Genomic DNA, 144179 nt, shown 5'->3' on the forward strand with positions numbered 1-144179 from the left:
TTTGTAGACTTAGAGAAAGATTTTGACAATGTTGACTGGAATACTCTCTTTCAAATTCTGAAGGTGGCAGTGGTAAAATACAGGAGCGAAAGGCTATTTACAATTTGTACAGGGACCAAATGGCAGTTATAAGAGTCGAGGGGTATGAAAGGGAAGCAGTGGTTGGGAAGGGAGTGAGACAGGTTTGTAGGCTCTCCCCGATGTTATTCAATCTGTATATTGAGCAAGCAATAAAAGAAACAAAAGAAAAATTCGGAGTAGGTACTAAAATCCATGGAGAAGAAATAAAAACTTTGAGGTTCGCCGATGACATTATAATTCTGTCAGAGACAGCAAAGGACTTGGAAGAGCAGTTGAACGGAATGGACAGTGTCTTGAACGGAGGGTATAAGATGAACATCAACAAAAGCAAAACGAGGATAATGGAATGTAGTCGAATTAAGTCGGGTAATGCTGAGGGAATTAGATTAGGAAATGAGACACTTAAAGTAGTAAAGGAGTTTTGCTATTTGGGGAGCAAAATAAATGATGATGGTCGAAGTAGAGAGGATATAAAAAGTAGACTGGCAATGGCAAGGAAAGCGTTTCTGAAGAAGAAAAACTTGTTAACATCGAGTATAGATTTAAATGTCAGGTAGTCGTTTCTGAAAGTATATGTATTGAGCGTAGGCATGTATGGAAATGAAACGTGGGCGATAAATAGCTTAGACAAGAAGAGAATAGAAGCTTTCGAAATGTGGTGTTACAGCAGAATGCTGAAGATTAGATTGGTAGATCACATAACTAATGAGGAGGTATTGAATAGAATTGGGGAGAAGAGGAGTTTGTGGCACAATTTGACTAGAAGAAGGGATCGGTTGGTAGGACATATTATGAGACATCGAGGGATCACCAATTTAGTATTCGTGGGCAGCGTGGAGGGTAAAAATCGTAGAGGGAGACCAAGAGATGAATACACTAAGCAGATTCAGAAGGATATAGGCTGCAGTAGGTACTGGGAGACGAAGAAGCTTGCACAGGATATAGTAGCATGGAGAGCTGCATCAAACCAGCCTCAGCACTGAAGACCACAACAACAACAACAATACGGTGTAGGAAATCCACTGGCATTCATAACATCTTCCAGTCATCTCTAAATGGATGAATACGATCCTTTATGGTTTTCAGGTAATCTTATGCCAATCTTGCTGCTAAATAGGGGCAAGTTCAGGTAACAGTAATGAAGTTTATCACAGAGGCTCGGTAACATTGACATACTGTGACTGAGGTCGCCAATGGAGATGCGACAGTTCTGTCTCTTTCTCACACATGCCTGGACGATGTGAGAAGTGTGAATAGGGACCTCGTCTTCTTGGGAACCATTGGGGAACAAACATTGTAACATGGGATGGACCTGATTACCCAGGATGGTCTTGGCCATAAGGCGACCTTGTAGAGTAGCCATGGGGCCCAAGGAGTACAACGATATGACTGCCCAAATCAGCACTAAACTCCCGCAGTGTTTCAGTCTTGGGACGTAAACTGGACCAGAAATTGTAAACGGTTTGACTCAAGACTCATCCGACCAAATTATTTCCTCCCATTGCTCCTCAGTCTAGGTTTTATTGCTTCGGTACCATGTTCTCGTGTTAAGGGCATTTGAATAATACGAGTAGTTTTGAAAATACAGTTCGCCCCGCATTTCCCTGCTTCTGCAGATGCCTTAGGGTTGCTTTGGTGCTGACAGGATTTGCGAAAGCAGCATTGAGTTCTGCATTGACTTTTGCCACTGTCGTTCTCTTATTATTCGTCAAAATTCTCTTCACCAACCGTCAGCCACAATCACTCGACACCTTCTCCCATTTTATGACTTAGCGGACGATGTTTCTTCGCTTTCCCTGTGTGCAGTATAAATCTTCGATACGGTGCCTCTTAAAGCACCAATCATTTCGACTGCCCTGGTTACGGAAACTGTCATAACACAATTAAATCAAATGGCTCTAAGCACTATGGGACTTAACATCTGAGGTCATCAGTCCCCTAGACTTAGAACTACTTAAACCTAACAAACCTAAGGACATCACACACATCCGTGTCCCAGACAGGATTCGAACCTGCGACCGTAGCAGCAGCGTGGTTCCGAGCTGAAGCGCCTAGAACCGTTCGATCACAGCGGCCGGCTCATAATACAATCAATAAGTGGAATATACAGTGAGGTTGGTTCACTGCCAAAAATAGACACCGAGGGATAGGCGTCATTGTGATAACAAGGAACACGTAACTACACGCCAACGTGGAGTACTTAGATCAGGTCCTCCCGGAGCCAAGGAAATAGGGAGGGCTATACAGCAAGCGGCATACTGGTTTATATGGAGAGGCGGAATCTTTCTTTACGGACCTGTCCCCTCAGCTTAAATAAGGGTGGAGTAGGACTAACGGACTTCCGCGCAAAATGAGAATCGTTACTCGCCCATAGAGCTAAGCCAGTGATAGAAAAGGGACCAAACTCTCCAACTACTGTACAGTTTTATAAATATTGTCCAAAATCAGAGTTAACGCCAGTTAATATTATCAATATCCCGCACTCATTAATCCGCGTTTGAAATTAGTATTTCAACAAAAGATACATACCAAAGAATCCTAAAAGAAGGAAGATTCGTAAAATGGCTACAGCCCTCAAAGGAACTCCAATTCCTATAGAATGGGAACTGAGATTACCTCAGAACAGTTAAAAAATCACGTGGGAAAATTTAAGGACGCAAATAATACCGCAAGGCGTGAAATCGAGTTGATACAATATGGAAACTGGATAAGAGCGAGCAGGCCATAGCCTTACTCCACACCTGTGTATTGTCTGGCACATATGGAAATTGTAATCCGGAGAGCACAATTGAAAGTTCCCAAAATTTGTCGCGATATGAAACACTGCAATGGATGTGACTCGATTGATAAATAGAACGAAGAAACGCAATATACACGCCCCTAACGCTGTAATACCCTAATGGAAACGGTTTCTCAAAGCAAAGCGACACACTGAAACGTGGACCGAGGCCCACAGAGTTCATATAATTTTTGGACTTCAAGTGGGGGATGAACACGTGAATATAACTCGTCATACAAAAATGCGAAAGTACATATGCGATGTGAATTTTTCTTTTAATTCTGTTATGTGATATTATTATATGAAAATGTGAAATAAATATTAATATCTTAACAATTTATCCACATTCGAACGTACTGAACTTCGACGAAGTAATTCTAAAACTACACGAAATACTGTTTCGCCACTGACAGCTGCAACATACTGAGGAGACTGCACAGCTGCCGTTCGCGATCAAATGAAAGAACAATGCCTGGTGGCTGGGCTCGCATCTGCGTTTATATTCAGACATGTAATCTGGCGGCGCTCCCATATTTTTGTACAAACACAGTAAGTGAACCGCTCATATATTTTGCGTACGTTTGAACTCGGTAATTCTTTATAAATAACGAGCCAAGAAGAGTATCTACACTGATCAGCCAAACCATTATGACCGCTGCCCATCACGACGTTGGATTCCACCTGGTAGCGTTGCGGGCACGTGACCTGGTACCTAAGTACGAAAGCAGAGCAGACACGACGGGGGATCACCCTAGCGAAGATACGGGCTGCGAATGGGGAAATGCATTGAGATAAGCGGCTTTGAAAACGGGCAGATTATTATTACGTAGACCCTGTGAATGAGTATCTCGGAAATGGCGAATCTGGTAGAATGTTCACGTGCTACAGTCGTGAGCATCTACGGAGAGAGGCGAAGGACAATTTAACTATCACTTGGCGCTAAATACACTCCTGGAAATTGAAATAAGAACACCGTGAATTCATTGTCCCAGGAAGGGGAAACTTTATTGACACATTCCTGGGGTCAGATACATCACATGATCACACTGACAGAACCACAGGCACATAGACACAGGCAACAGAGCATGCACAATGTCGGCACTAGTACAGTGTATATCCACCTTTCGCAGCAATGCAGGCTGCTATTCTCCCATGGAGACGATCGTAGAGATGCTGGATGTAGTCCTGTGGAACGGCTTGCCATGCCATTTCCACCTGGCGCCTCAGTTGGACCAGCGTTCGTGCTGGACGTGCAGACCGCGTGAGACGACGCTTCATCCAGTCCCAAACATGCTCAATGGGGGACAGATCCGAAGATCTTGCTGGCCAGGGTAGTTGACTTACACCTTCTAGAGCACGTTGGGTGGCACGGGATACATGCGGACGTGCATTGTCCTGTTGGAACAGCAAGTTCCCTTGCCGGTCTAGGAATGGTAGAACGATGGGTTCGATGACGGTTTGGATGTACCGTGCGCTATTCAGTGTCCCCTCGACGATCACCAGTGGTGTACGGCCAGTGTAGGAGATCGCTCCCCACACCATGATGCCGGGTGTTGGCCCTGTGTGCCTCGGTCGTATGCAGTCCTGATTGTGGCGCTCACTTGCACGGCGCCAAACACGCATACGACCATCATTGGCACCAAGGCAGAAGCGACTCTCATCGCTGAAGACGACACGTCTCCATTCGTCCCTCCATTCACGCCTGTCGCGACACCACTGGAGGCGGGCTGCACGATGTTGGGGCGTGAGCGGAAGACGGCCTAACGGTGTGCGGGACCGTAGCCCAGCTTCATGGAGACGGTTGCGAATGGTCCTCGCCGATACCCCAGGAGCAACAGTGTCCCTAATTTGGTGGGAAGTGGCGGTGCGGTCCCCTACGGCACTGCGTAGGATCCTACGGTCTTGGCGTGCATCCGTGCGTCGCTGCGGTCCGGTCCCAGGTCGACGGGCACGTGCACCTTCCGCCGACCACTGGCGACAACATCGATGTACTGTGGAGACCTCACGCCCCACGTGTTGAGCAATTCGGCGGTACGTCCACCCGGCCTCCCGCATGTCCACTATACGCCGTCGCTCAAAGTCCGTCAACTGCACATACGGTTCACGTCCACGCTGTCGCGGCATGCTACCAGTGTTAAAGACTGCGATGGAGCTCCGTATGCCACGGCAAACTGGCTGACACTGACGGCGGCGGTGCACAAATGCTGCGCAGCTAGCGCCATCCGACGGCCAACACCGCGGTTCCTGGTGTGTCCGCTGTGCCGTGCGTGTTGTACAGCCCTCTCGCAGTGTCCGGAGCAAGTATGGGGGGTCTGACACACCGGTGTCAATGTGTTCTTTTTTCCATTTCCAGGAGTGTAGTTGGACGTCCGTGACTCTTCACAGAACATTGGGTACGAAGGCTTGTCTGTTCTGTAAAGTAGGATAGATGGTGATCTGTGGAATCTTTGCCGAAAGAACACAATGCTGGTGCACACACTAGTGTTTTGGAGCACACCGTTCAACGTACATTGTTCAACATGAAGACACGCAGCAAATCACCCCTATGTGTTCACATGTTTGAGCCGTGGCTGTCTCGAGTCATGCTTGTCTTGGGTCAAACCCCGGTTTTAGGCCTGCGGTTTTATTTCTCCTGTGGTTATCGCGATAATGTTGCTGTCCTCCCCGTGAGTGGCAGCATCAGCGTGTATCGATACTAGTACTGCTGTACTATCTTTGGTGTGGCGGATACAGTTTCCGGCTGGGCGGTATTTGACCAGTCTGTCGGTTGGCGTGGAGCAGCAAGGAAGTCTCCGTCGCGCGTACTCTGGCCAGGGCCGCTGGCGGTGTGCACGCGGGGTTGGAGTGTGAGGTGCTGCCTGCGAGTGCTACGAAGTTCGTCGCCCACCCATCTTGCACATGAAAGTTGAGTCCTCACTTAACCTACTATCGAGCATTAACTGTTAACATTTCTTCGTTTGATCCTGGTTGTCGCTTTTGGGACATTCCCGCCAACAGCAACGTGTGTGTATTCATGTCGGCTAATATTCCAGCCATCTTCCTGTGGAGTTTAACTTAATTTATTCCCTGTTATTGAAGTTGAACAACGGTATCTTCTGTCTTGTGGTCATTGACGTTCCGGTTACCTGCCCTGGTCGTTGACGTAATTTTCGGCAGTGTATTTTCCTCGTCGTGTTGTTGCTGTCCAGCGCGTAGTTCGACAGCTGAGGTGTTGTTGGTCGTTGTGGGCGCCAATATTCTGTGTATCGTTGTATTGAAATCTTGTGGTCATTTTGCTGGTTGCGTGGAGTGGAACTGATTTTGTTGATTGATTGGTCGGTTGGCTGTGTGTCGGTTGGACTGCCTTCAGTTTAAGAAGTCGTTGGACAGGCTGCCTGTGTCACCTAAACGGGCGTTAGTGTTACAATCCCACGCCGACCCTTGGAAACTTCTGAGCGCGGTTCCTTGTGTGTTACACAGTAATTTCCCTGTCTGAGTTTTAGTAATTTGGTTGATGTGTGGCCTTCAGCCGAGTATCAATATCTCTTAAATTAATGTTCTGTTCTTGCCCTTAAATCATGAGATGGTTGTTATTGTATATTGGGCCTTTAGCCGAATTTTACATGAAGTGTTTTAAGATAAGGCCGTCTGCCTTTTGATTGAAACTATTGTTATTGCTTAATATGCGGCCTCTAGCCAAGTTCCATTAAAATTAAATTGCTAAGCCCTTCAGCCTGTTTAGATTGAAGATTTAGAAAATATTCTTTGGTGGAACCTCCAGCAGAACCTTGTATTCTATTTGTTGCTTAGGCATTGTGTCTTGGATTTTGAGTGTGGTCTTCAGCCGATCTAAAGTTAATCAAAGAGGTCGATTAAAGTTTTAAGTGTTTTGTACCCTTGTTGTAATATTGTGTGTTCATGAATAAAGTTTGTATGCTGAGTGCAACTGTCAGAATCTTATTTTGGCCGCTTACCTCAACCTAATCCGCTCTGTCCTGCTAGCTCAAGCATTTCAATGTTGACCCAACGATTTCATAAATTATGACAGCAGTGGGCACGGGAGGATCGGGGCTCGAACGTCCATCTATGGAAACATGTCGGCTCTTCGGGGGAATCACGTTGTTTAAACAGTAGTTCGCTGGTCGTCTCCATAAACGCTGTCAACGAGGTGAATGGCTGCTCTAAACGTGCAGAGCGCCACGGACGCAGGATGTTAGGAGGAATATTACGCTAGGGGAGACATCCTCCTGCGCTTGCATGGGGCCTATGGTAGCTGGATCCGTGATACGCAGAATTAGTTATGTATTTCGTTTCAGATACCGACGAAGAAAGCTATTAAGTAGGTAGTCGTAATGTTTTGGCTGATCAGTGTATTTCGTAACCGCAAACACAATGTGATAGACCTACTTCACTCTTCCCACCTGTTATTTATTTTCCTATACCAGTTTTTTCAATATTTAAAGCAGCGTGGAGATGACATTAGACAAAATCCATGGCATTGCTGGTTGCAGTTCATTGTTAAATTAATAGTCCTCTTACCGACTTTAATACGCATTTGCTCAAACTCCACAGTCATACCTGACGATGAGAAAATCTTCTGCAGAACTGGCTGTATCAGTCAGTGGTATCAGGTAAATGCTTACGGACAGCATTCTTACAGCTTTCATTTCCAAGAGTATGTATCTGCACAATTTAAGCCAAGCTAATTCAATATGCCAGTAGCATTTTGCTGTTACATTTGACAGCTATTATTGTAAATCATTTATTGTGTTTCTTTTATTCGTTGTCTCAGCATATTTACGTTATTCATGAAGCGCATCTTTTGTGATTTTACGAGTTTCTCTCTATGTTCCGGCTTTCCGTATTTTATGGCTGCTGCAAGGGGTTATTTTGTTACGGTCGTAAAATTTGAGTGTAGCTGTGTTTTATTTTATGCTTTATTACAACCCTGCTGTACCGGTATTGGGACTGAGCAAAACATTGTTTCACAGTTACGTAAGCAGATGAAGGGCTAAAAAGTCATCAGACAAAAGCGACAGCTGTCTACTGTGGATTAGGACACTGCATCTAGGGCTTTATGTGTCCTACTTCTGTTGTGAAATCTACTTATCCACATCTTCACGAACAGGCCTATGGCGTGCTACAATAAAGTTAATATATATGACACGATAACATTTTCTGGCAGTTTATAACTGAGTGAGGACGTTAGAACCTAGGACTTGTGACTTTTGCTTTTAAGTGCTCTACCAACTGAGCTATCCAAGCAGGGCTGACGATCCGCCCTCACAGCTTTGCTGCCACCAGCACCTTTTGTTTTTATTTTTTCCTAGTAAGAGGTTGTTATAGTTAAATATCGGAGACGTCTATGAATCCGAAATCTCACGTCGCGGTTGAGTTTTTTAAAACATTATGGAATTCTTAAACTGGTTCTCCCCTCTAACTTCAGAAAGAGAAAAGAAGGTCCTACTGCGTGATAGAATAGAGACAACAGCTAATACCACTGCAAGGCAGAGTCCATCCCGGTGTATTGAGAAGCACTGAACATGACACACGTAACCACGATCCAGTTCCAAAGGAACAAGTTGTCATCGGTAGATATCAGAGACAGCTGAAAACACAAGCACATTCCACGTACTCACCTCCTAGACGTCCGCACGCGCCCCCCGTCCCCTTGTACACCACCAGTGCAGACATAAAGAGTCCAGTGAATATCACCGGCGCACCCGCAACCGCAGTCGTGGAAGCATGTGTATGCCCGAGCGCACAGCCCCCGGCCATGAGGGCATTCGAGGATGATTGTAGTGATAGGAATTCGGATATTATCAATACGTCCAGCACAAACGTGCATCATTCTGAAACTTCTCTCACGCAACACACACGCACATCCGTTTCTGCTGTGCTCACCATCATAATGGTCACTTTGCTGCCGAGGGCAAGATCAGGCAGGCACGCGCATTCTTGGTACACGGCAAAGACTGAGCTAATCCAGTATTTCCTGTTGCCGACAACTCGTGGCCGCACTTTCAGGCAGCTGCAAGTGAACTGCGAAACAAGCCACTGCAGCTTGGACGTATAGAGTACCGTATTTCTAAGCTATCCCACCCCCAATACAGACGCACCAGTTCAAAAAATCTGCTACACCCAATCCGATTCAGCGATATTGTTGACCATACATCTCGAATTTCACGCGAAATGTAGAGTCCCCCCATTATTACGACTTATTTTAGAAGATAGAAAAAATTGGACAATACGTGTGTTTTCAAGTCGCTGAAGTGTCGTTTCTAGTTGTGAAAATCGTGTACAGTACTATGGCATAGACTGTATTCTCACTAACTATTCTTTCATCAAGTAGAAAAATATCTATCCTTATCTGTTACGTCGTGCATCACAGGACTAGAATATTAAACTCATTTTTGGCTCATGATAAAGTGCTAACAAGGGAACCTTCCCATCGCACCCCCCTCAGATTTAGTTATAAGTTGGCACAGTGCATAGGCCTTGAAAAACTGAACACAGATCAATCGAGAAAACAGGAAGAAGTTGTGTGGAACTACGAAAAAAAAAAAAGCAAAATATACAAACTGAGTAGTCCATGAGCATGATATGCAACATCAAGGATAATGTTAGCGTGAGCAGCTACGGAGTCAGAGGTCCTTGGTTCAAGTATACCCTTGAGTGAAAATTTTACTTTCTTTATTTTCGCAAAGTTATGTGTCCGTTCGTTCATTGACGTCTCTGTTCACTGTAATACGTTTACTGTCTGTGTTTTGCGACCGCACCGCAAAACCGTGCGATTAGTAGACGAAAGGACGTGCCTCTCCAATGGGAACCGAAAACATTTGATCGCAAGGTCATAGGTCAACCGATTCCTCCTCAGGAAAACACATTTGATATATTCTATACGACACTGGTAACGGCATGTGCGTCACATGACAGGTAATAATTCTCTGAAAATAAAAAATTAATTTTTTCGCTCGAGGGAAGACTTGAACCAAGGACCTCTCGCTTCGCAGCTGCTCACTCTAACCACAGGATCACGCGGCTCCTGAGCTTACATTATCCTTGATGTTGCATATGTTGCACATGGACTACTCAGTTTGTATATTTTGTTTATTTTTTTCATAGTTCCACACAACTTCTTCCTGTTTTCTCGATTGATCTGTGTTCAGTTTTTCAAGACCTATGCACTGTGCCAACTTATAACTAAATCTGAGGGGGGTGCGATGGGGAGGTTCCCTTGTAAGATCTACCACAGTCACCGGACGCCTCCTCACTTTCGAACTCTTTCTTATGGTAACCAAATGCCTCGCCACATACGAAGTCTGTTAAGGCAACAGCACAGAGAAGTTGTAAATGTACGTTTCATACTATGTATCACTTTATAAATTCAGTATCACAAGTGACTTTTTTACGAGGATTCTCCCTCCCTGTATAGCTGGACGATTGAACTACCGTTAAAAGATATCACCGCAACGAAAAAAAACACCAAATGAAGAACCATATCCATGGTGCTCTAGCCATTGCCTACACCAGCCAGGTGGCATGTGACTAAAATCAAATAGATAGTCTAATTAATTAAAGTGATAATCAGAGTCACTTTGCGTGCATTCGAGTACAGTGCTACACTGGGCCGTTCGGCCAAAAAAATAGTGCACTTCCTCTAGCTGTTGCCGACTGTACTACAATCAATTTTCGTTTACGGAATGAGATGTCACGATTGCAAGGATAGAACTGACACAAAATCGGTAAAATTGCGAAAAGTGGTGGAAAATACGTATAAATTGAGGGAAAATACGTCGAAGTGCGGGGAAATTGAGGGAGTACTTGCATGTCGCCTGGCTGGTGCAGAACAATTCTTATACATAGGAACGAGTATGCGGAAGCAAGAGGAATACGAGAAAATATTGATATGGAAGCATTGGGAGCCAGGGAGACATCATATTTTCGTTGAAGCAGCATTCTACTGTATGTCTATTGAGGTAATAGTGATACTCGCGAGTTGACTACTGCCTCTGATGCTTTCCTGAAAAAAAAAGAGAACCATCTCCCTCTAAACTAACTTGCATCTGCGTTAAAGGATAACAGAGAGTGATCGGTTGAGATGGGGTTGTAACGAGGTATGATTTAATGGTAGACTGGTGATGCATTCTAGAGAGAGAGGGAGATGTTCCTGCAGGTCATTTGACCATTTTTCCCGCTTTTTCTGTCGGTTTGCATCAGTTGTGTGACATAACCTGCATTCGACTCATATAGACCTGCTTATTCTCTGTGTGATTTAGAGCACTGTCTACTTGCGATCGTTAACAGCAAACATTTCAGTCATCAGAAGACTTGCAGCTCATATGTGATGAAACATGTCCATCCTGTTTCGACACATTCCTCTGGACGAACGAACATTTATGCGACGTAGTTCAGTCCCCTGCCGCATCTTGGCCATAAAATCGACTCTCCAGTTTCATAACTAAGGTGATTCAAAGTTAGCGGCAGGAGTGTGTGAGGTACTGGAATCCTCGTGTACACACCTGCTTGACAGATGTCCTGTTTATTGAGTTAGCGGCGGCGTGATGTGCAATTTCACACGTCAAACACCGCAGCTACGCGTTTGTCTTTTTCATTGTAAGAGGTATTCTCTGTTACTAACGATCATTTTATATTGGACTGATGCGAGCATAGTATAATTTCTGAAACATGATCGGATGTGAACAGTGGGCGCTATACACCTCTGGAGAGTAGATTGTGCATGTATCACACAGAACCGTTGTTTCAAGGAAGTAGTGTTTTCATTTTACAGTTAGTCACTATAATTTATAACAGAGAAACCTATTTCCTACACTCAAATATTAACAGCATTGCATTCCACATGACTAATAGGGGCGAAACCACAGCGCCCTAACATTATAACCTTTCTAAGTACAGAACCGTATAGCGTTATGAGTGACTGTATTTATGTTCTCTCTTACCACTACCTTCTTGGTACTGATCCCAGACACTGGAACAACACTTTAGAATTGATGGCGCAGTTGATTCACGAAAATGCTTCAAACTCCTTCCGCCTGGAGCTCCGTCATGCATAAAAACCATCAGTTTCTTCTTCTTCTTAACCATCAGCTATTACATCACAAAACTTTCATATCTATTGCTGTACACTGATAAGGAATGCTAACCTCCTCGACATCCACGGATCTGGAGAAATCTTGTGCCCATGGATGGGTGCGCAACAGCAGTTACTGACTCGGCTCGCTCTATTCCTTCACATCAGCTTCAAATGAGATTGGAGACTGTGCTGCAGGGAGGGTTGGAAAAGGCAATGCAAGGAGGTATTTCAGTGTCTAACTTCATCCGAAGAAAGCGAGAATGCCCTGTGACTCCCATCCGCATAGAGGAAGATCGTAAATTACGCTCGCAGTGCTACAAGCATGTAGATATCTATCTGGTATACTTTGATGTATATGTTCGATAGTTAACAATGGATGGATGTACTGTACAGTCATCTATCTACATTCGCAAAGAAGAGGAGTGGCGGTTTAGCGATGATACTGGAATTGGGAAACATGCTGCCGTGTCATTGGTCGGTGATGAAATTACGCTAAAGTTGCTAAAATTAATCGCACTATCAACTATGGTGCTTGTTACAGTCCATCGACGGTGTCTTTTCCATTCCATCTGTTCACTGGCACACTGTTGATCACCACATAATGTTTGACTGAGATGCAGAAAGGCTCTTGGTGGGGCGGGGGGCGAAACCTTCTGAGGATGGCTAGCACCGCAACACTGATCGCATACAGTACTGCAATACGAGGAATCAATCGAAATGAAACACTGAGCCATCAACTATTCCGTCACGGTGAAAGATGATTTTAAATGTAGAGGCAGTCAGTTACCTTTGGCAGTTTGGAAACGCTGCACAACGTCGCAAAACTGGAAGTTTTTTGCATATGTTGTGACTATATCTACATCTACGTGATTGCTATTCACAATAAAGTGCCTGGCAGAGGGTTCAATGAACCACCTTCATGCTGTCTCTCTACCTTTAGTGGCACTGTCATCAGTGACTTCACCGTTGTTATCGCGCAGTGAAGGTATTGATTGTGTCTTGCCACTGGTGTGCTTTATGATGGCCAGAATCTCTTCGGGTCTTCTGCCAGATTTCAAGACAGAATTTCGTTGTGGAAATTGTTCAAAGCATCTCGCATTGAAGTACGTGCCTTATTTCGAACTTCTGTAAGACTTTGCCAATCTTGGGGATTATGCATTCTTTTGAATTTGGCATGCTTTTTTCGTTGCTTCTGCAACGATCTGAACCGTTTTGTGTACCATGGGGGATCAGTACCATCACTTATTAATTTATGTGGTATTTATCTCTCAATTACTGTTGGTACTATCTCTTTGAAAACATTCCACAACTTTTCTACAGTTACATGATCAGATCGGAAGGAGTGAAGACTGTCTCTTAAAAAGGCGTTAGGAGCATTTTTATCAGCTTTTTTAAAAAATAGATATACTTTACGTTTCTTTCTGGTGGTTGTAGGTGTTACGGTATTCAGCCTAGCAGCAACTGCCTTGTGGTCGCTAATCCCTGTATTCGTCACAACACTCATTATTTGTCCAGGATTATTTGTTGCTAAGAGGTCAAGTATGCTTTCGCATCCATTTACGCTTCAAGTCTTTATTTTAAATCATCCAGTGTGAGTGTTGTGATAGCAGCATAATTTACATTGTGTGAGGTCTAGTTTTCTGTGAGAGGCAGTGAATTAGAACGTATTAAGGTCAGTTTAGAGCCTGACACAGACATTGAAGTCGTGGCGGGAAAACAAAATGTATGGCAGTGTACAAAACGAGTTACAGCAGAAAAAAATGTATCAAACGACAAAATAGGGATCCTCTCTTGCTACTGATAATCTGTGGGATATGGTCCTTCCACAGTACAGGCGATGAAATTTTACACTGCTCAGTGCAAGCGACTTCGATCACAGGTCCCCTTCTTCAATGGATCAATACGTGTTTATTTAATGGGATCACCACATATGGTCGACATTGGCATGCAGACAGTATTTGTTTTCGATACATCGGAAGAGAGAGACGCGGTAAAAGTGTTATCGAGATCTCTGTTGGACTAAGTTATCGGAGCTTTTGTGGTTCCTAATTTATCTCTGTTCCATGGTACAGAACAACGATTATAGAATGTTTGGGTGATAGATGTGAATGGACCCTGAGGGACGCAGATCTGCTTCTGACAGCAGTACCTGTATGATGTGGAGACTTCCGAATTTTCCGGATAAGGAACACCACCGTAACGGTTCTTACGGTCTTTTATACTATAGAGCGTTGCAGGAGGAGGCTTCGTTTGGCCCTGATCTTAGACATCGTACACGGTTGGTGGAGCTACGGAAACATGTTGCCATATCCACTGAGTGATCAGAACATGGCCCAGTGGCATTAACTCAACCCATTCGTTTCTCCACGGGTTGCAGAATGTGGCAGCTATAGCGACTCTGACTTCTGCTCAGATCCAGCATACACAGGAATGGTCGCATGCGCAAAGTTGCGGGGATGGAGAGGCAGAGACTGAGAAGCAGTTATAAGATGGATAGGCTCTATGTAAACCCATGCTGGAAGATAGGTTCAAAAAAGTGACTCGTTTCGAGATATGAGAGTGCTATGAATACGATTCACTAGTTGCTGTAGTCATTAAAAGACATCTCTATAGGGTCCAACGCAAGTATGTGGCTGAATGGAGTAACTTGATTCCAAATCGCTGACAGCATTTCTACTAGAAAGCGTTACACGATCAGCCGCTCTTGTTCCTGCCTGTAGAAACAAGACCGCTTTTTATGTATGGTGGCGGTGACACAGTCATTGTGATCATGTTTTTAACAGCACGGTCCTGACGTTTAATGTATGGCGCGGCGGTAGAATCCTTCCGTGGGCAGCTTCAAATGTAGGTTCTCAAAAGTGTTCCAGGAAAAGAACATCGTCTTCCCTCCAGGTATTCCCATTTGAACTGCCTGGTGAGTCTAATCCGACTACTGGAAAAGAAAAATTACCCGCCGTGCAAAGTAACTCTAACGATCAATTTAATTACTTAACCTATCAATTTGATATCAGTGGAATACCGTCTGGCGAGTGTAGGCGATGGCTAGAGCGCCACGGATACAGTTCGTCACTTGGTGCTTTTTTCGTTGTGGCGATATCTTTTAACGATATTTCAGTAGCCCATTGATTCAACGAGAGATAATCATCGTAATGAAATCAGATGTGTTACCGAATTTACAAAGTGATACGTAGTATGAAAGTTACATTTAGAACTTCTCTGTGCTCTAACCTTACGAGACTTCGTATGTGGCGAGACATTTGATGACCTTAAGAGACTTTATAAGTGGCGACAAATTTGGTGAACTTAAGAGAGAGTTCGAAAGTGGAGGGACGTCCTGTGACAGTGGTAGATCTTGGCATTTTATCATGAGCCAAAAATGAGTTTAATATTCTAGTCCTGTGATGCATGACGAAACAGATAAGGAAAGATATTTTCTTACTTAATGAAAGAATAGTTGCCGCGCGGGATTAGCCGAGCGGTCTAGGGCATTGCAGTTTGAAAGAATGGTTAAAGGGAGTACAGTCTCTGCCATAGTACTGTACGCGATTTTCACAACAAGTAACGATATTTTAGCGATGTTAAAACGTATGGATTGTCTGATTTCTTCTACCTTCGAAAATAAGTTGTAAAAACGCGGGAACTCACATTTCGCGTGAGGAAATCGAGGTGTATGGCCAACAACATCGCTGCCTCGGATTGAGTGAAGCAGGTTTTTTAAGCTGGTTGTTGCATGTGGGGGTGCGATTGTTTAGAAGTACTCTACACGTCCAAGCTGCAGTTGCTTGTTTCGCAGTGCACCGCGGCTGCTTTCAAGTGCGGTCACGAGGAGTCAGCCACCGGAAGTACTGGATTAGCTCAGCCTTTGACTTTTACAAAGAATGCGCCTACCTGCCTGATCTCGCCTGCTGCTGCGAGGGCTGGCGAAGTAACCATTGTGCTTAGATGACCGCGACAGAAACGGATGTGTGTGTGTTGCGTGAGAGAAGTTTCAAAATGATGGACGTTTGTGCTGGACGTATTGATAACACCCGAATTCCTACCTCTCCAATTATCGCCGGATGCCCTCCATGGGCGGGGGCTGTGCACTCGGGCATATACGCGCGTCCACGACTGCGGTTGCAGCCGCACCGGTAGTGTTCGCTGACTTCTTTACTTCGGTGCTGGCGGTGTACACGGGGACGGGGAGCGGTGCGTCTGGACGTCTGGGAGGTGAGTGCGTGGGATGTGTGAGTGGTTTTAGCTGTCGCTGTCATCTAGTGTTTCTGGATCGTGGTTTAAGTGTGTCATGTTCAGTACTTCTCAATACATCGTGGGGGATTCTCTTGCAGAGGTATTTGCTATTGTCTCTGTTCTATCACGTACTAGAACCTTCCTCTCTCTTTCTGAATGTAGCGGAGAGAACCAATTTAGGAATCCTATAGCAGTTTAGCAGTTTTCAAAACCCATCGCGTTTCCGATGGTGGTATTGTGAACATGCATGCGTTTAGGTATGGATCTCTCTCCTGGTCCGTGCAGACGGAGGCCACGCTTTAGACGGCGAATGGCGAGCGCCCCACGATCGCTGGTTTGTGTGAATGGTAGCATTATTTTTTTTTCACCGTACACCTTTAGTGGAACGTCGAGGTGGAGGATGGTTCTCTCAAACGCTGGTGCATACAAGACCTTGGATATATTTAGCTCTACGATCTATTTGGGGAGGAATTTCATTACTTGATTTGCATAATGTTTGTGTATGATACTCAAATATTGGAAATATGTTTTATTGACTTGTAAATAATAGATTTCAGCTCTCATCTGTCCTTTTGAAATTTTATTAACAGCTCTAGATTCCAGCTAGAAACTAGCCATTCTAAATGTACTATCATTTTTGATCAATGCATGTAATGCCTGTTGGTCGGGCTTCATCCACAGTTCATTGAATTCTCAATGAGTATGAATGTGTTTTATTATGAAGAAGGATACTCGTAAGGTGGAAGTGAGTGATTTAAGAGATCTATTTGACTGCTGTTGCCGCGGGGGATTAGCCGATCGGTCTAAGGAAATGCAGTCATGGACTGTGCGGCTGGTCCCGGCGGGGGTTCGAGTCCTCCCTCGGGCATGAGTGTGTGTGTTTGTGCTTAGGATAATTTAGGTTAAGTAGTGTGTAAGCTTAGGGACTGATGACCTTATCAGTTAAGTCCCATAAGATTTCACGGAGAGCCAGGCCTAACAAAACTCTACCGTCTGCTGAGCTAGATGTATGAGACAGGCGACAATCCCTCAGACTTCAAGAAGAATATAATAATTTCAATCCCAAAGAAACCAGGTGTTGACAGGTGTGAAAATTACCGAACTATCAGTTTAATAAGTCACAGCTGCAAAATACTAACGCGAATTCTTTACAGACGAATGGAAAAACTGGTAGAAGCAGACCTCGGGGAAGATCAGTTTGGATTCCGCAGAAATGTTGGAACACGTGAGGCAAACTGACCCTACAACTTATCTTAGAAGAAAGATTAAGGAAAGGCAAACCTACGTTTCTAGCATTTGTAGACTTAGAGAAAGCTTTTGAAAATTTTGATTGGAATACTCAAATACTATCAAATTCTGAAGGTGGCAGGGATAAAATACAGGGAGCGAAAGGCTATTTACGATTTATACAGAAACCAGATGACAGTTATAAGAGTCGAGGGACTTGAAAGGGACGCAGTGGTTGGACAGGGAATGAGACAGGGTTGTAGCCTCCCCCCGATGCTATTCAATCTGCATATTGAGCAACCAGTAAAGGTAACAAAAGAAAAGTTCGGAGTAGGCATTAAAATCCATGGAGAAGAAATAAAAACTTTGAGGTTTTCCGATGACATTGTAATTCTGTCAGAGACAAAAAAATGGTTCAAACGGCTCTGAGCACTATGGGACTCAACTGCTGTGGTCATAAGTCCCCTAGAACTAAGAACCACGTAAACCTAATTAACCTAAGGACATGACACACATCTGTGCCCGAGGTAGGATTCGAACCTGCGACCGTAGCGGTCGTGCGGTTCCAGACTGTAGCGCCTTTAACCGCTCGGCCACTCCGGCCTGCTGTCAGAGACAGCAAAGGACTTGGAAGAGCAGTTGAACGGAATGGAAAGTGTCTTGAAAGGAGGGTATAAGATGAACATCAACAAAAGCAGAACGAGGATAATGGAATGTAGTCGAATTAAATCAGGTGATGCTGAGGGAATTAGACTAGGAAATGAGACACTTAAAGTAGTAAAGGAGTTTTGCTATTTGGGGAGCAAAATAAATGATGATGGTCGAAGTAGAGAGGATATAAAATGTAGACTGGCAATCGCAGGGAAAGCATTTCTGAAGAAGAGAAATTTATTAACGTCGAGTATAGATTTAAGTGACAGGAAGTCGTTTCTGAAAGTATTTGTATGGAGTGTAGCCATGTATGGAAGTGAAACATGGACGATAAATAGTTTAGACAAGAAGAGAATAGAAGCTTTCCATATGTGGTGTTACAGAAGAAGCTGAAGATTTGATGGGTAGATCTCATAACTAATGAGGAGGTATTGAATCGAATTGGGGAGAAGAGAAGTTTGTGTCACAACTTGACTAGAATAAGGGATCGGTTGGTAGGACATGTTCTGATGCATCAAGGGTGCACCAATTTGGTACTGAAGGGCAGCGTGGAGAGTAAAAATTGTAGAGGGAGACCAAGAGGCGAATACACCAAGCAGATTCAGAAGGATGTATCGTGCAGTAGGTACTGGGAGATGAAGAAGCTTGCACAGGATAGAGTAGCATGGAGAGCTGCATCAAACCAGTCTCAGGACTGAAGACCACAACAACAACAACTGCTGTTAAGTTGTTAAACAATAAATTCCATAGGATAGTGCCTTATTTCACTCTATTTTTGATATTTGTATCAGCTCTCTCCTTTGTCTCCAGCATTAGCCACTGTGTTCTATAGGAACACCGCATTCTGTAGTGAGATGCAAACTTCCGTCTGCATGTTTCGGGACGTTGGGTAACACAGACAACCAGGGAGTGCCCTCTGCAGGAAGACAGAGGCAGGAAGCGAGTCTGGAATTTCCCAATCAACAGAATGCCGCCGCTTGATGCTTTGTTTGTGGGCTGTGATATCAGAAGAGTACAAAATGTGTTCCGTGAAAGGTGCTATTTAGTAACGTGATCTGTAATTATGAAAGTGGTTTTGACCTTCGTTGCGGTGCCTCGAAGTAGAAACACGCACGGGAGAACCCCTACAGCATCTACTGTACGACACTTTGCAGGGTTTAACTGTCAGTGCAACATGACTGCTGTATGTTTCTCGATCTGTGCAAAACAATTTGTCGCTGAGATTCTAGTAATTTGTTCATCTGCAGAAAATGTCATGAACGTTTATATATTTAATTGTTCCGATATTCCCGTCTGTGATTAGACACCAGTGTGCTTCAGAAAGTGGGGCAAATAAGAGAACTGACATCTCTGATTTCACCAGCAGATATAAACTAAGCCTACTCAGCGTTTCCAAGTACGATCAGTATAAACAACGCCGCAATTGTTTAAATATTCAATGCTGTGATAGATTTCCTAACAAATTCTTTGAATTAACTACATTCCATACACCATCCTGCATCCTGTAAATTACTTAAATAAACAGTATTTCATGCACTGCAGTCAGTTTCCCAACAAATTCTTTAACTAAATAAATAAACTATATCCCAAATACCGTCTTGAATTGCGTACATTGTTTAAATAAATAATATTCCACACATTGTCCAAATTGTTTAAGCAATGTTCCATACACTGCAATAAAATTCCCTCCAAATGATTGATCGACTGAATCTTTTTCCCGCCAGTTTTCGGGAGAGAGCAGGAGAGACTGAGGTCGGGGGGGGGGGGGGGGTTCCCAGAGGTGGATTTAATTAATTGATTGATTTAATTAATTAGTCAATCAAACTGATATCAAAAGTGTGCTTGTTTCAGCGAGGGGGAGAGTGGGAGGGTTAGAGGTTTTCCTGAGGGGTTTGGGGGTGGTGTGGGGAGGAGAAGGAGGGGGAAGTGGAGGGGGAATAATAGGTTAAGGACTTGTCAATCAAAACAGTGGATTATCCCCAGGGGCTTGTAGCCTGTCAATCAAAAGGTTGGATTATTCCCATGGTGTCTTAATCCTCTTAGCAGAACAATAGGTTAGGGACCTCTCTATCAAAGGAGGACAATAGGTTTGCTCATGAGTGCATAATTGCACCTGAATGTAGGCAACAGCCGCGTGGGATTAGCCGAGCGGTCTTAGGCGCTGCAGTCATGGACTGTGCCGCTGGTCCCGGCGGAGGTTCGAGTCCACCCTCGGGCATGGGTGTGTGTGTTTGTCCTTAGGATAATTTAGGTTAGGTAGTGTGTAAACTTAGGGACTGATGACCTTAGCAGTTAAGTCCCATAAGATTTCACACACATTTGAACATTTTTTTTTTTTTTGTAGGCAACATGTACTAATTAAATGCACCGATGCTTTCCTTGCTCCCTACCTATGAGTATCTGTTTATTAGCTTGTTTGTCTTTGGAACGAAATACACCACTGATTATTCGTATCAGGGATCCAGGTGTTCGTTAGTGGGTTTATGGACGTGTATGGTATTAGATGTCTATGTACAGGTCATTAATTCGCATTAGTAAGGGGCCAGTGATTGCTTATGCAGTGATGGTGTCCAATAGCAGCCCAGATGCGTTCTATATAATTTACTTCAGACATATCTGGTCACCGAGACACCAACGTGCTCCTCAAACCACTGTAGGGTGCTGGTGACTCTGAGACACCGACAATTACACTACTGAAAGATGATATCGCTGTCAGTGAGGACATCAAGCATGAAGGGATGTGGTTCGCAGTTGTCAGCGTGTCTTTGATAACTACCACAGGTTCCATGCAAGGGCAGGAGAACGTCTCGTAAGGCGTAAAACTGCTGCCACCAGCCTGCGTCCGTGGTGCGCTGCACAGTCGAATCCCGATGCTCCCGTGCTCACTGCAGTTATAAGTGATGAAGTCGTTGGATCAGTATGTGAACATGTAGGGGCGAACAGCTTCGGATCTTCATGTTCAACAATGTGGGATGGATAGCGTCTCCGAAACACTTGTGCGTGCAACAGTATTGCGCTATTTCGGCAGAGCTGCTGCGGATCACCATCTATTCTACTTCGCAGAGCAGACAAACCGCTGACCCTCACGTTCTGTGAAGAGACGTGGACGTCCAACGATTTAGCGCCTAATGGTAGTTTCACTGTCCTACCTCTTTCCATAGATGCTTACGACAGTAACACATGAATATTCCACTAGATTAGCTGTTCCTGAGATACTATTTCACTGGTTCTGCGTAATAAAAATGTGCGAAAGTCGCTCATCTCAATGGATTTCCCCATATGTTCGCCAGGGTATTCCCCCGTCCGTGTCTGCTCCGCTTACATGCTTTTGTTACCGCGTCACGTGCCCACAACACCACCAGGTGGGATCCAACGTCGCGGTGGGCAGTGATATTAGTGTTTCGGCAGATCAGTGTTCTATCTGACCTATCGCGAGACGCTCTGCCACGTCCTGTAATTAGTCAATTACTGGGTTGTTGTCAGAGACACACTTCGAAATGAGTCACACGAAACTCTGATAAACTTTACACGTATTGAGACCCGAGAACGAAACGTCACTTTTGGACTGCACTGTTCAGAGTCTTCAGGTGTAATTAGCGTAACTGATGTCGTAAATAATTTTTATTTTTCGTCGAGTTGTGCAGAGACCAAAAAAGTTGCGTGTCTCGCATTGTTCGTGAGGGTGGGCGTAACTGTCATCCACACAGCCCCAAATACATGTGTGCTCATGTCTCAGTAAACTATCCCGACACGTGTGATAGTGAAACTCCACGAAAACACCCATACTCAAAAAGTCAATATTATTTTCGTAATAGTTCCCACTCTTATTCCTCCTGGAGCACCTATATAACGGTTAATTCAAAATCATGTCATTCAGCATTACTGCGATCCTTTGTAGGTGATTTTATTGTCCATGACGCGGAAGCCAGAACTATGAGTATATGCGGCCACGAGCAACTCCCAACACTAATGCCTATTTGACCGTTACTTGCTGCCCTCAACAGTTACCTTTGCGCTACCAGAGGAGGCACCGTATCGATATTGGCAGCGGGAATCAATATGACTATACACTTAAAACTCTCTGGTCGGTTACGTCTACTAGAAAACTGAAAGTTTTAATTTAATGAATTTAACAGAAAAATCGGCCATACTGAAATAGCACTAATCATTTTATCAAGACGGTTTGAAAACTAATCCTTGTCTTTTTGAGTTTTCGTGAACATCTAATAGCAATAGTCAAACAACTTTTCATTCCCTGTCATTTTTCAGGCAAGTTTAGTTGCTTAGTCTTTTTTTGCGACCAACTGTCCAGCTTTCGAAAGTACAACGTAGGTTTCACATATGTGTTTCTGAAGAAAACTGCGTAATTCATCTCAGTATTTAGTTACACGAATTCTTCATGTAATGAGGCACAACTTATAGACGATGACTCATGTAATACAAATGTGTTTGCGATCTGAACTGTCTAATCTAAGTGTATAACAACATAAGACTTTAAAACTTAAGAACTATGATGAAATTAAGTAGAAGTGTGTTCTGACTTTGGCTGCTGGCAGAAACTGCATTCGGCAACAAATTGCAATAGCACATACTTACGGTAGGGCTGAAAATATTACGTAACATGTAGTATAATTAGTGTGTTACTTGCACCAAAGAACCACTAAATACCATCAGAGAATCAGAATAAAGTCGATACTGATCATGAGAAAGCAAGACAAAGCGGTTTTATTTCACACAAAGGGAATTTTTAATTTATCGGGGAGACGGAAGTTGATACTTCCTGTAAAAGCTATCTGATGTTCAAATGATGTGGTTATATGATAGGCAGTCCTAAATGAACACCGAGCGAGGTGGCGCAGTGGTTAGCACACTGGACTCGCATTCGGGAGGACGACGGTTCAATCCCGCGTCCGGCCATCCTGATTTAGGTTTTCCGTGATTTCCCTAAATCGCTCCAGGCAAATGCCGGGATGGTTCCTTTGAAAGGGCACGGCCGACTTCCTTCCCCGTCCTTCCCTAAAACCGATGAGACCGATGACCTCGCAGTTTAGTCTCTTGCCCCCAAACAACCCCAACCCAACCCTCCTAAATGAACGGTTGGAAACCGTCTCGTAAATACTCATGTGAGCCGCTGTTTCCGAACCCAACACACAGGAACACTGTTGCATTATTTTTTAAATACTCACCTGATGCAAGCCATTACTCCATGAGAAATATCGTTCAGATAATGAAAACTGCAAGGCACAGAGATTAAACAAATGTGGATTACTCGGTTTAATCCAAGAGCATGTAGTGATATCAATCAGATAAGCGCAGCAGAATGACAAGACAGCACCAATAAAGTAACATAGGAAACGGCGTTCGTTCCGGTGACCATTCACACTCTAACGGAAATTCGAGCTAAGCGTTCTGATTGGCTCTTACAAGGCAAAGTCCTTGAGCTCTGCGATACTTCACTAGTGACTGCACAGAGATATTTCCCGCACCCAGTCAGAGAGTGCAGCCTGTGAAAAGTACTAAAGTTTGGTAGGATACAGAATCCTGTCGAGCTGCGTGCTTGCGCGTTCATGAAACTACTTAGTGCGAATAGCTGACAAATTTCAGCTCTTCCGCTTTTACCCACATTCGGAACAGAAGTACGTGATTCGTGTGAAATGTTTTTTAATTTGCGTGCATTTATTGTCTCTAAAGGGAGGCGGCGGTTTAGTTAAGCGAGCAAGTTAATCGATATCAAACTGGGAAACCAGCTTTGCAAAAAGTCTAAAACTTTCGGTACATGACAGTAGTGGACTGCATCACATCTAAACTGAGGGAATGACAAACAACAAGCCGCTGTAGCTCCTAAGACGCTACGTCCAAATTACTGGTTTACATAATGAATCATCAAACACTTCTGAAATGCTACTGATGTAATGTTTTCACATGAATGAAGTCAAGGCCCCACTGTATTTTACAAATACTGTACGCTGGACAGTATAACACCCCAAATATAGAGACCCTAATGATAGCCCTTTTGACAGCAAAAGATATGAAAACTAGTTATCCTGACCTTGACGATAGCTACGAAAGAACTACATGAAAGACTATCAGATGATCACTTAATCTACGAAACATGAAACTCTAAATAAAGAATTCAAAATACATGCTTTACGAAGTTTAAAACACAGACGAGATAAAGTGATCAGAGATAACGTTTATCCAAGAAAAGAATTGTAGCCGCATCGAGCTGTAAGTTCGCTGCGACTACAATGAAAAAGTTCAATGGAGATGTTAATTCGCTCTCTTGTAGACGCCGCGGTAGAAGCACGCTTATTGATCGATATTAGACTGTTTCAGAACAATCTGGAATTTTAAAGTTTTCCAAGTATCGTCTTGACGTATTAGTCAAAGTTCTGAAGAAAGGTGATGGAACATTTACCGTTTAGCCAGACAACGGAACAGATATTATACGCGGGGGAAAAGTAACCCATGTGATACTTAATCAATTCTGGGACTTAATCGTCGTGATCTGTGATTGTCACGAACATTGAAGGACGCAGCAAAGTACCAGACGCCGACATAAACTCTACAAATAGACTTGAGTAGGAAACATATACACACAATCATGAAGAATTCACAAGTACGCCGTGTTGCCGGAAGCTGTAGCCAATGTCAGAATTGCTGATGTAAATCGTACCTTTAATTACTCGATTGACAGATCGGTGCGCTTTCCAGTGCAGTGGCTAGATGATTCAGAAATTCGATAAACTCAGCTGTAACTTTAATAATTCGTGTCGTCTACATCATTTAATTACACCGTGTAACTGTGAATAATTATTTTCTTGATTGAAGGCCGAAGCTGAAGGTGACTGAGTGACATTATTAACAGGAAACAGTAATTGAACATTGTATTACGACGCTTCCTGTACCTTATTTAGAGAATATACTATCTCTGGATTTATGACGTAGGAGTTGTTAAATTAACACCGTAGCGACGCATTAACGACGCTACAATACTTCATAAATCAACATCATCGCAAGACTATAATGTGGCATAGGCTTGAATGGTGGAATTTATAATTCGAGCTATCATATTATCTAGGTTTGAACATTCATTTGCAAACCGGGAATAGAAGCTCCTGTTATCAACTCGCGAAGAATATTTGGTTTATTGTTTCAGATAAAAGTAGTTGTTGCGGTTCCAAGTGGTGCAGCTGCTGTGTGTAGCAGTAAATAAGACAGACATCCTTCGAAACCATTGCTTCAATTATAAGCGAGGGCCGCTTATACATTTCGGCGTGTTCCTCCATCGATACGCGGATATCTGTTGAAGGGAGATAGTACCTGAAACTAACCAAACAAAGCGAGTAGTTTGTTTTAACAGTTACAGATCGGAGTTGTCGCAATCGACGGACGCCGACATGTGTCAACCAGACTTGAACATCCATTTTAACCGAGCCGACACACACACACACACACACACACACACACACACACACACGCCACATTATTTGGTGCCGACAACGTGCGGGGCTTGACGCTCTGCGCCTAAGAGATACACGAGCCCACTCGCAGAAGGAGGTCGACGCAACGCATCGGAGAACTGAAACAGAGCAGAACGTTGGTCGTGACAGCCACATGGCTGCCGACAGTGATGTGAGCGAGATTCCAATAGCAAGCAAGCAGATAATTATTAAATCACTACTCAAAATAAGTGATTGTCCAGATACGGTAAAATTGTGTTGTTTTACCAAGTTGGTAGTTGTAAGAATTTCATTGTGCTGGTGTCGAGTATATCGTAAGATTAGGATCGTATGATGATTGTGACGATAACTATTTTGGGTACTAGTAAAAAGTGATAACAAATTTTAAATCATGTCGCAGAGAAGGAGAAGGTTTCGCAGTGATTCCGAAACCATGTACAGGAATCGTGTGATGATATAAGCGAGGTATCATAATGATACAATCAAACAATCAAACGATTGTTAACGTTGGGGTAGAATCTTTTGCCGAGTCAGATAAAACTAATGTACCTAATGTATCTGACTCCGGGCCCGAAAGTAATGAAAAGAATTCTAATGATAGACTTCCGATAAGAAGGACAAATTCGACAATGAATACATGACGAATGCTGAACCAACGGGGTCAGGATATGTAGATGTCCTTAGTGCCATAATGGAAAAATTGAATATGTTGGATGATTTAAAGGTTAAGTCCGCAGAACAGCAAACAACTTTGAATACTAAGTTCGCTGAACAGCAGACAACCTTGAATACTAAGTTCGCTGAACAGCAAGCGACTGTCAATGTTAAGTTCTCTGACATGGACATTAAGTTCATTGAACAACAGGCGATGTTGGAGGGTAGATTCTCTGGCATAGATGCAAAGTTAACTGAACAGCAAGCATCTATAGATGCTAAATTCGTTGATCAGCAAAAAGCTTTAGAAATTAAGTTTGCTGAACAACAGGCCATTTTAACAGCAACTTTGGAGGCCAAGCTACCCGAACAACAGGCTAAGGTTGATTGTAAATTTGACAACCTACAGTCAAGATTAGCAGAACGAAAAAAGGAAGGCGTTAAGGTTTTTGATAGTGTCAATAAAATCGACGAAAAGGTCAATACATTTTCAGAACAACTCGGGGGTATATCTGAAAAGGTAGATGCCCTATCGGATAATAATATTTGAATCACGGAAATGGTAGAAGGATTGTCGGATCGTATGTCTGATTTGGAGAAAAATTCGTTAGGTATAGTGGAAGCGTATATATTAAATCAGACTAGGAAACTGGAGGAGGATTTGCGATTGGATAGAGACAAAAACAGTAGAAATTAACGGACGTGTACGTTCGGCCATTGCAAGTGCGCAAAGTCAAATTAAGGGCCAGGCAATAAATAATAATTCCCTGATAGACTTTTATTTACGAATTCCGTCAAATTAAAGACCAGATAGTTGACGAATGCATTAAGGGTGGGCGAATCCAGAGAGGAAAAAGAACGAATGTGCAATACCGTAAAATCTAACTGCGAGATAAAACCCCCGCGAATGCAGCATAGTACATGTGTAGATGAACCGTGGGAGGCTAACAGCCAATCAGATGGGGAGGATTATCCTTACGTTCAGAAATGATGCATCTCGTCACGGAAAGTCGATCATAGCATTTTTAAAAGTCGGTAGTTTCCCACCTTTTCAAATGAAAAGAATAATATTCACCCAAAGGTGTTCCTCAGTTCATTTAGAAAAGTATTCCCTCGTAGCTGGACGGAATACGACAATTTACAGTTAATAGTGCCAAGGATGGTAGGAGAGGCAGCGTTATGGACCGCTGAAGCTAGCGAGACCTGTAGCTTCTGCTATGAATTTCAGAAATTGTTTTTAGCTAAATATTGGTCTCTGGGAAAACAGGAGAAAATGCTAAGAAAGTGTATCAGCCTGAATTTTATAATTCAATAAAAGGGAACCCTCGGGCAGTATTTCGAATGCTACGTAAATAAAACGCGCTACTGGACAGAACCAATTTCGAATAGAGAAGTTATCCGAATACTTAAAGGTAGGCTACCATTAAATATTCGAGAGAAATTAATTCATGTTCCTGATTCAGAAGTCGAGCAGTACCCCTCAGTGATCGATTCAATCGATATGCTAATGGATGATGCAAAACAGTGCAGAATATTAATAACAACCAATATTATGCTAAGAACAACCATGGTAACAGCGCCTGGAATAGTGGTAACCAATTTAATAATCAGTCTGGGGAATTCAGGCGTAATAACGGTAATTCCAAGAATGGTAATGATCATTTTGGTCACCCCCAAAATAAGAATCAGAACAGGAACTCTAATTATCGATATTCTAAAGGGAATGTTGTGGGAACCAACAATCAAGTTCCAGGAACGGGCTATTTCCAGTGGGTTAATGTTAACCACTAATAGGAAGTGAAATTACGGGGGGGGGGGGGGGGGCAGAAACCATTGAACCCTCAGTGCTATGATAATAGTGTCGTAACAATTACGTGCCTATGAATCAACAGAATCAACCGAATTGGGGATATTGTCCGATGCATAATGTAAGTTGGGGAAATTCAAATCATCCAAGTGCATCTTCCGGGTCCAAGAGACCCATACCTTTATCAGATGAAACCGGTAGAGTTACAAGTGTTTAGTATCCAAAACCGGGGAACGAATTTCATGTAGTTGAGGTGCACGAGCAGCAGAGGAACCGAAAGGGAAGTTGGTCAAATTAATACTAGTCATTTTAGGCCTTCCTCGGGTGACTGGTATAATAAATAAATATATTGGACTAGAATAAGGAGAGCGATATTCGTGAGGATCTTATGTTAGAACAGGGACAGGAAACAAGCGAGACAGGACACATTTTACAAGCAATAGACACAGGAGCGACAGTTAGCGTAATGGCAATGAGTTGTCTAAACATGGTTAGTAAGCAAAGAAAGATACTTACCTTACCGGTAACGGGCTGCACATTGTTAGGAGCGTTTAGCGCAAAAGCGCAACACATTACTAAACAGATACGGGTGACGGTAGAACCGCAAGGGCTAGACAATGAATGCACCTTCTTAGTAATGTATCGGATGTCAATGCCGTGTGTTAGGGGGATGGATTTTTTGTATGACTACCGTGCAGTGATTTTAAGGAGGGTGTGTGTACTTTCATGGTTAAAACTCATCCATTAAAGGTAACTTTATTAAGGAGGAAACTTATTTTGGGAAAATATTGCCAAATGTAACTGTTGACTGTCAAACTGGTAACGCTTTACATTTGGGAAGTATTTCTTGTGTGGAACGAAACGATGCTGAGATAAATGAGTCAAGCATCATGGGAAAGATACTTGAATCGGAATGTCTGTCTATCGAACAACAAGACGAGTTAGGAAAAGTTTTGCAACGATATATGCCTGTGTTTAATAAGAAACCAGGCGTTATTAAGGATTTTGAATTAAAAAAAAAACGTATCCACACTGTACGTTTCGTAAACCCACCTACTCGGTTCCCTGGTGAAAAAGAGAACCCGTGGCAACAGAAATAAAAATGATGATATATTGGGGAATAATTGAAACTTCGACTTCTGAATATTTGAGTTCGTTGTTAGCAGCAACGAAACTACTAAACCGAACTGCGATATTCGGCTAGTTCTTAATGACCGCGACATTAACAAAATTATAAAACCCCTAAGAACCCGCTCTGAAAACTTGGAAGAACTGTTGCCAAAATTTCAGGGGGTGAAATTTTTAACCGCCCTAGACCTCCGAAGTTCCTACTGGCAAACGAAAATCTCAAAATAATCGAGAAAATATACGGCATTTATTTTCCTGGGGCGGAGTTACCACTTCAAGGTGATGCCGTTTGGTCTCAATATTAGCGAAGGTGTATTCATAACCGCTTTGGATACAGTGGATAATTGATCGCGTGTTTAGTTAATTTCTTGAGTATGGAGTCACGATCAGTTTAACAAACCTAAATTTGGTAGGAATCAGATAGAATTCTTAGGATATATCGTGACGCCAGAAGGAATTACACCGAAACCTAAGAAGTTGGATGTCATTAAAAATTGTTCGTATCCACAAAATAAAAGACAACTAATGTCATTTTTGGGCCTCGCCTCTTTCTTTAGAAAGTTTTTATCACAACAACTGTTAAATAAGGATTGTCTGTTACAATTACTATGGAAAAGCATTCCGTGGCAATGGATGGAGGCGTGTACCAAAACTTTCGATGATATTCGAAATGACTTGATAAATGCTTCATTATTACATCATCCCCAAATGCATAAAGATTTCTATGTAGCGACGGATGCAGCTGAAACAGGCTTAGGTGGTACACTGTTCCAAATGCGATGCTTTTTATCGTTTCTACATCATCTTGATAAATAGACAGTGATTATTAAAAGCACGGCCTAAAGTCCTCTCACGGTGTCGGCGAATTTTCTTCCGTTGCATGTTGCTGTTAGCAATGCAAACCATCGCTTGCTTTAATCATAAATACTCCGAGTGATGCAAAACGCTACAGTCTCTACATAAAGAAAACTATCTTCTCAATAACCTTCAAATCGTGAGTTACATCCTTAATTTTTCATGTATGAAATTATGAATTTACTCATGTATGAAATTATGAATTTACTCATGCCATTTTTGTTGCCTATGTCTGCAGTCACTTTCAGAACTCAAATTAATGTCAAATTAACTAATTTGGACCTTGAATTTCTGGTGTACCCATGAATTTCCATACACAAAAGTAAATAAATAAATAAAAACGGTGAATACTTGAGGGAGTATGAATGAGAACAGTGGTGTATTCAAGTTTACAGTGATAATGAAAACTTTTTGTTCATCTTCTATAACTACAACGAACTGATAAATCTTACAAAGAAAATGCAAACACAGATCAGAAGGGGATGGTGCTTGACTGGAAAGCATACATTAGGGTGGAAACTATACTAATTGTCCCCTGAATTAACCCCTTTTACAGCGCAGTCTGACTTTGTTTACACGAATCCACTGTGAGGCTCAGTTCTATTCAGATGGAATCAACTGCTACCATTAGCACCACAAACTACGGTTCACGGAGAGCAGGGAGCTGTGAATATCATTTAAGAACCCTACGCCGGTACAGCAATACTTCATTATTTCACCTTGATTCAGACGGCAGCAGAAAACGCTGCGCTGTGTGAGAGGAGCGGCCCGCTGCCGCAGCTGTAATGTTCTGATGCGTTCACGAAAACTTGCGGACACGTGGACTGGCGTTCGTATAGTTAAATCGCGAGGAACTTCCGAATCAGAGCCCTAAAATACCGGCAGATTTCAGTGTGAGGTGAATCCGTTCGCTGGTCTGGCCAAATCATTTTGACTCACAGGTACGAGGGTGCGTGCTGGGATTGTCAAACGTCAGACGGCTGAGTCATGATGATTAAGTTCACCCTCGTGACACAAGATATGTCCAAAACGTCCTGCAGCTTCGCTGTCGGTACAGCTGGACACTGCCACTGCCTCTTAGTCCACAACAAGTTTCAGACCTAAAGCCTCACCCACTAGCGAAAAATTGAAGCTTTCCTTCACGGTAGGACCAGAAGACCATGAAGGCAGAGAATCACGATCACTTTCCACCAAGCCTCGGTACGGGAGTTGAATTAGGAAAGAAAAAGTCCCCTCCAACCGTAGCATAAATCACGCGATATATTTTCTCCTCGTTGAAAGTTCCCTCTTGACTGTCCTGTTGACCTGGTAGCCAATTAGAACACATTATTTGGGTTTCCGCATTGGGGGAGCAAGCCCCTGCTTTGCATATTCTGAGAGGAGCCTATCAGCGACTCAAAATCTATCTTGTCTTCCCATGGTAAGTATGGCGATGTTCCGGCAAAAAAAAAAAAAAAAAAAAAAAAAAAGAACACATACCTAGACGTGATCACAGTCCTCTCCCTCAGTTATGGACTGATCTAATTTTTCTAGACCAACCACTTCCAACTTCTAAAAGAAGGCTGTTAGGCTTTCCAGACAGTCATGCCCTTGAAATGTTTTTGCTGCTCGCTAAAAGAACCTGGCGACCTCCTGGCGTCAGCGGAGTTACTGTCGTGAATCCACTAAACACGTGCACCAGCCTCTTTGTCCGTATCGTACCAGCTTCTAACATGAGAACGCTTGGAGTTTTATGACTGTCCCACCGTTTCCATAAAAGCTCAGATGACAGCGGTCTCTCTTAAATGGCTTCCTCCACACACTTTCCGGCAGCTGGCCACCTTCGCGACGGTCTGTTGGCTGGCCTACGAGACATGTTTTCTTAGCACGTGCCTCCCTGCTCTGACCCTAAGTGGGAAGAGAAGAGTGCCAGGACCCGAAGTACCTCGCCAGGCACAATCCACAGAGTGGTGCTTCCCAGAATCACTCACCAGCCAGTTCGCTGGACACAGCATTTATGGCCCATTATCCATCTATCTCCCCGTTTCCCATCGCCTGCATTACAGCCCCTCGGGTACAAGTTCTCTATAGGCTACACATGCAGTTATACGAACATTCTGCCCCCAATTTCCTCATGTAAAAAGTAATAAACCACACATACCAAATGTAGTACTGGGGGGAAACCGATATCATGACCTAATATATGAACATTAGTCTGACTGTAATTGTTGCTAAATAGGTCGTGGTCCTTAAAACTGTGGCCGTTGGTCTGTGAAACTGTGGCCATTCGTATTCGAAGATGCCCCACGCAGACTAGACTCTTGGTTGCTAGTATGTGCCGCTTGTTTGCTATTTATTTTCCTGCGCGCAAGGCTGCACCGGCGAGATTGCCTCCTGGTAGAGCGACGCACACTGTTTGACGGTTTGTATCTGCCTGTGGTTGCGTGTGCGTGTGTTACCGTTAAATGGGAGATTGTCGACTTGAACTGCAAGTTTGCATCTTGAGGATTCGTGTCTTGGCTTTCTTGTAGTGTTCCCCGAATTTTCCTCTTGTTGTTAACGGGCACCATTGAATGACAAACAACAAGAAGAGCCTTTCCACAGAAGGCCGTTGAGTGTTGAGTGTTCAATGAGCGTACAGTTGAAATTACTGTTATAACCAAATACGTCTTTGCTCCGTGATTATTAAATATTGTGGGCAAGGTTACTACCTTTCGACAGAACGCCGTTCATATGAGATGGACATCAACAAAAGCAAAACGAGGAAAATGGAATGTAGTCCATTTAAGTCGGGTGATGCTGAGGGAATTAGATTAGGAAATGAGACACTTAAAGTACTAAAGGAGTTTTGCTATTTGGGGAGCAAAATAACTGATGGTGGTCGAAGTAGAGAGGATATAAAATGTAGACTGGCAATGGCAAGGAAAGCATTTCCGAAAAAGAGAAATTCGTTAATATCGAGTATAGATTTAAGTGTCAGGAAGTCGTTTCTGAAAGTATTTGTATGGAGAGTATGGAAGCGAAACATGGACGATAAATAGTTTGGACAAGAAGAGAATAGAAGCTTTTGAAATCTGGTGCTACAGAAGAATGTTGAAGATTAGATGGGTAGATCACATAACTAATGAGGAGGTATTGAATAGAATTGGGGAGATGAGGAGTTTGTGGCACAACTTGACAGGAAGGAGGGACCGGTTGGTAGGACATGTTCTGAGGCATCCGGGGATCACAAATTTAGCACTGGAGGGCAGCGTGGAGGGTAAAAATCGTACAAGGAGACCAAGAGATGAACACACTAAGCAGATTCCGAAGGATGTAGGTTGCAGTAGGTACTGGGAGATGAAGAAGCTAGCACAGAGTAGAGTAGCATGAGAACTGCATCAAACCATATATATATTGCTGTTTAAGTACATTTTATGTACGTGTATGTTGGGTCGCAGCAGGCCTGACGACTGATTATCAGCGCTGGCAGCAAGATAACATAGTACTAGTTTTATATATACACTCCTGGAAATGGAAAAAAGAACACATTGACACCGGTGTGTCAGACCCACCATACTTGCTCCGGACACTGCGAGAGGGCTGTACAAGCAATGATCACACGCACGGCACAGCGGACACACCAGGAACCGCGGTGTTGGCCGTCGAATGGCGCTAGCTGCGCAGCATTTGTGCACCGCCGCCGTCAGTGTCAGCCAGTTTGCCGTGGCATACGGAGCTCCATCGCAGTCTTTAACACTGGCAGCATGCCGCGACAGCGTGGACGTGAACCGTATGTGCAGCTGACGGACTTTGAGCGAGGGCGTATAGTGGGCATGCGGGAGGCAGGGTGGACGTACCGCCGAATTGCTCAACACGTGGGGCGTGAGGTCTCCACAGTACATCGATGTTGGCGCCAGTGGTCGGCGGAAGGTGCACGTGCCCGTCGGCCTGGGACCGGACCGCAGCGACGCACGGATGCACGCCAAGACCGTAGGATCCTACGCAGTGCCTTAGGGGACCGCACCCCCACTTCCCACCAAATTAGGGACACTGTTGTTCCTGGGGTATCGGCGAGGACCATTCGCAACCGTCTCCATGAAGCTGGGCTACGGTTTCGCACACCGTTAGGCCGTCTTCCGCTCACGCCCCAACATCGTGCAGCCCGCCTCCAGTGGTGTCGCGACAGGCGTGAATGGAGGGACGAATGGAGACGTGTCGTCTTCAGCGATGAGAGTCGCTTCTGCCTTGGTGCCAATGATGGTCGTATGCGTGTTTGGCGCCGTGCAGGTGAGCGCCACAATCAGGACTGCATACGACCGAGGCACACAGGGCCAACACCCGGCATCATGGTGTGGGGAGCGATCTCCTACACTGGCCGTACACCACTGGTGATCGTCGAGGGGACACTGAATAGTGCACGGTACATCCAAACCGTCATCGAACCCATCGTTCTACCATTCCTAGACCGGCAAGGGAACTTGCTGTTCCAACAGGACAATGCACGTCCGCATGTATCCCGTGCCACCCAACGTGCTCTAGAAGGTGTAAGTCAACTACCCTGGCCAGCAAGATCTCCGGATCTGTCCCCCATTGAGCATGTTTGGGACTGAATGCAGCGTCGTCTCACGCGGTCTGCACGTCCAGCACGAACGCTGGTCCAACTGAGGCGCCAGGTGGAAAAGGCATGGCAAGCCGTTCCACAGGACTACATCCAGCATCTCTACGATCGTCTCCATGGGAGAATAACAGCCTGCATTGCTGCGAAAGGTGGATATACACTGTACTAGTGCCGACATTGTGCATGCTCTGTTGCCTGTGTGTATGTGCCTGTGGTTCTGTCAGTGTGATCATGTGATGTATCTGACCCCAGGATTGTGTCAATAAAGTTTCCCCTTCCTGGGACAATGAATTCACGGTGTTCTTATTTCAATTTCCAGGAGTGTATGTATATATATTGCTCTTTAAACTTCCTTATTTTTAATGTGTGTGTATACTGGGTCGCAGCAGCCCTGGCGACTAAGTATTACTGTTGTCTGTAACACGTGCTACTTGTTGCTTCAAAATTATCTTGTTGTAGTCCTTTATCTATTCTGTCAATATTTAAAAGGCAAAATACTTCTGGGCATTTAATAGTCTTACCCGCAGCGGTTTTACCCGGTAGCTTATGGCCATCAGCTGCAGTATTCTGGGCTTGTTGCTTGGTTGATTACATTTTTCCACTTTTATGTACATACGTACTGTTTAAATCTTTTGCAGCAGGTCTGAGGCTTGACCTATCATTATTGAGAATTGTGCCCCGGTTGTTGATTTGATTGGGTAGTGACCATAATTTCGGTATATCCTTTTACATACATTCTTCCGTCTTAAGGTTTGAGAAGACAAGAAACGTCTGTATTTATGAACATTGCAGGGCCGACGTTGGGCGCGTATTTGGGTTGAGCGAGTTGCCTGTTCTGAGGCGCGCCACTCTCTATTTCTGTCGGAGCCTGTATTGCTCGATCCCCCGGAACTTGGTCTAGCCCTCCCATTCCCACTCCTACTTAAAAAAATTCCTACAGCGAATGATGGAAGTGAACACCATGCATCATGTGAAATTGAGATTATCGTGCGTAATTTCCTTAGGTCCATAAATGAAGTTAGCTGATATTTCGTTTCACTCGTACCAGCTTAAGTTGTGGTATTAGGTACTTGCCTAATCCCAACCTCAGAAATTGTGACGTATTCTGAAAGTAGCCGAATATTTGTGATAACCAGAATTATAACAGCGAATGAGTCTCACTGGTTACCATACATTATCATTCTGATTGCCTACGATCAACCATACCGAACTGGCAACAACAGCGCGCCCATTGGAAGAGCCACTGACACCGTAAGTACATCGCTTCGATGAAGATGAACTGCCATAGGTGTTGGTGCGGCCAGGTGGTTAATCTCTGAAACACTTAATGTCTTATTTCCCAGACAATTACAACTCTCTCTTTTTATTATTCCATTTGCGAGTAATTAAATTAGTGCACTGAGTCTTCCGTAAATGAATTAATAAAGGAATGCGAAAAGTTGAAATAAAGCGAGTAAGTGAAAAAATTTAATTACTTGATAAAAGACTGCTGGTAGAATTATTTATAAAAATCCTGATTACAACCCAAAACCCGCTGGTCACATCTCACGAAACTAAAAGTTACGGTGCGATAGAGTTGTTCGCATTTTCTATGGTGCCAGTTAATTTACTGTGGGATATGCTAATAAAAATACGCCATTGTAGTGTGGTTTCAACTTATATTTACCATTTTGATCCCATTCTAACAAAGTCTGATCTTTTTTAGCCACAGTGGTTTTTTATTTAAGAGTATCACATATTGTTGATTGACTGTTCCTTTGTACCTTGGTACACTATTTTATAATGAATGAAAGAAGACGCACGGCGCTGTTTTAACACAGTACATTATTTATTATATTACAGACCGGTTTTCGGCTGTTTTGCCGTCGTCAGGACCCTTTTGCTGATCATTCTGGTTTAGAGAAACCCAAGTTTACAAAGAACGGCATGTAATGAACGTTATTACCTATCAAGAATCAAATATCTCCTTCTACTGTAGTTGCGGATAAAATTTCGATGAAGTAAGATTATTCACTATTGTGTATGAATCCCATATTCGGTTAAAATAAACACACAAAAGGATAGCTTTCGTTCCATAGTGCTTAATGTGGCTTAAATGGGCGATGAGGTACAGATTAGAACACGTAATTACATTACTAATGAAGGTTACACTTACTGACGGGGTTCAGAAATCGTTATGGCGAAAAACCCTGATGAGGTGACCATAAAGACTTTTGGACGTTGTCGCATGACACCCGACTAATCGTTAACACGTTACTGCAGAGTAGACGATACTGAATCTTTCTTCGGTGGAACGTGTGCTGAGGTGAAACTTCATGACACATTAAACCGTGATATCATAGCATCAGTTATAGCAGAACGTGTCACTCCTACTGTCCAAAATTGACAGAAACACTCTTCCGCACTCTATAAACGTATTGCTCCACAGAACAGACGATGTGGAAAAATGGATTTGCCTCTACCTAGGTGCTCTTCCCAGAATGTGCCCTTTGCTCTGTGTAGGAATACGCGTTGATTGAAACTTCCCGATAGGATGTACCAGAGGGATTTCTAAATTCGGATCCATCGCCTCCACTGGGTCGTCATTACTGGCTGAACTATCCAGTTACACCTACTAACCTTACACCTACCTAGCCGGCCTTATTCCATTACCTTTGTTAATCCCGAGTAACAAAATGAAATAGAGGTTTTCAGCACGTTCAAAGTGACTTACATTCATGACGTCTCTCGAACATTCGACTATGAGTTCAGAAACTGGAAAGGGAGGATGGATCACTATGCAGGATATTTTATGGGATTAGTGACCAGGCTATATTTAGTGGTCAAAGTTTGATATCTACCGTAGCACAAAAGATAGAGTTACTCTTGAAATAAATAACAAGTCTTAATTTGAAACCTCGTGAAAATCGGGACACCAAAGCACAATAAAGAACGAGAAATAACTACTACAGCTGTTCTCTTCACACCGATTGCACAGGGCTCTTTCGATGGGACCATCCAGTGACATTCCACACGGAGCACAGAAAAAAAACGAATGTAGAACTGTCTATGTGCGCGCTGTAATGTCTCATATCGTCTTCGCGGTCGTTACGTGAGTGATACGTAGGAGCATACAATGAGTTGACAAAAACTTGGAATAACGATAGGCACATATGCAGATGGTATGCAAGGGCAGTGCGTTGTTGGAGCTGTCATTTATACACAGGTGATTCACGTGAAAAAGTGTCCGACGTGCTTATGGCAGCACGACTGAAAGCGGAATCGTAGTTAGACCTAGACGCATGGGACTTTCCATTTCATAAATCGTTAGGGAATTAAATATCCTAATTCCACGGTATCAAACCAAATTTCAGACATTACCTTTCACCAGCGACAACGTACTGGCCGACGGGCTTCACTTAATGACCAAAAAGCAGCGGTGTTTGCGTTGACGTATGAGTGATAACAGACAAGAAACAGTGCATTAAATCTGTGTAGGACGTTCGACGAATGTATACGTGACGACAGTGCTGTAAAATTTGGCGTTAATGGGCCATAGCAGCAGAAGGACGACTGACGCGAGTGCCTATGCTAACAGCACGACATCGCATGCAGTCCCTATCACGGGCTCGTGACCCTATTGGTTGGACCTTAGACGATTGCAAAACCGTGACATTGGCAGATGAGTCCCGATTTCAATTGGTAAGAGCTGATGGTAGGGTTCGAGTGTGACGCAGATCTGATGAAGCGATGGATCCAAGTTCTCAGCAAAGTACGGTGCAAGCTGTGAACTGTGCTAGCTGGTGCTGACACCATAATAGTGTGGACTGTGTTTATTTGGAACCGACTAGGCCCTCTGGTACAGCTGAACCGGTCAATGACTGGAAATGGATATATTCGGCTACTTTGGGACTGTGTTCCCAAACAACGATTAAATTTTTATGAATGACAAGGCGCCACGTCACCAGGCCACAGTTTTTGTGTATGGTTTCGGGAACATTCTGGGCAATTCAAGCGAATGATTTGGCAACCCAGATCGTCCTACACGAGTTCCATTGAACATTTATGGTTCGTCCGTGCACAAATTCCGGCACCGTCAACACTTTTGTAATTAAGGACGGCTGTAGAGGCCGAATATTCTGCTAAGCAGGTTTACACCATATGCAGATGAAATTGTGGGGGATTACCAAGCTGGCTTTCGGAGGAACAGATCAATTATAGACCAAATATTCACCCTGCGTCAAATTTTGGAGAAGAAATAGGAATACAATAAACCAGTTCATAATCTTTTCATAGATTTTACAAAAGCATATGATTCAGTGGGCAAGCAGTAATGGAAGCAAAAGAAAATTTCGGAGTAGGTATTAAAATCCATGGAGAAGAAATAAAAACTTTGAGGTTCTCCGATGACATTATAATTCTGTCAGAGACAGCAAAGGACTTGGAAGAGCAGTTGAACGGAATGGACAGTGTTTTGAAAGGAGGGTATAAGATGAACATCAACAAAAGCAAAACGATAATGGAATGTAGTCGAATTAAGTCGGGTGATGCTGAGGGAATTAGATAAGGAAATGAGACACTTAAAGTAGAAAAGGAGTTTTGCTATTTGGGGAGCAAAATAACTGATGATAGTTGAAGTAGAGAGGATATAAAATGTAGACTGGCAATGGAAAGAAAAGCGTTTCTGAAGAAGAAAAATTTGTTGACGTCGAGTATAGATTTAAATGTCAGGACGATAAATAGTTTGTACAAGAAGAGAATTGAAGCTTTCGAAATGTGGTGCTATAGAAGAATGCTGAAGATTAGATGGGTAAATCACATAACTAATGAGGAGGCATTAAATTGAATTGGGGAGAAGAGGTGTTTGTGGCACAACTTGACCAGGAGTAGGGATCGGTTGGTAGGACATATTCTGAGGCATCAAGGGATCACCAAATTAGTATTGGAGGGCAGCGTGGAGGGTAAAAATCGTAGAGGGAGACCAAGAGATGAACACACGAAGCAGATACCTCCCAGTAGGTACTGGGAGATGAAGAAGCTTGCACAGGAAAGAGTAGCATGGAGAGCTGCATCAAACTAGTGTTAGGACTGAAGACCACAACAATATGATTCAGTATTGCAATGAAAATTGAACAGAATTCTTTTGGAACTTGGAATACCAAAGAAGTATGTTAGACTTATAGAAGCGAGTTTGAAAAACACAAAAGATAGAGTACGCGTAGGGAAACTGGAGTCAGAAGAATTTGTAATAAAGAACGGACTTAAGCAGCGAGATGCCCTGTCTCCGCTACTTTTTAATTTAGTCCTAGAATATACTGTACGAATGGCAGCAGATAACTCAGAGGGTGTGGAGTTAAATCGAAATATTAAGACATTAGGCTATGCAGATGATCTAAACATCATTAGCGATATGAAAGAATCTGTAACAGCAAATGCGAATGCGTTAATGGTTCAAATGGCTCTGAGCACTATGGGACTTAACATCTCAGGTCATCAGTCCCCTAGAACTTAGAACTCCTTAAGCCTAACTAACCTAAGGACATCACACACATCCATGGCCGAGGTAGGATTCGAACCTGTTACCGTAGCGGTCGCGCGGTTCCAGACTGAAACGTCTAGAACCGCTCGGCCACACCGACCGGCCGAACGCATTAATCAAGGCTGGTGAACATGTAGGTCTAAGGATAAGTGAAGACAAAACTAAATACCTGGTTACTACTAGAATGCCAACAGCAGTAGATCAGGAAATGTTAAGAGTTGGAGACATGCAGTTTAAAAAAGTGAACACATTTAAGTATCTAGGCGTGGTCATCACTTCGAGAAATGAGATTGGATCCGAACTGAAGAAGAAATTACGAGCGGGAAATGCATGCTACTTCTCACTGAATAGATTGCTTTCATCACGGATATTGTCCAGGAATTTAAAGATTAGAATATACAAAACTATTATTCTACTGGTTATGCTGTATGGGTGTGAGACTTGGTCTCTCACTGTGCAAAATGAAAAGCCGTTTCGAGTATTTGAAAACAAAATTTTGACGTAAATTTTCGGAGCCAAAAGGGATGACATTAGCGGAGAGCATAACGAAGAGGTTCACGAAATCTATTCAAGCCCTGACATGATCAGTATTATTAAATCACGCAGGCTGCGATGGGCGGGTCACATAGCTCGAATGGATGTGGGCAGGGCAGCGCGCAGAGTACTGGTAGGGCACTAAGATGGAAAACGTCCTGTGGGGAGACCGAGGCGTAGATGGGAGGGCAGTGTAAAGGCTGATTTGAGGCGCCTAGATATTGGAGGTGAATGGAAGGAAATAGCCCAAGACAGGGACAGATGGCGAAAATACGTTGCTGCGGTAATGGACTCTCGAGTCCGGTATGACCAGTGATATTATCATTATTATTATGTAGATGCAGCCTGGCTGTATATTTCTGCAGGAGACTTCCAACAACTTGTTGAGTCCATGCCATGTCGAGCTGTTGCCCTACCCCGGTAAAAGAAGGTCTGACACGGTATTGGGTTCTATCTCATGATTATTGTCACCTCAGTGTGTAGTAAGAGAGTTGGATCATTGATAGGCAAACACTGCCGTAGAGACGGACCGTAAGGGAACAGACAATGCTGCTTGTACCACAGGTTCATTACTTATATCTGCTTCACCTGACCGCAAATGGATTCCTCCTTTGCACATCATGCACCTGCCCAATACCAGGAACAACATATGGCCTAAAATACTGTTGTCCGATGTTTTGAAAAAATGAAGAACGGTGTTGAATAAAAACTGAATGTGCCAGAGAACGTACAGCATGACAGCGCCATCACGTCTTCCCTTCCAATGAGGGACGGATCCCCATGTCAATGAAGGAGAAGCAACACATTCAGGGTGTTGGCGAAGTTTTGTAACTATCGGTAAATAAATACATATCCAACGAAAAGTGAATGTGTTACCAACTGTCAAGCACAATGGAAGGTGACAGATGGATATTAATAGCAAAGACGTTCATAGTATCCCAGTAAATGAGGAATTCGTTTTTGGATCCAAATCACCATACAAACAGTACTCACGGCGATACATTAAAGCATTTTCCATTTTATTGTCACCAGCATCCGGCCCCCATCGTTACGGTCTGAGATGGTCATGTCACCTCTGGAGTACCGTCTGAAGGTGGGCCTGCCGGTATATAGAATAAATACTATTTCAAAAAAGTGAGTGGTTGTAGTTTCTTGTATTTATATTGAACAGTCACGGGTTCTTGAACATCATTAACGGATAAGCTTCATTAGTTGCTTTCACTTCAGATGATTAGCACAATGAACGGATATTGGAAATGTTAAAGTAAACTAACGAAAACAATCTTTGCAATACGTTTTCACAGAAGGTGTCTCGCAGAAAACGTGACTGCGAACTACATGAGAGTAAAAGAATGAGTCCAAGCATGTCAGCGAACAAAGCAAAAGCACAGTGTGAAATTATTTGGTTAAGATCTGAAATGAAATCTGTAAGCAAAAGGCAAATCTTCTCAACTCACAACTGCAAAAATGTACCTAAAGCTTAACCATAGCCTTATTGCCAATGTATTCATGTTTTCTCTACTCTGTCAGATTGTCAACAGACAACGTACTACTATCTCACTTAAATGTAAAAAAAGGTAAGTGCCCTGATCTCAAAGCATGTAGTGAAGTCTCCGATTATTTCTACTCAAGTAGAACATAGGTTTTCACAAAACGATAATTGGGACTGAAATATGCTGCAGCAGTAATGAATTAAAGCTGTTAAGAAATGACCTTAAGTAAAATAATACTCTTATACTATATAATAACAATAGTAGAGATCTAAAAGTAAGAATAAAATTTGTATGCGCAACTGCTAAACTAAAACACGATGAATAAAACGCTATAGCTCATAAGGCAAACAATATTATTATGAGAAATCTATACCAGAACAAAAAGTTCCATTGGACCAATAATGAACATAGGAGAATATGGGACATAAACAAAAAACTTCCAACCAAAATGTTCTTGTTTTCCGTGTGGAGAAGAGCAATAAATCTGCTGTCACATATGAATCAGATTATATTAACAAAACTCATCTGATTTTCAGAATCAATCTCTGAAACAGAATTGACCCTACGCCAAATTATAAAGCTATTTATGAACTGCAGCTTCCTCATGACATCAATAGAATCAAAGAACAGTGTCACGACGAACCCATCAGCCGAAAATTGGGATCACAACCAAAGAACCATAAACCATTATGTCCCACACGTCTCGTTGTGAATTTCATCAAATCTTATTAAAATCACCAGGAAACTTAATGATGTCATCCGCAAGGCATATACATTTCATAATTTCTTTGTTAAAAACAGCTATGAGCTGATCAGTAGCATAAAAGATTTCCCAATCCAAGCCACAGGTGGGTTTGCATATCATGACATAGTCAACTTACAAGAATACCTGGCAAAGTAACAATCAGTATTGTCACAAATAACGTACTCAGACATGTACTCAAATACGTCCTGAAACTTACATTATCACAGAACAATTTTACGTACAACAAGCTTTACATTCAGGAAGATAGACTGACAATGGGAAGCAGTCTTAAGGCTTGCTAGCAGACAATTTAAAAATTTGAAAACAATTTCTTTAGAAATCAAAGCTGACTGAAAGTTAAGTTACTTACTACAAATGCTATGTTGATGACACTCTATTATGTTCAGTCGTACAACAGAAGAAATAGAAAATCTAGACAATGAACTTGATAAATTACACCACATAATTCAAATCACTGTAGTACATGAAACACCAAGTGTCATTAATTATCATAATTTAAAAATCTCAAATGAAAATCAAAAGCATAACTTTCAAATTTTCAGGAAAGAAACAACCACTAATTTTACGATTCATAACTCTTTTTTCCATCCTGACAAACATAAAAAACATTCTTTAGGAAACCAATTGCATGCTTCATATCCCAATGGGCACAAGTGAAATGTATAAAGAAACATGAATCACTAAATCAATTGCCTTCAACTATCCGCAAACAAATATTTCATATGAAAGATTTGATACAGAATTGGCGACCTCTTCAAGCCTTTTCTCAGACAAAAAATGCAGAATAAAATCATACGCACTACCAGAAACACTATACAACACTATCAGAAGTGAGGTGTATACAAACTCGTTTGCAGCTCATTTCCAAGCTTCCTGAGCACTATACAATACTATTAGAAGTAGATTGTATAAAAACTCGTTTGCAGCTCATTTCCAAGCTTCTACAGCACTATACAACAGTATCAGAAGTGATGTGTATACAAACTCTTTTGCACGTCATGTCCACGCTTCTATGGCACTATACAACTGTCTCAGAAGTGAGGTGTATACAAACTCTTTTGCACGTCATGTCCACGCTTCTATGGCACTATACAACTGTCTCAGAAGTGAGGTGTATACAAACTCGTTTGCAACTCATGTCGAAGCTTCTACAGGCAGAAGCTTATAGAAGATTCACAGGAAAATGTAAAGAGCACATGGCGGCACTCCGACTTAATTTCCTAATCAAACCCCACTTTGTCACTCGTCTTGCCCAACACAATCTTTCTACAAATAGCATAGAACAAACCTCCAAATACTTAATCTTCCCGACAGAGGCATGATACTTGACTTTCTTGAAGAAACTGAAATCTTTGTCAACACAAATACAGCATGTGACTAAATATTCAATGACTAGGTTTAACTAGGACACAAATTTTTCATTCAGAGCTTCAAAGACTCCTTGCTCAAAGCAACTAATCAGTCTACCATTTTGCCCCCATATGTGCCCACCTATATCCATGTTTATACACCCTGGCTACAGTGATGTCTAAATAAATATCCTACCACAGTACAGAACCTATGTTTTATGTCTAAATGCTCAAACCATCTATCAGTAAATCACGATAACTTCATACACATTGCGTTCATACGTATTACCTTTATATATTAAAAACTAAATCCGGTTTTGAAAAAGAATCTGGTTTTACTAGTATTCCGTACTACGTTGATGTGAGAACAGAAATAAGTTAGCAATGTATTCCAGATTTTATTCCCGCTATTTTTAAATGTAAAGTTCATGTACATACAAACAGCTGCACTTATTTGCAAATATTATAACTTTGTTTTATTTTATTTTATTTTATTCTTATGCTTTCAAGACAATCTCAATTTTTGTTGAAGTATTTGCCCGTACATCGACTATATTATATGTTGAGATAAGAATAGAACGAAGACATCACATAATTTGGAGTCTGTTCCTGTTGTTTTTAATTGTAAAGTTCATGTACTTACAAATTAAAGAAATTCCCTGAAAAACGTATAAAATTATTTTATTTCTTTATTTTTAGAGGTTCACGTCAACGGTAGTTTCGATTATGGTATTTGGCCATATATCAACTGTATTATATGCTAACAATATCAAATAATATCTCTGAACAAGTTGTGTTGCCGCGCGGGATTAGCAGAGCGGTCTCAGGCGCTGCAGTCATGTACTGTGCGGCTGGTTCCGGCGGAGGTTGGAGTTCTCCCTCGGGTATGGATGTGTGTGTTTGTCCTTAGGATAATTTACGTTAAGTAGTGTGTAAGCTTAGGGACTGATGACCTTATGCGGCTAAGTCCCATAAGATTTCACACTCATTTGAACATTTTGAACAAGGTGTGTTATAAATTCGTATGAAGATCTATGTAACAAACAACAAGTGAACAATGAAACTATTGGTAAGTAAATATGTATGATGTGATACGTTTTTGATGTATTACCAACCGTCAATGATAACGGGGACTCATCGACGGAGATTAATAATAAAATGACCCGTGCTGTCACAGTAAGTATAGAATTCATTTTTGAAGCCAGATTGCAATATAAACACTTCTCGTGACGATACACTGAACCACGTGCAAACACGTCTCGTCTGCTTGTCGCAGAGCCAGCAGTCAGCATTACGCTTTGAAATAGTCGTGTGACTTCCGTGAACAGCCTGAAGATGAGACTGAGCGGTTTGTGTGTTGAATAATTATTTCAAAAAAGTGACTGGTTGCAGTTTTGTTTATTTGTACTAAAGAAACGGCCACGGTTTCTTAAACGTCAGTAAAGGCTAAGCTTGATCCGAAGGGGTATCATTTGCTCTTCCTACATTTGGTGTCATGGGGTCGACGTTAAACGATTCGTGAACTAGCCCGAGGAAAAAGTATCACAGCGTACGCCTGTGTTTCACATTCTGAATGGATGTCTAAGCATTTGAAAAATTGAATCACGATGGGAACTTCATGATTTGACGAAAATACAGAACTGGCTACGACACATCGCTGCTCGTATCCACTTGAAGCGCTATGAAAGCCATATCGCTGTATATTCGCCCTTCAGAAGGTATTGGAAAAGAGGGCGGAGGGTTGGACAGAGGTTCAATGCACATGTTGCCCTTGTGATGAGAAGCTGCTGTTAAAACGCAGAGGAATAAGCAGTGATCAACGGCATGAAAATGCCGAAGGCATTAAAAACCGCTTCATTAAAGACATCTAATGTGCATGCACTAGGAATGTCGCCTGTATTTGAAAAACTGTAATGATGACCATACCATTGTCGAAAGATTCTCGATTAGTCCGCTATTCGAATCTCCGAGAGGAGACTGCCGAAGAAGAGGTGACTATGAGAAAAAGATCATATAACCAACAAAAGGGCTACATGAAAGCGTGGAAGTATGACTGTGGTAGGGAAACTATCAAACCTTACAGTGGAAATACAAAGACATATTCTGCATGTAATGGAAGTCAGTGAAGTGGAATGAAAAAGAAAAGGATTTGTGTTCAGATAAATGTAGGGTAGTATTAACGGATGCAGGAAATACTGTAAAGGGAGTAGGATGCATCTGAAACGGGAAGGTAGGGCAGTAAGTAACTGTGAGCCATTCAACTGTAGAATTATGTTCATTAGAACCGACAGCAGTCCAACGTCCAAAACCATGGTACAGGTATTCGTGGTGAAATCAGGAACAGGAGATGAAGTTACGGAAGAAGTATGCGAGGACATTAAATTGGTTCAAATGGCTCTGAGCACTATGGGAATTAACTTCTGAGGTCATCAGTCCCCTAGAAAATAGAACTACTTAATCCTAATTAACCTAAGGACATCACACACATCCATGCCGAGGCAGGATTCGAACCTGCGATCGTAGCGGTCGCGCGGTCCCAGACAATAGCGCCTAGAACTGCGAGGACATTGAACGGAGATTTAGTCACGTAATGGGAGACGGAAATATAGTAATCACAGAGGATAGGAATTCTGTAGAAGGGAGGGAATAGAAGAGAGAGTTAATTATAGTAGAAATGACTCAAGAGAAGCTCAAATTCTGCAATAAATTTCAACATGTAATAGGGAGTACACACTTCAAAAATTACAAGAGGAAGAGTTACACCTAAAAGAGCATGAAGACATGGGAATATTTCAGCTAGATTACATAATACTGAGACAGAGATTTGTAACTCGGTAGTAGACTGTAGGCCGTGTCCAGAAGTAGATACAGATAAATCAGAACTTAGTAATTATGAAGAGCAAACTGAAAATTAAGAGTCCTCCGAAAGAATCACTGTGGAAAGAGTGAGTGACTAAAGTAATGATGCACGTTTGACGTACTCTAAGGCTGTAGATACAGCGATAATGAAAACCGAAATATGTATTTCACGTGAACAAGAATGGACATATCTAAAAGGGCAATCCGAGAACGTAGACAGACAAATATACAAATATAGATTAAAGGAGACAATTGTGAAGAAATATTGGGTAGGGGAAGATATACTTCAATTGATCGACGGCAGAACGAAGTACTCACATGCTCAGTTAAAAGCCAGAACCCAGCAATATAACTCAATTAGAAATGAAATAAATGAGAAGTACAGGGAAGATAAAGCGGAATGGCTAAACGAAAAATGCAAAGAAATCGAAAAGCAAATGGTCGTTGGAAGAAGAGAGTTATTATACAGAAAAGCGGAAACTTAAGATTCAGGAACAATGCCATTGTTAAACGCATTGGAAACGGCGGATAAGTGGAAGGAGTACGTTGGACATTACGAGATGGTGGCATTATCTAAAGACGTGAACTAAGAAGAAATAGTAGTTAATAAAGGGGAGTTAGGAGATTCAGTATTAGAGTTTAAAGGAATTTTGGAAGACTTGCAGTCATATAATTTATAAACGATAGGTAACATTTCTGAAATCAATGGAGGAAGTAGCAATAAAACGGTCATTGGCGTACAGAATCGATGAGACTGGAGAGAGAGAATCAGACTTTCGAGTAAATATCATCCACACAATCCCCAAGCCAGCAAAGGAAAAAAAGTGCTTGAAGTATCACACAGTAAGTTGAAAAAGTAAAGAGAGTTAGTCTTAGATGACGGTCAGAAAGGACGTAGGGGAGGCAAAGGTACCAGAGGCAATTCTAACGTTTAGCTTGGTAATGCAAGCACAACTTAAGAAAATTTAAGACGCCTTCGCAGCATTCATCGACTTAGAAAACTCGTTGGAAAGTACAAAATGCCAAGATTATCGTAGTTCTTAGAAAAGGAACTGTAAGCTTTTGAAAAGATGGGTCATGTACAATATGTACAAAAATCGAGAGGAACATTAATAATGAAAGATTCAGAACTGTGATCCGATTAAAAAGTTCAATCTAAGCATCGAAGAAGCAATGAAATTGAAATATACGTTCGGGAGTGAATTTAAAATTCAGGACGAATGAGTTTCAAAGATAAGATTCTCTGATACATCACTACTGTCAGTGAGAAAGGGGAAGAGTTACGGGACACACTGATCTGAATGAACAGTCTACTAAGAGTAGAGTATGGATTTCGAGTAAATCGAAGAAAGACGAAGCTAATGAGGAGTAGCAGAACTGATATCAGCGATAAAACTGATATCAAAAGTAGGGACCGCGACGTATGAATTCTGCCTTGGAAGAAAAATGTCAGATGACAGACGAAGCAAGAAGGATAAAAAAATCAGACTAACATAGGAAAAGAGGGCATTCCTGGCCAAGAGAAGCTTACTGGTTGATGATGGTTATTAGCAAAGTCAAGGTGTCGTTCTGTGGCAACGTTTCGACAAGTTTCCTACTCGCCATCTTCAGGCAATTCGGGGTCGGTAACCCGAGGAAACTTCATCATCGAGATTCGCCGAGAAAGCCTACATTACTATAAGTCTACCATATCAAACAATAATCTTATTTTGAGGAACAAGTATCTGAGAATGTACTTTTGGAGCACAGCGTGGTACGGAAGCTAATCACGGACTGTGGGAAACCCTGAAAGGAAGAGAGTCGAAGTAGCTGAGACGTGGCGGCGAGGGGAGTATGTGTAAAACACTGACAACAAGAAGAGACGGGATGATACTGCATGTGTTCAGACAACATGGAGTAACTTCCATGGTACTATAGGGATGTATATAGAGTAAAAGAGGCTGTAGCGAGAGACAGAAATAAGAGTATATCCAAAAAATAATCCAAAACTTTGTGTTCTAGGGCATTTCTTAAGATGAAGAGGTTGTAACAGTCTTGAAAGCGAGACTTTTTCCATATTTTGGTACAAACATGGTCATCAATACAACATACATATCATTAAAGTGGTACAAACCAGAAAATCTTGCTGAAACGATATTTAACAATCTATTTGTTATATTATTATCCTCTTTCACACCAGTAATCAGTAAGTGAAACCAAATAAAGGAGAAGTATTATCAAAAACCAGGTTTAAGTTAAATACATTTGAAACAGAAGGTCTTGCAAACTTTCCCATATTTTCATTTCCAAAAATGCGAACATTTTAGGCTATACTTTGCCGTGACTGTTATTGACATTAAATGAAACAGCAAGTTTACTGTTACCGGTCACTGTTTATTTATCTCCACGACGCGTTTCAAAGGTTCCTTCGCCATATTTGTTTACTGTATATGACGGTATACATGTGATGTGTTACGACAGTGAAAGGAACCTGTGACCACTGGGGGGACTTTATTTTACTTATTTTATGTTTACTGCTAGATACACGTTTGATTTTTTGTGAAAAGAAGCACAAACCCATGCTCTGAAACAGGGTTTTGCTTCTCCACTAGACTGTGCCACAAGTTCCCCCAAAAAATCATAACACAACACACACACAAAAATGTCATACTAACAGATGTAAATCCACCAAATTATCGAGGTTTAAACCTTCGAAACGCGTCGGGGAGATAAATAAACAGTGAGCGCTGACAGTGAACTTGTTGTTTTATGTAATTTAAAAACAAAATGTTGTTTAAAACACATCCTCACGTTTTACAACGTGAGAAGCAATAGAAAACTCCGGAAGCTGTTTATGTTGACCACTCTAGAGCGTGTTTCTTCATGTCTTTCCAAACTCGGGCACTGAATTGAAACACCAACCAGGAAACATAATGTATTCCTCACTATACTATCCTTAGGTTTCAACGCTATTCCACGACTAGAAGCGGTGACGCTTTCTGCTAAACTCAGCCATCATTTTGCAGAACAATGCTCAGGCGCTTACAGCGTATGCTGTGACTGGTTATCTCGACCGATTCGAGAGGGGAATACTGTAGTACTATAGTTTACAAACGTATGCCTCTGTAACTTCGACCTGACTCTCAAAATAAAGGTGTCACTTATCTCCATTACCTTCAGAAGCATTACAGGGGCCTATTGTACAACAGACCGCTCCATTCGAACTATAAACACAACCTGCCACTGGTGAACATGTTCTGCGACTTCCACAACGCTGTGTAGCGGGTAGTACACAGTGCTGGGAACTACAATGAAACCTGTATCTATTAGGCACTAGTTCTAAAGAAATATTTGTCAGTATGTTCTGAGATTCCTCAATACTGGTTGCAGAAACGTAGTAATCAGGATTCTGCGAATTATTTAGTGTCTGTATTTGGGCGTCTGTCAGTTATGTTCCAGCACTTCCGTGGTTCTCCACCGTGTGCCAGACAAATCTCTAATTATTTGTGCTTGCCTTGTGCTGATTCGTAAGCAGTCGCTGTGTAGATTGAAATTTCACAATAGCCTACCACTAAAGCCTGTCACTTACTTTCACTATCACTGCACTTAGCTCATCATTCGGTTTCATATCTCGTTAGACTGTTACAATCAGGTATTTTTATGAGTTTTCTGTTTCCAATTTTGCCTTTTTCATCTTAGGTTTTTCTAAATACTATGTTTTTGAATTGTTTTATGTACACTATTTTGGACAAGTAAAGCAAATTGCTAATTCATTCACCACTATGAAACATTATCAATATATGACTGAACATTTGTGCAGCTTCTTTTCTAGACGGGATTTCGTTATAGATAATTGTATCATCTGCCTGACGTCTGTCTGGCCATTACTATTAAACAAAATCGTCAATAGGCCCAACACTTCCTTGGAATACATCTGAATATGTTCTATTTCTGTCGTGAATCTCCATCATGCTGTGCCCTCTCCACCAATAAATCCTTAATGCGGTCACAAATTTAGTTTCATATGACATATCATCGTTGTGTCGTCAACAACTCTTTGTGTGATATTTAGTCCACGCCCATGGTAATGGAAAATTCGTTGGTATTGCGAAGACTTTTGTGAAACATATTACCAGGTTCTGCTACGTACTGACACATCAGTCCTTATTTACATAGCGTGTTGTTAATAACAGTTAACGAAATTTGTTTCGTTTTAATTTTGTATAGTAGTCATAAGGAAAAAGCGACTTACATTTCATGTGACCGATTTCGGTATCCAAGCTGATTGGCAAGTCATTCTGCTGGATTTACCTCATTAAGTTTGAGGCCAGAGTGTGATCTAAGGTTCTGTAGTGGATGACTGTTATATTGGACGTAGTTTTTGGGATAACTTCCGTTATCTGACTAGTAGATGAAAGTGAATTGTCATTTCTTCAAAATTCCTCACACACATTTGTATTCAAAGGATCTATGGAGTACAGTATGGCTAATAGAGGGACTAATTTTCTGCACACTCACATACGTCTCATATTTGACACTGGGACCCTGCACAATTTTAACGATATCATTATGTGGACTGCAGATGACAAAGAAAGTCATTTCTTTGTGCGAGGTAGAGTTGCAACTGAATTGTACTTCAACATTGTGGAAGTCTATTTTTCAGTCTACAGATACAATCCACTAGCCATTGAGAGTACACTGTTGGCAACATATCTCTAGATTATATTAGATTACATGTATTTTCTTCTGGGATGAGAAGCACGTCAGAAAACATGAATAAATAATAAATATTTGCAAAATAAGAACAGATATGCTAATGTACCTTCCGCCGATCTCAAATGAAATTGCACTTGTAGATGTCGAACCGTATAAAACTTGTCGTCAACTTTAAATGTTAAATATACTTAGGTGAATTTGATAATTCTTAGGCTACTGTAGCCACGCACATCAAATTAGAGAAAAAATTACAGCACTTATTTACAGTGATCGCTGCACAAACTGTTCGTACGTAATATTCAAATTATGTTTTGTTGCTAATAACATACACATATCAATTGTTTCTGGTAAGAAATTTATTGAACACATTTTGCATGAACTACCACTAGGTGAGCTGTTGAGCTTACCACTATAATGTACAAGTCTGATTCACGGTAACCTACAGGGTAGAGAAGCTCCTTGTAAGATCGTGCGAAGTTAAGAGAAACGGCGTCATGTGATGGATAACGCCTTATTGAATGAGAGTTATTAGGGGTGGCCTAGTGAAGCATGAAAATGCACAGAATTTCTCGCATTACACAACAGATCTCGAACCAGATCTCATATATTAATGAAGTGACACATTTGACTACAAAAGGAAACTAGCAATCACTATATAACAATTTAGTTTATTGTCGTACGACATCAAAGACAATGATTTTCTGATTGAATCAAACAGACGAACAATAAATGTACAACATTTTGTAATTATGAACTATAACGTTGATACAGGTGGGTGGACACATGAAAGCGTAATAGGAAACAAAATCAGTGATACGACCAGTGACTGCGTAATTGGTTAGTGATTTGAAGAAAGAACGACAGAAAAGAAAGAGTAAACACCAGTCATCAAAGTACATGGCGGGTGCAACTAGTTGGCTGCGATTGTTACACTTAAACTCTGATACATTTAAACCCTTATACATTTAACTAACCTTGCATGATCCTCTTCTCGGAAATTGAGTGGAAGGCTCATGCTTACCACTCCTAATGGGTATGAGTGTGCGAGACAGCTGTGGTAGCAGCTGTAAATTCTGTGTATAGCTTGACCTCTGTACTCTGCTCTAAGTCGGAGACATCTCTCTTTGAAATTCTTTGCAACGACCTGAACCAAGTATGCTTTTTGACAACCCGACAGCAGATGCTCTCTGAGTTTTACTCGCCGAAACGTGACGGGTTCTGCTAGTGTACGAATATCGACGGCAACTTGCAGCAGACTTGCCAGTGCCGGCCAATAATAATTTTATAAACTAGTTTAATAAATTCCTACCCTCACGGATTTTGTCGCAGATAACTAATAATGGTATGGCGAGGGAGAAAAGCACAGAATTTCTCACACCACACAACAGTTTTCGAACCTCAGCCAGTCAAATCCTCTGGACGCACACACACATAGGGAAATGTTCCTTCTGCTGAAATAATGACCGTGAACTAACCACAGATTCTTACTAGGATTCAAATCAAAATTCCTGCACAGCACTGCTGTGACCAATGGCTGGTCCCCACGTCTGAACCTCTCAGTCTTTCACCTGGCTTTAAGATCTTATCTAGTCAAAAGAACTAGTTAACTTCACTTTCTTGAACCAGCTACAGAAAGCTCCGAAGGCTGTAGATATTAACAGATTTACCTCACTGCAATAAAAGCAAAGGAGAAGAAGAAGTAACTAGCAGTACAGTGATTGGCAGTAGTGAATACTGTCTGCGAATTTTATGCAGCGTTAAAGAGTCGACTATACTGACTACTGGGATGTGCATATTACATGATAAAATAGGCTGCGCGACAGTATGGACATAAGCTATCGCGTAACATTACATCTTCATTTATCCAAGTTCCTGAGTGTTTCTGTTATACTTGCGTATTTGTTGTACCAACCTCTTAGCAACCTTGCAGCATGTCTCTGGATTGTTTCGATGGCTGTTGTATATTACACTACAAAATAGGGCCGGCCGGACTGGCCGTGCGGTTCTGGGCGCTAAAGTCTGGAACCGAGTGACCGCTACGGTCGCAGGTTCGAATCCTGCCTCGGGCATGGATGTGTGTGATGTCCTTAGGTTAGTTAGGTTTAATTAGTTCTAAGTTCTAGGCGACTGATGACCTCAGCAGTTAAGTCGCATAGTTCTCAAAGCCATTTGAACAATTTTTTACAAAATAGGTTGCATGGCACTTTTGGCATAAGCTATTAGTTAACAATACATCGTAATTTATCCAAGTTCCTGAATGTTTCTGTTATAATGTCGTATTTGCCATACCAACCTATTAGGAACCTTGTAGCACGTCTCTGGATTGTTTCGGTGGCTGTTTTCATGTCTTGTTCACAACGACTGCGAACACTGCAACAACACACTAGTTATGGTCACACTAACGTTCTGTATGCGACTTGGTTTACAGATGAATTGCATTTTCTCAGAACCAAAAAACTAAGTCTTCTGTTCACCTTCCCTGGTATCCTTCTCAGTATTATCTCTAAATAAAAGCTAGACATGCTCAAAATGTTAACCACAGATAATATCGAGTTCTTTCTCTTTGTTGCATGCATTGTCTTACAGATATAAATCATCTCATAAGGCTCCACATTTGAACAGAGCAGCCATTTTTACACTAAACAGAAATATTTTCGAGGTTTTTAATTCAGTTTCTCAAGATTCTTCAATCCCTTCTGAAAAACCATTTACTTATTTGGAGAACAGTGAACACTAAATGGCAGTAGGTCATTGCACATTCATTAGAAAATAACGTACTAATTTATATCACACAGTTGCCGTATTTGGAAACATGATAAACGTAATTTGAACCAAACAACAGCAAGTAGACAAAATTTTGGTTCATCTAAAATATTTAACACTACAAATGCTGCGAGTGGCTGTTCAGGCTATGTGTGGCGCTAAATTTTATGTCAATTAATTCAGTAAAGATGTTCTTCAACTCAGGTTGTATATTCACTGCCTGAGGATGAGCTCTTAAGACTCGAAATGGATTGCAATTACTTATGGTAAGCAGAGATACAAATGCAGTTGCTAGCTGTTATGCAACTTACATATACTTATAGTCTCTGGTGTATTTATATTCAGATTATGCTTAATAATGTGCTCGCTGCTCAGTTGTAAAATGTCTGCAATTCTTATTGGTTAAGGTATTTATGTGAAAACAATGATGACTGAACTTGTAGAGCAACCAGAGCTGGCAACACATCTGCAATTTGTTCACTTTGTCCAGGACATTGCTCATAAACATGTAAAGAGTACAGCGGTAATTTGGAGATGAGCGACTGGGGAAACCGTCGTTGTATTTAGAGGTGTACTCCACGAAATTGTGCCCTAATAATTTGTGAGAATTATACAGTGAAGGGTAAATGAGTAGAACCGCGGCCGTTACAACATGATGTGACACTCCCTCTGGCTGCTACCATTGACCTTTCACTCAGCTGTAATTTATCGGAATTAGAAGCTGTGCCATAAATTATACGAAACTCTAAGCCATTCCAATGTCGCATAACTGCTCTCGTTTGGCCTCACGTAATTACAGTTGTTTGTCCTTCAGTACAAAGACTGTAAGGGCTATCATGGAAAACTACAGATATGTTTTGTGAAGTACAAGTCTCTGACACTTTAATGTAGCTCTTCGCGCTAGTCTATCCTCTTGAGCCTTTTCATCTTCGAATAACTACCGCAGCCTACATCCATTTTAGCCTGCATACAGTATTCATACCTTGGTGATTATCTACAGTTCCTCACCCAATCCCACCCGCCACTCTAGCTGCGCGAGATAGCCGCGCGGTCTCGGGCGTCCAGGTACGGTTAGCGCGGTTCCTCTCGTCGGAGGTTCGAGTCCTCCCTCGGGCGTGAGTGTGTGTTTTGTCCTTAGCGAAAGTTAATTTAAGTTAGATTAAGTGGTGTACAAGGGACCAATAACCTCAGCAGTTTGGTCTCATAAGATCTTACTACAAATTTCCAAATTTTTCCGCCGCCCTCCCTTCGCTCTGCGAGTGCAGTCCATATGCACACACTTCCCTGCAAATAGCATATTCATAATTCCTTGACGCCTCAGAATGTATGCTATCAACCGATCCCTTCTTTTAGTCAAGCTTTGTCATAAAGATAATTCTCCCTATTCCGATTCATCTCATCTTCATTTGTTACGCAATCTACCCATTTAATCTTCGGTATCCTTCTAATGCACAGTACTGTAAAAGCATCTGTTTATGTTTCAGTTGCTTATCATTAACGCCTCACTTCGTATCAGACTACAGTCAGACATGTGGTTGTAGAAAAAAGACTCCCTACCACTTGAATTTATATTCGATGTGAAAAAATGCTTCCTTTCCATAAATTATTGCTATAGACAGTCTGCATTTTATATCTTTTCCACTTCAGTCGCCCAAGTAAGAAAACTCATGTTGTGCTTTTACTGCCTCACTTTCGTTGATGCTCACCTTGTAACATGTTTTCAAGACATAATCCACTTCGTTCAACTGCTCTCCCAACTCGTTTGCTACTCTGACGTAGTTACACTGTCACTGGCAGACGTCGAAGTTTTTATTTATTTTTCCTGAATGTAATTACCTTCTTCAAATTTTTCTTGGGTCTGCTGTACTGCTTGCTTAATGTACACGTTGAATAACATCGTGAATAGTTTACAACGCTGTCTCAGTCTCTGACCCACTATATCTACTGCTTCATGAATTCTGTGAAATTAAATCTTCAATGCCTGGCAGAGGATTCCTCGAAACACTTTGACTCTAACACACTACCGTTCCATTCTCGAACACCGCACAGGTAAAACTAACATTTAAATATTTTGATGTGAGCTCTTGTTTCTCTTATTTTAATAGAGTGATCATTTCTCCATGTGTAAGTCAGCTTCAAAACAACATTTTCGCATTCGAAGGAGAACGTTGGATATTTAAATTTCGCGAAAAGATTTCACCAAAACGAGAACCGTCTTTGTTTTAATAACTGCCACATCAACTCGAGTGTCGTTTCCGTGAGATTCTGCCCGCATTTTGCCATAATACAAAACGATACGCCCTTCTTTAGTACAAAACGTTATGTCCTTCTTTGAAAGTCTTCGATGTCCTCCGTCAATCCTTTCTGGTAAGGATACTGTACCGCACATCATTAGTCTTGCAGAAGACGGACAAGCATAATGGAGGCAGTTTCTTTAGTGCACCTGTTGCACCTTCTAACTGTTCTGTTAATAAAATGCAGTTCTGGAGCATTATCTATGGAATAGTTCTTATTTAAGTTGTTCGTAATTCTAACTCGTAGGTATTTAATTGAATTGGCTGTCTTCAGATTTGTGTGACTTATCGTGTAACAGAAATGTAGCGGATTCCTTTTAGTCCTCTTATGGGAGACCTCACATTTCTCATTGTTTAGGGAAAACTGCCAGTGCAACCATGCAGATATACTGCCTAAATCGTTTTACAGTTGATTTTGGTCTTCTGATGACTTTATTAGACGGTAAATGACAAAGTCGTCTGCAAAAAATCTAAATGGCTGCTCAGATTGTCCCCTAAACCACTTATACAGATTACTCGTAGGAAGAACAGAGGGACTATAACACATCCTCTGGGAACGCCAGATATCACTTCTGCTTTCCTCGATGATTTTCAGTCACTTATTACGAACTGCGACCTTTCTGACAGGAAATCACAAATCCAGTCGCACTCTAGGTAGGTGCGCAAGTTGACTGGAAGCCGCTTGTAAGGAAGGTATTAAAAGCGATTTGAAAATATATAGAAATATGGAATCAATCTGGTATCCCCTGCTAAAAGCACTTATTACTTCGAGAGAATGAAGAGCTAATTTTGTTCTACAAAATTTGTATTTTCTGAATCTGTGCTGATCGTCTGTCAACTGAAAGTTTTCTTCGAAGTAATACACGTTGGAACACTGCATACGTCCCAAAATCCTAGTGCAAATAAACGTTAGTGAGATGGATCTGTAATTCATCGGAATACTCCAACTTTCTTTCTTGGGGATTGGTGTGACTAGTGAAACTTTTCAGCATGTAGGAGCGGGTCTTTCGTCGAGTAGGCGGTTGTACATAATGGTTAACGTTGGAGCTATTGTATCACCGTACTCTGAAAGGAATGTAATTGGTATACAAGCTATTCCAGAGAACAGTGGACAATCAGCTTGCATTGAAAAATAGAATTTGGTTCCATAGAATGTTTCATAAAATTGTGAGAATTAGCCCATTCCTTTTAGTCATTAATTTGAGTAATAGTTTACGTGGAACTATGTACCAAGTTTTATTATATACTTGTAATACATATAACGGCCTTTATATACCTTGGTTATACTTTATATACACTCCTGGAAATGGAAAAAAGAACACATTGACACCGGTGTGTCAGACCCCCCATACTTGCTCCGGACACTGCGAGAGGGCTGTACAACACGCACGGCACAGCGGACACACCAGGAACCGCGGTGTTGGCCGTCGGATGGCGCTAGCTGCGCAGCATTTGTGCACCGCCGCCGTCAGTGTCAGCCAGTTTGCCGTGGCATACGGAGCTCCATCGCAGTCTTTAACACTGGTAGCATGCCGCGACAGCGTGGACGTGAACCGTATGTGCAGTTGACGGACTTTGAGCGACGGCGTATAGTGGACATGCGGGAGGCCGGGTGGACGTACCGCCGAATTGCTCAACACGTGGGGCGTGAGGTCTCCACAGTACATCGATGTTGTCGCCAGTGGTCGGCGGAAGGTGCACGTGCCCGTCGACCTGGGACCGGACCGCAGCGACGCACGGATGCACGCCAAGACCGTAGGATCCTACGCAGTGCCGTAGGGGACCGCACCGCCACTTCCCAGCAAATTAGGGACACTGTTGCTCCTGGGGTATCGGCGAGGACCATTCGCAATCGTCTCCATGAAGCTGGGCTACGGTCCCGCACACCGTTAGGCCGTCTTCCGCTCACGCCCCAACATCGTGCAGCCCGCCTCCAGTGGTGTCGCGACAGGCGTGAATGGAGGGACGAATGGAGACGTGTCGTCTTCAGCAATGAGAGTCGCTTCTGCCTTGGTGCCAATGATGGTCGTATGCGTGTTTGGCGCCGTGCAGGTGAGCGCCACAATCAGGACTGCATACGACCGAGGCACACAGGGCCAACACCCGGCATCATGGTGTGGGGAGCGATCTCCTACACTGGCCGTACACCACTGGTGATCGTCGAGGGGACACTGAATAGTGCACGGTACATCCAAACCGTCATCGAACCCATCGTTCTACCATTCCTAGACCGGCAAGGGAACTTGCTGTTCCAACAGGACAATGCACGTCCGCATGTATCCCGTGCCACCCAACGTGCTCTAGAAGGTGTAAGTCAACTACCCTGGCTAGCAAGATTTCCGGATCTGTCCCCCATTGAGCATGTTTGGGACTGGATGAAGCGTCGTCTCACGCGGTCTGCACGTCCAGCACGAACGCTGGTCCAACTGAGGCGCCAGGTGGAAATGGCATGGCAAGCCGTTCCACAGGACTACATCCAGCATCTCTACGATCGTCTCCATGGGAGAATAGCAGCCTGCATTGCTGCGAAATGTGGATATACACTGTACTAGTGCCGACATTGTGCATGCTCTGTTGCCTGTGTCTATGTGCCTGTGGTTCTGTCAGTGTGATCATGTGATGTATCTGACCCCAGGAATGTGTCAATAAAGTTTCCCCTTCCTGGGACAATGAATTCACGGTGTTCTTATTTCAATTTCCAGGAGTGTATATATAAACGGCGGTGAAGGCGGCGATGAACTGGCGGAAGAGGCAGGCTTTTATATAAAAGCACCAGACTGTAGCGTCTGTTCCCACAGTGGGCGGCTGCAAAAGGCGTCTGTCCCACATGTTAGTGGCGGCCTCACTTATAATTCTAAGCTAAATGCTTGAATTTTTACCTTCGAAAGGTTCAACTACCTTTCCCCAAACCAAACTTTAACCTAAGACATGATGGTAAATTTCAAAATGGAAACTACTCCAGGAAGTAACCAATCTTCCATCGCTATTCATGGCGGTGCAACTAGGACTTTGGATTCTGGAGAGCCTAGAACATCATGTAAGGAAGAGTCGGAGCTTCCGAGTACTTCTTCAAAGATAAGACCCAAGAAAAAACATCTACTGGGGACTCTGAATATCAACACACTTATGAAAGTTGGAAAACTAAAACACCTAACGGACGCTCTCAATCAACGCAACATACTTATATTAGCTCTTCAAGAAACAAGGTATCTGGATGAAAATGCATTTGAATCAGGTGGATACAGGATCTACAAAGGAAAACCAGCCATTAAAAATTCCAATAATACGACTATATTAGGGACCGCATTTATGGTCAAACAGCAACTTACGGAATCAATAACTAATTTTAGCTCCCCATCAGAACGAATTTCATTTCTGACGTTCAAGTCAGGCAATAAACGCTACACTATTATAAATGCACATGCACCTATTAACCAACATAACAGAACAAATGTTGACAAAGTGGAAGATTTCTGGGAAATGCTTGAACACGAAACATCCATATTACCAAAAGAACATATAAAAATTTTAGTGGGAGACTTCAATGCACAAGTTGGCAAAGAAATAAAATTTAAATCAGTAGTTGGAGATTATCCAGCACATGCAAGAACCAACAGAAATGGGGAAAGACTTATAGATTTTTGTAGACAGTTTAATCTAAAATTAATGTCGACATGTTTCAGGAAACTTTCAAGAAAGAAAAAAACGTGGGTATCACCTAATCCAAATCAAGGTGAATATCAATTGGACCATGTGGCAATAACGACTCGCAACTACAAGGAAATCTTGGATGTCAGAGTGAGGAAGGGCCTAAACATAGACTCAGATCATTATCTGACAGAAATAAAGACCATGTTCCAACCAAACAAACCTAAACCAAAACCAAGAAGATTTCCAAGAGTAAACACTAAATTTCTCCTGCAAAAGCAGGACAAATTCTGTCATATACTAAACACAAGAAAAATGGATAATTGGGAAGAAATTAAAGAAACAATGATAGAGTCAGTTAAAGAAATGGGACAGCCACGAAGAATACCAAAACACACCTATGGTGGATTGAGCTGTGTGATGAAGCAATTGACAATCGACTAAAGGCATGGAAAAAATGGAACAGCAATAAGAAACACGAATACTGGGAAGAGTTTAAGGAAGAAAGGAAAAAGACAGCAAAAATCATCAGATCAGTGAAAAGAAATTATGACAGAGACAGATTAGAAGAAATGAATTCTGATTTCAAAAGGAACAACACTAGAGACTTCTATAAGACTTTCAGAGAAGTTTTAACAGGATTCCAGTCACCAAGTTTACATTTTAAAGATAAAAATGGAAAAATGGTTTTAAGCAATAAAGAGAACTGCCAAATCTTAGCTGAATACTTTGAAAATCTATTAAATTGTGAGGAGCCTAATGACAGGTTACAATTTCAAAAACCACAACATGAAAATCCACCGTCGGAACCACCTACAGTAGAAGAAATAGAAAAGATTATCAAAGCATTGAAGAATAACAAAGCACCAGGTGAGGATGGGATAGTGGCAGAAATGTGGAAACTAGGGGGCTTATCCGCATGTCAGAAAATTCACAAAGTAATTAAAGACATTTGGACAAAAGGAACCATACCCAGTGACTGGAAACAAGCACTGATCCGCCCTCTCCATAAAAAAGGAGATAAAACAGACACCAACAACTACAGGGGCATGTCCTTGTTACCAGTGACATACAAAATACTTTCTAAAGCACTTTTATATAAAATAGAGGAACAAGCAGGACCTAATATAGGAGATTATCAAGCAGGATTTAGAAAAGGTAGATCATGTGCAGAACAGATTCTTAATTTAAAAGCAATTTTGAGAGTGAGAGCTATACAAAATAAAAATACAGTAGTTACTTTCGTAGATTTCAAGAAGGCCTACGACTCAGTTGACAGACAAACACTATTCCAGATACTTTATGAATCAGGGATAGACGAAAACACCAGAAGACTTGTTGAACAAACGCTCACAGATACAACATCAAGAATTAAGTTTCAAGGCGAAATTTCTGAACCATTCAAAATCAAAACAGGAGTTCGACAAGGTGACGGACTGTCCCCAATTCTCTTTAACTTGGTTTTAGATAAAGTAGTAAAAACATGGGAAAACACATTAAAAAACAGAGGCACAAAGGGTATAAGCATGGGCCAAGGAAAGAACAAATTTGAAGTAAAATGTTTAGCCTTTGCGGATGATATGGCATTGATAACTGAAAACCGAACAGACGCAACAGTTATGCTTGATACGTTACACGAGATTGCTGAAAAGACTGGGCTAAAAATATCCTACGAAAAAACCGAGTATATCGAATACAAACATAATACAGAAAAGTTTATGAAAACAAAGTATGGAAAAATTAAAAGAGTTGATAGATTCAAATACCTGGGGGAGTGGATCCAAGCCAATGGACTGGATAACACAACAAATAAAGAAAGAATAAAAAAGTTGGAATTTGCATATAAATTAACACAAAACTACTACAATAAGAAATCAATATCCATACAAGCAACGATTAAACATGAGTATTATTAGGGCACAAGCAACATATGGATCAGAGTGCCTAACATTGAATAAGAAAGGCGAATTAAGAGAACTAGAAAAAAGAGAGAGAAAAATATTAAGAAAAATTCTAGGTCCTGAGAAAAACAAGGAAAACAGGTGGATTAAAAGGAGAAATGAAGACCTATACAAAAATACAGAAAAGATCACAGATACAATGAGGAAGAGACGGCTAAAATTTTATGGACATTTAAAAAGAATGGAAGAAACACGAATTACAAAGAAAATTTTTAATTACGTTAGTAAGCTGAAAAACACCGTAGGATGGATAGAAGCAGTAAAAACAGACGCCAACAAAATAAATGCTACAGAAGAAATAATACGTGACAGGAGTAACTTTAGGCTACTTATAGAAAACGCAAACTATGAAGAAGATGCGCCACAACCTCGACCCAAGAGAGTGTGGACAGATGAGCAGAGACGAGCAGTTGGCGAGAAAATGAAGTACTGGGAAGAACGTAAGAAAAAGAAACACCATAAGTCTTAAGTTGTATGCGGTCCATAGCTGGCCAAATTCATAATTATATATATATATATATATATATATATATATATATATATATATATATATATATATATATATATCATTATGTGCGATTGGACCCATACGGATCACGCAAAGCTTTTCCAATTCAATTTTTTAATTCTCCAAACTTCTCTCATTCTTTCCCCATGAATTCTCTATCTTTCCTGTGTCCATTTTGTCCCCTGTCTCTTGCAAACTTCATTCTCGGGCTGTACTTTCCAACTATTGATTTTTTGCCTGTATACATTTCTGTTTATAACTTTTGAAGAATTTATTTGTGCATTTGCTAGATCTGTTTTGGTTTCTTGTATCCAGGGTATGGTTTTCAATTTTTCAATGTATATTAAAATTTTGTAGGAGAGTCTGGGTGTTGGGAGTCTGTGGATATGACCGTAAAATTTTAGTCTTCTTTTCCGGATGTCTGCGGCGAGGTTAGATAATTTTTCTGTAGTTTTCCGAGACTGTAACCTGTATCCATCTTCCGTTCTTTTTGGGCCAAAAATCTTTCTGATAATTTTGCGTTCCTCTTTCAGGATGCCTTCCAGGTCGCCTTTTCTATGGAGTGTGAGTGTTTCGCTGGCATATAGTGCTTCGGGCTTGATTACTGTATTGTAGTGTCGTATTTTTGAGTGAATGGAGAGACACTTTTTATTGTAGATGTTGTGGGTTTTCCAGTATGCTCTTTTCAGTTTTTGCAGTCGAACTTTTTGTGCAGTTTTCTCTCCCCCTGTGGGTTCTAGGACCTCGCCTAAGTATTTAAAGAATGGAACTCTCTCAATTTGTCCATATTTTGTAGTCAGTTTTTGAGTTTCAAATTTTGAGCAGATGAATTTGGTTTTTTGGAACGAAATTTGTAGCCCAACTTTTTCGGCGCATTCTTTGAGAATGTCTATCTGTTTAATTGCTGTGGTCTCGTTTTCTGCTAGAATGGCCACGCCATCTGCAAAAGCCAAGCATGAAATTTTAATACCATCTTTAGATGTTCCTAGTTGTATAGGCTTCCAGTAATTTTGATTCTTCAGTTCTTTTTCCCATTCTCGGATGACTTTGTCTAAGACAAGGTTGAAGAGGAGTGGAGACAAGCCGTCACATTGTCTGACGCCGGTTTTGATCAGGAAGGGCTCTGATATTTCACCCAGGAATTTTATCTTAGAAGTTGTGTTTGTGAGCGTTTCTTTTATAAGGTTTAGGGTTTTCGGATCGAGTCCTAGCTCCTCAAGGATAATAAAGAGAGATTGCCTATCGATTGAATCATAAGCCTTTGCGAAATCAACAAAGGAACAAATGATCGGACTGTTTCTGACTGCTTTGTATTTTAGTGTTGTCTTCAAATTGAAAATTTGTTCTGCACAGGATCGGTGAGGGCGAAAGCCAGCTTGGTATTCACCAATACTGTGTTCGAGTTGTTCTTGTGTTCGTTGAAGAAGACAAGCTGAGAGGATTTTATAAGTGACTTGGAGAAGGGAGATTCCTCGATAGTTGTTTATATCTGCCATGTCTCCCTTTTTATGCAGTGGATGAATTAGGGCGCATTTCCAATCTTCTGGTAGTTTTTCTGTCTGCCAAATGTCTGTGATGATTTGAGTGAGTTCTTTGAGTGAATTTGGTCCAAGATTTTTAAGTAGTTCTGCAGTGATATTATTTTCTCCGGATGCCTTGTTGTTTTTCAGTCTATGAATATGTCTTTGGATCTCCTCTAGTGTAGGTGGTGGGGATTCTGGATTTGTGTAGATAGCAGTTTCTTGAGGGAATCTTGAAGAAGGTTCAGGGCAATTGAGGAGTCCGGAAATGTATCTTGCCAGCTCCTCACAATTTTCCCGATTTGTGAGCGCTAGTTTTCCATCTGGTTTTCTGAAACATAGATTTCGTGAGCCGTATCCATTGATTCTCCCAGCAAAGGTCTTATAGAAGTCTCGTACATTATAGTTACGGAAATTTTCTTCAATAGACTCACACTGTTCCTTGATGTACTTCCTCTTGACTTGTCTGATTGTTTTTGCCACTTGTCTTCTGGTGTTGTGGAAGTGATCTAGATTTTCTGGGGATTTTTTACTGTTATACTTCAGAAAGGCTTTCTTTCTTTCTTCCAGCGCTTTTTCACATCCAGAGTCCCACCAGGGGTGTTTTGTGTTCTTTTTCAATGGGATCAGTTCTTTTGCCTTCTTTGTAATTTTTGTTCGAAATTTTTCCCAAGAGTCAGCTGGTTCCTTTTCCCACTCCTCCTTCAGATTGGTTTCTTTGATTGTTCGTGTGTCAAATTTCATCATGTGTGTTTTCTTCGGATAGAATTTTATTGGGGTGAATTTCACTTTAATGCGTGTTAAGAAGTGGTCTGAGTCAATGTTCGCCCCTCTGCGGACTTGGACATCATGGATCTCTTTCTGTACGAAATAGGAGATGGCAATGTGGTCAATCTGATATTCGACGATCTCTTGTATGGGGGACCTCCAGGTCTTTTGTTATCTAGGTTTTTTTTCTCAAAGATGTAGACATTATTTTTAGATTATTTTGTTGGCATAGTTCAATAAATCTCAGTCCGTTTCTGTTGGTGAATCTGTGTGCTGGATATTTTCCTACAGTTTTTTGGTGTTCTTTCTCTGTGCCAATTTGTGCATTGAAATCTCCCATTAAGATTTTGATATCATCCCGGGGAATTTTGGCCATGACATCCTCAAGTTTAGTCCAGAATTTTTCAGTTTGTAGTTGGCGTTTTTTGTTGTCTGTGTTTGTGGGTGCATGAACATTTATCAATGTGTATTTCTTGTTGGCGCACTGGATACGCATGGTCATGAGGCGATTATTTATGGAAGAGACCTCTCTAATTGAGTCTAATATATTTCTGTGCACCGCAAATGCCATGCCCAGGAGTGGCGTACTATTGGCAATTCGTTTGTCAGTCTTGCTCTTGAAGATGCGATAGTTTCCATAGTCTATTGTATTTTCATCCGTGAATCTAGTTTCTTGTAACGCTAAGATCTTAATTTTTTGTTGGTCTAGCTCTGTTACTAAGTTGTGTAATTTTCCAGGTTGAATTAGGGTCTGAATGTTAAAGGTACCAATGTACATGGGAACCTTGGGACGAAGTTTGCTTGAGAACTCTAATCGTGATGGCCCGGGTTCCCCAGAATCCGAAAACCCAGTTGTCGTCTGTCGACGAGTGGATTGGTTACCACCTGTCATTACTCTCACGAATCATGATAGCTTGTAAGTATTGGTCCAGTGTTTCCACTGGGTGTTTAGAACCAGGGATTGTCAGTTCCTGGAGCATATAATACAGCCGCACCTACTAGATGGACAGACGCTGACCTCGCTGCCGCTCGACTCGAGTACAGACGCATTGAGGATCTGGAATGTGAGATTTTTTTTCAAGGTTTTCTCCTATAGATCTGCATCCGCCGTGTTCTGCGTTAACAGGGTCACCTCGTGTAGGATGTGGCTCTTCACCACGCACGATATATATGTTACTACTCGCACAGTAACTTAACTACAAGTATTTACGTTACTACTCGCACAGTAACTTAACTACAAGTATTTACGTAAATGTGATCGATTTACTGAAATTATCAACCTGTCATTTTTATAATCATGTGCAAATCATGTGCAATATGTACAACTTCAGATATGTTATGGCCCTATGCGCCTGTGAAGAAGATATTGACATCTGCTCTGTGGTAATACACTTCTTGTTCTTTACATAACTGTGCGGCCAGGTTCTAATGATTTATGATTTCCAGGGTCTTGTCGGCCTTTGATGACGACAGATTACTTTGCTGAAACCCGTAAAGGGAAACGAAAATACTTGTGCGACTGACAACTGAATTTTATTCTGGAAAACGTGTGGCGTTAACCTTTCAGTCAGCAATGTTTTCACTTTCTGGTAGATCAAAACTAGACTTTGACTCGAACTCGCAATGCAAGCGAACTTCTGTGACGTTTGGAGTGTAGGAACGAGGTACTAGATGAAGCAAAGGTGTAGGTGGGCCGAGAGTTGTGTCTGGATAGCTCAGACTGTAAGAGTATTGTTCGCCAGAAGCAAGATTTCTGGTTCGACTCCCAGTCTAGCACGTAAGTTTTAAACCAGAAAGTTTCCTCAACGTGTACAAATGATCAAGAGTAATTACTTCGATTTGGAGAATACGCACCAAGCAGAAAAGATTCGTGACGTACCTTACTGTCCTGTACTCTCAGTGTGTCACGACGTGGGTTACATTTATATCCGCATTACGTTTCATAGCTTGTAGATTTTTATACCTCTCTTCTGTGAGCTTACTACGTCCCTCCAAAAATCAAAGCTTTGGGAGCAATGGAGTGTAACAGTTTCCGAAGGACATCGAGGGCAGCGACTCTCACAGTAAACCAAAGTTACAAACTTTTGATGAACCATTTGCTTCATTGATACGTGAACACACATAAGCGGTTTTATACTACACGCACGGTATTTATGTCGTTTGGCTAATGTAGCAAATTTAGATTTTACACTTGAAGAGACCAGGGAATGGGTGTTCATTTTTCGTAGTCACATACAGGGCTTGAACAAAGTAATAATTAGCCTCCATTGTGCTGATTGCACTCTTATACCTGTCAGGAAAACCTTCTTCCATGTTACAGTTTTTCGCGTAAACATTTTTAAAAAATTGGCAGCTGTGGCGGTTAGAGCGCGGGACCTTTTGTATGACGATCACATACTCAGTGAACTCACCTACACTGGATCTACAAAACTGCTACTCAAAGATACGCTTTTCCTGTGCTCCGTAAGACTGGTGTCAGAGAAACGTAATTCTCCTCAATAAAATATTTGTTTTTAAAACCTTCATCAGCGGAAGACAAAGAGCAACAACCATAATGCTAAGAAGACAGATCCAATGCTAGATAAATCTGACATTGTCCATATGTTCTGGAGGATTCGACTACATAAATAATAAGCCAGATGGAAAATGTGATGTAGACTGGGATTCAGTTGGAGTTAGGTTAATGTTGTGGAGATGTGAGTCTCAATTTAACATTTATTTTACTAAGAATTCAATCTTCACTTTCCAGGATAGCAAACCACTTTCAAAGAAACAAAAATATTTCTGTTGCCTGAAAGAACTTTAAATAAACCCAAAATAACCAACAGCACAATTATCCTTATAACAATAACAGAAAAAATGGAAATGCTCAAGAAATACAATCTTGTCCTAAAACGAACAAATGAGCAACAATATAACACTTTATCAGATGTGGCACTCGACCATAATTATAAATAATAACTGCAAAGCTTACGACACCAAGGAATACCTTACCTCGGATCAGTAAACGATAGGTAGTTTTAATTATGTTGAAATGTGTGTGAAACCTTATGGGACTTAACTGCTAAGGTCATCAGTCCCTAAGCTTACACACTACTTAACCTAAATTATCCTAAGGACAAACACACACACCCATGCCCGAGGGAGGACTCGAAACTCCGCCGGGATCAGCTGCACAGTCCCTGACTGCATTTCCTTAGACCGCCCGGCTAATCCCGCGCGGCTGTTTCAATTAACGCGCAGCTACTCACAGAGATCCAGTGTCGGCTGTACTTACAGAAGTGCAGCGATAGTTTATAGATATTGTAATGCGTTAATGAGGAACTGATTTACGATGGGAAAAGTTCCAATTTTAGCCTCGAGGTGCAAATCTTGCGCTGTGAATGGAAGAAAGACATAGAGAAATCTTCCAGTAAGCAATGGATTAGGAACGGGATGTGGGCAGAAAAGGTCAAACAAGTGAGAAAGGAATAATGTTGATTTTATTATTAACCATCTATTGGTTCAGTACGAGCACCGAAGACCTCGATGAGATACTCCATCCGTAATAATGGCATAAACAACTGTGTTTCTGTACACTGACATTCAGATCAGGTAAAGACCAAACATGTCTCTGGCAAGAGCGTTCTTTTACATATCCCTCGAACCCAGGACGTAAGTCTAGAAAATCTATGGAGATAGTACGCTTGTGGAACGTTGCGTTAAGCAGATCTAACGACGTGAAGTGTTGCCCATCTTGCATGAAACAGTGGTTTTCACACGGTGCACTCTTCCAAAGTGGGAATCACATGCTGTACAAGAAGGTATCGATAACATGCAGACGTCACGGTGCATCTGACAGTACAAAGAAGAATGGACCAATAATAAAGGTACTTGTGAATCCGCACCACACTGTCACTTACGACGAGTACAGTAGCTCTTCGCGCACAACACGCGATTTAACGGTACACCTAGTACGGCAGTTCTGAGTATTCAGTGCTCCCTGTAGTGTAAAATGTGCCCGGCCAAGTGTTATCAACATCGATTATTGCCGGAGACCGAAGAGGAAATTCAGAACCTCCTGCGGATCATGAGCTTTCAGTTGATATATCATCTGGTTTCTTGTACGAGTACCGTACCAATGCAAAATTGACCGCACAACTTACCGTACGGTTTTTCGTGGGACGGAAATGTACGAGCACTAACGCTACACGGGGCACGTGCTGCCGGGTCAGTTACACTGACAGCAACCTCGGCAAAAACTTCCACCAGGATAGGACGCTTCCAGACGCCACACCAGTCACACGTCTGTTTTCCATTTCCTTACCATCTTCTGTAAACCATTTAACGACATCGGGACTCTCCTCAGACCTTCCAATCAGCGATACTCTCTCAATGCAGCACTGTAATTGCTGTCGTTTACATAAACAAGTCTCGCTAACAGTGCACGGTCTCTCTTCTTGATAACCATACGGTTCACTCACGCCATAGCTTGGTAAATGACGGTGTGGACGTCATAGCGTCATACAGACAATGTACAGCGCCAGATTTGCATCTGGTGTTGGAAATAGAAACTAGGTTTCTTCCAGGGTAAACTGGTTCCGCATTAACGCATTAGCATAACTATCAAGTTTCTAGATAATTAGAGGCCGCACTGAACTGGACCTCTATACCTAATTGCACTGTAATTATAACTGCAATTACTCCTTGGTCTAGTATTCCTACACTAACCAGACAACTGCCCACAAAACTACCAAGCTATCCATCTTTAAGTCTGTATAACTAATTATACAGTATCATACGTAACAGCTGCCCGGACAACTGCCCACAACACTACCAATATATCCACCCTTAGTTCTGTATTAATTATTATACAATACCATACGTAACAGCTGCATCACGTAAAAGCTAGAACAATATAAACTTAATGCAACAAGAGTAGCCACAGGGTCTCTCACATAAAATCAATAACATTAGCTCTTAAATCTACTGAAGTAAGCAACTGAATTGCGCTGACAGCAATAAATAATCAAATTCTCCTTAATACAATTAATCACGCCCACAGCGTGCTATAACGTAGTTATGGCTGGTCTGCCTCACAACTCACACTGTTGCATCCCTATGTATCACCAATAACCAACGACTTGTTACGCAGCGCTCTTAGACTTTCGTGCGGGAAACAGTTGATAAGTGGCTACACTCACAAGGTGATGGCCTCAGAAACGGCCAACCGATTCTGTTCAAATTTGGCAGGTTGCTTGTGTACAAGCTAAAACGAAGGACTAAGATATTTTGGGTCAACACCCCCGCAATTTTGATAAAATCACCCCTAAAGGTTATGACGAGCAATCGACTCAGAATCGGAGGGATCGATAGATAATTGTAAATAAAGCATATTTCATCATCAACTATGGGGTCCGCAAAGGCAAACCTTTTCAGAAATCGAGGAAAGAAACTTTTACAACTGCCGCTTCTGTACCCACATGATAAACGCATTTCACGCCGGCATGTTGGCTCTGCTTGTTCGGTCTGAGTGTTAGCTGCCCTCTGTAATAAAAAACTGAGTTAATCGATCAACGACGAACTTAAACGGGTGTCTCACGACGTCCGCCCCGAGCAGATGCAACGAACGAAAACGAACAAAATGAGACAAATAGCACAACGGCCGAGGTAACTGGCTGGGAATCGGAAAACCCGTGTTCGAATCACGAAAAAACCTAGCGGATGTTATTCTTTTCGTTTGTATTTTTCCATACCCCAACCGATAAGGATACGAGGGTTAATAAGTAAATCAATAAGGAATGACAATAATAAGGTAGGCAAACAAATTTCCCAAACGCCTTGAGTTAGTGATGTATTATACTTTTAAGCCTTGTCACATGAAAACAACTCCGAGTAAGAGTGCTGCGAATTCCTCACGAAGGATCACAGATAGCCAAACGCGCGACGCTTGTTTACAGCGAGGCACGGGAAAGAATGCACTCGGGTAGAGTTATGTTGTCCCGGTTGCCTCTTCGTCATATCAGAGTTGTGAACCTGGAAGAGTAAAGGTGCCCAGCACGAGCCCTATAGAAGTCAATCGGAAAGAGCTGTTTTCCTTCTTTAGGCTGCCACGAACCTCGTGGATACATGTAGTGATTTTTCCATCGTTAATGCGCCGCTTGAAATACGTTTTGTGAATGAATACAGTGCTCTTCCGTAAGTAACATAAGACGAGTACTGTATGCAGTTTACAGTAATCAGTTTGTCTGTTCATGCCGTAGTAACTATTTTTTGTTTGTTGTGTCATACCTTTCAGGTGCATAATCTGAATAATGGAGGATGTACACCCTTCGACTAGCGCTGTAATATATAGTTGGGAGCCTGTCACAGACGATGGCAAGCGGGACGTTACCGACGCTGTGTTTTGGTTTGTAAAAGTGTTGCAATACAGATGCATTCTCAGTGCACGACCGGAAGCAGGCAGTTCTGTTTCTCGGCGGTTCCAGATTGATAGGAGCGGCTATCGTCGAGCGATTTTTGGAGCTGACGAACGAAATGACTTTGGTTGATACAGAAGTACTATACCATGAAGACGAAGCAGAAGGTTATTCAGTGGAAGATATCCCGACTAGTGAATCGCAAAATGGACATAACACTTTGGAAATATCCACGTCACTGGGAATATGTGCTTCATCTGTTCCCGATGAATGTTACGAACCGGTTACTAAACGATTGAACTACGGCGCTATACCCCTTGAAGTAAAAGTAAAGGCGCCAGTCAGGAATCATCCAAATTGAGACTTACAAACACTGCAAAAGAATGGAGCAACAACAGCCCTGAAAAGGAAGAAGGACTTGAAATTGTGGGAAAGATATTGTTAAAGGATGGACAAGACACGACAAATACCAGGCGATAAATAAGTGGACATGCAACCGACTTGTCGAATCTCGTTTGCGTAACGAGAATGTAACAATGAGAATACTTCAGGAGTGGGCTGCAGGTGCAGCGCTTCAATATACGGCCAACAAGGATTTTACGTTTGCTGCATCATTATCTTGGGCAAGAAATTTCAAATCGGAGTTAAAATTCGTCAACGGCACGTCATTAAATACATCTCTCATAAGGAGGTACAAAGAATAGAAGATATACAGAAAGTGGCGGCTCTTTTCAGCACGCAAACGACGTCACATATGACCGGTTTTAATCGTGATTACATGATCAACACCAATCAAACAGGATGCGAGTATCGGGTGCACATTCGACGCACGTTATCGCGTAAGGAAGAAAAACAAACCCTTGTCGCAGTTGGCAGTAAAAACAAACTAACACATTCATACACGGCGCAATATGCCATAACAGCCTGTGGAAAAGTGTTGCCTAAGGTTTTCCTGTGTTTGCAAGAAACGAATGTTACATTTGGTCCTCGGGTTATAGAAGAGCTCAGTCGTTTAACCGACTCGTTGAAAAATGTTTACGTTACCTACTCCAAGCCCAGGAAATTGACGAGTGCGATTTACAGAAAATTTCTTGAAAATGTTTTAAAACCATACGTTTCTGATGACAAGTTTTGTCCAGTACTGGATTCCTGTAGTGGACAAAATAATACTACAATATATGACGCAATGTTTGTAGATGGCGAGGGTCAGCCGACGTGCACAACGCCAAACTGCACACCCGTGTGCCAACCGTGTGATGTTTATTTCTGTCGCCAGGTTAAAAACTTTATTTCCAGGCTTCAGAATTGCAGTGTGCTTCTGGAAACCCAGTGGGAATTGCACAACCGCGCAGATGCAATAACTATTCACAGCATAATTCATAACCAACTTTCAGCACCAATTTTTCAGGCAATGATATCGTATGATTCACTTTCTTGAAAACTTTTTTATAATTTACAATAGAGTACATGTCTTCAGATTATTTTCTTCTCTCTTTTGTTTTTTGTCGCAACTCTATAATATTACAACTGCATGTTCAACCTCTTCTAAAACCATTTTGCTCCTCCAGTAAGAGGACGTCATCTATTCTGGTCATTCAGTTACTGGGAGATGAAGAAGTTTGCACGGGATAGAGTAGCATGGAGAGCTGCATCAAACCAGTCTCAGGACTGAAGACCACAACAACAACAACGATATCGTATGCGTGGTACGCATTAAAATTAATTCCCGAAAAAGACATGTTTTTAAATATAAACCAAGTTTGTTTTCCGCCGATGCTTCGGAAGGAACAGTGTAGCTGTCGAAAGATTGCATTCATTAGATGTTCTTGGTGCCCTGAGTATATTGGTTTCGAATGTTTATATGACAAGTACAATCCATCTAGTTGTTCGAAGAAAAGTGAGGACACGTAACAGTGACTGAAAGAGCCATTGTAAAGTGACCTGCAGTAACATTTCACTTGTTTACTATCCCAAGAGGATTGAGAAATTTATTTGCCTACCTTATTATTATCATTCCTCACTGATTTACTTACCTTTTTAACCCTGCTATCCCTATCAATTGAGATATGGGAAAATACAAACGAAAAGAAGAACATCTGCTAGGTTTCTTCGAGATTCGAGCACAGGTTCTCGGATTCCCAGCCAGATATTTTGGGCGTTGCGCTATTTTTTTTTAATCTCATTTCGTTCGTTTTCGTTCGTGTATCTGCTCGGGGTGGACGTCGCAAGACACCCGTTTCAGTTCGTCGTTGATCATTAACTCAGTTTTCTTTCATTACAGAGGGCCGCTAACCCTCTGACCGAACACGCTGAGTTACCGTGCCGGCATTATCGGTGCTGTGGGAGAGAAATGTTTATCAAGTGGATACAGAAGCGGCAGCTGTAAAATTTCTTACCTCGATTTCTGGAAAAGTATGCGTTTTCGGACCCCATACCTGATGATGAAAAATGCTCTATTTACAATTATCAATCGATCCCTCCGATTTTGAGTCGATTGCTCGTCATAGCCTTTAGGGGTGATTTTCTCAAAATCGCAGGGGTGTTGACCCAAAATATCTTAGAGTCCTTCGTATTAGGTTGTACACAAGTAACCTGCCAAATCTGAGCCGAAACGGTTGGCCGTGTCTGAGGCCTCCCCCTCGACAGTCCACGATTAGCCCCTATCACGACGCACTGCTTCAATCACAATACCACCACTAACTTTGTAAGCATCGCTTTCACTGGAATTGCTATGGGTCTGGCAGGGAGAGACAACAAGCGCTCCACCAGGCTGTTGTGCAATGCTTGCGGCGCATGTGCTGACCATCCTCTCGTCCGGTAAACGTCCCAGACACCAACTTTTGGCAGCACATGGCTCCGCTCAGAAATGTAGTCTTCGTGTCAGTCCAGCAACTGACCCATCTCGGCCCACACTGATGCTGTACAAGACACCACCCGATCAAGAAGATCGTAGGGCGTAGTTTATTGGAAATTTAACTTTTTTACCCTTTGACGGTTTTGCAGTCTGTAAACAGCCCTCTTTCACATTGTCTCCTTGCGAAGTCAGCCTGTATTTCGAATCAGAAGCATGTTCCGATAACGGTTGGTGACAATTCACGATTTTCGTGTGACGCCTTTATACACCCAGTAGGATACGTGGGAACAGAGACAAGTGGGATCAGCAGAGAGTCATCCGTAGCAGCGCGCGAGATACTCTCTCTGGACTCGGCTTTCGGAATGGCAACGTTTGTATTTCCTCCTCTTTGCTTCGTTTTCTGTTATTGGGTCTCGGTCCATCTCAACCCAAAAGTGATTGCTTCTCCAATGGTCGGTGGCTACTACGCCTTCCTAGGAGCGCTCTGTGTATCCTTATAAAAAATACGCTTCTTTTGTTTACCTCTCAGATCTCGGGTGTTTTCTTTTCCCCAGAGTGGATGTCGACACCCTGCCTATCCTTAGCCCCTGCACAACGAGTGTGATGACATTTAACACCAGCAGGAAAAGCTAGCTACGCCCCATGAAAAATGTACCGCATTCTCCAACTAATGGATCATGGGTCGTGGATGAAACAAGAGGCCAACTAGATGCTGACTTAAACGAAGAGTTTACATTTCAAATATATTTGTACTAACTACTAATATTTCATTCTGAAATCAGTGACGGCTCGTGACTACACATTTCAATTATCCCGTAAATGGCTGATTTGCAGCCCCATGTTCATTGGAATGTTGTCGCTTCTGTTGCATAATTCCATGGCGGTAGTGTCGATGTGAGGACAAGCTTACAAATAGATTTAAAACGCTGTGTAATCAGTGATGTGTTAGGTTGTGTCAGTTAATAATTCCACATTCGATTGTAATTTGGTTTGATATAAACACACAACTCATTAGTGACAGAACAGTATTGTCAGTTACAAATAATTGTGACAATTTTTTATGCTGAGTCGCTTAAAACGTGGACTACAAATTATAGTTACATTTGTAGATGACTCACATTAGGTGTATTGTCTAATATATACGTGGGATATGAACAGGTGGTAGAAGTGTAGGCGATGAGAAAGATAAGCAACGTAATATATTTACAATATTTGTTTTGTTGTATTAGCTGCCTCCGTCTTACATTCTTTGCGGTGTCGACTGCATCTTCGTCGACCGCATCAACAGTGCCGTACGCCGCTCATAGTCACGCGGGGGTGCCACTGTCAAACCCCACACCAGAGCACCGCCGGCCGGGATCGCTCCGCCGTCGCTCTCTCCGATTGGTGGCGCCACGCATTCACTCCACCAGAGAACGCTGAATTCACATGACGTCACTGTTGCGACTCTAATTGGCCGGCGCTTCTTTTTCGACAGCCGCACTCAGAGCTTCTCCTGGACTCAGTGAACCTACAGATATGTCAGCCTTATTACCAGAAACTGCAGTGAGAAATTACATTGGTACAAAGCTACCAAACATTGCTAGTTACCAGTGACTTGTCGCTTTGTATCAGATTCAAGATTACGTGTTTCTATGAAGATCATTAGTGTAGTTGTATATAACTCAGCTTCACACACTGACCTAAAGCACTTGTCAGTTACGTATATCTCAGTTATTAAGCGTATTATCTTTTTGTAGATGCATGACTTTCTTGGCCACCATATCGTTCTCCTTACCTAATTACGTTTTCTTTTTGTACGTATTTGCAATTAAGTTACATTCAATAAATTAGCAACTTAATACTGCATTATTAGAATTAAGAAAATAAATGTAGCCTACTTTGTGATGTAGAGTAGCTACAGTCTTGAATATATTGTACGACTTGCTAGATAATCATAAGGAGACAGATTTTATGATTGCAATAAATAAATAAATAAAATAAATACTTGCCCTTCTGTGAGTTTTCGCTATTACTTGAGATACACCTTGAATTTATACTGGTTGTCGTCTGCGTTTATAACCCAATTTCTGCGATGCCCTACTATAGACATAAACATATCCTCAGATACACTGAAAATATTGTCAGTTTTCAAGTTCCGACCAAGGTTCTTGTGAAATTTCCCTTGGTTATCGGTCGATGCAATAGGTGGAAATCACTTCCAAGATACCACCACTTGAGAATTCTTTTATCTTGGTCCCTAAGCGATTGGACACAGCTGAAACGATAATACTAATGATAATAAAATGGCGTAGGCAACTCCTAGTGGTCTTGCCACAAGCGACTTCTGACCTTTTCGATTATCAAATGGTTCAAATGGCTCTGAGCACTATGGGACTCAACTGCTGAGGTCATTAGTCCCCTAGAACTTAGAACTAGTTAAACCTAACTAACCTAAGGACATCACACACATCCATGCCCGAGGCAGGATTCGAACCTGCGACCGTGGCGGTCTCGCGGTTCCAGACTGCAGCGCCAGAACCGCGCGGCCACTTCGGCCGGCTTTTCGATTATCCCTTATCTCTTATTCGTTCCGCACACGTAGTAGTGGCTTATTCGATTGTTTTAGATGACGCTTTATCCATTCGAGACGAAACGTCTCGAGCGGATAAAGCGTCCAAAATGTTTATAACATATCCCTTGATAGCACTATGAAAATTTTTAAAGCTACTTTGCTAACACTCAGACCTCCAGGCGACAGACATACAGATCGATAGAGTATGAACCAAAACACCAACTTAGTTCGTGCTGTAAGCTGTCGCCCAGTAGAACATGCGCAAACGGTAATTGAAGGTATCACAAGAGCTACGGACGGCAGAAAAAACGTATCTGTGAGTGATCGTATTGTAGATCTCGCGTGAGTGAGAAGATGGAGCGTCGAAACCCCATTGATGACAATTTTTTAAATTGTTAACACGAGAAACAGTTATATGGGAGAACATTTTCCTGACATGTAAAAGGACTTTTTAGAGTTCGTAGTAATGCTGTTTTGCAGGGTTGCTTTCTCTTCGTTAGTTGAACGTCATGTACGTGTTATTGATTTTATCATTTTGTTTATTGTTAATTATTATTATTACTTTCTCACGTGTGATGCGATTATTTCTTTATATTTCTGGTCTGACTGTATATTGTGTGAAACTACAAATGTACTCTACAGTACTATAATGATGGAAGCTGAAGAAATGAATTAAAAATTGTGCTGGAGCCGGAACTCGAACCTACATCTCCTTGTTTAGAAAACAGAAACGCTGACCATTGCACCACCGTAGCACTGTAGTTAATACTACTGCAAAGACTAATTTAGTTTCCCCCTACATTGTCACTATTGCCAGGGATTTCCAGTATTGGAATAGAAGCCCAGCTTTGGACGTTATGAGGAAGTCCTGTACGTCAGATGATGGTATAAATCTTGTTGTTGTTGTGGTCTACAGTCCTGAGACTGGTTTGATGCACCTCTCCATGCTACTCTATCTTGTGCAAGCTTCTTCATCTCCCAGTAACTACTGCAACCTACATCCTTCTGAATCTGCTTAGTGTATTCATCTCTTGGTCTCCCTCTACGATTTTTACCCTCCACACTCCCCTCCAATACTAAATTGGTGATCCCTTGATGCCTCAGAACATGTCCTACCAACTGATCCCTTCTTCTAGTCAAGATATACCACAAATTTCTCTTCTCCCCAATTCTATTCAATACCTCCTCATTAGTTATGTGATCTACCCATCTAATCTTCAACATTCTTCTGTAGCACCACATTTCAAAAGCTTCTATTCTATTCCTGTCCAAACTATTTATCGTCCATGTTTCACTTCCATACGTGGCTACACTCCATACAAATAATTTCAGAAACGACTTTCTGACACTTAAATCTATGCTCGATGTTAACAAATTTCTCTTCTTCCGAAACGCTTTCCTTGCCATTGCCAGTCTACATTTTATATCCTCTCTACTCCGACCATCATCAGTTATTTTGCTTCCCAAATAGCAAGACTCCTATACTACTTTAAGTGTCTCATTTCCTAATCTAATTCCCTCAGCATCACCCGATTTAATTCGACTACATTCCATGATCCTCGTTTTGCTTTTGTTGATGTTCATCTTATATCCTCCTTTCAAGACACTACCCATTCCGTTCAACTGCTCTTCCAAATCCTTTGCTGTCTCTGACAGAATTACAATGTCATCGGCAAACCTCAAAGTTTTTATTTCTTCTTCATGGATTTAAATACCTATTCCGAACTTTTCTTTTGTTTCCTTTACTGCTTGCTCAATATACAGATTGAATAACATCGGGGAGAGGCTACAACCCTGTCTCACTCCCTTCCCAACCACTGCTTCCCTTTCATGTCCCTCGACTCTTGTAACTGCCATCTGGTTTCTGTGCAAATTGTAAATAGCCTTTCGCTCCCTGTATTTTACCCCTGACACCTTCAGAATTTGAAAGAGCGTATTCCAGTCAACATTGTCAAAAGCATTCTCTAAGTCTACAAATGCTAGAAATGTAGGTTTGCCTTTCCTTAATCTAGCTTCTAAGATAAGTCGTAGAGTCAGTATTGCCTCACGTTTTCCAATATTTCTACGGAATCCAAACTGATCTTCCCCGAGGTCGGTTTCAACTAGTTTTTCCATTCGTCTGTAAAGAATTCGCGTTAGTATTTTGCAGCCGTGACTTATTAAACTGATAGTTCGGTATGTTGGCAAATCTTATAATTACATTTTTCCCGAGACATTTAAGTCCCATCTTTATGTACGACGATACTGGAAGCTGAATGTTCGTTAGAGTGCAATAATGATGATGTTTGTGTGCCTTGTGCATTTAAACCGGGGACCGAGAAACGACGGAGAGGCTTCGTCCCTCCGTAGCCCTCAATGGTTCACAACCCCACAACAGCCCACAGCAGCCAACCCACCCCATCGCCACCCCACTCCGAACCCAGGGCTATCGCGCGGTTCAGCCCCCAGCTGAGCCCTCGGCTCCCCTAGGGCCCACGCGAACGTCTCATACCAGACGTGTGTACCCCAAATGTTTGCGTGGTAGAGTAATTGTGGTGTACGCATACGTGTAGACAGTGTTAGCGCAGCAATCGTCGACATAGTATAACTGAGGTAGAATAAGAGCAACCTGCCCGCATTCGCCGAAGTAGATGGAAAGCCGCCTTAAAAACCATCCACAGGCTGGCCGGAACACCAGACTTCGACACTAATCCGCCGGGTGAATTTGTGTCCGGGACCGGCGCGCCTTCCCGCCCAGGAAGCAGTGCGGCTAGCCGGGCGGGATGTGATCATGTTTGGTTTGTGGGGCACTCAACTGCGCGCCCGTACAAAGACGCAATTTGCACACAGTCCAATTTTTACACAATCCAATCTTGCCACTGTCACAAATGATGATGCTGAAATGATGAGGACAACATAAACAAAATCCCTAACCCGGCCGGGAATCGAACCCGGGCCCCCGTGATCCCGAAGCAGCAACGCTAGCCACTAGACCACGAGCTGCTGACAGGTGCAGCAATGCCAACATAGTGCTGCGGTGAGGTCAGTATTTCTGCTTAGTAAGCAAGAATACAAGGGTCCGAGTTCCGGCTACAACACAAGTTTTAATTTATTTCTTCGACTTCCTTCGTTTTTGTAGATAAACGTGAGAAATATCTCTTGGAAAATTTAAGTATACGATCTATACAATGTATTCTGTATGTTTACTACTTTCAAAGAAACGAGGTGAAAGGAGACTGCCAAGAGATCATTGCTGTAAGCTCCAAACAGTCCTTTTACATGTCATAAACACTTGTAACACTTTCACGCATAATACAGTAGAAAATTAGTCGTCATTGGGGTTGGAACCCAGGACCTTAGATACGAAGACCTAACGCTCTACCGACTTGCCCACAAAAGCAACAAGTGTTAATTACTGACGGTTGCGCCTCTGATGTGCTCCATGTTTCTGATGTTACTTTTAATTAACATTTAGGCCCGTTATGCTGGATTACAGCATATAGTTTGAACTAAGTCGGAGTTTTGGGTGGCACTCTGTCGACATAAACATTTGGTAACAATCTGGGTGTCTGCCATCTGGAGGTTAGGGTGTAAGAAGTTGTGAACAGAAAAGTTTTGTTTACTTAAAATCAATCCATAAATTTTACTTAATAGTTTTAAGTTGGAACGTCCAAAGAATAATCATGTGACAGAAAAGAGGCAAATCAGGAGGCCTTAAAGCGGCAGCCCCACCGTGTGACTACCCTAGCAACAAGCTGTTATCCGGTTATAGGGAAACTCGAAAAGACTCACCGTCGGACGGATATCAAATGAATAGGCAAAGCCTGACAAGGACAAACGATGTGGAATCTCGGACGGGACACAAATAGTAACTTGGAAAGTACGAGGACTGGGACAAAAAGAACAACTGTACAGTCAGTTAATGGCCAGTAACGTCAATGGAAGAACAAGATCCACAGCTACACATTTATATACGAAAGAAGATGCCTGAAGTATAAAAATAAACAGTGGATTGCACAATAATACGTCTATATGCCCTTGGATAAGGAAGCAGAGTAGAAACTGAAGTGTTCTATGGAGACTTTCAAAAGTAATTATGCCTAAACAAGAAAAATTATCTGGTTGTAAGTGGAGCTCGTATTGCAAGCGTAGGGAATTTGCCTACAACAAAAACAATAGGAACATTTCAGAAGTAACTATTAAGTAATAATGTACACAAATTTTGTCACGGTGCAACGTAAAACGAAATGAAAACTACCAACAAATTCACTAGGAAGGAGAGCTTAAGTCGATTGTTAACTGTGTTTCTGTAACCAGAAATCCCGATGGACTAGTACAAGATGTAAGATTACGTAGAGGTGACGACATCGAGTTCGATGACTTGTTGGGGATTTCCAAAGTAAACCTGCTTACTAGACACAAACTAATACCAAGAGTAAACTCGAAGGTAAAGTTTCCAGAGTATACCTTCTGCAATAAGTCTACTGCAGCAGCGACTCGCACATTATTTACGAAATAAATTTACAGAAAAAATTTAAATGCGGAATGGGAAAACACAGCGGTATATGTGATGCAAATGACGACGGAGGCAAAAGGGAAGAAAAAGAAATTTATGGAGAGGAAGTGTGTCAAAATACGGAGTGAAGATGCAGGAAATACATTTAGAGAGAAACATAAGGCTTACATCAAAAAGCTACAGTACAGTACAGGAGAAACGAAAGAGGAGTATAAAGAAAAACGTAACTATGCTAAGCAAATAATGAAAGCGTCCATCTGGGACAGAATGGTATCAAACACTGAAACTGATTTATATGATAGACAAGTGACAGTTTTTTTAAGTTCCTGGAGCAACGTAACAATCGATGAAACAGAACTATCGAAAATATACGAGGACAAAGAACAAATAGCTGAAATACACCAAGCGGACAATATTACAGTAAAGGAGATAAAAACAGCATTAATGCAAACTAACAATAGAAAAGTAGCAGGACCTGACAATATTAATGTAGAATGTATTGAATGTTGAGCATCAATGCTACATTTATTAAATGAGTGTACCTGACTCTTGAAGAGTCGCTAAAGTACTTTATACCTTTCTTTTCTTTCTTTTTTTCCAGTGGTCATTTTTCTGACTGGTTTGATGCGGTCTGGCACCAATTCCTCTACTGTGTCAACTTGTCAATCGCTGAACTACGTCCTCAGTTATTTGCTGGATGAATCCCTATCTCTCTCTTCCCCTACAGTTTTCACCCTCTGCAGCTTCCTCTATTACTACGGAAGTTATTCCCTGATATCTTAACAGATGTTCTACCACGCATTCCCTTCTTCTTGTCAGTATTTCCCCTACATTCCTTTCCTCGCCAGTTCTCCGGAGAACCTCCTAACTCCTTAATTTATCAATCCAGCTAACTTTCAACATTCCTCTGTAGCATCACATCTCAAAGGCTCAGATTCTCTTCTGTTCCTGTTTTCTCACGGTACATGTTTCACTACCATACAATGCTGTGCACCAAACACACATACTCAAATATCTTTTCCTCAAAATAAAGTCTACGTTTGATATAGCAGATTTCTCTTGGCCAGGAATGCCCCTTTACCCACCGCTCGTCTGTTATTTTACATTCTCCTTTTTCCGTCGTGCCGGCCGAAGTGGTCGTGCGGTTCTAGGCGCTGCAGTGTGGAACCGCGAGACCGCTACGGTCGCAGGTTCGAATCCTGCCTTGGGCATGGATGTGTGTAATGTCCTTAGGTTAGTTAGGTTTAACTAGTTCTAAGTTCTAGGGGACTGATGACCTAAGAAGTTGAGTCCCATAGTGCTTAGAGCCATTTGAACAATTTTTTCCGTCGTCATGGGTTATTTTGCTGCCAAGGTAGCAAAAAAATTGTTCAAATGGTTCTGAGCACTATGGGACTTAACATCTGAGGTCATCAGTCCCCTAGACCTTAGAACTACTTAAACCTAACTAACCTAATGACATCACACACATTCATGCCCGAGGCAGCATTCGAACCTGCGACCGTAGTGGTCGCGCGGTTCCAGACTGAAGCGCCTAGAACCGCTCGGCCACACTGGCCAGCCCTAGGTAGCAGAGTTCCTTAACTTCATCTACTTCGTGATCGCCAATCCTGATGATAAGTGCCTATCAATTGACGTTTCTGTTACTTATAATTACTTTCGATGTCATTCGATTTACTCTCAGTCCATATTCTGCACTCATTAGACTGTGCCGGACGGGGTGGCCGAGCGGTTCTAGGCGCTACAGTCAGGAACCGTGCCACCGCTACGGTCGCAGGTTCGAATCCTGCCTAGGGCATGGATGTGTGTAATGTCTTAGGTTAGTTAGGTTTAACTAGTTCTAAGATCTAGGGGGCTGATAACCTCAGAAATGAAGTCCCATAGTGCGCAGAGCCATTTGAACCAGCCATTAGACTGTTTTTTTTTTTTTTTTTTTTTTTTTTTTTTTTTTTTTTTTTTTTTTTTTTTTAACTCAGCAGATCTTGTAATTCTTCTCACTATCACTCATGACAGGTGTATCACCAGCGGTCTTATGCTTGATATCCTTTCACCTACAATTTTAATTCCGCTAATGAACCTTTCTTTCTTTCTAAAATTGCTTCCTCCTTGCATAGATTGAACAGTAATCTATTGTGTTACCTATGGCTTCTTCGCAGTTAATTCTTTGTACCTATGTTTTTCTTCCCAACTTCCCTGATTTCCTGTTTTAGAAATGTTAATTCCTCTTCAACTGAAACACCCACTGAGCTATTCCTTACCGCAGTATCTGTAGCGTTAGAGAAGTTCAGGCTTATCTCTTCAATCATCTCCCTCTGACATCCTGTTTAGTCGTAGCACTTCATTCTTAGTCTTCTTCTCTTATCGTTTTCTCTTGGATCTTGTGCATGTTGTATATTAGCGGTATTACCTTCTGCTTACTCTTATTTTTCTCAGAATTTCGAACATTTGGCACCATTTGACGTTATCAACGCTTATTCCTGGGCGACAAGCCCTATGACCGTCTCATGATTTTTCTTTAGTCTTGCCTTCATTATCGACCTCAACTTTAAAACTGCCTCTCCGGTGCCTTTACCTTTCCTAAAGCTAAACTGATCGTCACCCGACACGTCCTCAATTTTCCTTTCCTTTCTTCTGTACATTATTATTGGCAGTAACAAGGATGCATGGGCTGTTAAGCTGGTCGAGCAATAATTCTCGCATTTACCATCTCTTGTAATCTTCGGAATTATGTAGATGATGTTTTTTCCGAAAGTCAGATGGTATATCGCCAAACTCATACATTGTACACCCATTCAAAAAATAAAAGCTAATGTCATACTTATAAGTACAACTGTAGTATATTCTGTTAATAAAAGCTGAAGTGAAACCACCAATGTGAATAGTTTTGTTGACACATTCTCCAACGATTTTAGAAATTATTATGGAATGTTATCTACTCTTCTGTATTATTGGATCTGAAGTCCTCCAAGATCTTCTAAATTCTAGTTCTACTACCGGATCCTCTATCGCTTCCGTATCGACTTCTTTTTCTTGTTTTATCACGTCATCAGACAGATTTTCGTCCTCATAGAGGCTTTCAGCGAACTCTTTCCAAATATCCGTTCTGTCTTCTGCATTTAACACTGGAATTCCTAGCTTTTAATTTGACTTTTCTGTATGCTGAGTCAGTCTTTATGACAAGTATTTATTTTTTGATCTTTTTACATTTTTCATGCAGCCATTACGCCTTACTTTCCATTTCTGTGTTCCTGTATTTCCTAGATAATTTGTGTACTTCCTTTTTCATCGATCAACTGTAGTATTTCTTGTGTTACCTATGGTTTCTTCGCAGTTACTTCTTTGTACCTATGTTTTTCTTCCCAACTTCCCTGATTTCCTTTTTTAGAAATGTTAAGTCCTCTTCAACTGAAACACCCACTGAGCTATTCCTTACCGCAGTATCTGTAGCGTTAGAGAAGTTCAGGCTTATCTCTTCAATCATACTACTTCTGAATTCCACGTCTTTACGCAGTGACTCTTTCTGACAAGTCTCTTAAACTTCAGCCTACTTTTCATGTCTAAAATATTGTGATCCGAGTCTGTATCTACTCCTGAGTATGTGTCTCAATCCAGTGTCTTATTTCGAAATCTCTGCCTTACCATGCTGCAATCTAGCTCCTCTTCGTGTGATTGTCGAACGTTCGCTATTACTTTCGAAATCTGTTTCATATCTCAGTCTTCCTCTTCTCTCATTCCTACTACCAAGCCCATACTCTCCTGTAACTCTTTCTTATTCTCCATCCCCTACAACAGGATTCCAGTCCTCTATAACTATTATGTAATGAATTACCCATTCAATTACCTCATATACATTCTCTATTACTTCATCTACAGTTTGAGACCTTGAAGTGTATACCTGAATTATCGTTGTCGGTGTTGATTTGTTGTCGATTCTGATGAGAACAACCCTGTCACTGACCTGTTCACAGTTACTCACTCTCCTATTCATAACGATTCCTACTCCTGTTATACAAGTTTCTGCTGCTGATGTTATTATCCTACGCTCATCCGACCATAAATCCATTCCTTGTTTCCCGGTTACGTCTAGACTGAGCCTTATCATTACCGTTTTCAAATGTTCTAGCATCTCTACCACTTTCAGTCTTCTGACAGCCCACGCACCGATCCGTAGAACGTTATCCTGTCATTTGTTACGCAACCCAATTCTGATGGTCACCTCTCCCTTGGCAGTCCCCTCCCGGATATCCAATTACAAGACACATTCCTTGGGTATGTACACTATGTGTCTTTAATGAAGAGGTTTCAATTGCATTCTGCATCCTCAACCCGTTGGTCATTGCCGATTCTTCGGCCTTTAGGAGCAGTTTCCAATCCCTAGGGACAGAGAGTGCTCTGAAACTCTGTCCGATGCTTCGTCCCCTTTGACAAGGCCGTTGGATGAATGAGGATGACATCTTATGCCGTAAGTCTTCGGCCGCTATTGCTGATGATTTTTATTCAAACTTTGAGCGGAATTAATATGAGTCTATAAAGATGGAATTAGAGATGTCTGTGAAAATTAGAGAGGAATAAACCTTTTGAAGACTGGCTAATTCCCGGCGGGGTCAGGGATTTTCTCTGCCTCGTGATGACTGGGTGTTGTGTGATGTCCTTAGGTTAGTTAGGTTTAAGTAGCTCTAAGTTCTAGGGGACTGATGACCATAGATGTTAAGTCCCATAGTGCTCATAGCCATTTGAACCATTTTTGAAGACTGGCTATTAATTACAAGAGCAAATAAATAATAACCGAATGACAAGAACAGATGACGTCCTCTTACTGGAGGAGCAAAATGGTTTTAGAAAAGAATGAACATGTACTTGCAATTTTATAGCGTTGCGACAAAAAACTGAAAAGAGAGAAGGAAATAATCTGGAGACACGTAGTATACTGTAAATTATAAAAAAGCTTTCAATCATGTGAATGGGTGTACCCTGAGGAACAGAATGGAAAGACGAAAATATCCTAAAATTTAATACAAAAGATAAAAAGTTTAAATAAAGAAATTTTACTCAGTACAGGCAAAGAGCGTACAGACCCATTTGCAATTAACGGAGGTATACGGCAACGGTGCAGTCTCTCGTCCGCTTCATTTAAATTGTGTGCTGACAACATTGTTGTGCCATGGAAACAAGAAGTTAATCCACCGATAAAATTATTTCTTAGAAATACACATTTCAATACTGTACTCTTTGTTGATGACCAAAAAATTTTACAAATCACAGAGGAAGATTTGGAGTTTGATTTATATCACATGGACTTAAAAGCAGAAATCTATAAAACGACAAATTAGTAAGTGATGTCAACACCTTTGCACACATACAAGTGAGACCAGGAAAATACAAAGAAAGTCCATAAATTCACACAGTCAGCTGAAATGAAACATGTTGAAAGCATACGGATAGAGAAACTACATACAATAAACTATGGGACTGAAGGAAATAGAGATACAGGAATGTAAAATGTGACTTTCGTGGAGAAGGTACAAGCTATAAGCCTACTTTTAAAGGGATGAGAAAGAGGAGAACTATCGCGCTCATTTCCTGAACAGGGAATATTTTTTGTCAATATGGGGTATAACAACAAAGTTTGCTTTACATACGTAACAAGCATTGCAAAAAAGACGCTATTGTGTCACCTCTAAGGCTATTAGTGTACTGATTTTGAATAATTTTAAAGACGTTATCACTTGATAAATGACGCCTTTTTCGCACAGAACTACTAAAAATCACTGACGTTTCAGCAACTACTTTTTGTAGTGGTTAATTTAGAAAAGTTTACGTTCATTCACACAGAAAGCTAAATATGTTACGTTCATCTTTCTACAACTGAGGTCTTTGGCGATAATCTCCGAGTACACGTCAGCAGGAAACTATGAGAACTTGATGGCCCTTGGATCCAAAATCTGCGCCGTGGCGTGCGCCCCGTTCTTGCAAGGAACCCTGCCGCGGCAGTCAAATATTCATGCGTGCGATATTGACAATATAACTTGGGTAGCCGCCTCCTTTGCTGGCGCGCTGCATAATGCACCGCGCACACAGCCCAGCCGCTCTCATTAAGGCTGTGGCGCCGAGAGTACGTCGGAGCGGCGAGGGACGGTGATCCAACGTTTGTAGCAGAGTTACGAGCACCGCCTCTGGGAACTGGCAGTAATAGGTCAGGGTCCTTTCAAGCTGTTGGAGAGGTGGAGGAATTCGTCAAAGTAGAGACAACGTGGAGCTACTACTGGCCATTAGTTTCTCTTCTTTGTTACTGTGTACCTAGTGAACATTACAGTTGTTCGGAGCTATAACAATTAATATTTAAGAATTAATCTAAAGTTGCAAACGTCTAGTTTATATTGTTCAGAGTATTGTAGGATGCAAATTCACTGCTGGATGTTGAGACTGCGCCGGCCGAAGTGGCCGTGCGGTTAAAGGCGCTGCAGTCTGGAACCGCAAGACCGCTACGGTCGCAGGTTCGAATCCTGCCTCGGGCATGGACGTTTGTGATGTCCTTAGGTTAGTTAGGTTTAACTAGTTCTAAGTTCTAGGGGACTAATGACCTCAGCAGTTGAGTCCCATAGTGCTCAGAGCCATTTGAAGCCATTTGTTAAGACTGCAACACCAGGAAGCAGAGAAAAACGGAACTGTCCTTAATCTGCATATACAGTGTGCTAGGAAGAAGCAATAAAGGAAACAAAAGGAAGGTTAAAGAATAAGACTAAAGTTCAAGGTGCAAGGATATCAATGATAAGATTCGCTAATGACATTGCTACCCCCGTAAAGGTAAAGAAGAATTACTGGATATCTTGAGGGAACGAACAGGCTAATTGTTCTGGAGTACCCACAAGAGCCGGAAGGAAGATTCAGATCGCAATACCAGAGAAGGTGATGTGGAAACTTTGCCTATGTTGCATGGAATTGGACCGCGCCGCACCAAGAGCGACATCTGGAGGAAGTGAATATACGCGCCGCTCCTGCTACGCTCAGTCGCTCAGGTCGCCTCAGTGTACTGACATTAGTGGAACGTACTTGCGGAGCGTGCTACAAAAACAACGAGTTGTGATCCTTATCAGTTACTTGTCTCGACTTTGAATTTAGGAATGACAATTACTGTCTGCATGTTAAGAGCGACACCGATGTAATTCCAAAGTTAAGTATTGTCAAATCTGTTTTATAGAAATAAAACTACCAATGTTTTTTGTTTGAATTGTTGTGTAGCATTCCGAGAACGGTACACCCCTTAGGCGCACTATAGGCGACGAATGGGCGAGATTCCACAACTGGTGACAAGGTGTTAGAAAGAAGCTACGTGACTGCCGGCCACGTACTTCCGCATTTTGTTTTATTTTGAGTTGCTGGTGCCTTAATTATCTTTTGTCTTTAGTTTGCAGGGATGCATATTGCTTTAACAGTTTCGTGTCGTTTTTGCTAAGCAGTGTTTTCAGGTGGGCGTTGCAGATACTTACTTTGTACATATTTTTGCCTATATTGCTTGCCTTATCTGTTCGTTACATGTGTGCCTTCCAACATGCCCACCCCTCCAGTCACGCCCCCAGCTTGTGCGTCGCACTTGCAAGCGTCAGATGTCACACAGCTAATGCAGATGTTTCAGTTCCAGACTCAGCAAATCGCGACCCTGCTCAACATGGTGCAGCAGCTACTGGCAAACACTACACGCCCGACAAAACAAGCACCACCTAGTACAGCTGCTAATCTACGTTTTCGACAGTTGTGTGGCCAAGAAGAGGAATGGCTCGAGTGGTGATCACAGTTGGAGGCCCACATCGTCGTTCATAGTGTACCAGGTACTGTGAAACTTCCCTATCTATTATCAACAGTAGGCAGTGCAGTGTTCCGCCTTATTCAAAGACTTTTTCTGAACTCCACTCCGAGTGAACTTGATTACAATCAGGTGGTACAGGCCCTAACAATCTATTATGACAAGTTAATGTGGTAGCAGCTAGGTATCAATTCTTCAGTTTCAAGAAACTGTCAGTACTAACTTATCGCGAGTGTGTGACAGATCTGCAAGGTATGACAACGAAATGCAAATTCAAATGTGCTTGTGGTGCTTTATAATCCGATGTCATGTTGGGTGATGCGATCGTGTACAATGTGGCTGATGTCAAAATCGGAGAACAAATTTTGAAACAGTCCGATCACTCATTTCAGCAGGTAGTGCAAATACTAGACCAGTTCGATTCCGGTGTCTTGTTGGCTCATACATTTGAGCAGTCAGCTATTTGTCGGGTTGATTCCCCTAGTTGTGATCACCCCATTCCGCGGCGTGCGCTAGCCACTCTGTTTAACAACCTTCAACGCCGCGTAGGCAGTTCGCTCCCTGCTGTTACACACGACACAAACGCCAAGATTGCCCCTCCGGCCAAACTCAATGTTACCTTGTGGTAAGAAAGAACATGTGCAATCCGCGTGTTTGCAACGGAACAAACATCATAGTTCTGCCCACTCACAAAACTCTCGTCACAAGGCCCATGTAATTAATCCAGTATCTTAAAAGACTGCAACTAGAAAATGTGCAGTTTCGTCAGTGATACGTCGGCAAAATAAACTTTTTGTTCATTTACTTATTTGTGGGTAACGTGCGAAATTTCAGTTGGACACGTGTGCCTCTGTCACGTTGCTCAGTCGTCGCACATATGAACTATTAGGCTCCTCACACCTGTCTAAAACTAGCACGCAACTAACGGCTTATAATGAACAAGACATTCCTGTTCTCGGAACATGTACTTCCCCTGCTATGCATCGCTTGCATACGCGAACAGTGACTTTTACAGTGCTGAAACCACGTGAGGGTAAGAACATATTTGTTCTTGATTCTTTTGAATTCTTTGCCTTTAATATTCACGACAATATGTTGTCAGCGTCCGCATTCAATGCAACAGACAATGTATGTAGCTTGATAAAAGAATTCCCGGAACTCTTCCCTGATGGTGTAGGGTAAACTGACAATTTTGTTGCACACACTACACTGAAAGACAATGCTCAGCCGAAATTTTGCCAGGTCTGAACCGTTCCCACTGCATTACGGAACAAAGTCGCTGCTGAACTTAAAGAATTGCAAGATAGCGGAGTTACTGAACTCATATCAGCTAGTCACTAGGCACATCCACTGGTTTTGCTCCTCAAACCTTCAGGCCGCATTCGCCTCTGTGTTGACTTTATACTTATCCACTGCCACACCCGGAAAATCTTATGGACAAATTAGGCGTTGGACGCTATTTTTCAAAAATTGACTTGCAGCGTATCTTCAGACACCGCTCGAAGAAGAATCTCAAAAAGTGTGTATAGTAAATACTCATTAGGGCTTGTTTAAATGTTTGCGTTTGCCTTTTTACAGAGCTTCCTCACCTGCCATTTTTCAACGTATTTGGAACAGCAGACTGCACAAGAGCCAAACTGTTCTAACTATTTGGACGATATAGTAGTAGCAGGTCGTACACCAGAAGAACATATCGCAAATTTAGGTGCTTCGTTTCTTGTGTTATATGAAGCAGGAGTAAAGTGTAGACTGGACAAATATGATTTTTTAAATCCTGAGTTGCGGTATCTTGGTCATGTCATAAACAGTGAATGTGTAAACCCTCTTCAGTCGCATTTGTTAGCTATATGAGATTTGCCAGCGCCTCGCAGTGTCACAGAATTGCAGTCAGTTTTAGAGAAAATGAACTATTATATTTGGTTCATACCGAATGCGGCACAAATCGCAGCTCCATTCCATCGCTTGCGTCGCAAGAATGGCTCCTTTATTTGGACAGAGAGTGCCAAGTAGCTTTTCAAAAACTTAAAAATACATTGCTCAGTGATCGCTGCTTAGTTCAAGTTGATCCTGAAAACCAGTTGAATTGCAGGTTGACGCTTCCTCTTATGGGATCGGTGCAGTGCTTTCGCACAGAATTGGTGATAAAGACAGACCTATTGCTTTCGCATCAGAAGAGTTGTCCAAAACTCAGTGTAACTATTCAAAAATTGAAAAAGAGGCTTTGACTACTGTGTATGTTGTCACCAAATTCTACCACTCTTTGTATGGCAGAAAATTCTACTTAGTAACGGACCACAAGCCTTTGCAGTCCTATTTTCATCCTACGAAACCGGTTGCTGTACGAACTGCCAAAATATTGCAAAGATGGGCTTTGTTGCTATCTCAATACCAGTACGAGGTTGTCACACCGCTCAACATGGTAATACGGACGCATTTTTCACGTTTTCCGATTGGCCCTGATACAGATTTTGACGCTTCTGCTGCATTTTGTTGTCACATCGATGCTCAGGATTCTGAATTGATTCAGTATTTTCCACTGAACTACAGGAAAATTGCACAGGCCACGGACGCTGATCCAGATTTGAACATTTTGTTCAACTACATTCCTACATCTTGGCCTCAGTCAGGGAATAGCATAGAGAACTGTAGTGCGCCGATACCTCCCACGTCGGCATAGGCTTTCTGTACAGAAAGGTGTGATTCTGGTTCAAAATGACAGTGGACAGGCACTTGTGTTGATACCTACAGCTTTGCAAAAAGAAGTGTTGCAGTAACTTCACCAAGGACATTGGGGGATTGTTCGTACGAAACAGTTAGCGTGTCGACACTGTACTTGGCAGGGAATGGACGCCCAAATAGTCACGCATGTGCGGAAAATCAGTCCGCTCCCCCACAGAAATCCTCTCCTTGGCCTAAGTCGCAATCGCCATGGCAACGTGTGGACATAGACTTTGCGGAACCTGTAACGCCGGAAATGTATATCCTCCTATTTCCATCTATTGTACTATTATTTTTTTCCTTGTTTTGTTACCTCAAGATATGACATTTCTGTCTCTTTATATATTGTAATTGTTTTACTGTTTGTATATATATATTTATGCACTTATGTCGATGTATAATTGGTTTGTTTCGTAAATATTATTTGTATTTTTACGCTGGGTCTTGCCTAGGGAAAACTGCTATCGAACGATTACATCGATGGGTCGTGTGAAGAATCAAAGTGTGTAGGATCTTTGGGAGTGTTAACTCTGCCGCATGGAGCGCGGGCAGAGAGAGTCTGGCTGGAGTAGCGAGTGGAGCAGGTGTGTTGTGTGAAGCTCCCGCGAGTTGCCGCGCTTTCGGCGTTTGGCAGCATGTAATTGCGCTCGACTTGCGATGATAGTTTCTGACATGGTGTCGCGGACAGGAAGCGTTAGCTGGCGCACATCAAGAGCCCGTTTCGTCTGGTGACCGTGTCGAGAAGAAGACACGCCAACATCCAGCTTCTGCAACAGCGACGGCCGACAATGAGTGACTGTCGCCACCTCCTCGATCGACGGCTTCAAAACTTCAATCAACCAACAAGGAAGACTGGAAGCACGTAAAGTTTCAGAACTGTATGGCAGACCTCAGCTTTTCAAACTGTTCAAATCACAAAATTACAGCAACGTAGCATGAACCTTTGTTGCTCATTGTCCCAATTGCATTGCCAAGCAGGGTCCCTTCCTTTTCCGAAATGAAACCGAGTGTCGTTGAAATTCAAACGCCAGCATAATTCCATTTCACTGCTTTAATTTCAAAGTTCAGTTTAAGTATTCATAGCTGGCTACAATATTTAGATTACGCAAGTACAAATTAAGAGTGCGAGTTTTGTTACCGTATTTTAGCTTACCTGTGACTGCAGCTCAGCTTGGTACGTACTAAATCTTACTATTGTTAATTGATCAGAATCATATAATTCAAGTTCAAAGCTAAATCTCTTATTTCTAAATTGCGTAGATTCAAGTAGCTTTTGAAATGATTGTTGAGGTAGTCCAAGACTAACCGTATTTTACTGAATTTCGATGTGCTTGAGAAAGAAAGCTTCTTATTAATTTCAGTCACTAAATTAACTTTCAGTTTTCCGGTTTTATTAATTCTTTTGCTAAATTAAGTCAGAGTGCAGCGAAAGTTATTACTTCTGACAAACTTTCAGTTTTTCACACTACACGTGTCAACCTTCAGTTGCCACGCTTCTAGTGCTAATTATATGTGTAATTACCTTTCTTTTTCAGTTACTATAGTAATTGTCCTTAGGACTGGCGACCGTAATTTCCCCCAAATCTCAAATATCTAATTACCGCTAGTTAATTGTTAACGTAACGGCCGCACATTTACTTCCTTCATTAACTTTACCCCTTTTCAAATTAATTTCCACCAGTTTCATTTGCATTTTTCCTTTCATTTAGATGTAACCCTTTCCTCCCTCTTTACCGACAGATTAACTTCGGTGACGATTGCTTTTCCCAAATTTCCATTAGGTACACGCGGTTTACTTTTTCACTGTCATTAAGGTCGATAAGTGAGGGGGAGGTTACAAACCTTTTTGGAACAATCTTTGGTTATTGTGATTGATTCATATAGAAAATTTCCTTTTGCTGTGCCAATGAATTCGACAACGTCATGTAGCACAATTCAGGTGTTGTCATCGATTTTTTGCCTGGAAGGCTTACCTGAAGTAATAGTGTCAGACAACGGACATCAGTTCAAGACAATGAATTTCAAATATTCTGTGAACACATTGACGCACAGCATCTAACTAGTGCACCGTTCCACCCACAGTTAAACGGAGAAGCGGAACGTTTAGTCAGAACATTCAAGCAGCATACGGTCAAAATTCGCTCCACACACGCTAGGGATCAAGCATTGCAACTGTTTCTCGCCTCATATCGTTCACACCCATGAGATGGACCATCTCCGGTGGAGCTGCTTCACGGCCGCAGCCATCAGATGACGCTCCACCCTCCTCAGCATCCGGCTCCGCAGAAAGGCCGCAAGTATCGCTTCGCGTCGCATGACATGGTCTTTTACAGGGTTTTTAGCGGCAGCAGACGGTGGGCGCAAGGCGAGATCGTCCGTCGAGCTGGCACTTGCATGTATCTTATTTCAGATCCAGATCGTTTGCAGCGTCGCCAAGAAAATCAACTTACCCACTGTCATGTACATGACGATCTTTCAGTCTCTCTTGCCCCAGATGCGTGGGTCCAGGGGACAGCGCGGCCACAGCAGCCGCCAGAGGGTGTCATCACGACACCGTGGGATGACCCCTTAGAGTCTTCGCCTCCTCCACCTCCTCTCGTCCTACCGATGGAGCTGAACCCGCCCACACCACAGCAGTCGCCTCCTTCTTCCTCTGGTTCATGGCAGCAGGAGGTGGACGCATACCGTTCGTTTTCCAGGGGACGTTCCCGCTAAAGCGCAGGCCGGATGGCGGGGTATGGCCGGAAGCTTGACGTCCCCAGTAGCCACAGCTCCGGCATGTCGAGGCGCCCACACTCCTGCGTTTTCCGACGAGGTCGCACTCCGTTCACGACGACGGTCCGTCACTTGAAGGGGTGGGGGGGGGTGGGGGTGGGGGTTAGGACGGGGGGGGGAGGGGGAGGAATCTTCTGGCGTAACCAGAAGCTCCAGAAAAAAGATGCGGAACGTAAGGCCAGAGAAGGCGGCGAGGAAACGTTGGTGCACAGAATTGGAACACACCCCGACACCTGGAAGAAGTGAATATAAGCGCCGCTCCTGCTAGTCTCGGCCGCTCAGATTGCTTCAGTGTACAGACATTAGTGGAACGTATTTTCGGAGTGTGCTACAAAAACAGCGAGTTGTGATTCTTATCAGTTACTTGTCTCGACTCTGACTACAGCGATGACTATTACTGTTTGCATGTTAAGAGCGGCACAGATGTAATTCCAAAGTTAAGTATTGTCAAATCTGTTTTGTAGAAATAAAGTTACTAATTTTATTTGTTTGAATTGTTGTATAGCATTCCAAGAACGCTGCACCCCTTACGCACCCTATAAGCGACGAGTGGGCAAAATCCCACACTAATGATAAGAATATCGACTGAGAGCATATCCAAGAGAGACGGAAGTACTGCAAGGAACAGAAATGAGAATTGTGACAAACTTAACATTACAACTGGCGATCACGAAGTAGGCGCAGTTAAAAAATTCTGCTACCTAAGCAGTAAAATAATATATGATGGACGGAACAAAGAGGACGTAAAAAGCCGACTGCCTCTGGCGAAAAACCATTCCTGTTCAAGAGCAGTCTTCTAATGTAAAACATAAGTCTTAAATTGAGGAAGAAATTTTGGAGAATGTACGTTTGGAGCACAGCATTGTGTGCTAGTGAATGTGGACAGTGGGGAAATAAGAACAGAAGTGAATCGAAACACTTCAGATGTGGTTCTATAGAAGACTATTGAAAATTAAGTAGAATGATAACTTAGGAATGAGGAGGTTCTCCGTAGAATGTGCGAGGAGAGGTATGTATGGCAAACACTGAAGGGGGAAGGGGCAGGATGATGGGACATCTGTTAATGCGCGAGGGAACAACCGCAATGGAAAACATCCAGCAAATAATTGAGGACAGGTTGCAGTCGCCACTCTGATACGGATAGTTTGGGATACGAGAGGAACTTGTGGTCGGCCGCATCAAAACAGTTTGAAAGTGAATAATAAAATAAAAGGAAAGAGTATAAGACTAAATTTTTAGGTAATGTGTTGTGGTGTGTGGGGGTATACATCAGCTGCAATGATTCTGGATGCGTAATTAGCTCAATGCCACTTTCTCAGTCCTACGATTGGCTAGTGTGTGGTGCGTGTTGCTACTCGGGGACCATTGACCTAATGATTTCAGCAAGTGAGCGATTTGGAGACTGCATTGGTCAGAGCCAAGTCGACCACTCTCGGTATCGAGGTAGGTAAGGACAGTACGGGAAAATAAGCGGTCTGGTGTTGTCTTGTTGAAACGTAACGTTTCAGATATCTTGAAGACGCGAAACAGCCACCGGACTTAACATGGCAGAAATGCAGCAGCTATTATCGAATCGCCAATAACAGGTAATTCTGTTGCGTATGTGATATCATGCCTAGTGCTAAAGTCAGACAACGATGATGACTGAAATCTTGTAACTCTCGCTCTATTCGGAGCCTCCACACAAGCATACTTCCGATGTGATAATAAAGGTTCGTCTGAAGAGTAGACGTAGACATTGTGTCAAGTGGCGTCTTTGGGAACACCGATCTGTCATGTGAGGGAAAGCCGCAACAGTTCATAAAATGTCCAGACGTCATCACGCAATTGCCTCGCTGTAAACAACCGAAATTCTTGACCCTGAGACCGCTGCTATCGAATTCCGACGCGTGTTGGTAGATATTTATCTGTTCTATACTAGCAACCAATCCTCCCATTCATAAAATCTTTTCATATAAATAGAATGTAATTATGTTACTCCAGTGTACTTTGTGTGGTTGCTCTGAGACGCTGAACTTCGCAAACGCAAGCGTATAGCACTCTTGACAGCAAAAGCATTGGCCGGCGGAAATTGTAACCAGATTTAAAGGCCGATGCAGCACTGACATGAATGAACTGTACCATGCCATTTTTTTCTGTGTATCTTGGGAATATGCAGACAAGGAAGTATTACTTAAAAAATCACAAGAAACTGACCTTGTCAATATGACAGTACTCTGCCAAGAAGGCACAAAATATTTTCTGAAAATAGCTTGTGTTGATATTATCTATAGATGTAGTGTTAACTGAATGTAGGTCATAAATGATCATTGTAGCTGAATAAACAATATGGTGGCTTAATACGTAGCGGGCGGCTGTGGCCGAGCGGTTCTAGGTGCTTCAGTCCGGAACCGAGCTGCTGCTACGGCCGCAGGTTCGAATCCTGCATCGGGCATGGATGTGTGTGTGATGTCCTTAGGTTATTTGTGTTTAAGTAGTTCGAAGTCTAGGGGACTGATGACCTCAGATGTTAAGTCCCATAGTGCTTTTAGCCATTTTGAACTTAATATGTAAATTGTCCCTTGTTGGAACCCATGCAAATTTCTTTTTGTTTACTTTTCACTATAAGAGACACATTCTTCTGCATCAACCATTTTCTGCCTATGAAGCCTGAAATACATTTCGATGATGTGCAGTTTGTTTCCCACAGAATTTATGGCGAAATTTCAACTCTAAAACTTGAGAGTTGCATCTGGTGGAGAATGACATCCACGAAGGCAAAAACTGAAATTTACAATCTCTATCTGTTATATATACGCCTGTGCCCAAGTTTGACACAGACACCGCAGGACTCACAAATATCAGCACAGTGTGTTTATAATGTTGTCACTTCAAATAGAGTCTAGATACAGGCAGCACGTGTTACTTTCCAGATGCGGCACATAGAGTGTCCTGTATGACAAGCATGTTGTGTGGAAACACTACGGACCTGCTAAATTAACCTGCTTTGCAAAGCAGCCTACTTTTCAGAGGCAACACACTGTTTCCAGGCCCCAACATGTAGGCTGCCCAGCATGACAGATGAGTTGTGTTGGAATAGTATTGGCCTGCGTTTTCGACCTACTCTGAGTGTATGTATTTCAAGGGCAAATAAACGATTTTTCAGCCCCTGCTGTGAAGCCTGCCCTGCATAACAGGCTTGTAGTGGGGTAGTATCAGTCAACTTTATTGAACTGTATTTCAGAGGCTGCATGTACTGATGAGCATGGCAGGGTAGAGCAAGTGGGAGGAGATAACGGACAGAGAGACTGGAGGAGGGAGGATGCATGAGGCAGGTTCAAGATGTAGTGGGGTGACAGGAAGGTGGTAAAGGAAGAGAGTGAGTTTGAAAGAGAGGAGGGAAAGAGGATACGGTTGTGGAGAGGGGAGAGAAGATGTGGTCAGAGATAGGGAGTGTATGAAACGGAGAAAGAGAAGGGGATGAGGAGATGAAACAGTGTGGGGAGGAGGAGAGAGATAGATGGATAAGGTGGACAGAGAATGGCAGAGGTGGACACAGAGAGAAGGAGGAAGAGAGGTGTAGAATATATGTGTCAAATGCATTCAAAGCGAAGATGCAGAAAAATTCTAGTGTATATATAAACCAGACTATGTACCGGATCTCCTCCCAAACCCCTGCATCGATTTCAGCCGATTTTGGCATACCAACATCACCATGCAGTTTATAACCACCTAGGTCTAATAGAAGTGAGGATACAGGAATAAAGCAAGATTCTGGCGCATAAGCTGCCCTGGATGACAGGTGTGTTGCATGGGAATAGTATCAGCTTGCCTTACTGACCCACTGTACAGAGCAGCCTCCACATCAGTGGTGTGAAAAGGGTTTTGCAGTCCATCATGTGTAGACCACTCTCCATCACAGGTATGTTGTGCTGAAGTAGTATTAGCCTGCCTTATGTTACAGGCAGAAAACAGTTCACAAGCCACTAAAGTGTAGGCTACCCTACATGACATACATGTTGTGCATATATGCCTGCTGGATCAGCCTGTTTTGCAGTGGCTACATGTGCAGGTAGGCACAGCTGGGGGGGGGGGGGGGGAGCTGGACAAGGAGGCGATAGGCAGAACGGTAGGAGGGATGAAGAGAGGAAATGGTGAGAGGGATGGGAAAGAGGCAGGAAGAGTCTGATGGGGAGACAGAGAAAGTGGATGGAGGAGATGGTCAGAGAAATGGTGGAGGAGGAGAAAGAGATAGGGAGAGAGAGAGAGAGAGGGGGGGGGGGAAGAGGTGGGACAAGCACCCGCACAGAGAGGGAGGAGAAGCATATAGATACATGCGGCTCAGATGGAGGTTGGTGGAAGGTGTATATGGGTAGAGGGCAGGTGGAAATGGAAGAGGGGAAGAAGAAGATGAACATAGAGGGGCAGGCAGAGGCAGGTAGATTTTGTCGGATATTGCGGAAGGAAGATGTAGTTTGAGAGATGGAGTGGAGGAGATGGGCAATGAGTGGGGGAGGGAAGAGTAGGTGAAGAGAAAGAGCGGGGAGCAGGAAACAAACAGGTAAAGGTGGGAGAATGAGGCACATAGATTGACAGAGGGAAGGAGAGGTGGACAGAGAAAGGGGGAAGAGGAGATGTGTGAAATATATTTGTCGAATTCATGAGTGAGGGAAGCTGTGGATGTGACACTAGTATAGTCACAAGTCTTCCAAAGTTCTGTTAAGCTCTAATTCATGATCTTTCTATATCTTCTATATCGTTTCCCATTTCTTCTTCTATCATGCTTTCAGACAGTTCCTCCCTCTCATGGAGGACTTCAGTGTACTCGTTTGAAATAATATGTCTGAATTATTCACAGTATATGGACAAGTGAAATACCTGCAGCACATAGCTTTCAGATGAGTCACGTTATTTATGCACCATGCCTCATCGTTAACAAAGTTTTAGTGACTGCATCTTTGCTCCTACGGAAGAAGTCAATTTGACAGGTATGGTACGGTGTTCTTGTGGAGTACCTGCCGATAATAAATAAAAGATTATGAGCTTGAAAACACGTCATAGCACAATCTTTTTTAAAAGGTGATGGTGGATACGGTCAGCACTTGGTTTGTGAGGGCAGACTATTTTGCAAGTGTTGATCCATCAAGTAGAGGCTCCATGATTTCAAAACCAGGATTTGAAATCTCGTATGGTGCAGTCCTCAACGATCAGTCCTCCCTTTTCATCGTGGCTAATAAGTCTCCCGACTTCGTGTTCTGGGCCTAAGCCTCACCAGTCTTCCTTCATGTGTCTCCCTTCCTCTTTAACATTTCTGTCAGAAGAAGGAGCCACTGGTTCCGAAAGTTTGCCAATTTCAATACTTTTGCACGTGTTTTCTCCTGATGCCGCATGGTGAATATATCTTCCCTCTATCCAGTTAACGTTATGTCAATGTACAGAGATGGACCAAAGTACAACCAAAGTACACACACACTGACATATATATATATATATATATATATATATATATATATATATATATATATATATATATATATATATCGTGATCACATTACGCCATGAAATGTTAAACGATTCATTAGGTACAAAATATTTACAGAAATCAGGTAATGGTGTACGCATCGAATGACAAATGGGATTAAGACACTAGGAAGAACTCGAAAGTACCACTTCTTAGCCAAGTAGCCAGTAGTTTTTATCAGCGGACTTCAAAAAGAAACTTACACTTTATTATGGTAGGCCAAATAACATTTAGAGAACGCTGCACTGCACTTCAAAGTGAAAGACATACGTGAGAGCAGTGTACCATCTTCTATTGATGTCTGATGAAAGCAGTCAGAAACCTCATTGCGGAGAGGAAAAAGTGTGGATTTAAAGCAGTACGGGTGAAAGATAGAAAGTCCTGCTCGCTTCATCTTGCGCTAGAGCTCTTATTTGGTGCATCGTCTAGTTTGGAAGAGTGCGGAGTTGCCACTTATTGCTGTGGACGATTTTTACCGGCTGTTTATCGGTTTGTGGTCCACCGTGAGGAACGGTATTATCGAGCGGTGTCGTCCGGCTGCAGGTTACGGAGGCGTGATCACTGGTGATTTATAGCCATGTCATCTGTGTAGGAATATTGTGTTACAGCTGCTGAGCCTTCACTGTTAATCTGACGCAGTGACTTTACACTGCTATCTCTCTTCTTCGATAGCGTAGGTAGGTGAATTAGTGATTTTCTAGCAAATTTAAAGAATAACTGCACTTTAGGCAAGCGACTTAGTCACACATCTAGCATCAGTTTAAATTCCTTACATTAACGATTACCAAATATGCTTTCTTATATATACCTTTGCACAGTGCTAGGGTGTTAGAACTACAAAAAAAAAAAAAAAAAAAATTACGAAAAAACTGCCTCACTAGAAAAGGTTTTGCATTTGGTCACAACGGTTTCAACTAGAAATGAAAACAAAATGTAAATTTACATGTGCATATTTATTCAATATTTTATAACATAAGATGATTCCATGTCACCGGCCGAAGTGGCCGCGCGGTTCTGGCGCTGCAGTCTGGAACCGCGAGACCGCTACGGTCGCAGGTTCGAATCCTGCCTGGGGCATGGATGTGTGTGATGTCCTTAGGTTAGTTAGGTTTAACTAGTTCTAAGTTCTAGGGGACTAATGACCTCAGCAGTTGAGTCCCATAGTGCTCAGAGCCATTTGAACCATTTGATTCCATGTCATATACACGTACATGAAATAAAATGATCGTAAGACACCGATGGGCGGGAGCCACACATGGAGATGTTTGTAAGCCGAGTTGCAATTCTTTTCAGTTGTCGCCACATAGATCGACTTGCGTGTCGATGACGATGAAAGGATGGCGAGGACAACACAACACCCCGTCCTCAACGGGAGAAAATTTCCGACTCGGCCGGGAAATCTATCAAATAAGATACAGGACTTTTACTGATAATTTGCTTGCAAATGGCAATCTTGACAACATTTTGGTATACAAACTCCAACATCGCAGCCTATGCAACGCCATCTTCTTTCTTTTCTTACCTGCTTGCCAGTCACATTAATGTATGACATATACTTCTTTTTACAGTGGGTGATACTTCTGGAAAATGGACACTACAGTTTCTATTTAGCCTAGTGGCTCCTGCAGCCACCAGGTCTATGCTAAATACTTTTTACAGATTCTACTAGAATTCTCATTTATCTTTTGCTCGGTGAGATCCTTACACCAAATAAAATCATTCACAGAGAACATTAGGAAAACGCGAAAGAAATAATTTTTCCGCTATTCGTTGTTTCCCTCGCCAATTTGTAGTAAAGACGACTGAGACGTCCCACACCAATCATGTTCATATTATACATTGAAGTGACCTCATAATATCGTGTGAACATCTTTTGGCCTAGCGTAGTGCACCAACTCGACGTGACGAGACACAACAAGTCGTTGGACGTCTCCTGCAGAGAAAGTGAGCCAAGCTGCCTCTATTGGCGTCCGTGATTCCGAAAGCGTTGGTGGTGCAGGATGTTGTGAACAAACTGACCTCTCGATTATGTCACATAAATGTTCAATGGGATTATGTCGGACGAACTAGGTTACCAAATCATTCACTCTAACTGTCCAGAATATTCTTCAAACTAATGACGAGGAACTGTGTCCCAGTGGCACGGCGCACTGTCATCCGTAAACCTTCCATCGTTGACAGGGGCCCCTGCAGCCAATGAAGGGCTGAAAATGGTCTCCAAATAGCTGAACATAACCATTTCCAGTCAATGACCGGTTCATTGGGAACAGAGGACCCTGTCCATACATGTATACATATCCCACACCATTACGCAGCCACCACCAGCTAGCACAGTGCCTTGTTGACAGATTGGGTCCATAGCTTTGTGGGGCCTGCGTCACACTCGAACCCCAGCATCAACTCTTACCAGCTGAAATCGGGACTCATCTGAATATGCCACAGTTTTCCAGTTATCTAGGGTCCAGCCGATATGGTCACTAGCCCAGTAGAAGCGCAGTGTTGATCGTTTGCTGCCGTAGTCCATTAACGCCAAATTCCTCAGCACTGACCTAAAGAACATGTTCGCCACGATTACTACATTCAGTGTTTCTTGTTTGTAACTACTGAAAACTGTACGCAAACTTCGCTGCACTCGGTCGTTGAGTGAAGGCTATCGGCCACTGTGTTGTCTCCGGTGAGAGATAATGAATGAAATTTAATATTCTCGGTACGCCCTTGACACTGTGGATGCCAGAAAAGTTTGTTCGCTAACGATTTCCGAAATGAAATGTCCAATGCGTCTATCTCCAACCACCATACTGCGTTCAAAGTCTGTTAGTTCCCGACGTGGACCATAATCACTTCGAACCGCCTTAGTACAAATGACAGCTCTGACACCGCACTATCCTTTCATACCTTGTGTACTCGACACTATCGCCATGTGTACATGTGTATATCGCTGTACTGCGACTTTCGTCACGTCGGTGTAACCTATGTCAGCATCTGGCTTTATTGTTCATGTAAAATCTGCTTTTGAACGTACAAAAACCTCTTTGGGAGGAGTCTTATGTTTTATAGATAGGCAATACACACCACGTTTCCATTTTCCCCTGCTCAAAAAACACGTTTCTTTTCTCAAAAAACACGTTCCCTTTCTCGATTTTTTAAAATGTTCCTACAACACGTTCAATAAGGGCACACTTGTAAATCGACTCTTGACGCGTCTAGTTTACAAAATATGACCTGTTACGCCTATCCTACAGCCGGAAGCCGTGTAGGTTACAACAAAAACTCATTACAGCTAATGGAAAAGTTGTGTCGATACATGCTCTCCCATATGTAGTAGGTACGGGGAGAGTGCTGACTGTGGTGATTGTGCTTTTCCATTGTCGCGCTTTGGCGTTACCAGAAGTTTTTTGTTGAAGATTGTTTTAAGCAGTTTTCTTCTAGTAAAACGAGTTTGTATTCTATTCCAAGAGCAATGTCTTTGCCAACGATACGTTGACGTTACTTAATTGATGATATTTGTGCCTTCAGATTGTCGGATCCAGTGTGTTACCAAGCACGGGTAGCACGTGGTACGTATTTTTTTAAATGTCAGTTGAGTGGTTATATTTCTTATGTATTCAAGGGTATGGCATGTTTGTAACTTTCCTTTCTGTTTGAAACTTTCCCTTCAATTGACATACCATTTATTCAGTTCAAAAGACTGCAACTATTTTTAAAATATTTTTGAAATATGTTCTGCTAGGGTGTGACCCACGGTGGCGCTGTTAAACTGCTGCTAAATGTTGTGCTCATGGATCTACATACTTATCATATACATTTTAATGATGTGAGGGAAAATAACTGTTACGAAATAAGTTCAAATCGTCCAAATGGCTATGAGAACTATGGGACTTAACATCTGAGGTTTCAGTCCCCTAGAACTTAGAACTACTTAAACCTAGCTAACCTAAGGACACCACACACATCCATGCCCGAGGCAGGATTCGAACCCGCGACCGTAGCAGCCATGTGGTTCAGGACTGAAGCGCCTAGAACCGCTCGGCCACCGTGGCCGGCCACGAAATAAGTGTTGTGGCTGGCCTGTGATAGTTCGATATATATCGGTCGTTCGTTTGTCATGTGTTTAATCGTTATTCAGTCTTTTGTAATCCTGAAAATGTTCGTAGTGAATTCTATTTATTGAAATCTCTGTTGTATTGAAGGATAATCATGGTAAACCTAAGGTGTGTGGAAATCCTCCGAAAGCTTTTAACAAAAGGAAAAATGCTGGACAGCCGAAGGTAGGTGTTATCACGTAAACAATATAGACTATAACAAAATGTGTGAACCAAAGCTCGCTAGTACACCTGCCCATTGCAATGAAAGTGAGAAAGAAAGTACTTCGCTGCGGAGGCTTGGATCAGTTAGTGAAAAGCATGAATGTTTTATGGGCGAATCTGTTGTGAACGAAATATTTGATAAGCCAGTCCTCAACGGAATTTTTGCAAACTGTGTGAGATATATTCAATGTAATGAAGTCGGTCTGGATCCCTCTATAAATAATCACTTGCCAGTGAAATGAAACTGAAGTGTGGTAAGTGTTCATACATGATCACCATTTGGGACAAGGTTGTGGAACTCCAAATGAAGAAAATGGTAGCAAAATTTGTGAACAAAACATTAGATTTGTTTATGCCTTGCTTACAATTGGTAAGGGTGGTACTGCAGGTGCAGTTTTCTGTGGCATGATGAATTTTCCAAATCCCCTACCCAAGAATACGAACTATAATAGATTTAGAGTAGAAGATGTCTGTATAGACTCTACGAAGAAAGCCGTGGAAGAAGCAGTAATAGAAAACCATGGTAATACAGACTTGAATGGAGCGTTCGATGGTACCTGGCATGAACGGTGACACATGTCTCTACGTGGTGTCGTGTCTGCCACCGGTATGTATACAGGGAAAGTTTGTAGGTACCCACAAAAAACTAAAGGTTCACTTGAAAATAATTGCATGGATAACAATACCGACAGTAGTGAAGGAATGGAAGTGGCTGTTGTACCAATTTATTTCAACGTTCTGTGCCGTGTGATAAAGTGCGATGTCTAAATTACCTTGATGACGGTGATTCTAAAAGTTTCAAACGTATTCAAGAACTGAAGCCCTATGGTGGCGACGTTGGCTGTTGGGCTCTATTTTCCATGCATTTTCAACCGATGGAAGTCTCCATCATTACTTGTGTGCCAAAGGAGAAAACAGTTGGAGTAAGTACAGAAAGGGACTGCTAACTGGCGAGGTGTACATTCATAAACGTAGTCTGCTTGATGCGGTAAGGAGGTAATAAAACCTATTTTCAGAGAAAGAGACTGAAGTGTCTTCATGGAAAAACTCAAAACCCCAATGAAAGTGTAAATAGTGTTATGGTCAAGAATCCGTCAGACTGTGTTTGTTGGAATAGAGACACTCCATTTTGGTGTGTATGACGCTGTTGCTACTTTCAACGCTGCAAGGTGCAAAGTATTTCCAAATATGGGAATGAAGATGGATTTCAACATGGTTCGAATGATGTGTGCTGTAGTTGAGGAACGTCTTCTGACTACAGACAGGGCTGTAAATAGCCAATAAATACAAGCGAGAGTAAAGAGGAGGATGAAAAAGAGGAAGCTGGAGGAGCAGTTTACTGAAGATGAAGATAATCGCTTCTATGGACATAGACTGCACAAAAAGGTAATCCAAACTTTGTCGCTCGATTCTCAAAAATTTAACTTTTTCATCCAAATTACATGTTTTCTCAGCATCTACCAAAGCAATTTGCTTCAAATTTTCTGAAAATGTTACACAGTTCCTTTTGAGTAACTTAACACAGCATTTTTCCAAAAATCCGTATATTTCTGGATTTATAAACAAAAAATGGCACAAAAGAGTAGTGAATTTTCATTACAATACTAAAAATTAATCCCTAACAACTAAATTCAAATTTATAAAAATCCTCGTGTTAAGCTCTAGCCATTTTAACATTGGAAAGACAGGACTTCCTGGATCGCCTCAGGTGGATCATTGGCGCTAGTGGTTTTCTTAACTTGCAACGAGCCGGCGGGAGCGGCCGTGCGGTTCTAGGCGCTACAGTCTGGAACCGAGTGACCGCTACGGTCACATGTTCGAATCTTGCCTCGGGCATGGATGTGTGTGTTGTCCTTAGGTTAGTTAGGTTTAATTAGTTCTGAGTTCTAGGCGACTGATGACCTCAGAAGTTGAGTCGCATAGTGCTCAGAGCCATTTGAACCATTTTGAACTTGCAACGCATGCACACCACGTGTACGGATCTGAACTTAATTCTGTGTTGAATGGTTGTCGTTACTACAGGGGAGCGGACTATTGTTATTGCTTTCGTAACTTTCAAGGCATAGCCACAACTTCTATGGAGCTGAGCTTAATTGGCCTACTGATTAGATGTCCTTGCTAGAGAGGAGATGTTTATTGTTAGTCGTTTAGAAACCATTCTGTCTATCAACCTTTATAGTAACTAGCTGTTTAAATCTTTTATTGATATTAAAACTGCTTTGATAATTTCGGTTATTTAATTCAAGCTGCAACGTTAATAGTCCAGATAATTGAGATACATTTTTAATTTCATTTCATTTGAAACTTGGTTCAGATTACTTTGCATAACCTGAATTAAATTAACTGGAAAATGTCTTTAAATGATTGTGCCAAATTTCCTCTGTGGATATACCTCTGGAAAATAAAAGCAGTTACTTTATTAAAACCTTGCTTCACCTCAGCAACAGTACCTACTACTGTCCTGCCCGTGCCGTTTCTACAGTCACCACATCGTCTATGTAAACAAGGTTGGAACGTTTTACCTATCGTTCAATTCCTCGACGATAGGAATCCACTCCTTGACCATGGAGCCATTCGGGAAACCTTGCGCGAACGTCCTCATCGTTGGAATATCGTTTTCCCACCCTGATAATGTTCCTCGAATTCCGTGTCGATGGCCTTCGTTTCCAGTCAGCATCACTCACATCTGTGTGGCACTGCTGAAACTGTGGGAATCATTTCAGTATGGCTGGACGCGAAATAGCATTTCGTCCTTGTACCACCAGGATTTCACGGTGAATTTGTGTGCAGTTTAGATCTTCTGCGCACAAGGAGTGTGCCGCGTCACATACTTCAACTTTAGAGTTAGTTTCCAGTTGCCATGCCATTTGACTCGGTATTGCATCAGAAAATTAATCCTTAACAACAGAATTCAAATTTTTAAAAATGCCTGTGTTAAGTTCTAGTCAATACTCCAATAAATAACATGTAAAGCTTTCAACTTCGTATCTCAAATCAGCAACAGAACTGTGTCAGCAGGACACCTAGAAAATGTAATCACTTCTGACAACGTGCAGCTATTACTGCCCAGCAGTCCTAGCATGCGACAACATGTTTACTTGACTGCCTGAAGTCGTTGCCTACTTTTACAACCCAGCTTCTCCAGTGTATCTTCTAAGTTATCTATCCAGTTACTCTTGAGGTGTGTTACCTCTTCTTTATTACCATTAACTAGCTGAGTACCCGACATTCCCGGATTAGGTATTTATTGCACTTCCATTAGTCGAACACCTTCTCCCTTTCTTTTTATGCGTCTCTTCCTTCCCCCCATCCTCAGTCTGTCCGTTTACTCCTTACCCCTATCTTCGTGTCCTCCTCCGACTCTCTATATCCGTCTCTTCCTCTTCCCTTTCTCTGTCGATTTCTCCCCCCCCCCCCCCCCCCCCATTTCTGTCCCTCTCTTCTCCGACAAATTCGTACGTTTCTCCTCTTGACGCCTCTTTGTCAACCCCGCCATGCTAAATTCTCACCACAACACAAGAGGAGGTTACTGATTGTTAATCCCACAGCATATCTGTCTAGGCGGTAACTAATGGGTGTGCCAAGTTTGGTTAAAATAGATTCAGGGGCTTAGAAGGAGGTTTTTAATCGCGGCTTTGCCCGGCTACGTACGTCTCACTTATATTTCAGAGACATTTGATATATTTCACCTGCACCTCTAGAGAATTTCGCCTTGCAGGTTATTCTCCACAGAGCTAAATATTTATGATGTCTTGTTTCCTGAACCATGTGACGTAAAATGATATACTTCTGCAGGTTCCTCCAGTGCTATATGTGGACAGTGGACGTGCGTAATGAGTTGCCAATGGATTTAGCAGTACAGAAGTAATAAACTGAAAGGTCATCCCTGAAGCGGAAGTTTTACTGCACGACCAGCGAAAACGTACTCAGCGATAAATTCTTTTCCTCTCATCATTCTTGGGGAAGGGGTAGGGGGAGCGAGAAGGCGGACGGGGAGGGTGGTAGGGAGCGAGAAAAAAATGTCATAAAGGATCAAAATAACGAGTAAAGTATGTTGTAAGTCACTAAATGCTCTCATTTTATTAAAGTACTGGGTATTTGCGTCTAATGAGCTATCCTTGTTGTCTTGTGACAGCCAGAGCGAGAGCACCAGCAGCAGCGAGTACTGTTTGTATAAAGCGTTTATTTTGCATTTTGTTTACGACCTTCCACTAAGGAAGGGATTCTATTTGTGTTTATCTGCTCTGCATAGTAACTAACAGTTCTTGATAAAACTTTACGTAGTTTTCGTGTTAGGTTTCTTAGTGTTTTCTTGATCGTTTAGAACAGAAAGCGCCCTAAAACCGTCTTTTGTTTGTTTCGCGGCCGTTAGCCACTAGTCACTTGAATCAGCAGTTGTCTTGTGACAGCCAGAGCGAGAGCACCAGCAGCAGCGAGTACTGTTTGTATAAAGCGTTTCTGTACTTATTTGCTGCGCTTAGCTTTTAAATAGTTTTTCTGGGAAAACCTAGCGTAGTTTTCGAGTCTCGTATTTCAGTGAGTGTTTCTTGATTATCAGAGTAGCTCATCAGAAGGTTATCTTGGGAATTTGTCACCGTATAGAGTAGGGTAAACATAGTCATGTGTAGGGACTGTGGTTGTTGTGAGCGGACGCAAGGAGAATTGGCCACTCTTCGGGGGCAGGTGGAGGCTTTGTCTGTTAGGCTGATCGAGCTCGAGGCGCAGGCGTCGGCTCGTAGTGGCGTTGGGGCAACTGTGGTGAGACCTATGCCTACTTCGGTGGCCTTGGAATCACGTGGAACCCCTGATGTCGCTGCGTCTTCCGGCAGTGAGCATCTTACCGGTCAGCCATCACTCCAGGGTGAATGGCGGACAGTGGTGGGCTCGCGAGTGCCTGGCCGAAAGGCGAAGGTGGGATCTGGCCGCGTGGCGGCTGCCTTACCCCTTTCCAACAGGTACGGGGTGCTTCCTAGTGGTGATGACATTGTTTCCGAGCCACCACAGGATGCCTCGCCTGTTGGGCCAGTGGCCGATTCTCCGGCAAGGTCCCGACAGTCACAGAGGGCGGGCCTATTAGTTATAGGGAGCTCCAACGTTAGGCGGGTTATGGAGCCCCTCAGGAAAATAGCGGGTAGGTCGGGGAAGAATGCCAGTGTGCACTCGGTGTGCTTGCCGGGGGGTCTCGTCCGTAATGTGGAGGAGGCCCTTCCGGCAGCTATTGAACGCACTGGGTGTGACCGGCTGCAGATAGTAGCACATGTCGGAACGAATGACGCCTGCCGCTTGGGTTCTGAGGCCATCCTTGGTTCCTTCCGGCGGCTGGCTGATTTGGTGAAGACAACCAGCATCGCACGCGGAGTGCAAGCTGAGCTTAATATCTGCAGCATAGTGCCCAGAGTCGATCGCGGTCCTCTGGTTTGGAGCCGTGCGGAGGGTCTAAACCAGAGGCTCAGACGACTCTGCGACTATAATGGTTGCAAATTCATCGACCTCCGTTATTGGGTGGAGAACTGTAGGGCCCCCCTAGACAGGTCAGGCGTGCACTACACACCGGAAGCAGCTACTAGGGTAGCAGAGTACGTGTGGCGTGCACACGGGGGTTTTTTAGGTTAGAGGGACCCCCCCGTGGACGAAACGATAAAATACCTGACGGCTTACCAGAGAGGGCATTATCATCGTTGATAAAGAACGTCCGTCCTCAGAGACCAAAAACAGGAAAAGTTAACGTAATATTGGTAAACTGCAGGAGTATCCAGGGCAAGGTTCCTGAATTAGTATCTCTTATTGAAGGAAATAGTGCGCATATAGTATTAGGAACGGAAAGTTGGTTAAAACCGGAAGTGAACAGTAACGAAATCCTAGACACAGAATGGAATATATACCGCAAGGATAGGATAAACGCCAATGGTGGAGGAGTATTTATAGCAGTAAAGAATTCAATAATATCCAGTGAAGTTATTAGCGAATGCGAATGTGAAATAATCTGGGTTAAGTTAAGTATCAAAGGTGGGTCAGATATGATAGTCGGATGCTTCTATAGACCACCTGCATCAGCAACCGTAGTAGTTGAGCGCCTCAGAGAGAACCTGCAGAACGTCGTGAAGAAGTTTCGTGATCATACTATTGTAATAGGGGGAGACTTCAATCTACCAGGTATAGAATGGGATAGTCACACAATCAGAACTGGAGCCAGGGACAGAGACTCTTGTGACATTATCCTGACTGCCTTGTCCGAGAATTACTTCGAGCAGATAGTTAGAGAACCAACTCGTGAAGCTAACGTTTTAGACCTCATAGCAACAAATAGACCGGAACTTTTCGACTCCGTGAATGTAGAAGAGGGTATCAGTGATCATAAGTCAGTGGTTGCATCAATGACTACAAGTGTAATAAGAAATGCCAAGAAAGGAAGGAAAATATATTTGCTTAACAAGAGTGATAGGGCACAAATCGCAGAATATCTGAGTGACCACCATCAAACGTTCATTTCTGAGGAAGAGGATGTGGAACAAAAATGGAAAAAATTCAGAAACATCGTCCAGTACGCCTTAGATAAGTTCGTACCGACTAAGGTCCAAAGCGAGGGGAAAGATCCACCGTGGTATAACAATCATGTACGAAAGGTACTACGGAAACAAAGAAAGCTTCATCATAGGTTTAAGAGTAGTCGAATCATAGCTGATAAGGAAAAGCTGAACGAAGCGAAAAAGAGCGTAAAGAGAGCAATGAGAGAAGCATTCAACGAATTCGAACATAAAACATTGGCAAACAATCTAAACAAGAACCCTAAAAAGTTTTGGTCATATGTAAAATCGGTAAGCGGATCTAAATCCCCCATTCAGTCACTCGTTGACCACGATGGCACCGAAACAGAGGACGACCGAAGAAAGGCAGAAATACTGAATTCAGTGTTCCGAAACTGTTTCACTGCGGAAAATCGTAACACGGTCCCTGACTTCAGCCGTCGCACGGACGCCAAAATGGAAAATATTGAAATAAACGATATCGGAATTGAAAAACAACTGCTATCACTTAGTAGCGGAAAAGCATCCGGACCAGACGAGATACCCTTAAGATTCTACAGTGATTATGCTAAAGAACTTGCCCCCTTTCTATCAGCAATTTATCGTAGATCGCTGGAAGAACGTAAAGTACCTAGCGACTGGAAGAAAGCGCAGGTCGTTCCCATTTTCAAGAAGGGTCATAAATCAGATGCGAATAATTATAGGCCTATTTCGCTTACGTCAATCTGTTGTAGAATAATGGAACATGTTTTGTGTTCTCGTATTATGACGTTCTTAGATAATACAAATCTCCTTCATCATAACCAACATGGATTCCGCAAACAGAGATCATGTGAAACTCAGCTCGCCCTATTTGCCCAAGAAATTCACAGTGCCGTAGACACTGGCGAGCAGATTGATGCCGTATTCCTGGACTTCAGGAAGGCATTTGATACGGTTCCGCACTTACGTTTAGTGAAAAAAATACGAGCTTACGGAATATCGGACCAGGTTTGTGATTGGATTCAGGATTTCCTAGAAGAAAGAACACAACATGTCATTCTTAACGGTTCAAAATCTGCAGATGTAGAGGTAATTTCGGTAGTACCGCAGGGAAGCGTGATAGGACCTTTATTGTTTACAATATACATAAATGACTTAGTTGACAACATCGGTAGCTCCGTGAGGCTATTTGCAGATGACACGGTCGTCTACAAGAAAGTAGCAACATCAGAAGACTCGTACGTACTCCAGGAGGACCTGCAGAGGATTAATGCATGGTGCGACAGCTGGCAGCTTTCCCTAAACGTAGATAAATGTAATATAATGCGCATACATAGGGGCAGAAATCCATTCCAGTACGATTATGCCATAGGTGGTAAATCATTGGAAGCGGTAACGACCGTAAAATACTTAGGAGTTACTATCCGGAGCGATCTGAAGTGGAATGATCACATAAAACAAATAGTGGGAAAAGCAGGCGCCAGGTTGAGATTCATAGGAAGAATTCTAAGAAAATGTGACTCATCGACGAAAGAAGTAGCTTACAAAACGCTTGTTCGTCCGATTCTTGAGTATTGCTCATCAGTATGAGACCCTTACCAGATTGGATTAATAGAAGAGATAGACATGATCCAGCGAAAAGCAGCGCGATTCGTCATGGGGACATTTAGTCAGCGCGAGAGCGTTACGGAGATGCTGAACAAGCTCCAGTGGCGGACACTTCAAGAAAGGCGTTACGCAATACGGAGAGGTTTATTGTCGAAATTACGAGAGAGCACATTCCGGGAAGAGATGGGCAACATATTACTACCGCCTACATATATCTCGCGTAATGATCACAACGAAAAGATCCGAGAAATTAGAGCAAATACGGAGACTTACAAGCAGTCGTTCTTCCCACGCACAATTCGTGAATGGAACAGGGAAGGGGGGATCAGATAGTGGTGCAATAAGTACCCTCCGCCACACACCGTAAGGTGGCTCGCGGAGTATAGATGTAGATGTAGATGTAGATCTTCCTTTTAAATCTTCACAGCCGCCTCTTTGAGATGTAGGTTGCTCTTAGCACCGCAGTGGTTCTTTCCAGACAGTAAATGATACGTGTACCAAGTCTGGTTGAAACGGATCCAGTAGTTTACGAGGATATGTGGAACGTACATACATCTTTACATCTACTTTTATAATATGCGTGGGTTTAACAAGAACTACCAGTACGTGGTTATGCTGATGTGTTAGAAACTTTTTGTTATCTGCTAACGGAGTAAGGTAGGGAATGGAAGCGGATCATCGTCGGTCTCTTGTTGCTCCCTTGTCCTTTAGACGAGAGGTAAATAATATACTTACGTTGACAAGTGACATAAAATTTGAATACTGCCGACAGTATAAAACGGCAATTTTGACCAGCAATATTGCGGCCACACGAATTTAGTCACACGGACGGCACCATTGGCGATCACTGTCGCCTGACAAAGTTTGCGACTGAAAGGCCCCGCCCCCCGGCCCCTCCCAGTTTTGTCCTACCACGGAAGCAAGGCCTGGGGATAGCCTTTGGACTTTGAACAGGTAGCTAGATCACAAGGGTCCTAGAGTGGGAGATGCTAAGCACAAAAAATGGAATTTACGCTATTGACAAAATCGTAAATCGGCACTCGAGCAATCCCCACAGTCAATCAGAAAAACAGCATACAGTTGGCATTCGCCACATGACGTAATTGCACATTCCAGTTGCACATTCCGGGTTTCAGTGTAATTCAAGAAGACCCAACCAATCAGGATTCTCAAGTTTCAACCGGGCCAAGTCGTCCTTAAAACAAATGATACAAGCTAGCAAGTAATCAAACATCAGCTGGCCCTTCTTTACTAAAAATCTACAAGACAATAACACGTTAACATGCCCCACGGTTCTCAGCAGTCTCACATAATGAGACCATTTACGATTCTTGCTTCGAAGTGGCACTAGCCTCTCCATGGAAATAACCGCATAATGCTTACGTAGGCCTCAAAATTGCAATTGGCATGTAGTCGCCTTAAAATACATAACTCGACTTCCCTACTTGAACCGGCAGTAGCCACTTAAATTACTAACTACACATATAAAGAAAGTAAATTTACCATTTGTCTGAAGATTGCGCAAACAAAACATACGGTTTAACTCTACACTTAGCCGTCTTTAAATCATCAAACCAATTTGTCAGCTTGAATCTGCCCCAGCCATTTAAATTTTCATACTACACAAGCAGCTTGCACGAACAGATTAAATTTTAACTCGGTGCTTATCCCTCTTTAAATTCTTAAATGACTTTATCTATTTGAATCGGCACTAGCCACTTAAATTTTCAATCTACACGTGCCGCTTAAACAGAAAGATTACAGTTTAACTCGACCCTTAGCCGTCTTTAAATTCTCCTAAGAATTTACGAGTTAGAATGGGCTCTAGACGTTTTAACTTCAGGAATTCATCAAAATACTTTTGATTTCAGCTCTCGACCACACATATACCTAAAACAATTTTTTAGAACAACTTCACGGCTATAGCCGCCACTAAACTATGCAGGTTAACAATTTTCCTCGGCAATAATAGGTGTTAGAGGGCTTGGGAGTTTCACTTTGGAGCACTAATGAAGCCAATCGCCTAACAGGATATCGTCAAACATAGGCCTCGATCGACACAGCTCATGAAAACGACATTTGCGTTAACCGGTGCCTTCAGTGCTGACGACGCAAGCCATTACACGTAAGTCCAAACAGACACACGAAGTGGCATGGGCATTAACTCTTGATACTTAATGATACATAATGTAATAACTTTTCAATGAATAACTCCTCAGATCCTGCAACCCAGCCAGTGGAAGATTTTATAAGTATTGAATGATAACAATTTAAAAACATAGGTGCGACTGAACGTTACACGTAAACCACTTTACTGCCACAAATTACACTGAAATCATGCATACAGCTGCACTGCCGGAACATGTTAGATATGGGCTTAAGAATACTAACAACAGAGCATATTTCAACTAGGAGGCTCTAGCTACTCACATATCAACCAACAGCTCATATGCAAAATTCCCTTTACTAAAATAGGTGACCACTCTATCTCTCTAAGGCTTAACTTGAAAACTATCAGAAATAACAGCCCCTGAGCTACCACTACAGCTACATAACACAGTTTTATCGCCCTTTAGTCATTCTGCGTTTTACATCTTTTTAAGCAAGCTATCAGGTAAAGTACATAGGAAACGACTACTCGGTTCAAAACAGTATTAGACCAGATGTCAATTTTAGCCACAATGATTTACATTTGTCCACTAAGACACAGCTCAGAGACTGCCATATTCCGCGCAACCTACTCTTTTCATCATACGACAATGTGAGTTTTATAAGAAATGGGCTGACAAATTTTCCAGGAACGATAGGTGACTATGTTACCATGAATCTAGGAATAGTACAGTACTGGCCGTTAAAATTGCTACACCAAGAAGAAATGCAGATGATAAACGGGTATTCATTGAACAAATACATTATACTAGAACTGACATGTGATTACATTTTCACGCAATTTGGGTGCATAGACTCTGAGAAATCAGTACCCAGAACAACCACCTCTGGCGCCAATAAAGGCCTTGATACGCCAGGGCATTGTGTCAAAGAGAGCTTGGATGGCGTGTACAGGTACAGCTGAACATGCAGCTTCAACACGATACCACACTTCATCAAGAGTCGTAACTGGCACATTGTGACGAGCCAGTTGCTCGGCCACCATTGACCAGACGTTTTCAATTGGTGAGAGATCTGGAGAATGTGCTGGCCAGGGCAGCAGTCGAACATTTTCTGTATCCAGAAAGGCCCGTACAGGAACTGCAACAAATTGTTCAAATGGCTCTGAGCGCTATGAGACTTAACTTCTGAGGTCATCAGTCCCCTAGAACTTAGAACTACTTCAACCTAAGGACTTCACACACATTCATGCCCGAGGCAAGATTCAAACCTGCGACCGCAGTGGTAGCGCGGTTCCAAGCTGTAGCTCGGCCACCCCGGCTGGCGGACCTGCAACATGCGGTCGTGCATTATCCTGCTGAAATGTAGGGTTTCGCAGGGATCGAATGAAGGGTAGAGCCACAGGTCGTGACACATCTGAAATGTAACGTCCACTGTACAAAGTGCCGTCAATGGGAACGAGAGGTGACCGAGACGTGTAACCAATGGCACCCCATACCATCACGCCGGGTGATACGCCAGTATGGCGATGACGAATACACGCTTCCAATGTGTGTTCACCGCTATGTCGCCAAACACGGATGCGACCATCATGATGCTGTAAACAGAACCTGGATTCATCCGAAAAATTGACGTTTTGCCATTCGTGCATCCAGGTTCGTCGTTGAGTACACTATCGCAGGCGCTCCTGTGTGTGATGCAGCGTCAAGGGTAACCGCAGCCACGGTCTCCGATCTGATAGTCCATGCTGCTGCAAACGTCGTCCAACTGTTCGTGCAGATGGTTGTTGTCTTGCAAACGTCCCCACCTGTTGACTCAGGGATCGAGACGTGGCTGCACGATCCGTTACAGTCATGCGGATAAGATGCCTGTCACCTCGACTGCTAGTGATACGAAGCCGTTGGGATTCAGCACGGCGTTCCGTATTACTCTCCTGAACCCACCGATTCCATATTATGCTAACAGTAATTGGATTTCGACCAACGCGAGCAGCAGTGTCACGATACGATAAATCGCATTCGCGATAGGCTACAATCCGGCCTCTATCAAAGTCGGAAACGTGATGGTACGCATTTCTCCTCCTTACACTAGGCATCACAACAACGTTTCACCAGGCAACGCCGGTCAACTGCTTTTTGTGTATGGGAAATCGGTTAGAAACTTTCCACATGTCAGCACGTGTCGCCACCGACGCCATCCTTGTGTGAATGCTCTAAAAAGCTAATCGTTTGCATATCACAGCATCTTCTTCCTGTCGATTAAGTTTCGCGTCTGTAGTACCTCCTCTTCGTGGTGTAGCTATTTTAATTGCCAGTAGTGTAGTTCCCGCCCCGCACTGCCAAACCTTCGGGACGCCAGCCGCAGTGATGGTTTTGCCGTCAACAAGCAGCAATGCGCCAGGCGCTGAACTCTCGACGCTCCAGGAATCAACAACCCCGCTACACTGCGGTGTGTCGCGCATTGTGTACTGACCCGCCGGCTGCTCGCTGTCCTTTGTCCTCTGATTATCGCCGCGCCACTCTCCTCGTGACTTCGCGAGCCCTTTAATCGCAAAGTCAGTGCTCCAACTATCGCTAATGCTAATCGATAACCAACGAACACAGCGGCAAGCATCAGCGACAATACGTTTTAGGGACCAGAAGTGGTTACACGCGTCATACTATGCCGCTGAAAGGGGCGAAAGCGATCTAGTGGAGGCGAGGACGGCTCTCCTGCATTTGGATCTTCTAGGGAACAAGTTTGCAGGAAAAACAGAAATCGGCATGCCTGGGTTTCGTACCGCGCTCACCAAAAACAGAACCGGTGTAACATCTGCAAACACCAGTCACTGAATGCTGTGCCCTACTTTGAATACACCAGACGTGATTCTTCCATCACATCGGTTAGGAGGCCTTAAGATAATGTAATGTAGCGCTGAAACTGATTGCTATAGTAAAAGAAGTTTAGACGGCTGAAGGTGTTTTGATTTGTTATCATACAAGACCACTTTGTTTTCCGTGTTCTGTCTGTCTGGCTTTACAAAAACCTTTTTCTGAGGAACGGGTAGAGGCATCAAGTTGAAATTTATGCCACATAAAAGGTGCACTGTGTCTCAGCGATGTACACATGGGAAGTTTCTAAGTCAAAACAATCAAAATGTCCTGTCATTTTTGTCACATATTTTGACACTCGCAAACTCAGTCAGCAAAATCTATAGGCTACTTACCGCTGGTCCAGACTGGTGAAATTTGGCAAGAGGAAAGGTTTCGCTGTAAAAGTTAAGAAAAACGCCCGAAGATTTTGAGTTAAATCACACAAAATGTTTTTGTCATTTGTTATCTGACTGACTGTATGTCCGTACCTCTGTTAAGCCCAATTTTCCACAGGAAGGGTAGTCGTATCACGTAGAAATTTGTGTCACATACTAAGGTGTATGTCACTTGGCGCTGTAATAACGGTAAGCTGCTAAGTCAATGCAACCAAAAGATGCGGCGATTTATGCCACATTTCTTGATACTCGCAAACTCAATCATCAAAATTACACGTTTTTTTCCCATTGACCAAGGATTATGAAATTTGGTTATAAGCACGGTTTCACAGCACGGCGAAAGAAAAAAAACCAGAATTGTTAATTTTTAAATATGTCACACGAAAAATTTTTTTAGACATTTGTTATTTGACTGTCTATCCATCTGTTAGGACCCCATTTTATCATGAAAGAGTAGAGGTATTATTTGAAATTTATGTCACGTACTAAGGTCTACTGCCCCTTTGAGGTAAAGTAAACCTCAGCGTCTAACTCAATACTTTCAAAAGATACGGCCATTTATGTCACATATTTTGATACTCGCCGACTCATTCATCAAAACCTATAGGTAAGTTCCCCTTGCCGTGGGCTCATGAAATTTGACAACAATGAAGGTGTCTCAGTCCAAGTAAAGGAAAAAGTCAGAAAATTATAAATTTATAATTGTATCACACAAGGTAATATTTTCTTTGTTATTTTTTATCCGAGTTCAAACTTGAAATTTAACTACTCTCGGAAGTCCCGCAACCGCTGATGCATATATGTTTCCAGTATCAATGTTGATAACAGGTAAAAATCGTCGGGATCCTCGATTCCCGGAACGGATGATATAAATTTCTGCGGAACGCTCGGTACTCGAGTCCCATTCGCCCCTGGCCAATTGTTTGAAGTAATCAAGCTGCCTCCGAGCTGTTAACTCCTGAACTGATGCTGCACATCAATCTCGTCCAGAACACTGAAAGACGATTTTCAATATACCGTTTACAAGCATTTCGTCTGAGAACTGTTTACACGGATACCAATCTGACAGGCTGTATACTGGTTACAACCAGATTGGCATCAAGATTCAGTTTTAGGCTAGAGGTAATTCATTCAAAAGTAGTCTAACATGTACCTGTTTTAAGTGAATTTTTCATCGACATGCCTCTCGGTACAAGCCGTCTGCGAGACTTTAGTGGAAGCACTCAAGCAATCCATCAAAGTACTTTGAAGTAACAAGAGAGCTGATATTAATATTTTAATGGGATTCACCAGTACAGTCGGAGACTATTAATTTCACAAATTAATTTCATCTTTAAAAGCATGTGACATATTCAAGGTCCGGAACCATGCGGCTGCTACGGTCGCAGGTTCGAATCTTGCCTCAGGCATGGATGTGTTTGATGTCCTTAGGTTAGTTAGGTGTAAGTAGTTCTAAGTCTAGGGGACTGATGACCTCAGATCTTAAGTCCCATAGTGCTTACATCCATTTTAAATGCACGGAGGAGGCGCAGTGTGCGGCTGGTCCCGGCGGAGGTTCGAGTCCTCCCTCGGGCGTGGGTGTGTGTGTTTGTCCTCAGGATAATTTAGGTGAAGTAGTGTGTAAGCTTAGGGACTGATGACCTTAGCAGTTAAGTCCCATTTTTTTTTGAAGCGCAGTGGTAAAACAATGGACAAGTAGTAAAAGGTACAATAATCAGTCGCAAATGATATTTATTGCATATCTAGTGTTAAGTCTCTTTGGTCATCTTCAGTGAAGCAAACATTATTTAAAACATTAAACCCACTAGTAGATGCACATAGTCCCAACAGGACTGTTCATGTCAGAGGTTGAGTTCTAACCTCAAATATGAGTAGTCCAATTGGGACTATAGGCATATATTGGTAGTACTAATGCTTTAACTCACATTTACTACACTAAAGATGACCGCACAGAGATTGCAATCTAGATATGAAATAAATATCATTTGCGAATGACTGCTTCATCCTTTACTATTTGTTTCCCTATGAAAAGGAAACTTGTTGAAACGCTGGACACTTGATCGCTAAGACGTCGGTTAAAATAAGGCATCCATTGATCCAGATTTAAATTTACTAGAAAATACTGGGCTGGTTCCACTGACACAACAGAACCGATTCTCCTTTCCCATTCTTCCCGAATGCTATTTCTTCTATTGTACCTAGAAGAAAGGACTAATGGGTGACAGGAATACTTCAAAGGCCCATGCGATATGGAGAGACTGTCTCACGTTTGATAGAAGACGAAGAGGATTTGATGACATGCTCTGCTGAGCCAAGGCTTTATGCTCAACTGCTTTATAGAGAACAGAGTGTCGGTCAACCTTTGGAACACAATACAGCAGTGATTCATTAATTAAAACTCCCGGGCTAGGAGACCGTGGTCGAACAGTAGAAATACTTCCCCCCGGCTTTTCGTTGCCAACAGTGGGCAACGTCTTCCGAGGTGAGTCAACCACTCGTTGACTCATCTAGGAAGATGCTGCACGCATTTAGCAATGAAACTTCAGTAGGAAGATTGTTTTCTGTTCGACCACAGCCTCTTAGTCCGGAAATTTTAATTACTTAAGTCGCCGGCTCTGAAATCCTACATGTTATGAACAGCAGCGATTCTTCGTGACGTGAATTCATCAAGTCCTTGGTTGGCTTATGGAAGTAAGTGGTATAAAATATTTGCTCATATGTCTCACAATACATCACATTTGATAATGTTTCCTTCATTGTATGTTGCCACTGCATCATACATTCCTAAATGCAATGTTTTTATCTGTACAAACACTCTTTTGGGAATCCTAATCCAAATTAAAATATTTATACTTTCATTTGAATTTTGAGTTTTCCCATGTAAACACTTGGCTGTGATAAATCTTTGAATATGGGCTTAATTATACCAATTACAGAATTTGGCAAACTGTTTTTATGGGCATATTCCTTTCCTGATTGGTACTTACACCATGAGTCATCGCCAGTGATTTATGACCTCTACGTTCCCATGATCCATCTAAAGCAACAGTTAAATCTCTACAGTTCCCATTATCTGCCACAGCTTCTTCAACTGGTTCCTTCATTGTTGCTTGAGCAATATCTTCAGCAGAATATTCCACCAATTCATTATAAAATCCAAACTTGGTTGGTGGTTTTGGCAAGTTCATAATTCCACATAACACTGTCCCTGCAGCACTGCCCTTGCCAACGCAACACAAGCCATACTCTAGCCTAACATTTATGTCATACACCTTCTTTCCACTATTACCACTACGAGGAATACTGTTAGAATTAGAAAACGAAACTTCTGCAGCACATTTGTTACACTTCAATAACATTTTATATGCCAAACCAATGTGTGAAGTTATTTTCAATTCCAGTCCTCTTTCTTTGCAAACTTGGCGTAATACGTTATGTTTCAAAATATTAGAGAGCAAGGAAATGTTAATTATTTCATTCAGATCGTTACTGTCACTTTCATAGTTTTAGAATTTTTCTTTGCTGTCACAAAGTTTCTTGGTGGAAGAAGTTCTATCACATTCATTTGGAGTAGTCGGTGAAGCAGTCTGAGCAGCATCTCCCTTCGAAACAACAAAAGATTTCTTCTTCCACTCATTGCGCCTTTTCTTTAACACTCGATTGCTGAAACAGGGCATATTGATATCCACAAACCAAATACGTAAAACAGGTACGAGCAAAATTCGTCAAATACGCAAAATTGAGCAGCTAAACAACACAAAGCAAACTCCACAAGCCAACACACACGGTATAGCGTTTATGTTTACCGATATGAACAGTCACTTGTCACAGAGATAAAGCCATACAACGTTGGAAAACAAAACACTGTCTAATTCCGCAAAGATACCCTCCTTGCAGCCAGCGAGCGGCGCCGTCAGAGGTGACACACCAAATCGCTAGAACCGTTTATGCTGCGCGTCAACTTTGAAGCGCTAAAGAGCACACTCTGAATTCTCATAGAAGGGAGAAACTTGATTTGTTTTATTCAGACTACTCCAAATAATTTTATAACGAAAATATAGAAAAAAACGTTAATATTGCATACTTGTGCTTATGAAACGCATTAAACAAACGGTAATTACTTTTGTAAGAGATGCTGGCAAAGAGATAAAAATAACCACTGACGCGGCGATTGCTTTGTTGCGCCACGCAGCAGCGACAGTCGTGAGCTGGCTGTGAAAGGGATCGTGGCCACAAACGGACTGGGGCAAAGCGACATACCGGTGCGGTCTGTGTGCTGTTTGATGGCCCGTGCCGTGCCGCGAGTTCAGAGAGAGCTCTTACGATCCTCTCTGTTCCATCGCGGTGCTGGCACTTAGTCTCCACTCGGAGGATTTAGAAGAATATTCTCGCGGGGTGTGTCGCGCGTCTGAGAAGCCTTCGTCACGCCTGAAAACTTTCGACAGCTACGGCCATATCATTTATGTAGGACACACCTCGTCACCAATAGCAGATGAGCACTCACAGTAAATGTTTTGAGGCCGTGTGTTCGCTTATAACTTACGCTGAGAGTTTTAAATACACATTCAAGGCATCATCATCAAACAACTTTCTCGAAGGTACGATCGATGCCTTCACATTTTTGGCAGTTTATACTAAATTTGGAAATTAAAACTCACAGGTGTTCGAATTGCATTTTAATAAAATCATTAAGATAAGAACAGCAGAGTTTTGCTACATGAAAGTGCCCATGGTTAAAGTTAATTAAAGGTAAGCAATTGTTTTCCCTAACACAGATAAATTTACACAGATTTTGTGTATTGCACAAGATAATTCAGAAAGGAAGAACAGATTTCAGCTGTTTATTACAGAGAAACTACCAAATATAGAAACACATTTCGCATGTCACTGGACAGATGAAGTTTCAAAGTTTGTTCGCACAGACACTATACGATACACTCAACACGATCACTATGTGTTGCTCGAGAAACATCGAAACGAGAATTAATTTCATTCCACCATACGAATCGAAAGCCCTGTTTTCCGAATCGACAGCTTGAACAAAGCGATTGCTGTGCTTTTGAATTGTATGTCACTGCCGTAGGCGGGAGAAAGACTCTGTCTCTTATGTAACCCCACGGAAGGAAAACGCTAGCTGTTAGGCCAGAAGCCGGCCGGGGTGTCCGAGCGGTTCTAGACGCTACAGTCTGTAACCGCGCGACCGCTACGGTCTCAGATTCGAATCCTGCCGCGGGGATGGATGTGTGTGATGTCCTTAGGTTAGTTGGGTTTCAGTAGTTCTAAGTTGTAGGGGACTGATGACCTCAGAAGTTAAGTCCCATAGTGCTCAGACAAAGAAGAAGACAAGAGCATGAAACAAAGAAATCTTTTTCTTATAGCCGGCTGGGGTGGCCGAGCGGTTCTAGGCGCTACAGTCTGGAACCGCTTGATCGCTACGGTCGCAGGTTCGAATCCTGCCTCAGGCATGGATGTGTGTGATGTCCTTAGGTTAGTTAGGTTTAAGTAGTTCTAACTTCTAGGGGACTGATGACCTCAGAAGTTAAATCCCATAGTGTTCAGAGCAATTTGCACTATTTTTTTTTATATTCTACGATACCGAGATAATAATAATTACAATTCTATGAGCACGTGTAGCGTTTCCATTGTAGTTACACATCGATAAGTTGATTTACATTACTTTTTTCAAGAAGCGACGCTATAACCTGGGGTTTTGAAAAGGTACTTGTTTGCTGATCAGATTTAGTCAAGCACTGATACGAGTAGAATATTGCAAATTATCGTGCACAAACGATTTTCATTAGTTTCTACTAGAGCCCTATCGTGTCTGTTCACGAGTTTATTTACGTAAACTGAAGCAGCAAGAACTTGTCCACGTTTCAATTACCACACAGTTTAAAGCAGGGCCGGCCACGGCGCGCCATTCTTCACACATGCAGTGTGTGTGGACCGGGTGCTGGCCAAGACGCGGCCTGCCGCGACACTGCTCGTTCCTTTCCCGGAAGTGCTCGTTACGGACCACATTCTATTTGTCACTACGGTGCGGCGTTTTTCCGGTCGACACAACTCTCTTCAGTACTGCAGAATCGTGATGTCAGCGCAGTTTACTCTTCACTATTTGTTCTTGGTATAAAGGACGTTCACAGGTCCAGATGCTGCTTGCACAAAAACACACAGTCTCGCAGTCTATTGTCATGAGCCTTTAAAAATGAATGGAAATGGCGGAAGAGAGGTACGAGAATTCTCAACATTATATATTACGCAGTCTCATAGGCGACGGTTACTGCAGATTTGCAAGATTTGCAGTGAAACGATACTAAAACACAATGCAGAAACAATTTAAAAGTTTAGTTGAGAATGAAAGGGCAAAAAATTAAACCGAATTGAACGAAGAGTATGAAGATTTTATATCTTACTGCAAAGTACGTTGGTTAAGTCAATGGTCATCCCTGGAACCATTTTTCGATTTGAAAATCGCTACTGCTGGATTTATGAAGGGAACAATAGTGCAGGAAACAAAGTTAGAACACTCGGGGTTTGAGCGGATTTGAATGCACTCAAGACGGCCTCTGTGACCAAGCGGTTCTAGGCACTTCAGTCCTGAACCGCGCTGCTGCTACGGTCTCAGGTTCGAATCCTGCCTCGGGCAAGGATGTGTGTGATGTTCTTAGGTTAATTAGGTTTAAGTAGTTCTATGTCTAGAGGACTGGATGACTCATATGTTAAGTCCCATAGTGCTTACAGCCATTTGAAGTGCACTCAGCCAACAGTGCGTCTTCCCAAGGTGAGAATCAATTTCTCCCTGATTCTATTGGCATAAACCTAAAAAGAAAATCTCTTCATAGAAGGAACACATTCTGACAAACAAGGTCCAATTTCCTAAACTCAAACCCGTTAAAGGAAACACGAAGTCTGAAGAATTCATTCTGGCCTTTAAAGAACTGTCAGGATCGCTCTTAAACGTTTGGAGGACACTACCAATCTTACATGTATTTTAGATCTAGTTTCGACACCGTTTGCCGTTTCAGTTAAAGGGGCCCATGTTCACGTGCAGATGTAGCTGATTGACCTGCAATGTAATTCTTGTTTTAATGATAAATATTTTTACGTTAAAACTCTGCAGGCATCTAAATCGGTTTCCTCGGGTGGAGTTTCAACGTCTCCGTAGTGAGATTGCAAAAGGGCTACCATATTTCGTTCGACAGATCTTTTTTACGATTGTGAAACTAAGCGAGTCACGATTACATGGCAACTGAAGTGTGAAAATCTATGACATTATCTGCATATGTCCGTATTCCGGCAGTTAGTACAAGATAACAATTATATTTCTATAATGTCTTCAGCGCACCAAAAGTAAATAGTGCTGAAAATCTGTTTAGTTTGTGACCTAAGGTGTTGTGAAATGTGAATAATAAAACCAAGTGGTCCGCAGTGCTTTTGCCCAGCTATTTCAATGCACCACATTTGCAGTTTCCCCCCTCTTCCCCCTACTTGTGTTCAAACAGTGCGGCGTGGCGGCGGGAGAAATGTACACTGGGGCTAAGCGCTGCGGCATTCTTGCCAGGGCATGGTTCGTGACGTGAAATCTTGACCGCCCCTGGTTTAAAGCTAAATTTATTTTCACTTTGTAATGAATCCGTTGCATTTTCTACTTAAAGTCCATAAGTTAAAAAGCAGCATTATCGTTTTACACTGTTGTAATTTGCTCATTGTTTAGTTAGGCTGATGAGAATGTTATATTCAAACTTACAGTTTTGGAAAGAGCTGAGGTTTTCCTCGTTGTTTCTTGAAATTTTCTGATCTCTTATTTCAGACGTATCCCGTCTGTTTTTTTAACTGAGTGGAGCTGCATACACGTCTCGTGTGTGGTGACTTAATATGGCGAGTCCAATGTGACACATTCTACGGTAAATTTATAACTCCAGGGAATCAGTTGCATTGTAAAGGATTGAGCAAGAAAGTCAAGGGGGACCGAAGATGCATTTTTAGATTTGTTATGGTACCAGTCCAGGCAGGAGTATGGTACCATACACACGACAGTGCAGCATTCAGTCACACCAGCAGCTTCTTCGAGAGTGACTCAGTTTTCTGGGTAGTGACCAAACTTCAGGAAATTTCGAGGACACTGACGTTTGCACCAGTGCTTGTCTTCTGGATTAAAAAGCTTACCTTTGGTTGATATACAGTCCCAGAGCACCCGAACGGGGCTGAGCTATGCTTGGACGCTCACCATGTGTGACTCTCTGTCTACATCTTTTTGCTGCAGCTATCATCGAAACCATCATGGTGCAAACCAACAATTACTGCCTGAAGGCCTAGCCATCAGGTCTCCTTAACTCTGCTACCATCTTCACGAGACAGTCAGTCATCGCCCAATAGCCTGATGTTCGAACTGACGTCCTGCCATGCCTGTGTCGCAGGTAACCGACGCAACTGGACGCAGCATTGCAGCCATCGGCCCAGTGTGTCATCTAGGCATCACTTCTGTCCCCTGCTAGGATGGCCAAGACCCCTCTTTGCTCATATCACCTGAGCTGGGACGCTGTCGCACCATTCTGACTTCGCAACAACCTGCCATTCCCACTGGGCTGCTCCTGCGGATACTGACGATGGCGCGTTCTTATAACGCCCCTGGAGGTAGGGTTCAACGCCTGTCGCCTCCAGTCTGCTTACTGCACACACGCTGCTCTACGTCTGTTCATGTCCAACAAAAAAGAACTTCGACAGTATTTGGCAACCTCCATCCTCTATCTTCCATCCACTACCAGCACATAATAGCTCACCCACTCCAAGCTTCCGAACCCATTTACCGAGTTACTGAGTAGGTATGGAAACTAGTATGTTATTTCCGTCTACGAAGCTCTTGAGTTATCACGTTTCATAGAAAACCCATGTCAGTGTATTACAACTAAAGCATGTGTGGCTAAATATGAAAATTATCTGGTTACATTAAAAATTGCTGTCCAAACAAAATGTAGCAGAACAGATAGCTACTTTGAAGACATACTGAACGAAGCTGTCAGTGTAAAGGTAATAAAGATATATTCGTGACGTATTAATAATGGGAATTAACTATAACAAAATGTATAGCCCATAAACCCTTGGAAATGTAATATGGAATAAAATGTTCACTTTCCTTAGAAGCTTTTGGCTTTTGGCTAAAGAACCGGGACAAGTCAATAATGAATGCTACAATACCCCCCCCCAAAAAAAAAAATTAAAACAGTGGCTGTTGATATACTTTCCGGGATGTGAGGTCGTGGTCCAAGAACTTTTCTGCTCCTTACGTTTCGTCCAGGACTGCGCTGGACTTCCTCAGAGGCGCTGCTCCGCTGAGTCTTGCCGACTGACTCGGCGGACTCGGCGAGACTCTGAGGAAGTCCAGCGCAGTCCTGGACGAAACGTAAGGAGCAGAAAAGTTCTTCGACCACGATCTCACATCCCGGAAAGTATATCAACAGCCATGTCAACCGGTCGTGAAAGCCTTCATTCTACAATTAAAACAGTAATAAGAGAGGAAGGTCATAAATAAGTTCTTGTTAAGAGGATTGTTAGATAGGATAGTAGCATGTCACCATTCTTGTTCAATTTGTAGATGCAGAAACAGTCATGTAAGTAAAGGAAAATTTCGGAACAAGAAGGAAAATTTCAAGTAACAGATACCAATATGAAGATTCACGTAAGACGTAGAACTTTTGGCGCGACGTGGCGAAGACTTAGAAGACATGGGCAGTCGAATACTCGGTGCCATGCAAGCACAGTATTTAGCTTACAGATAGACAGAGCAAAGACGAAAGTGGTGAACAGTATTAGGGAGAATAATAACTACTTGCTTACCATACAAAATGGGAACAACATTGTAATCGGAGAATTGGAAGATTTCTCCTATCGAGGGAGCAACATTACACAAGAAGCCCATAGCAAGAAGGATATCAGAAGTACACTAATGCAGGTGAAAATATTTCCGTCAATATAAGAGCGCTAGTGATATGAGGTTTTATATGTAAAAGAAGATGTTGTGGAATGTGTACACAGTGTATGAAAGTGCAACGTGATCCATTGGAAAAATTCGGAGACTCAGGACGTATGGTCCTATAGAAGAATGTAGAAAATTAAGTGGGTAAAAACTACATAAGATTCTGGTTATAATGGTTAGAATTAGATCAGAAGCTAGCTCAAGTTTGGAAAAGATGGAAGCCAGCGTTAAACCTGTCTAATACTTATGACATAAAAGCAGAATGGGCGAATGATTTCAAACGTGATTGTCCTTTGAAGACAGCCCTGTAGAGTTACATCCCAAAATCGCACCCACCGATGAGAATATCGAGAAAATTCACGACATGGTTTAAAATAAGCGGTTGTTACAGCTAACTACAGACATAAACACCTGAGTACGAATTTTGCACACGTAATTGGGACAAGACTTCACGTCATAAATGAAATAAGAAATAAAACAGCGAGAGAAAGTTGTGCTTCTGCACCTAAAAAAGCAAAGTGAACATCTTGTGCTGAAAAGATTTTCTGAGAAGAATAAACGATTATTTCTGTTTATTACCATGCTGAGGCTGGAACCACAATTGGGTATTAGTAAGCCCCCGCCTTTCTGGCATTCTGTGGCACGTATATAGTAAAATGCGCGAGAACATAGGGCCCTAGCCCTAGGAAAATATCTGCATAGTGATTCTTCACTAGCTGAACGGATGACTATGCCTTTTGGTGCCTATGAGATATTATTTTCTTACTACATTATCTCCAGATGTGCTGCTTCTTTTAATTTGATGGGTTGGATCTTAATCAGAGGCACAGCATTCAGTGGCTATCCAGAGAATTTGTTACTCATTGCTTCGCAACTTTCCATGTAAATTTGAGAAAGGGGGGGGGGGCTATGGAGAAGTCTGTCCTCTCTCATCCAGATATCAATAGTAGTTTTCTCCGGTGTCCTCCTGGAAAATGGAAGCGCAGAATACAATTTCCTTGTAGTAAACTAACGATTTATACATGTCACAAGAAGATTACTGGTAATGTGTTCAACTGTTAAACGTCGAATTAGTGCGTTTTATCCATATTGTGTTGATGATGTGGGGTATGTACTATCGGTTCTGTGAGAGAATGCTATCAGGAAACGGAAAAGGCGATAAAGTTTTGCGGCCCTGCTCTACGCGTATTAAAATGTCATTTAGAGTCCCAGTAATGGCCTAGCCCGTAACAATCGTCTCTAAAAAGTGAGTCTCGTTTCTTCTACTTCGCATTAAGACTGACTGTTTCGTAACATGTTTCCATGATCATTAGGTTTCCTAATGTGTCTTTCATGTCTTAACTGAGGGTCGTTACCAACATTAAGTTGTCAAAGTGGATAAGTATCTCCTCTAATAGGCGTTCGATAAAGCCATTGAAAGAGAAACAGTAATACTGCTATAGGTCACATAGCGTCTATTACAGAAAATATTACCGCAATAGACAGCTTAGGACGTCTTAGGATATGTGGCTCAAATCACCCTCCAAGTAAGTTGTGTGGATAAATTATGACAATATAGTGTGGCACTGATTGTGGATATGTATTATGCATAAATTCAGGAATTCACTACCGAGCATCAAAATTGCAAAACCATGAAGACGACTTGCTGCAAATGCCAATCTGACATGAAGTTTACTACGTGTTTGGATATGTAAATGATTAAAACTTCATGGCAACTGTACAAAATAAGTAACAGCAATGCCATCTACAGACTGTGTGTGAAAATAGTACACCCCAGGATTTGTCATACATGTACGTCGTTTGTCGGTGAGAATACTGTGTTATGCTTTGTGTAAGAAGGAGAAACGTCCACTAGTGTATGTCCGAATTTGAAAGAGGTAGGACCGTTGCCCGAGGAGACGGTGATTCACCGTCCCACGATACTGAAGCCCGTGTTCGTCGAGATTCTACGTCATGGAAACATCTAATCGTTGGATTCAGAAGTCTCATATTAAAGATCATGATGGATCTCATCTGTCCCATGAAACTAACTCCTGAGTGGACAGAGCGTTCACTAGGTCATGCAGGATCTTACAGACATGTCATGTAGCTGCCGACGAGTAAGAAAATGGATTTATATGCAGCAAGACAGGTATCCACACAGACGATGCAAAGACGTCTCGAAAGCGAGGAACTGCAAGCATGGTGATCATTGCTGCAGCTTCCCTTGCGACAGCAGAAAGAAACTCTCTGCCAGTAATGTGCCAAATGACAACGGTGGTTCAAAATGGTTCAAATGGCTCTGAGCACCATGGGACTTAACATCTGAGTTCATCAGTCCCCTAGACGTAGAACTACTTAAACGTAACTAATCTAAGGACATCACACATATCCATTCCCGAGGTAGGATTCGAACCTGCGACCGTAGCAGCAGCGTGGTCCCGGACTGAAGCGTCTAGAACCGCTCGGCCACAACTGCTGGCGACAACGGTGGTCTTATGAGAGGAAGCACCACACACAGCATTACAATGGATGTATCCATGTGTACTCATAGGAGAACGAACTTTGCCAGATTGTGTTCCTCATTGCATTGTTCTTCGGTCCCAGTGCCTGATGTGATGTTATGGGCTGCCACGATCACCTCCAGTTCGCATAACAACTAATTTGGAAAGCAATGTAAAAACCTTTGTGCTGTCAATCGGTTCTCCCTAAAGTTATCTTGTAACAATGTAGCCGATGACAGAATGATGCCCATGACCTGGCCTATCTCGATACACAGGGTGTTCGACTGTCATGCTGTCATGGACGTTCTCCAGGAGCCACACCAACTGAAAATAGCTACTGTGACTGATGAACCAGCATGGAATGGCATAAATAGAGCTCACTGCCGGTTTTACCTCAGATTGTTGACATCATCATCATGGCTCTAGAAATTCTGAGGTCAGTGCATTTGGTCAGCTGCCCCAGCGTCATGACATCACTGCTCCAGGAGTTCTGACATCATTGCATTCCGAATGCCACGTCGTCATTAACCTCAGACTCTGGCATCATCATGTGACTTGACCTGTGAAGACGATCCCCAGCCCACAGTCCACACGCTCATACCTTAATGCCACTGCTCACTGCAGAATTAACTTGCATGTGGTGCTGTTTGACAGCTGCCTGTAGAGAAGCTGTGAACTGGTGAAACCTGTGAATAATGTAATATGTGCGATATTTATGAATGCATAATACTGGTACGCTGTTTTAATTAAATACGTGTGATATTTGTATTTGCATAATGTTGGTATGAGAGTTTAATTATTTTTTGTAGCTTGATTGGATGACTGGCTGTGGGTATGTCTAGGTCTCATGTGTTCAACTGACAAGATGCTTGCATTGAGCAAAGAAGACTGTAACATGTCTACTCGTATCTCTTGTAAACATCTATGAGAGAAATGTACTCACAGCTCCCTGCATAAAGAATGGCGTATTTTTCAACAAATAATGGCAGTGCAACATTATGTTAAGAAGATGTATTACCTGATTGAATCCATCAACAAAATGTGTTCCATTTGCTGGAATTATGTACCCTTTCTAAAATGTCTGTCGAGTCTCCCATGACACATGATGTGGTAGTGAACAGTGCAGTGACAAAGTAACAGCAGTGCATGACCTGTGTGGACCCCTGCTGCAATTGCCAGAGTGATCTATCAGTTAGCCCTCATCTATCTATAATTATTATTAGGTGTATATGACGTTATACCTAAGGTTTCGTTATTATTGAAGCACTAGCAGGGTTACTACTGGATGAAGTTGTGGAGCTGTTCTACATGTAATAATAGCCATAACGGTCAGCAGTGCAACAGGGCACAGAGATTTGCTACACAACAGAGCAACAGCAGCACCAAAAGATCACAAATGTGATCAGCAGATCAACAGATCAGCAGTCAGGAGGAATATTGTTATCTATGCAATAAGCGACTGTTTTCACTAAGTAAATAAATATGTCCTACAAAAATGTTTTTTTTTTAATTTTCGAACCAGCCCATCAATAAAAGCACAATCACTTTCTATTTATAAAGTGCCAGCAGCTGAACTACGTATGGGAGAGCTTTGCTGATGATGGCAGTACAGTACATTAATGTTGGGTGTGTTCACCGAAAGATATGAATAGTACTAAATGCACAACAACATGCTTGTGACGACATAATAATAACAGTAATTTTAGATGTATTGTTTATGTGGCACCTAGCTGGTGCCACGCACTGCACACTGTGGGATGGGGATGCCTTTGACTCTGAGGCAATGGAGCAATTGCTGGACACTTCTGATCCACATTTTTGAGTCAGTATAGGCCCTACTTTACCAACAGCCGTACACTTTAAGATATTTGTTTTATTCTGAAAGCCACCAGTTTCGGCAGTTCATTTTGGCGAGACTCGTTGGTTTCACAACAAAATAAAGTATCTTAAAGTGTATAGCTGCTGGTAAAGTTAATTGAATTGAAAAGTACACACCAGCCAATGTCCACTGGCCGTAATGGACCAATCTCATCCACATGGTGCAATATTCAGTACTTAGCACACGTCATCACTTCTTCGTAACAGGTAAACTGCAACTGCAACATGCTATTTCTCAGCACAGACACACATCTCACCAGAATACTTTCCTGTTTTAAATTTTTTTAACTATTTGTGCTCATAATAATGGATATAATTTTGTGATGTATACATGGTTAATTAGTTCCAGAATACCTGTGTCACAAATAAATAACTACATTCATAGATGCTTCAGTGGTCTTAACTTGTAACATACATAAATTGACAATTACTACCATCGCTTTGCATTTAGTATCGAAGATGTAATAAGCAATATATCTGTTTTTTAATGTTGCCAATAGCACTTATTTACAGTGCTAATTAAATATTTCACGCCTTCTGAGAGAATGGTCAAAGTGTAAGGGTGTCAAAATGTATATCAACACTCCCTGCCATGAGGCACTGTAACATTAATACTGATGGCGCTGAATCAGAATATAACTGAAAACAAATTTACTTAACTAATAATTCTTTTCCTTCCAGCCACGTGACATATAAATAGTTCTGTTCAATCTGATCTACAGTTTAAACAGCAGTTGTTATAAACGTGCCAGTGTTGATATGATATCAAATCAGTTCCATCCGGCGGCAGTATTCGAAAACCTCGATTTAGTGACGTCACAGAAATATTATCAATGAATGAGTGGTATCGACTATGTGATGTGTCAACGCAAATTTCAGCCTTCTTCCATGGATATGTTCACCTTCTATAGGCGATACAAGGTGACCTTACTGTCTCTGCAGGCTACCTCACTGGAACAGTTAAAATATTTGACAACAGAGAGTGCATACATCTATAGGAGGAGAATTTAAGGTACATCAGCCCTGCAATACAGCATAAGCTAGAGTGCTGCACGCAGCTTGCCAACCTCCCCTTCCATCAGCTTAACTGTATGTCTCATATTATGCGTAGATGGAAGTGGAAATGCATGAATCAACTTTCCCAAATGTGGACACAGAATTTTGAAAAGTTGATTTATAAACGCAACAAAATTCAAGTACTTACCAAAACGTTTAAGAGATATAAGTGTCTCATTTGTTTCTATATAAAACCCCCACACATTGTAATGCAAATGAACGGTTTGCACCATGACCAAGTGGAAGTGGATGAAACAGTCTTGTCAGAAGGGGTCTTGTACTAAGCGACTGATCCCGCAATGACATCAGAAAACTGGAGGGGAAGAGGAGTTGGTCGCTACTTCCTGACAGTATACATGCTTTGACTGTCCGACCATCTGATTACCGGAAGAATAATTTTACTCTGTTAATGTCAACACATCCTGAAGGATTCGCTTATACATAATATATTTCCAAAATGTTTATTTCAACTGAACTGTCAACTATTAGGGGGAAATGTTCCATTGCATTGATGGAATATCCTACTAACCATTCAGTAAAATCAGTTTTATATCATCCACCGTAGAAAGTAAAACCAAATACTGTATCCATATTCGATGACATCATAGCGGACAGCCAAAAACCGATACGCAAATATTTTCGTTTCGACCGTCATATGAAAGCTGATGTCTTTTACTTGAGATGGGCATGCTCCAGAACTCCAGAGTTGTTGGTAAGGGATAATGTGAACCTTATTATCGCGTACAGTATAGCATAAATTTAAAGCGTATTTATCAAGTACATCTAGGAACTGGCATGATATTAAATGAATCTGTTAACATACATATGGATTGCTGAAATCACACACTGTATGGCTTTCTAATTATAGATAAAACGAGGAAGCTGAATGATAGTCAATATTAACGAAACTTCCAGGAGTTTCTACTTAAAAAGTAATGCACAAGTATGCAATTATGTCAGTGTACTGTAGACTATGGACAAATTTGCATGTGTGTTGCACACTCGCCATGATGGTGCAAAGCATATTAATCTATACATTGGAAAAACAATTGAGACAATCAATGCAAAAATAATACAACGCAAATGTCTTATCAAGGCGGAAGTTATAAAACATGACATGGTGAATAACAGAATTGAAGAAGTCAATGCAGTACTAATGGATGTGCTCAGTTTTATAAGGTAAATATACACAAAAGTTGTATAACGTCACCACCAGTAATCTCAGACTGTATGTAAGTTGTATAGCATGACAAAACTGACTTATATACCACAGCATGAAGACGACGAAGCATAAGGTTTTGAAGTGTGGAAAACTATTCGATAGAAATTAACGATTTTTAAAACTAGAGCAGTGGCAATACCATAAATCTCTCTCGGAAACGTAACAAGTACTGAAAGTCAGAAAAGGCTTTAAGACTCTGCAGATGGAGACAGAAAAGAAGAAGGAAACGAAGGAGCAAAAGAAGAAGGCTGCGCTATTACCAGTTTCATTAACGATCACAGAAGTGATGAGCTAGACAGAAGATATTGGGTCAGCAGGAAGAAAAAATATGTGTCAGGTAATCACTGCAAACATTTCACTAAGAATGAATTAAAAGTTGCGAATAACAAATGTGAAAGAACACCTAGCTTGTTAGAGCTATATTCCTTAAAAATTTTGAATGCCAAAAGGAATCTGAGACGTCCGCTAAACCCGCGGGGCGTAACAGGTAATAGGATTGTGGAAAGGGCCAAGGATTGAGGTCAGTGTCTGCTTCTAATTGTCCTCTATTGTAATTTAATTACCTTTACAATCAAAGTGCCACATAGCCGAATCTTTAGCGAATGCAACTCTTTCACGGCTGAAGGCCTCCAACAATAAATCTTAACAAGATAAAAATCGAATTAAGACAGCAACAAAAAATTCAAAAAACAACATACGCAAAGTACAATCCAAATGGCTGAGGGCCACAATTAAATTCCAAAATTTTAGAATATATAACTATAGACCTTTAAAGGCAGAAGGCCAACAAGAAATCTTAAAAAATAAAAAATTCAATTAAGATAGCAATAAAATAATTCAAAACCCCAAAAAAGCAACATATTCAAGGTGCAACACAAATGGCTGAGGGCCACAATTAAACTTCAGAATTTTAAAATATATTACCATAATCTTTAAAGGCAGAAGGCTTCAGTGTTTAAGCTTGTAAGATAAATTTAAAAATTAATTTCGCAAATTTTAAGAAAACAGCTAAATAACAATAAGCCCATAAGCCTAAAATTTATAATAGCTGACAACAGATAGTTAAACACCGGTGGCACTCAGAAGGCCTCCAGGGAGGGCGGTCTGCCCTCGTTCACTTAGGTGAGACAGGTGGTGAACCCAACTATACTTGATCCGTCGGGACCCAACCAGGGGACAGCCACGGACCAACCAACACAACGACTTGCTTGCCATAAATCGGTACATGAGAATTCAAACACAAAATCTCCGCAATAGCGAACCACCGAAATGAGCCACAACAGGAATGGACGTGGCTTGGGTACTTGAAACCACTACTCAACTCGGAAATCCTGGGTCGGTGAACCATGCAGCTGATAGCGAACGGATAGCTCCACACACGCTCCGACAGTGCACGGGGACTGGCAGCGTTCTGTCACTGTATAACTATATATGGATGTGTGTGTGCACTTTATCACGGGATAATAATATATTATTAATTTATAATTATATATTTTATGATTTTGGTTGAGGTGTCTTTAAATATTGTGGGCTAGCATGAGACTTTTAATTAGCTTATACTGCGATAACACTCATACAGATATCAGCTGCCCCGAAGTACATACGATATAATATTTTTTTAAACACAACGCGTGACTCACTGCCTTCTAAAAAATAGTTTGCATGAGTGCTGCTATTTAGAAAAGAAAATATGCGTATTATTATGCAAACTGTAATTATTAATAAGGGTCTCAGGGGTTATGTACTAAACTACATAAAGATTAACTGAGGTATTGCTGAGCTTATTGAATGTAATGATGTTCAATATTTCTTGTTCATTATTTGCAAGGCAAAACTGGAGAGAATCACATCTGCCGATAGACAGCCAAACTCGAAACATACTGAACTCATTCAGTATTATAAATATTAATATACGAAATCTATTTTTAGTCTGTTAACTCTGAGACTATTGTAAGATCAAGGTAGAGAAACCACTCACATTTACATTTAATATTATGACATGAAATTTTGATGAAATATTACAGTCAGTGTAACGGCTGACTAAATCCTGCTAGGGGAGATAGAGCTGCTGCACTACGAAGTTCTGTAAAAACTTTGTCAATTATAATTAATGGTTGCGATCATGAGAGGTGACAACTAAGTCAATAATACACACTTTCTAATAACAATTTCTATTATATTTTTCAAAAATTCAGATAAATCTTACGTTAATTATCAGACAGCACTACAATGGCAGCCTACCGCTAGACGAAAACCAAAACAGGAGCGCTTTCAATAAAGCAATAGTCTCTGGTCATGTTCATTTTCATTACACAGATGAAAAGAATGTTCTTTTATTTTTACATCACAACGCTGTTTGTGATTTGTGGTGGTATTATTTTACTTTTTTAATCTTTCTTATACTTCGCCCACACGTACACAATCTTGAAATAATTTATAACTCACACGTGACACAAGCAAAGATCTTTTTCTTTCTTTTTTCCAAATGTCCATTTATGTGACGTACCGTCACATGGGCCCCCTAGCAAGGGTGTACTTAATGTACAGTCTCATTACCGTCTATCATCATTATTTAAGTGTTCATGTTTGCATGATTAAGTAGGTACATTTGTGTTCAAGTCACAGTTACATGTATGATTCGTACTATATCGTTCGTATGTTTTAGATATGCTTCGATCTCTCTATTACAGGTGTGTTCATCTACTAGTTCCAACTCTCTTTTTCATAAGGAATGTGATCAATCCGGAATACTACAGACCCGGTAGGAATTTGCTTACACTCCCACATTTGAGTTACAGGCATAAGGAAACATGGGTCAAAAACCTCGCCCTGAGCCCTCGGATTGTTGTCATTCAGTCTCTCTTTATATGATTTATGCTGATAATATGTCCATTGAATTAATCAACAAAGGAATATATATATATCAACAACAAATAGATGTTGAACAAAGAAATATATATATACGGTGAATAATTTTCGTGTGTGCTTTCACTTACACATGTTGTTGTTGTTGTTGTTGTGGTCTTTAGTCCTGAGACTGGTTTGATGCAGCTCTCCATGCTACTCCATCCTGTGCAAGTTGCTTCATCTCTCAGTACGTACTGCAACCTACATCCTTCTGAATCTTCTTAATGTATTCATCTCTTAGTCTCCCTCTGCGATTTTTACTCTCCACGCTGTCCTCCAGTATTAAATTGGTGATCCTTTGATGCCTCAGAACATGTCCTACCAACCGATCCCTTTCTTCTAGTCATGTTGTGCCACAAACTCCTCTTTTCCCCAATTCTATTCATTACCTGCTCATTAGTTATGTGATCTACCCATCTAATCTTCAGCATTCTTCTGTAGCACACGTACACATATACATCACAATAAGATATATTATATCTGCTACAGATTTACATTGTAGTGGGTGTTCATTAATTCGTCGTCAACCATAAATACATTTCGAAATTGCATCGAAGTAAGTGTCGTCACGCTGGTGTATTGTTGAGCTGTCGGCGACTCGTTGTTGGTGACGACAGAAGCGTGTGCGGCATCCTGCCACAGCGACAGTTCTTTGACACGCGCTGTGACGTCAGCGCAGACAGCTGACGATCAGTCAGCTGTGCAGTCAGGAATATCTGCCGGCCACTCGCCTCACGTAACATGCAAATATTAGATTAGATTAGTACTTGTTCCGTAGATCATGAATACGACACTTCGTAATTATGTGGAACATGTCAGGTTAATAAAAGGTGTCTATACAAGATATTACATTACACAAAATATTACATGACACTTAATATTTATAATTTTTTTTGTGGGGCTTGGGGAAATTACCCACTTACTATATCCAAAAATTCATCTAATGAATAGAAGGAGTTGCCATGAAGAATTTCTTTTAATTTCCTTTTAAATGCCATATGGCTATCTGTCAGACTTTTGATGATATTAGGTAAGTGACCAAAGACTTTCGTGGCAGCATAATTTACCCCCTTCAGACCAAAGTTAGATTTAACCTTGAGTAGTGAAGATCATCCTTTCTCCTAGTGTTGTAGCCATGTACACTGCTATTACTTTTGAATTCGTTTGGATTGTTAATAACAAATTTCATAAGTGAATATATATATTGTGAGGCTACAGTGAAGATCTCTAGCTCTTTAAATAAGTGTCTGTAGGATGATCTTGGATGAGCTCTAGCAATTATTCTGATTACACGATTTTGTGCGATGAACACTCTTTTACTCAATGATGAGTTGCCCCAGAATATGATGTCATACGAAAGCAGAGAATGAAAATAGGCATGGTAAACTAATTTACTCAGATGTATATCGCCAAAATTTACGATGACCCCAACAGCATAAGTACCTGAACTCAAACGTTTCAGCAGATCCTCAGTGTGTTTTTTCCATTTCAACCCCTCATCAATACATACACCTAGAAATTTTGAATATTCTACCTTAGCTACCAATTTCTGATCGAAGTCTGTATTTATTAATGTTGTCATTCCATTTACTGTGTGGAACTGTATATACTGTGTTTTGTCAAAGTTTAATGAGAGCCAATTTGCAGAGAACCACTTAATGGTGTTCTGAAAAACATCATTTACAATTTCACCAGTTAATTCTTGTCTGTTGGGTATGATAGCTATACTTGTATCATCAGCAAAAAGAACCAGCTTTGTATCATCGTTAATATAAAATGGCAAGTCATTAATATATATTAAGAACAGCAGAGGACCCAAGACCAAACCTTGTGGCACCCCATTCTTGATTGTTCGCCAGTTTGAGAAATTACCAGTTTTTTGCATATTATGTGAACTGCTTATTTCAACTTTCTGCACTCTTCCAGTTAGGTGTGATTAAAACCATTTGAGCACTGTCCCATTCATACCACAGTACTTGAGCCTATCTGGAACTATTCCATGATTTACACAATCAAAAGCCTTTCATAGAGCACAAAAAAATCCTAACAGGTGACTTTTGGTTACTCAGCGCATTTAATATTTCATTAGTGAAAGTATATATAGCATTTTCCGTTGAAAAACTCTTCTGGAAATCAAACTGACATTTTGTTAAAACTTTATTTTTACAAAGGTGTGAAGCTACTCTACAATACATTACTTTTTCAAAAATTTTGGATGGGGCAGTCAGAATAGAGATTGGGCAGTAGTTGTTGACATCAGACGTATCCCCTTTTTTATGCAGTGGTTTAACAAAGGCATACTTCAGTCTATCTGGGAACATACTCTGCTTCAGAGAGCTATTATATACGTGGCTGAGAATCCCACTTATTTCTTGGGAACAAGCTTTTATTATCCTTCTGGAAATGCCAGCAATTCCATGTGAGCTTTTATTCTTGAGAGAGTTTATTATCTTCCTAATTTAAGCAGGAGAGGTGGATGGAATTTCAATTGTATCAAATGTTGTGGGTAAGGCCTCTTCCTTTAACTGGCTTGCTTCTTCTAATGAACATTTAGATCCTATTTTCTCTACAACATTTAAAAAATGATTATTCAAAATGTTTTCCACTTCCAGCTTGTTGTTTATCAAGTTTCCATTCGCTTTGATGGTGATGCCATCATCTTGTACTGTTGGTTGCCCTGCCTCCCTTGCAATAATATTCCAAATTGTTTTGATTTTGTTACCAGAGGTATTAATCTCAGACATGATGCACATGCTTCTGAACTTTTTAATAACCTTTCTTAATGTAGCACAGTAGTATTTATAGTATTTGGCTCTTTCTGGGTCATTACTCTTTCTTGTTGTTAGATACAGTTCCCTTTTGTGGTTACAAGATATTTTTATTCCTTTAGTAAGCCAAGGTTTTTTGCATGGTTTCTTATAATTAGATTTAACCACTTTCTTGGGGAAACAGTTTTCAAATTCTCTTACAAGTGTATCATTAAATAAGTTATATTGTAAATTAGCATCGGGTTCCTTGTACACTTCATCCCAGTCTAACTGCTGAAGATTTTCTCTGAAATTTCTAATTGTTGGGTCATTAATTGAATGCACAACTTTGGAGGGTAGTTTTGAATTACTGAATGGAGCTATGTCATATACTGTAACTAGCTGAGCATCATGATCAGAAAGCCCATTCTCAACAGGACAAGAATTAATGTTTTTTAACATGTCTTGATATATAAAAGTATTATCTATCAATGTGCTGCTGTCCTTTACTACCCGAGTAGGAAAATTAATGACAGATGTCAAATTGAAAGAACCGAGCAAGACTTCCAGGTCATTCTTCCTATTACACTCGTTCAGTGAATCAACATTGAAGTCCAAACAAATAATAATTTGCTTTCTCCTATCTGACAGATAGCGCAACAATTTTTCCAGTTCATCAGCAAAACAAGACAAATACACATATCGCAAGTGCTGAAAGAAATGTTATTAGTTTTCAAGCACTCCACAATCATTCGTGTTTACTGTTTTTGAATGCACTGATATAATGTACGAATGTACGAGGTCCAATTCTTTAAATAAGTTTCTCGCTCAAACTCACACATATCACTACTCGAATTTAATCATTGTTTTTTGCCAAGTGATCACTACTCAGCACTACACACTGTCACTGTTGTGAGTGTTCATGTGAGTACCTTGCTATGACACTTTTAACTTCACTAACTTTGGCCTGCGTCGCTTCTAGCGTGCGTTTGTCGGCCCTGGAATCCGCGGTTCGCTGTGCGTTTCCCGTATCTTCCATTCACAGTCCACCGGGAATATTCCGTTCCCAGAAACATTTTTTCACATTATGGATATCAGTATTATTTGGCATATATTACATTGTTTCTTGCGGAAGGCACCACCATGTATGCTGTTAATTTTATTTATCTTAGTTCACTGTACTTAATCAACAGTTTTTCACTGCTAAATACAGTCAACACTCAGTGTGTTACCACACAGTTTACTGTTCACCTTTTCCGTCACATTCCAATTAGTGATTCAGTTTATCCGTGTTGCACTAACTAAGTGTCGGTATAGTCTCACTTATAAATTGGGATATATTTTAGCATTTATTACTTAAGCTACGTAAGAAACATGGCTCTCTCTTTACATAATCGTATTTCATACATTACACTAATCAGAGTTCCGTCTAGATAAGTCTTATCACTCTGTACTAAGTGAGTGATCTAGTTGGCACCTCTTATTTAAAGTGTTGACCAATTGGTCTTTCTGCACTCGTGAGTTCAGTAGGTTTCTTACATATGTTCTTAATTTTCATTCAACACTGAATCATTGCTTTTATTGTTGCTAAGTTTACAGTTGCCTTGCTTGTATGGGTGCAACTGCAAGTGCTTCCAAGCTGGAATTTGTGCAGATGTTAATTATCTGTCATACCTTCAGGTATTATACTGTTTAGAGTATAAATCATCCTATTTCTATGATTCGGTCAGTGATTCGCTACTAGTATATGTTTCCAAAAACTATGCACAATTTCCCCTCTCTCATTTCCACCTTTGTGCATAGTGTCATTACGTGGATTCATTTACTAATACTTTGTTTGATTGCACACATTTAAATGCATGACATTCATTCACAAGCAATTCTCTCACACACGTACTTAGAAACTACCACTTATATAATAAGCATATACACAAAATTAAACATACATGAATTAAGTCTTAATTAACTATGTATTTACACCTTTCCTAAGGTCGGCCTTTTAGACCACGGTATAGAGTAGGTAGCACGACAGAATGTTTGATAGGATTTAACCTGCATATCAAATTCATATCCCTGAATGATTCCTGGTTTCTCTGAGAACACTTTTACAAATTGATTTAATACTTGACTTATGTCAGCTTGTTGTGACAGGCTTAAGTAAGATGATTCAGCTACTTTTTCTTCAGGTTGTTGTTTGATAGTGACAGCTGTTCATTACTTTTTCGATTAATGATACAGTCATTGATACACAATGTATCCGGATCATATACAGTTACTCGGACAGTCCGGCAGTAATTTATATACACGTGCGGAGTCCTCATCAGTGTCAGGTCAATTTGCCGTTGCAATAATATAAAATGCAGCTGGCCCAGGAGAAGTCAATTCTAGCCTTTATTTCCCGCAGAGGATCAAGTCCCAGTATGCAAGGCACTGTAAGATTCTTAACCAGAAGAAATGAGCATAATATGGCTTCTTTTTCCTTGGCAATCTCAACCTGCACCTGATTCCTTATCATTTGCACTCTGCCTCGTGGAGCATCTATGACCTTACAATTTTCCACAGGCAAACTGGGTAACTTCTTTACACAATCTTTACATTTAAGTAACTGCTCATCTATGCAAGAGGCACTCTGTCACTTCTATGTCATTTAGTTTTGCTCTGAACGCAGTCTGTACATGTTCTACCTCCTGTTGTTCCACCGATCGCGGATCAACTGTTAATTCTTCTTTCATATCGAATTCGTCATTATAACGGAGTAAATGCCCACCCACATTCTGCCTGTCCCCCCTCTTTTGACTTGCCGAACGCCTGGGAAGGGCTTACAGAGGTCGGCCAGAGTTTGACCGTCTGTGGCACCCTGCCGATGCTTGGTCAGTCACGTCTGTGATTCTCACCCCGTCAGTCACAGTTTGCGATGTACCATGCGCGACATACACATGTGGCTGACTATTCGGTGATTGAGGTGAGGGCGGTGGCATCGGATGGCATCGGAATAACGTTAATATGATTGACAGGCACATAACCTGTTGGCACGGCTTGTTGTGCCTGCCAATTCGCTGGCCCTGTCCGTTGCCACTGCTCATTGTTTGTTCTCATATTTTTGTTTACCAAGTAGGAGTTACCTCCCTCTTCGCTCCGTCTCTTTCAGTTATAATTGTCTCCCCCCCCCCCCCCCTTTTTGGTGGAGACTGGTTCATGCTGGCTTACTGGTTCGCATTATAACCATTGCTTCTCCAGTTGTTATTTGCAGGTGGCCCATTATTCATTGAGTTCGCCTTCTTATGGAGGTTCTCTCCATGCGAATATTCGTTATTTTTGCCATAACCATTTTTACGAGGGCTATCGTTAACCTGATTTCTTGCTTTATTATTACCTTGGCCGTTATTTGAGCTCCCTTATTCACTCTGCCGGGCATCCTCATGTATTAAGTCCAAAGAATCTATTGTTGCCATGAACAGTTCCAGGCCGGTATCAGGTACGTGCACTAATTTTTCCCTAGTCGCTATTGGTAATTTGCCTTTTAGTATTCATAAGACATCTCTCGCAGGCATGCGTTCATCCCAATATCTGGTCTTGTTCAGATATCGTTCAAAGTATTTCCTTAGATTACCACAGCGAGGGTTAAAAGGTTCAGTGTTGTACACCTGTTTACGTAGCCTCTCCTGTACAGATCCAGACCAGTCCCTGGCTAGGAATTTGCTTTCAAATTCCGAGAACGTCGGACACTGTTCCGCGATCTCCATCGCCCACAATGCCGCGTCTCCGGCAATAAATGAAAGCACGAACTGAATTATTTGGTGCTCAGTCCATGACACAGGTATCACGTTTCGAAAACTCT

Source organism: Schistocerca americana, chromosome 1, assembly GCF_021461395.2.
Source record: "Schistocerca americana isolate TAMUIC-IGC-003095 chromosome 1, iqSchAmer2.1, whole genome shotgun sequence".
Lineage (NCBI taxonomy): Eukaryota > Metazoa > Arthropoda > Insecta > Orthoptera > Acrididae > Schistocerca > Schistocerca americana.